This window comes from Chlamydotis macqueenii, chromosome 14 (genome assembly GCF_036417535.1).
Source record: "Chlamydotis macqueenii isolate bChlMac1 chromosome 14, bChlMac1.mat, whole genome shotgun sequence".
NCBI lineage: Eukaryota > Metazoa > Chordata > Aves > Otidiformes > Otididae > Chlamydotis > Chlamydotis macqueenii.
In genome coordinates this window covers 9,064,871-9,186,048 of record NC_141569.1, presented here as the reverse complement: position 1 = coordinate 9,186,048, position 121,178 = coordinate 9,064,871, and the positions used below count along the sequence as shown (strand labels likewise).

Here is a 121,178-nt window from a genome sequence, read left to right as displayed (position 1 = left end):
GCGGTACCCGCAGCCCGGCCGGTTCTAGGGCTGAGCTGAGGGCCTGGTGGTGCCTTCCCCACTCCTGCACGCACACAACATCTGCTTCATTACCCTTCCCTGCTCCGCCTGCCATGTCTGATTTATCCCTCTGACCTTCATCCTCATCCTGCTTGGACTTCAGTGCACAGCATTGCAGATCCTGAATGGGCCCCACGCATTTCTGCTGGGAGTTTCTCAATGCAGGTGTGGGTTCAGGAGGAGCCTGAGGAGGCTGTGGCCCCCTCACGAGGACCATACTCGGGCAGAGCCACCTGTCGTGGTCACACCTCTTGGCCCTGTGGCCCTTGCCTTCACGTGGCTGTTACCCTCAGCTCTTCTTCCCTAGATTGCTTTGACCCAGCAGCCTGTGCTCCAGGAGCTGTTTCTCGCTGTCTGTCAAAACCGAGATCTCCTCTGTTGCCCCTTCGCTTGGCGCTGAGTTTTTCCTTTGCAGGAACACAAAACTGTGAATTCCCGGTGACTCATCATCACTCCCTGTCAGAGCAGCGTCTTCTGCTGTGCAAGCCTACATTTGGGAAATGATTCAGTCTGCAGGAGAAAGAAGTCTCCTACAGTAAAGTAGCTCATGTATGTTAAAGGAAAAGCCTACTCAGAATGTCTGCTTTTAAGGGGGTCAGTCAGAGAAACTGCTTTCCATCTTGCCTGGTCCACCCAAAGCCATGAGAATAATAAAAAGCTTGATTTTAAGACTGATCTATGCACATTTTTTTTTTTTAACAGCTAACTATTTTGGAGAAAAGTGAGATTAAGAGGTCCATGTTAGGACACTGCTGTATCGTTAGGAAGTTGTTCATATAAAGGTAAAGGAGTCAGCACAGAACAGCATCCGCATGGTGACAGAGGCTTTTATTGCACTCACCATGTTGCTTTCTAGCTTGGTAAAGGCACTGTGGTACAAACACTTTCTGTCTGCACAAGTGCAAAAAAGTCCTGGCTTTTGTCCATCTGGCTGTTAGGCAGCGAGGGAAGTCTGTGATTTGCCTGTGTTTCTTCCCGTGGTGGACTCCATCATGAGAGAGCAGGAGGAATGGAGAGGGAAGATGGGCAGCCAGCAATGCCCTGAGCTGCAAATATCGGCTCCAAGTTCCCCTTGTTTTTCAGAGAGGATAGATCCAAGGTTTTACTACCGGTCTCTGTGCACCTCTAATAAAAATAAAATGTGAAAGATTCAAAATCAGCCCGGGCTGTGCCAGATGCACCAGAATGAAAACGATGCTCTGAGAGCAAGCTAGCCTCCAACTCATTCCCACCTCGGTTCTGTCAAGGAGCATTTGCGCAAGCAAGAATATCTGCACTCTTGTCACTCAAAGGGAGTGTGGATCTTATGCAGAGGAGCTTGGATACATCACACACGAGTTAAGGGGGCTGGAGTTTCAAGGGCAAATGAGGTATCTTTAAACATCACACTCATTTCTAAATGCAGAGCCCCGGTGTCCTCAGTTGCCCTCACGTTGCTATTAATGGTGATTTGCAGACAGCTTCAGACTGATGTGCACTTAGCGGCCTTTGGGGTTTAGTTGTGTTTGATGGTTACTCTGGATGGGATTTGAGCAGTTTGGAGGCGTTTGGCTTGAGTCACGTATCCTTGGAGGAGCTGGAAAAACAGGTCTGCAGCTCCTGGCCAGTAAACAGACCATGCATGGGTATGCAGCAGAGCAGGATCTCCTGGGCTATGCAATGCTGCCATCTCCTGCCTGCCGGGGGACATCTCTGTGTCCAGGGGACACTGCCGGTGCCCGAGGCCAGGGGACATCACACAGGACAGGGACCGGTTGATCCGAGAATGGTGCAGACGCACCCAGACACACATCTTCCCCAAATGTCTGCAGTCTAGCTGGATGCTGTGCGAAAATGACCAGCAATCAGCATTTGGTATTTTTTTTTTTGTTTTGGTCATTTTTAACATGCATTCACTGCTGGGTCCTGCAGCGGGGATGGGAATGGGGGCATTCAAAGGAGGATCAGTCTTGGTATGTGGGAAGGGCTGCAGGAGAGGCTGGAAGATAGCAGAGAGGTGGAAGAAGTCAGCCAGCATAAACCAGGCTAAAACCAGGACTCGGAAGACATGAAAGACCTACCAGCACAGTCACAGGTCCATCACCCGTGGCCAGGAGCAGTGGATACCTGTGAACACCCTCCTGCACTGGGACCAGGAGTGTGGGGAACACCTCTGCCCAGCTCTGGCAGCTCCAGGCATCCTGATGTTTATCGGACAGGCAAAGGAAGAGCTGGAGAGCCCCTGTGCCAGCATCCCACCATGGCCACATCAAGATGACCTCAACCTGTTTCCCATATCCTCACTCCCGTGGTTGCAGACCACATCCGTTGACCTAAGGACTCACTGCTGCTCATACAGGGTGGTCTCACTTCTGTGTCCTTCTCCCCTCCTACTCACTCCGCTCCCAATGCCCGGCTCTGGCGGCTCGTTAGCCCCTCTGTTGCTGATTCGGATCTCCAAGCCTACAGAAAATTGTCCAAATGGTTTCTCTCAGTGTTTTCTCTGGGTTAATGTTCTGCCAAACTAGTGATTTGAATGGCTCAAGGAGCTCCAGGGGACAGTGCAAGGGTTGTCCCCTGTTGGCAATGACATGCTGTCAGCAAAACACCAGATGGGAGCAGTCAGGTGAGAAAACTGAAGAAACATCCCCTGCTGCCTGGAAGGGTGCTCTGCAGACACACAAAAGAGAACACAAGAATCATTGAATTTGCTGTTAAGAGGGAGAACACCAGCCCCAGCACCACCACCACAGACGATGGGGTGAACTGGACAACTAGAGCATCCACAAGCTATTCTTTAGCTCCTGTTCATTATTGTTTTTCATATCTTTCAGGGACACTGAGACAACGAAAACATGTTTATAGCTGCATCACTTGACAAAATGAAAGGAATAAATCCCCTCTCTTTTCTTTCCAGAAGGTAGGCCAGAAGTCCAGCGGCATAACCAGCCTCCAGTGTGACCGGCCCTCCTTGATCTCAGCGTTGCTCATCCTTTATTTGTGCCTGCTTTGCACCTGAACATCTCTAAAACTCCTAATTTGATCCCAGCAAAGGATTGTAACCATGTCAGCAAATACATGCTGCTGCGAAGCTGGGGCAGGAGGGAACTGCTCATCCTCCTGGGCAGCAGGGATATCCTGGGCTCCTGTCTAAAGGCTCCTGGGAAAGGAGGAACAGTGAAACGACAAGCTAAGCAAATTCATGATTGAAAAAGTTAAAAGGCATGTAGTGCCTCTGCTCTGGAGCAGTCAGCTCAGGTTCAGGTCAAGTTATAGTTTCAGAGCCTCTCTGGAGTGGAGGTGCTGTCTCCCAGGACTTTCCTCCTGCTGCTGCAAGTAGCACCTAGGAGCACCAGGGATACACATCCTGGGCGCTTCTTCAATTCAGACCACAAAGGGCAAAGTTACGGACCACAAAGGGCAAAGTTACATGCCACAGCTGAGCTGAGCTGACAGATCTCATCCTCTGACGAGCAGCAGAGTCCAGCTCACTCCCAGCCAGCTGCTCCAGCCCCTCACCGAGCTGATGAACCTCCAAACCTGGCAGGAGACGATTCCCTTGTTTTGCCAGGATAGTTTTTTGATTGATGGTTTAGAGAATAAAATTGTCTCATGGCAAGGTTCAACAAAGCTGGGGCTGATGCAAAGGAAAAAGAGTGGTATTACCAAAGGCCCAAGATCTTCAGAAATAAAACTGCTGTCTTTCGTCTTTTGACACGTCCCTCCAATCAGCTAGCAGCAGCCCCTCTCCAGAGGGACACATTCACCCTGTGTACCCTGTGTACCCAAGAAAAAACAAGGTCCATATCTTCAATCTGAGGGCCAATCTGCTCTCTGAAGTGTTTATTGTCTCAGAGAGATGGAGAACCCAAGGGAGTTTTGCCCCCAGTTTTCCCTGTGAGTGGGGAAAACCTGCGTGCAGATGAACAGAGCCACCGCCGATGGGTTTCACTGAGTCCTGGGGAGCCAAAATCATCACAGTATTTTTTGCTCTTTGGCAGGAGGGACAAGTGAGCTTCTGGCACAGCTGAGGGATTTGTGTTTTAAATCAGATCTGGGTTGCAGGTTTGTAGACACAGCGGGTTGCTTGTCTGGGGACACGCGTTCTGCTTTAGCATCTCCTCGCGTTCCCCCTGCCCACGCCGTTACATCAGCAGCGTGCGCTTCACGCAGGGGCGTTTGCCCTCCCTCCTGAGCCCCTGGGCTTCGGCTTTGCTCTGACCTTAGCTGACTCTCCATCCAGCTATTTTTAGCAGGGCTTACGGCATTTGGGAAAGCAGCTGGAGAGAAGCAGCTTGTGCCAGTAGGAACCAAACCAGGCTTGTGCTGGGATCCCACGAGGTAGCTCACCTTCAGCCCTCCTGTCTGCATGCCTGAGGACACCTCATGGGGTGACTTTGCCACCCATCTGGCCAAAGCCTGCTCAGCCACAGGTGCCTGTGGCAGAGCAGGGCGATGTGGGGCTCACCAAGGCATTGCAGTGGGGCTGGAGGAATCCAGTCTCTCTGCATTCCTTGGGCAATATCCTTCCTGACAGCCACCCACACCAAGGGCAGCCACAGGTACCAGAGAGGTGCTGCTGGCCACCCTTGCCATCCCTGTCCTCCTGCAGGTCCCTGGCAGGGGACGGGCAGGGGGCTGCGAGGAGCCAGCCCGAGGAACTGGTCCAGGCTGAAAATAACTCTGCTTTTCCGGAGCAGTCTGACACTGGCTGCATTTGCCAGGCTGGCTCTCAGTGCAGAGCTTCCATGCCAGTGCTGGCACAAGGCACGAAGCACCATTACTTTTGGCACGGGTGCCTGCTTTAAGTGTTCGCACGTAACCTTCAGAAAGTTGTCAACCCTCCTGGTCTGGGGTTACAGCCAGCGAGGCGATGCCTTACTGCTTCAGAACAGGTATGAGCAGCCACGCTGTGTCTGACCCGGATCCTGGGATTTCTTCTCCGGCAGCAGAGACAGGCAAGGCCGGGGCAAGGCTTCCCTACTTCTGCCCAACTCTTGCCTTTGACCGCATCATGTCTCCAGACAGACCCCATCATCCGCAGCCCTGGCAGCGTGGATGTAGCATCGTGCCTTGCTCATCCTCAGGCAGGGAAAGGACACAGGGCACCCTGGAGCTGGGGCACGGATCTGCCGCCGGGCAGAGCCTGAAACAGGGCTGGGACAGTGGGACAAATCTCATTCTCACAGCGCTTGAACTGAACCGAGAGAGAGGTTTGTTTGGAGAGAGGGGTTTTTAAGTATTACAGGAAAAGGGGGATTTTCAAGCAATTCCGATGATTCCTAGGAAATGCCATTAGTACACAGCTGCAGCTCTACCAATGAACTTATTCCTCTTCCAGGGAAGGGTTTCTCTGCGGAGTTTCTCTAGTGACCACACTAGTGCCAGGCAGCACGGTCTGCAGGCTGCTTGGATTGCCCCGGCTCTGCTGCAGAGCTCATACTATCCACTCAGGCAAAAAGGTTCGGAGATACGAGATCCCTAAAAGTTTCTTTCTTGATGGAGCTTGTCTGGTTTCCCTTGGGATACCTTGTTTTCCCTTGCCTTAACTCTCTGAAAGGCTGTGAGATTTCCCAAAGCAGGTTCCTTCCCTAAGCCAGCGCCAAGAGGCCATGCAGCTCCAGCAGCGTTTGTGGGCAGATGGATCTGCAGCGCCTTTCCTTTGGCACGGTCCCTAGGGACAATTTGCTGAATGGGTGTGAAGCTGAGGTCCAGTCTTTCCAGTGACGTCAGACTTGAAATGGCTTCAGGTACTTGAGCAAATGCACTGGGAGGTGAGGCGAGAGACACGGAAGAAGTCATGGGCCAAAAAGATGTAAAGTACAGCTGATTCACTGCATGTCAAGTACTGTGGATAAGTCTTCAGCAGCAGTTTCTCTGGTGCTTTTGAATTAATTACCCTGCTAGTGCAGAGCACTGGTACTTGGCATCCAAGGCACATTTCTTCTGTGAGACTGCTGAGATCAGTCAGGTTCAAATCACTGAGGTGAGCCTCCTCTAAGGCAAAATGATTCAGCTTGTGGATGACAGCTGAGACACCCAGAGTAAATCCTCCCCCTGAGTATAATTTCTTGAACCATTTTAGGGAACATGGATTTTTATACACGCCATGTGCTGTGGTTTAGGATGCCAGGGAGGAGGAGAGGAACAAATGCAGGCAGTGCGGGGTATCTGCTGCAGCAGAGCAGGAGCCAGGAGAGCAAGATGTGGCCAGCTTTGTCCTGTCTGCCCAGAGCAGGCTTTGGCTGGGCTGGGTGGACACTGCTGCTCTCCGGTGGCAGGAGCCAGCTAAGCACAGTCCATCCCAGCAGGCTCCCCATCACCCTCTTTGTGGGTGCTCTGTATCTCTTTACACACTAGGGGAGAAATGATGCAGAGCTGTGAGCAGAAGCCCCCCCTTCCCTGTTCCCCAGGCCCCTCTGCAGCAGGGATGCTCCCTCTGCCTCCCACCTCCTGGGTCTTAAAACACGTAGCAGCTGCCTCCGGATGAGGATCAGCACTCCAGCAGATTGCGGATGAGGGACCCAATCAAGGGCTGCTGAGTCTGGTGATTTTATCACCAACAGCATGTCATGCAGTGGCTTTTGTCAGCACCTCTTCGGGGGTCATGGAGTTAGTCCTGTGGAGTCAGGGCATTACAGTTCTTTCCATGTTTTTTTTTTTTTTAAGCAAGTTGCTTCTTCCCAAGATTGGAAAGAAAAACATGTTTGAGACACCCCAGAGAGGCTGGAGAGCACACCACAGCAGAAAGGAGCCCCATCCCTCCATGGACTTGTTTGTAAATGTCTCTGTGACCTTTAAACATGATATTTCCTAGGCCATCCTCCCGATTTCTGAGTCCTGGGGGAGATTTGCAGGGGACAAGCTCTGAGGGATGCTGAGTGCTGGCCCATCTCCTGGATGCTGTGCACAAGGGCATGGCGCTGGGACAATCCTGGGCAAAGTATTCTAGGATTTCGATTCAGGTTGGAGGACCTGATCCCAGACAAATTGTGGCTGGAAACCTTCGTGAGCATGTCCTCCCAGGGGTAGGATCCACTTGTGTCTTGTCCCTTCCAACAGTCACCTGTAGGGCTGAACATCTCTACTCAATGGAGAAGCTTCTCATGTCATTCAAAAGCTGATTCTTGTTGAAATTATATATATATATATATAAAACAAACAAACAAACAAAAAACATGGGCTGAGAGATGCAGTTTGACTATGCCTGAATTTTTTCTCTCCCCTCCTCCAAAGATCATCACGAGCTCTGGTTCGTTAGCGTTTGTGAAAAGCGCAGGGTGGAAAGTGCCAGATAAGGGGAAAAGCTCATCACATGTTATTGTCTCCACGGTACTGGAAATGTCACTAACAAATCAATCAGCCCCTTGATGCACGAGGCCCTGCTCCACATCTCCTCCAGAGCAGCAGTCACGCCATGTGGGTCCCACTTTATCATCTGAGTGAGCAGATGAAAAGGGTGCAGGCTGTCCCGCTTTGATGCTTTTGAGAGCAAGCTCTTTCAAGGGCTCCTTTATTGATGGGCCTTCGGCTAATTTTAGCAGCGATGAACACAGCTCAGCACAGCTCAGAGCAGGGGCCGTGGTTTGCCATAGCAGGTGTCTGTGTTAGATGCTCCAGACGACATGTGGGCAGCCACAGAAATGGCTCTGCAGGATCTCGTGGCCAGCCCTGAGCTCGCCGTGCCTGTGCTCCAAACCAGCCGGGGACTTGCCAGCTTCAGTTCCAGAGCTGGGTGGCAGCGAGACCCTCTGGGGACAACTTAACTCAGGCTCTGTGACACAGCTTTTGGCCACCGTGTCTTCTGGCAGTAGACTGAATTGCTGCCTGGTGCCCAGAGGCACAGGACCAGTCATCTGCGTGCCCTGGGAAGTAGCTGGATGCCTTGAAGAGCAAGGTGCTTTGCTGATGCCCACGATGCAAATTTGGCCCCTGCACCGGCTAGGGGTGAGCCTCCCTTCTCCTCTGTACTGGCTGCAGCCCAGGCACGAGCGGCACAAGCTGATCCTCTGCCGAGGGGGAGCGGTGCTGGCTGGGACTGGTCCCGGCTACAGAGCAGGAGGGCACCTCCCACAGCCTGGGACAAGATTTAGCTGCAGAGTGGCTTCATGGTGGGAATGCAGCTCTGCTAATCGCTGCTCTGTGCCTGGTCTTGTTGGCACTGAGACTGAGTGAAAATGCAGGCATTTTTATTTATCACTGTGTGAGGCTCCGGGTGTGGAGTTCTCGTACCCACACTCCTTTCTGCAGTGTCTTCCTTTGGGTCTGTGAGGCCATGTCTGTGCAGTGACCACTGACACCTGGCACAGGAATGTCACACAGCAAGGGTGGCTTGTCCTGATTACAGGTTTTGCTAGCCTGGTCCAAAGCCCACTAGTACCTGGGGAGCAGATCGAAATCTCGGTGTGACTGAGGGACAAGACTTGTCACCTCTCTCCTAAGTGAAGCTGTTCCCCTGGTGTCACAAAGTCTCTTGTGATCCTGTCTTCAGCGGGACATAGAGTTCCCCGGGGTCCCCAGAAGAGGGAAAGGTATGCGGTGGCTGAGCCGCCGTTCCCCACGGCAAGCCCGTGCTACCCAGGCTGATGGAGCCTAGGACTAGCACCCAACCTGCCGTCTGAGACAGGCAATGACGTCACTCTGAGGCTTCTCTGGAAAATTCAGGTGCCTGGGACCTGCCTCCCCTCTGCAGGGAGTGAGACAAGGAAAGCTTCAAGACCAGAGGGGAAGAAATGAGTGTTTGATGTTTACCCAAGGGTAGAGGTCCTGCAGCTGTGGGATGCAGCAGGTGACAGCGTTCCTTTGTCCTGTGTCACCACTGGCCAAAAGGTGGGCAATGCATCCAGAGCATCCCTTGGATGCTGCAGCACCAACTGCAGCAGCAATGCACTGAGTCAAAACAAGCTCCAGGTCCTGGCTGGGAGCTCTCATGGTAGTGGATATCCCCAGCATCTCTGTGCTGGTGTACTGGGATGGTTTCTCCTGACAGGTTGAGGCAGGAGCTACGGAAAGGATAATTACCCCAAAGTGGGGGGACCCAAAGCACACGTCGGGCTGAGCCCTCCATGTGGGGCAGCCTGCCTTCAGAGCCTGCGACTGGAACGGCCCGGGCTCCCCTTGGGCATGGAAGTGGTGTGCCATGTTCCCGGAGAGCTGCCTGGTCTGTGGCTTCACCTCAGGGCAGTGGTTTGACAGAACATAGGAGCCATGTCACAGCTCATCTGGCCAATATCCTGGCTTCAGCGGTGGCCCAGAGCAGGTGTTTACAGAGGCATGGAGTAAGGACGTAGCAAGATTTCCCAAGAATAGGCCCCAAGCTCCCACCAGCCCTCCAGTCTTAAGGAAGAGATGGTGGTTCTTTGTATTTAATAACCCAAAGGATTTTTCTTCCATGAATTCATCCAGTTCCTGTTTAAATGCTTTGCATCTGTCACATCCTGTGGTGAGGAGCTCCACAGTTTAACTATACGTTGCAGCAAGAGCCACTTCCTTTTCCTTGTTTTAAACTTCCCTCCAGGTAGTCTCGTTTGGAGCTTGTACTCCCATACTGGAAGAGATGGTGAGTAATCACCCCCTCCATACCCTCGTGTGCCTCCCACGACCGTGCAGGTCTGTATCACACCCCTCTCGGTCATCCCTTTTCCTGGCCATGGAGCCATTCCTCACACAGAGGCTGCTCCAGAGCTTGGGTCATTCTTGTTTCACATCTCTGAGCCTCTTCCATATCCCTCTTGAGATGGAGGCAACGGGGAGAGCCAGACCCACACGCAGACTCCTGAGCATGGGCGTATCACTGGCTTATGCAGCAGCAGTGTTTCCTTTCTTGTCCTCTATTTCTTTCTTACTCACTTCCAACATCCAATGTTCTGCTTTCTCTGCTCCAGACATTTTGCAAATATCACTTAGCACTACCCCTAACATCTCCTTCCCAGGAGGAGATGCACTGGTCAGAGCCCATCACTGGGCTACCAACATTAGGACTGGTTTCTGTGTGTTTGCTCTGTCTTTGCATGGAGTTTCTTTGGCCACCTTACCATCCCACTGCCTGGTGACAGGGACCTGGCAATTCCTTGCAGCCTGCCCTTGTCTGCTCTGCTCTGAAGAGCTCAGTGCTGGTGGCAAACATGGTCACTTTGCCACCCCATCCTTTTTCATATCATTTTTGGACAGGCTTAGTGCACAGGTAGCATCCCTCTGCTGTGAAAACAGACCCTTTACTTCAGTCCTTCCTTTCCTGGCTGTAACGCAGCACTGTGTCCCCAACAGGCTGTGGTGGGATGCCTGGCTGGACGTCTCGCTGGACACCCCAGCAGACCGTATGAACCAGGTTTCCTTCCCTGCATCCATGCTGGATGGCCTCGTGATCCCCCTTGGCCGAGGCCAAGACCCAAGGCTCGGCAGAGAGGTCTCTAACTGGAAGATGTCAAGGCTGGTGGCTCTCCACCATCATGGCCTGGGGAGGAGACCTGCAGCTGGGGCATAGGTTGGTGAGTCAAGGCTGGTGGAAGAGCTGGAGCTGGCGTCTCATCTGCACTCATTAATAATGGAGACGTCCCTCCAACGCTGCAGTCATCTTGTGGCTGGAGGGAAGGAGATGAAGTAATGGCTGCTGACGCACAGGGGAGCTCTGCTTTCAGCTGAAGCGGCTGACAGGCAAAGCACACCCGGACAGGCGTTGCCGCTTCAGCAGGAAGCCCCACATTGTCAGAGCTGGGACAACCCGACAGGTACTGGGGAAGCTGAGCTGTACAAGGCCCCAGGCTGAGTGCAAGACTCTTCTCAGCTGCCAGACCTCAGTGCCACTGCCACGTGGGACTCCTGGCCATTGATTTATAAGCCGTGGTATTAGCTGCTGGGTGTTTTCCGCAGCAAACTCCTTCCCAGTAAAACATCTTCCTTGTTAAGATGTGAGGAGGTGGGTACAGGATACGTGGGCAACACTGTGGGCTGCTCCCCTGAAAAGGCTCTTGTCTGTGGGCTTCCCCAGCCCACAGCACAAAGCTCGGGCGCTGCCCACCCCTGCCCTCTCCCAGCAGTGCGCGGAGCTGGTGGCCTACTGCAAGGTCTTTGCTTCAGACGTTCCTACTATGCTGTGAGACACAGCACATCGGCTGAGATTCCCAGCCTGGGTTTCTGCCTTTGGTAGTGAAACGAGCACCTGATGATCCCTCTCAAGGGGCAGAGACACAACCCCTGTCATGGCAGAGGCACTCTCAGTTGCGTCAGTGGAACAAGGGATGGAGAGCTTGCACATAGACTGGCTTGGCAGCTTCAAAGGGCTGCTCTTGCTTCCCTCCCACCCTTTGTTTCTCTCTTGAGCAAGAGAAGTTAGCTCCTGCAATGTCTGCCGTGCAGGCGGCGGCTATTGCGGTGACTCCAGAATAACCACTCTTGCAGGATTTGCCTGGAAGAGCGGGTGCTGGTGGATCTCTAGGGGTACCCGATCCCAAAGGAGAAGCTGAATCTCGAGGAGATGCGCCTCTGCTTATCTTCTCGCGCCCTCACCTTGCGCAGGAGAGCAAATGCACCCCGGGGTGGGGTGCTGGCAGCGGGGTGCCTGGGTGTGCGGGCGCATGGGTGGCCCAGGGCAATAGCGTGGTGTGCTGCTGGGAGGAGGCGGCGGTCACGTGGAGCTCCAGCTCTGCGGGTGGGTGGTGGTAATGACTCGGCAGAGCAGAAACTGTACAAAGTCAGGCAGGGAGAAGATGTTGGTTTGATCAGTGGAAATGACTAATCAGCATAAACAACCAGAATTTTCTAAACTCTTCTTACCTTTCTCATGTCTCGCTACCTCCTCACTCCAGGCAGAAGGTGGTCGGTGGGACGGTGCTCCTGCCCTGCGGGATGCATTGGATGAGCAGTGCTGTTGCTGGCACTGCCCTATGATGGGGTGTGAGTGGCCCCAGCTGGGGCTGGGCTGGCCTGGAAACATTTGTCCTTCCTCCCAGAGCTGCGAGGGGCTGCAGACACCCCCAGCCCTTCCTGGAGCCCCTGCCCACGGACTGTGCACACCTCTGTGTGCTGCTCGGCCATGGCTTTCTAGGCTGAGCCAGGATGGAAGCAGGGACTAAGTCCTGCTCATAGGTTTGGTTTGGAGACACCAGTCCCCAGGAAGAGCCCGGTGTGCACATCCTTGATGGACAGGGATGGAAGACCTTGCAGACCACAGCCCTTATGAAATAACCTGTTTGCTAACTAGGTAATTGTGCTCTCCAGCAAACTGTTATCCTTCACCAGCAGAGATACCAGCAAGAAAAGCAGCCACCAGCATCCCTACATCAATGAGATGAAGAAAAGAATAAATATTGGTACTGCTTGGTTCATCGAGCAGGAGATTGCAGGGGGCTCCCAGCAGAGCACTGCTCCGCACTGGTCCTGAGAGAGCAAGCACTGCTGTCTGGGCAGAAAGGTTTGGCATTCAGTGCCCTCAAACCAGCATCTGGCTTTCTCCTTGAGCTGTCCTCACCATCAGCTGGCTCAACTGATAATGGCGACACGGGCCAGATGGGTGAAAAGCCCAGAGTCACCAGCGCTGGGGGAGAGATGGAGATCTTGGGGTAGGAAAAGCAATGCAAGGTGGCAGGGACTTGGTGGGGAGAGGGAAGGACCACAGAGTTGGGTGGACATGGAGCTTCAGGCACTAAAATGTGGCTACAGAAGTGAGCTGCTGTAGCCTGAGAGAGGCCAAGAGGGGCTGAAGCCTCCTCCACGAAGGAGATCTGCCTAAGACCCATAAATAACTCTCATAGAAATAAAGACCTGACAATTTATTCCACTGGGATCAAATTCTATCAGCTTATTTTTAGGCTGTGCTCTGCCTCGTGGTGCAGCCATGAGGCTGGAGCCTGCAGCTCCTTCCAGACCGTGGGAGCTAACACGATTTCCACCTGGTCAGGAGCAGGCTCTTGGCACAGCCCTGGTGAAATACGTGGATGGGATTGTCCCAAGCAGGTACACACAACCCTCCCCTCCCACGGAGGATTTAAGCACAGGTTACACTAGCTGGGGAGGGAAGAAGGAAGAGAAAGGCATGACATCTATGTGGTTTTTCAGGAGCTGCTCACGCTGATGATGTTGCTCAGCAGAATGAAGACCTTTCATTTCATGGGCTCTTTCCTCCTTTCCCTAGCGCCTCGGCTCAGCTGCCCCTGCCCTGCACGGCACACACAAGCGTGCTGGAGGCAAAGTCCACTTCCTAGACCTGTCGTGTGGGAGGAAGCTTTGCGATTAGGATGCACCTGCAAGCAAATTCTTCAGCTGCTGTTTTTTTCCCCGTGTTTTCATTTCCACCATGAATGGCTGATAGCGGCATGTGGTCACAAAGTCCTTTCAAGACAGGAAAGAAATCCAAAGAACAGTAATAATGGAAAAGATTAAACAGAGGAAATGTAACTTTCCTGTGCAAACCTGCTGCTCAGAGAGGAACCCTCGCCTGTTGTTACTAGGCATAGTCTGAACTCTCATGCTTTGCACGGCTGGAAGTTGTGTTTATTTTCTGAGCACGCCCTGACTAACTCAAAGCTTATCTGGTGTGCTCCCAGGGAGCCCCCTGATGGCTTGAGCTTTCATCCAAATAGTCTGAGCTTTCGGGTTTTCAGTAGCTGGGAAAATCCTTGTCAACAGGAAATGGCTTTCCAGGAGCCAGCAGAAGTTTGGGGTGAGATGTTGGCGGGCAATAACCACCACCTTTGGCTGAGATGGTACCTTCTCCCTGGATGGCTGTGTACCTGCTGCGCAGCTGCGTGTTCGTGCTTGAGCTTGGCTCAGGCAGCCGGCAGCCTCCTGTCCCGCAGACCTGCCTCCCTCTTGCTGATGCTTTTATCATGATGTTTATTTTGAGCCAGAGCCCAGCATCATCAAGGAGGGGTTTCTCCAGCCTCTGTGGCTCCAGCCTGTGGAGTGTCACAGGGGAACCTTGTCCCACCAGCAGCTTGGGGTTGCTTTTTTCTTAAATACTGCCAAAAAAGAGCTGGCAGAGCACTGCTGCTGTGGCAGAGGGTGTGAAGAGAGCCGGGCGGTGCCATCCATGGAGGCGGCTCACCCGTGCTCTGCGAGAAGCATCTTGTAAAAGCAGATGTGCAACGAGGTTACACAGACCTGGCTCTGCTGTGGGAGAGGACAGTCCTGCCTCCCTGCCACCCTCTGCAATGGCTGCGGGGTCCCACGCACAGTCCCATACATAGTCCCACGCACTGCCACCGCTTGCCAGGTTTCGTGTTTGCAGGGTGGGAGTGCTGGCTGCCCACAAGGCTACGTGACCGACAATGCCAGGTGTGCTGAGGGGCAGCTTGTCCCTCTGGAACTCTAGGTTGGCTTAACCCGAGCACAACATCTCACTCTGCGACACAAACAATTGTGCTGAACCAGCCAGTGCCTGTTTGCTTTTCCTTTGTAACTAGAGCCAGGCCAGGGCAGCCAGCCTGCTCTCACACCTCCCTGGGGAGCCCCAGGATGGTGACAGCGCTGTGACATGGCTCCCCATCCCTGTGCCACCTCGGTGAGCCAAGCAGAGCTGCAGCAGCCAGGGCAGGAAAGGAGAAGCATGTGGCTGGCAGCACGGTAGGAAAGAAACGGCTTGCACCAGGGGGAAGGAGGCGTCAGCCGCTCCCCGCAGGGTGCGATGGCAAGGCCATCCTGCAAGGAACTTGTCACAGCCAGGTTACCCAGCATTTAAAAACTGGACTGGAATGGAAAACACGTTCTAGGCAACGCCCATGGCATGAGCTGGCAGGGCGGAGCAGGTGGCCAGGGATGCCGTGCTGCTGTGCTGGCCCCAGCGGGGCGAGAATGCCATCCGAGGTGGGAACACTGCCGGGCTGGGACTCCCTCGGCAGCCGCGGGAGTGTGGCTCCTGCCCTGGCGTGATTGTCACAAGATGCTGATGGGAGCAAAGTGATGGTGATGTGCCTTAAGGGGTGATGGCTTCGTTGGATGGAAGAGTAAGAGCACCTGCCCAAGGACAGAGCTGGGGAACTCCTGACATCAGTGCAATGCCAGCCCAAAGACCACCCAGCCAGGTGTTTTGCTGCCTCAGAAAGCACCTGGGCGAGGACTGAGTCCCTGCTGCCACCTGCAAGGGAGGAAGGACAACATCTGTGTCCCCAGGGCCACAGCCAGGTAAAGCCCTCGCTGCCCAGCTGTATGCAGGTCACTCCTGTGGCCACATGTCTCTCCCTAAGCCTGTACGGCATGGGCCAGCCTGGAGACTGCTCTCACAGGGTGGCTTTACCCCAGCCACCCAGGGGATATTGCTGTGCCTTCGCTTCTCCCCCAAAGACCTGTCTGGGTGTTAGCGCTTCTGCGTCTTCCCATCCCTGGCTCCCCTTGCTGCGTTGCTGCTCTGCTTTACCATCCGCAACTGCTCCCACCCGCTGCAGCATCCCTCCCACACAGGAACAAGGGAGAGCGGTTGCATGCCCTTGGCTCAGGGCCCCTGGCACAGCCCCACAAGCTGTACCCAGCGTCTCCACGGGCAGGATGGGACGCAGGCAGGGAAGGCAGCAGGGCAGGCTGGCCTTCCTGGCACCAGCACTGGGTGGGAGCCAGTGGGGCAGATGCATGTGGGCCCCCATGCTGCCCTGCCCAGCTCACATCAGGCCCTGCACCTCAGCTAGTGGGGCTGGCTTGCACCCCTAGACATGGACCCAGAGGGAAGGGCTGCTCCAGAAGGCTTGTCCTGGCCCGTGGGGAGGTTTGGCTCTCGACACAGACACTGCCTTGTGACCTGCGTGAGTCACTAAAGTCTCAGAGTCCTTTCTAGGGTGACACTTTTTGGACACCACAAGTCAGCCTGGAAAAACCCAGGTGCCTGCGTCCCTTTCCTGTGGCCAGGCTGGGGATGAGCTCCCGGCTGCAGGAGCTGGCTGCAGATCGGCCTCTGTCTTCTCAATAGCTTGTTTATGAGGATGCAAACGCCTCACGAGCGAAAAAACTTCATGCCAAATAGCCACTAGCTCCCCATGGCCCAATCTGTGCAACCACTTCCTCGGTTATCTATTTTCGTTTCTGTTTGCTCCGAACCTTTTTCCGTGGCTGAGCAGCTGGGAAGTGACGGCAGAGCAGAAGAGCGTATTGGGGACATGCCTGCCCGTGGGATAACGCGGGGGGAAGCCTAGCCCCCAGCTAGCGCCGAGCGGGCAATACACTGGACCTGTAGCAAGGCGCTGGAAAGATGCTGCGTCGATTTACAGCAGCAGCCAGCCGGTGTGGCCCCCCTGCTCCCCAGCCGGAGCCTGATCACCTGGGCGCTTGGGACTGCCACGCTGCGTGGTTTGAGGATGGACAAGGGGAAAAGGGGGAGGGGGGGGCGGGGGTGCGGCTGCGATGCCGGGGGCTAACACAGCGCCTGGGGACCGGCTGCTTTTGCAGATCAGAGCCCCCTCCGTCCCGTTCGTCTTCACCGCCCCCGCCGCAGCAGCGGCTCCCGGGCGGGGGCGGCGAGGGCCCGGTGCCAGCCCGGTGCCCGCCCGCCCGCCTCCCCGCCACCGCCGGGCTTGCGCGGCCACCGCGTCGCTGCTCATCTGACCGGCCCGGCCCGCGGCCCCGCAACCCGGCCCTGCGGCGGCCGGGGCCGGGCTCGCCCGTCACCCCCGCGCCGTGGGCTCGGCCCCTCCTGCCCCGCACCGCCCCGCGGGTTGATCATTAACGCAGCGGGAGAGCGGCCCGCAGCCGGGCACGGCTCCCCGGAGCCTCCTCCGCAGGTAAGGGCCGGGGCAGCGGGGCCGGAGCAGCGTGGGGAGCGGGGCGGGGTGGGCGGGGGGCTGTCACGGCCGCGCACAATCTGTCCCTCGGGGCGCGGGGTGGGAGCTGTGGGCCCGCAGCCCGCATGGCCCCAGCGTGGGGGAGGCCCCGCGGCACCGCCTGTCCCCGAGTGCGGGGGGGTGGGGGGGACACACGCTGCCCGGTCCCCGCTTTCCGGGCGGGGATGCTCGCAGGCGGCGGTGAGGTGCGGAAGGCAGGGAGACGCCCGGGAGGAGAGCTGGGGAACGAAACCTGCTCCTGCGCTCCCCGGCTACTCCAGTGCTGCCAGAAACGCTGCTTTTTAGTTCTGCCCCATTCCCTTCTTCCTCCGGTGTTTCGGGGGGGGGGGGCAAGGGGAGGGAAAGAGGTTTCCCCAAGTTGGGGACAACCCCCAAAGCAGCTGCGCGCTCTGGGGATGCCAGCGCGGGGAGCAGTGACAGCCCAGCGCCTGCATGTCCCCGAGCTGCAGGGCATCTCTCCAGGGCACAGGGGCTGTCTCAGATCATGGCTTTCCACCTGCCCCCGCTGCAGCCCTTCCTCTGAGCAAGGATTTTGCTGTCACTCCCAGGCAGAGAACCCTGGGCTTGTCCAACAGTCCTTGATGGGCATCTTTCTGCCTGGACATCTCAGAAGCACCCAAAGGGACTCAGGAAAGTGTCTCCCCCTCCCTGTGTCACGTAGCAGGCACAGGCAGGGACAGCAGCAAAATGAGGGCAGGGGGCAGGCATGACAGCTGGCAGGGTAACGTGTCCCTGTAAGACAGGCGGAGGTCCCGTACCTTCTCACTGGCGTTTGCTTGCCGTCCCAAGCCCAGCTCTTCTCCAGCACAGCTGTGGGCATGTGCCAGAGGGGACATTGACCCTGCCCGGTGCTCACAGCTGCATCACCTGCTTTTTAGCTGGACCCTTTCCCATCGGAGGCTCGGGCTGTCCTGCCAGCCCCTCTCCCTGCTCCGACGGCTGCAGCTTCTGAAGCAGGCGCTCGGCCTGACGCAGCCCAGCTGACAGTCAGGCGCGGAGGTTGGCACTGGCTGAGCAGGCAGCAGAGAGCAGACGCAGAGCCACCCTCCCTGTGCCGCTGCTTGTGCCATCTCGCTTTTATCCTTCCAAGCCCCCTCTGCCCTGCCTTCGCTCTTCACCTCCTCCGCAGCCTCTGTGGGCAGGCTGCCTGGCAGCATCTCTCCCCCGGCTGGGGTCTGGATCCGGCCAAGCCGTGCGCTGCGCTGGTGTGGGCTGTATCCTGTCTCTCTCTCAAGACCTCTTGCCTGGGATTGAGCACTATCTGTGATGCTTTGGGAGCTGCTCCATCCTCGTTGGCACCAGTTAGAGCAGATGATGTTCCCTGTGAAGGAAACGACATGACTTGGCTCTAATTTTTCATACTCTCCACAGGCAGAGAGGAGAGGGGGGAATGGGCTGTGCTGGGCAGGGCACGGACATCACGCACTCGGGGCTGCCAGTGCCTCTGGCAGAGGCGCCTGTGGCTTCGCCCACTTCTCCCCCCATCCCTGTCACTTTTAGATCATCTCTCCCTGCCACAGAAATGTCTCTTGTTCAAGCGCTGCAAAAACACTCTTTGTACTTTGAATAGGACTCTTGAAGGCGAGGCAGCGTGCCAGGCGCCGCCAGCCAAGGCAGGCAGGGAACAGCTAGGGCTAGCCCTGGCAGCGGAGAGAAGGGGTAGAGGTGGCAAATCCTGTGCTGCCCTTAGGAATGAGTCCCTGCGCAGTGCCAGTGCTGGGTGGATGCTGCCGGGCCCCTGCCTGCAGCTGGGGCTCCCCTCACCTGCACCCTGGCCCTGCATGTGGTCACTGGAGTTTGGGCACGTGTGTGTGGCAAGTCCCTGCCTGCCACACGTGGGTGTTTGCCCTCCGCTGCCGGCCCGCTCCTGGCTTGCGGCGCCTTATGGTTTTATGGGATTGGAGTGTCATCCACATCTTTCTTGTAAACACAGATGGTTTGAGCGTCCCCAGGGATGTGCTGTGGGATGCCCCCAGCACCATGGAGGGAACACGGGCACTGAGCTGGGCTGGGCACCGGCACACTGCTCCCAGGGCTGCCCTTGCCACAGCCTGCCCATGATCCCTTGCAGAGCATCCCGCCGAGATGGCGAGTGCCCGTGGAGCAGAGCCCGATGCCGAAGACACAGCCGAGCCTGAAGAGGCCATCTACGAGGAGGTGATACCCTGCGAGAGGATGGAGCTGAGCCAGCGGCTGGCTGTGGAGGAGCTCATCACCACTGAGGCCAGCTACGTCCACAACATCCAGCTCTGCGTGTCAGACATCCGGGCACACCTACAGAAGAAGCAGGTGGGAGGGGGTACGTCCCCCCACCCAGGGGCTGGGGACTGTAGGGTAAATCTGTCAAGAGCTGTGGGATGCCCAGACCACCGCAGGGAGGTCATCACATGCTCACCTTCCACCTTCCTGGGCTCTCCTCAATCAGCTGAGGTCCTGGGTTGGATGGACATTGGGTCTGACCCAGTACAGCCATCCTGTGGCTTTAACCCTGCATCTGTAACATGAAAAGGCCCCAGTGCCCCACTCAGGAGCGCAGCCATGTCTCAGCATCCTCAGTGCCTCCTGAAACAGAGCATTGCTCCAGCTCTTCAGGTGTCATGTGGGGCAGCTGGAAGGCCATGTGTGTTCAGGAGGGCATGAATGCCTCCAGAACACAGGGTCTACCGCTGCCTGATGTACCTGGCTTACCCTGGGGCATCGTTGTTCCCTTCAGCTGCCTGATCTTGACCTGGAAGGACTCTTCTCTAACACTGACGACATCCTCCATGTCTCCAGACGGTTCCTGAAAGGTCTTGAGGCCACAGCCACCCAGGAGCACGAGCAGCTGCTCTGCATCTGTAAGTGGTGCATCACCAAGAGCCGACTCGCGCCCACTTGCGCCTTTGGTGGCGCTGGCAGTGCCACTGCCCGGTGCTGTGCCCGTATGCAGCCCCCAGCCCACCCACTTCAACCCCTCCTGTGTCTCCCTTGGCTCCAGGAAGCGCTGCTGCCTGCACACCGCTGTCCACGGGCGGCCACCCATGCTTACCCCACAGGGCCGGGGCAGGCCTGCCCAGCCTGCAGAAAGCGATGGCGGGGGGCAGCATCAGGCCCAGCTTAGCAGAGGTGCCCAGGGATGCAGAGCACTGCCCCAGCACTTTTGACTGGCACTGGTCTGCTGTCTTCGCCCTTCCAACATGCTGGGGAGAAACCTCCGCCTTTCTCTGAGGCCGTAGGAAAGGACCGTCCCTTCCAGCCTTGCTCTCCTTCCCCAGGCACCCTGTTCCAGGAGTTCAAGGAAGAGATGGAGACCGTCTACAAGATCTACTGTGCCAGCTACGAGCATGCCCTCCTGCTGGTGGAGAGCTACCGCAAGGACCCCAGGCTGCAGGAGGAGATCCTGGAGACCCTGGCTGCAACAGTGTAGGTACCTGCTGCTGAGGCCACCGCCTCCCTCTCCATGTTTTACCTACTGGCCTTGCCCTTCTCTCAGGACAAACTGCCTATGTGGGTACGTGCCACCAGGCTGAGTGTAATATGGCCACCACCTTTGTGGCATTGCCTGGTGCAGTCCCTGGCAGCCTGTCCTGCACCCTCGGGGCCACGTGCCACAGGCTGCTGGTTTTTATAGTGGACTCCAGAGCAAGGGATGGGGTGACCTCTACAGGTCCTGCCTCCTCCACACCCTCACATCACCTCACAAGCCAAAGAGGCTGCGTCTCTGTGCCCAAAGAGGGCACGCGTCGCACAGCTTGAGCAGAGAGATGGGCTGCTCTGGGGGATCCTGCTGGACCCCTCCTGCACTGTCAGGGGGGTCACAAACACTATCAGAACCAGGGGAAGCAGGAGTGGCAGCAGAAGAGCTGCTGGGACTCTCTGCTCCCTGTTTCTGGGCACAGGACTCCCTGATGAGCGATGCCTCATGTGCGGGCAGAAAGGGAGTCCTGCCTGCAGCCTGCCTGCGTTTTGCCCGCACCCTCCCTCCCCACTGCTCCCGGAGTGAGCGCCGATCCCGTGCCTCCTAGCTAGACAAGCGCAGCACTGTTCAGGGAGGCAGGGCGCCCGCCCGGGGCTGGCACTGCCTTCGGGGGTGGCGGGGACGGCATCCCCATGCCAGTGCTCCCAGTGGGGTGGCCCTGCAGCTGGCAGGGACCAGGGGTTCACAGCCAGAAACCCCCCCCAGATGCTGGACACAGCTCACCTTAGGGTCCAAAGCAGTAAAGCTTCCTCTCAGCTGGAGAGGCGCCGCTTTCTCCCCAAAATGCTCAAAGAGGAGCTGGAAGAAGCGGTAGGGCAGTGGGCCAGTCCTCCACACCAACCCTGAGCGATTCCTCTCTTCATCAGACCTCACACGGGTGCGTCAGACCTCAGCTTCTTCCTGGTGATGCCAGTGCAGAGGGTCACCAAATACCCGCTGCTGCTCGGGAAGATCCTGGAGAACACCCCCACCAGTGCCAGCGCCTACCCGGCCCTGCAGGCAGCCGTCCGCGCCATGGCCCAGGTCAATGCCAACATCAATGAGTACAAACGGCGCAGAGAAGTAGGTGAGCGGGCAGCGGACACGGCACCTGGGAAGCCCCATCCCCACCCCAGTCATCTCCCCGTGGTGTTGCACTAATTTCCACCCAAGTCTGTTCAAAGCTCTCCTGCCCTCCACCCACCATGCCTGGTGGAGCTGCAGACTCGTGCGGGCGGCTCCTGGCACTGCTCCTGTCCTGCAAATGCCACTCTGGGCAAGACCTGAAGGCTGCAGGAGCAGGGTGGCATGGTGGGGGCTGAGCACAAAACCAGTCTGTCTGCATTCCTGGGGGGGGGGGGAGCGGGGGGCGAATCGGGAGGAACAGTCCTGCCCTTGGGATAGGAGAAGTCAGGCTCCTCGCAAACGGGAGCTTGCTCTTTTTGGTTTTCATTGTACTTTCCCTGGGGCTGCCCTTCTTTGATGTGGGTTGTGTTTATCCTGTTGATCACGACTTGCAAGCTGCAGGCCTGGCGTTGCCCGCGCAGGCTGCTGAGGACGCTGCCCTGAAGTTTCCTATCTTGATCTTCTTTTCCTCCCACCTCGCATGCCCGCACCGGAGGCAGCGACCAAATACAACAAGGCCGAGCACCTGACGCTGCGGGACCGCTTGGCACGCCTCAACACGCACTCCATCGCCAAGAAGACCACGCGGCTGAGCCGGCTCTTCATGCACGAGGCCGGCATCGTGGCCAAGGTGGGCAGCCCGCACCCCACCGCCTCTCCTCGGGTGGTTTCTGGGGCTTTCCGCTGCCTCCCGAGATGCTTCGCCAGCGGGACAAGGAGAGCAGAGAACGAGATGCGGTGGCCGATGCTGACACCCAGTGGCCCGTGCTGTCATTGGAGCCACAGTCCCATTTTTGAGCAGCTTGCCATCCCAAGGACCAGCGGGATAGATAGGAGGGATGCAGGCACGCACCTCGCTCCCTGCCTCGGAGCGGTGCAGGGGAGCGCTTTGGCCCCCAAAGGACCCACAGGATCCTCAGGCACCCCAGCAAAAGGAAAGGCACCCTGGTGTTCCCCAGCACCACAACCACACCGAAAGCCCTGTTACGTGCATCCCAAGCACCCTAGATCTTGGCCCTTTTCAGATTCCTGGAGCCTATCAGGGCCCACCCCCCCATGCCTGGCTGCTTTTTAGGTTAGCACCTAGTGAGGGGCGTCAGCCCTGCCAGAGGCATTGCCTGGCCTGCCCGTGCTGGGGATAAACTGCCCCTTACCTTGCAGATGGAGGACAAGGAGTACGACGACCTGGAGGAGAAGTTTCAGTGTGTGGCATCCAGCGTGACTGCGCTGAAGGAGAACGTGGCATCCTACCTGGGCCATTTAGAGGTAAATTCCCAATGACTTGCAGGGGGTTGACCCCATCCAGACCTCAGGAGCTGTTTTTTGGGGGTTGCAGAATACTTTCAAGCCCTGTGGAAACCAGTGTCAGTTGGGGATGTTCAGTGACGTGCTTCTCGCAGCTAAACATGTCACGCTGGGGGCCTGCACAACATCTAAGAATTGCTCAGGCCCAGCAGAGCTGAAAACAAAGTCAGGGCTTTGTTGACACGGTTTGAGCTGGCTGTCATTTGAGAATAATTGCTCCTTAAACTGATCATTATTTCAAAGCATTAAAGAGCTGAGAGGACAAAGTGTTGTTCAGCCTGGGAATTCTTGCATAAGAGGTAGAAGCATTCCCAAATCAGGAAAACAACAAACTGCCCTTCTGAGATGACCCAGCTGAGTAGCTGCTGTGATTTTCTCATGGAAATCCCTTGGGGCATCTGAGGGAAATGAAAGTATGAGCAATGGCAAAACTTGAAATCCCCAGATGCTGTGTTATCAGTAAAGTCTCAGGAAACAGCAGAGCATTCAGAAAGCAGCAATTCAAGGGCTGGAAAGACCTTGTCATGAAAATGTTGACGACAAGGGCTCCCCATACAGAACTGGGAAGGAGGAGAAGGGGACAGAAAGACTCCATGTAGTCCAAGGAGTGGGTGAAATAGTATTAGAACAGAAGACATGAGAATGGCAATCTGTATGCCAGTGAGATGTGGCACCAGCTAGGGGGACAGAGTATGACCGTTCCTTGGGACACTGAGTGCTCCTGGGGTCTTGCCTGGCACTTCCCCATGATGAGCTGCATCTCTGTAAGCCAGGTTCTTGGCTTCAGCTAGGACATCAGGTGTCTGCACATACACTGGGTAGCCTAAACAATCTGTCGTTAGGAGTCATGCTCGGGCTTGGTTGCAGCTTCAGAGGAGCTGCTGGTGGAGAAAGGTGGGTCTGCATGCATGCCCCATCTCTCTCCTGAAAGCTCCCCAAGGACATCCTGAGGAGCTGGTGAAGAAGCCTTCTCCTAGGGCACAGACAGCCTGGCCCCTCTGTGCTGGCTGGCAGTTCCCTCTTACGCATCCGTCTGTACCAGTGCCCCCACCACAACGGGAAGTGAGTCTTGGTGCGTACAAGACCATCACAGCCACCTCTGCTTGTGGAAGAGCTCGTAGAGGGTTTAGGAAAAGCACACAAGTCTTGGAGCTGCTGCCTTCTGCTCAAAGGGTCAATCACTTTCCCCTTTTATACTTCTGTCTCCAGTCCCTCCTGTGGCAAGGACTGCAAAGGAAGGACCTCCTAAATGTGACCACAGGCAAAAAAATCCCCAGGATTTAACAGAGATCAGGACACTCTAAGAGAGGCCTGTGGCAGCCATGGTTGATGAGAATCAACCGGAAACTGCTCCTGCTGCTCCAGGATTGACTGCAGGAGCAGTGCTCCGAGGGGCAGCAAAGCCAAGCTCAGGAGGAGGAGGCCAGGCTTCTCTTGGCACTAGCAGCAGGCTGGGGCTCTGGGAGCTCACTGCTCCCTTCTCTGGGTCTAGAGATTGTGGGTCCAAATCTGTCTCCAGGCAGGAAAGAGGCTGCTGCCCACAGAGTTAACATTGGAGCAAAGCCTCTCAAAGGGGAGAGGTTGGTTAACACCTATGTGAGCTCCCTGGCTTGCAGACAAGAGTAGCCCATAGCATCAGTCCCACAGAGCAGCCAGCTGGGACATTGGCACATCTTTGGGGACATAGAGATAGGTTACAGATGGGTTAGCTAGCATTGGGCAGCTTCTGCAGGTCAGATCTGATGGCTTTCTCTCTTTCAGGCGTTCCTGTTGCCTACCCCACACAAGCGTGAGCTGCAGATCGACAAGGGACCTGCCCAGCAATACCATCATTTTGCAGAATACCTCCATGGCTCCATTTTCCCAGAGTTTGTGAGTACTCCTTCCCTGTAGATCTCCTTCAGGGTCACGGCCAAGCATTTCTCTCACACCGTCTGCCAGGGCAGCCAAGAGTCAAGGCGGACTCTGGAGCAGGCAGAGCCCTCACCAACAGGCACACTCCCCTGGGGTCAAAACGCGAAGGGGCAGGTAACAGGCTCCATCAGCATTCCCAGACACGTGAAGTAAAGAACCAGCTCCAGGGTCCATCCAGGAAACAAGAGACAGGGCCAGAGACAAGGCTACAACACCGCTCTGAAGTCCATCCAGGGGTGGAGACAAGCTGCAGTGTCCATCTGAGAGGTCCATCCAGGAGCTGAGCTACCTACAGCAAAGGCCCAAGGTCTACCCAGAAGACAGAGGCAGAAACCAGCTCACCTACAGCAATGCTTAAGTAGCAGCTGAAGGCCCTGAAGAGGGCTGTGGGCAGGAGTGTGGGTGGAGGCCCCAGGTGAGGCTGCTCTGGGCCATTAGAGACTGTTTGTACCTTCAAGGCCCTGACAAGCTCATGGCCAGCCGTGCAGGCAGGGCTGCAGCGGAGCACAGGATGGTGGCAAACCAGGCATACTGTTTATTTGGTTCACACAGGGTGTTTGCTGCCAAACCTCAGTCCAACCTACCCACACCTTGTCAGCATCCACGCTCACCTTTGGGAGCCCAGGAGCCCCCCATCTGTCTCCTTCCACCACTTTTGCCTGGTTCTCCAGGACTCCCTCTTGAGTGGTGGTTGCCACCGTGAATGTGGTCAGGGAGGTTTTCCGAGCAGTGAGGAGCATGGCAGGGCAGCCTGAACCCCGCATCTGGATGCCGACGTCCCCTGGGAGCACCAGCCCAATGAGGGAGGGGAGCTACACGGGATAACCAGACAGACCCTAGGTCTCTGTCAAACCAGGACCCTATGACCTACATGGGTCAGTCACTGCCGCACCCCTGTGGCCCAGGGGACCTTGTGCGTGAGTCCTACCTGATCATTTGCATGGAGCACGAGTTTTGAATCGTGGCATGCATAACTGCTCTCTGCCACGGGTTTGCTATGGTTGGCATCATGTGTGCCTTCAGGGAAGGATGCCTCAGATGCTCCCCATTCCACACAAGCCCTTCAACAGATCCCTGAGCGTTTTCTCCTGTGTAAGACAGTGCCCCTTGCAGACAACCAGGCCTGTCGGGGGGTGCTCACGTGGAGACTTGGGTTCTCTCACCCCACAGAAGCAACGGCTGGACAGGCTGGTCTGCCAGCCCCTCTGCAACCTCTCAGACATGTTGGTGGGGCCACAGCAGCTGGTCAAGAAGCGCCTGGACAAGCTCTTGGACTACGAGGAGATCCAGGAGCGGAAGAGCGAGATGGGCAGTGTGACGTATGACGAGGAGGCAGCCATGAACACCTACCTCGCCATCAATGCCCTGCTCGTGGCTGAGCTCCCACGGTTCAACCAGGCGGCTCTGCAGCTCCTGGGGCAGATACTGTGCTCCTTCAGTGCCCTGCAACGGGACTTGGCTGCCCAGGTGCTGCACCAGGCAGAAAAGGAGCTAGAGCAGGTGAGAGTGACCCCTCGGCGTGTGTGCCCAAACCAGCGCATGCTGAGCCAGACCTGCCTTCTTCAGGCTTGGGACATCACTCAGACGTCAGGGCACTGAAGGTTTGCTGTAGCCCATCCTTGCAGACGCACAGCTCCCTGACTAGCATTCCTAAGTGATCTCTCCTCCCCTTTGGCTGGGGAAAGCCAAATTTTGTTGTCTTCACTGCCAGGAACTGTCCTGCTCTCTCTTTGAGGACACCACTGATAATTTATTGATGTGCTGCTTGAGAGATCAGTGTTGGTTCTGAGCTGCTGAGGGCTCTGTGCTGGGAAGGCAAGGAGGAGAAAGATAACTCCTGGCTTGAGGAACAAGCATCCCCCAACCCCTATCCCCTGGGAGACATCTCCCAGGACTCCTCACTACACAGTCTCTGGGCCTGACATTTGCAAATACGGTGGGTCAGGCCAGTTCACAGCCCTGGGGTAGAGCGTGGCCCTGGCCTGACCCATGAGAAGAAGATGCAGCTACATGGAGGTATCCCCCCACAGACAGCTTGTACGTACCTTGTCATGAGGGTACGTACAAGGATTCCCCTTGCTCAGTCTGGGATACTTACGCTGCAGACATCTACCCCAGAGCTCCATCCACCTGTCTCCCTCTTTAGTCAGGTGGGATGGGCTTGGGGCAGGACAGCAGGAGCCAGGGACTGCTCTGGTGTGAGCAAGAGCCCCATGTGTGATGCCCCTGCCCAGGGCAGGTGGCTGAAAGCCAGAGAGCAGCAGCTCCCCTTGCCAAAGGGAACCACATCCTGGATGCAGGGTGCATCTTTAGTGACAAGGCCTGCTCGCTTGCTTTCTCACCTCTTTTCTTCCTGCTCCTTTTCTTCTGACCCTACCCAGAGCTCTTCCCCTCCCCTGGGCCCTCTCTGATTTCAGGGTCTATCTTCACAGATGCCCCATGGCCACATGCCTCTGCCCAGTTTCTGGAAGATGGTGGAGGACACCTTGCAGCAGTCTGGCGCTCAGCTCCGTGCCTTCTGCCAGACGTTTGAGACAGTCACACCGAGCCCTGTGACACAGGTAGGAGCTGGGTGTCTCAGGCCAGCTGGATGAAGAGACAGGACTGTGGCTTCCCAGTGCAGAACATCTCCTTGTGGGGGAGGTTGGCTCGGGAAGTGGTGGGAGGGGTTGCCACAGCCACAGTATTTCCCGCAAGCCCCCGAGAGCAGCTGGCTGGGAATAACCAGGGATGAAACAGTCTCAGGTCTTCCAGTTCTGGACACTCATTCCCAAACCATGAGGTACAGCAGATAGTGTGAAGGAGTTTCTCCTCTAACCTCTCATTGGGATGTGACCCTGCGGGAAGGAGAGCACATGTATGTGGAGGGCCTCGGCCTCCTGCATGTCTCATCAGGGGCTCCTGTGTCTCTTGCTCCCCACCAGCCCCTGAACCCTGCCGAGGAGCGGAAGGTCCTTTCCCTTGTGAGCAAGCATGGTCCAGACAAACTTTACCAAGTGACGAGCAACATCAGTGGCAGCAAAGACTTGGACCTGACCTTGCAGAGGGGACAAATTGTAGCTCTGCTGCAAAGCGCGGACACTAAGGGGAACATGAGCAGATGGCTGGTGGATGCTGGAGGTACTGTGAGCGCTACAGGGAGCCTCTCCCCACCTTGGCACCAGGGTCAGAAACCAAATCCGGACCGCTTCCTCATCCTGGATGAAACAGGGGCCATGGCCTCCCGGGTCCTCCCTGCCAGGGTTTGCTCAGCCCAAACCCACCTCAGCTTTGCCAGCTGCACCCGCAGCCGGTAGCTGTGAAGTTCAGGTTCGCCCATGAGGGAGCGCTGGTGGCTCATCATGGCTGGGGAAGGAGACTCCCATACACTCAGAAACTTCTTCAAATCTCTTTTTGGGGGAGGTTTGCTGCTGGATGTCCCCTAGCAATGGACTAGTTTGGACAGGGCTGCTGTGCCATGCCAGGCAACAGCCACGTTGTCATTCCTCTCTCCTCCAAGCAGTCCTACATGTGCCAGGCAGCCAGGCCCCATGACCTGTGTGTGTCCCTGTCCTCCAGGTCCCCGAGGGTTTGTGCCTGCTGGAAAACTCCAGCCCTATTGCCCAGTACAAAGCCAGCAGCCCGGGATGCAGATGCCAGCCCCGGAGAGCAGCACAGAGAGGAGGCGGCATTCGTATGTGTCACCTGAAGCTCCCAGGCTCCCGGTGGCCACCTTCACCCCAGCTTTCCAGGTGAGAGTGGGGGACCCCCCCATTCCTAGCAACTTTTCCAGCTCCATGCTGGTCCCTGTGTGTGCAGCGTGTGGGTGGGAAGGTGGACCTGCTCTTCCCGCACACACGTGGTCATACGTGTGCAGCCATGTGCCTAGTGGGGGAGGGTCCCAGCGCCTGGCCGAGTGCCCCGCGAGGCTGGTGTCTGCCTTAGTGGGACAGGGGGTGGGCAGAGCAAGAGAACAGTGCTCAGTGGGGTCCTCAATGTCAATGGCAGTACTGCACTGCCCTCTTTGAAACGACCTCCGCGTCCCCTCTAGGTCCTGTTCTGCCATGCATGTCCTTTCCCCCTTTGACTCTCGCATCCAGCAAGGGCTTCCTCCCTCCTTCCCCTGCCTTTTGCAGGTGGTTGCCAGCTTCTCCTTCGCAGCCAGGAGTCCGCAGGAGGTGAGCCTCCAGGCAGGGCAGCCCGTGGTGGTGCTGGAGCCGCACGACAAGAAGGGAAGCAAGGAGTGGAGCCTGGTGGAGGTGAACGGCCAGAGGGGCTACGTGCCCTCCAGCTACCTGATGACCGTCCCCGTGCAGGAGCCCACGGGCTGGAGCTTGCCTGTGTGAGCCCAGCCAGCCCAACACCCAAAAGCGCAGGCTTGGTTGGATGAGAGCCGTCTGCCTGGCACCCGAGGACTCGTCGCAGGAGATGCTGGAGGAGGATGGCCCCGGGGCGAGCAGGCGATGGGAAGCAGCAGGCAGAATACGGACATGGGTGCGAGGGATGGCGGTTGAGAAGCACTTTCTGATGGGTAGGTGTGTGGTGCCATGTCCCGTACTGGTTTGCGCAAACGAAAGGAGCATGAGGGAGCAAGGGCAGGTGGCTGCAGTGTTCCAGGGATTTGCTGAAATCCCTGTCAGTGACAAGGGTGTCCCTCGGGGTGGCGAGACAGCACTGCCCCTAGGTAGATCAGGATAGAGCTGAAAAGGGTGCAGTGCTGCAGAGGGGAGCTTCAGCCTGGCACAGAGTATCTGGGGCTCTTGGGGGGCTCTTGGAGCAGCACCTGTAGACACCCCTCTGTTCTCAAGGCACATGCTGGGGTGAGTGCAGAGACCAAGGAGGAGCAGCCCTGGGGACACATCTCCTCGCTCCTCACTGGGGCATCACATCTCCCTGGGTGCCCACCCTGACGTGCTGTCACGGTCCCTTTGGCAGCACAGCCCTCACGTCCTGCTAAAGGGCACGGCAACACCGCCCTGCGCCCAGCTGCACCATCAGCGATAGGAGAGTGCTGGGCTGAGTGCCATGGCCAGCGTCCTCCCCAGCCCACCTGACCACCGAGCACCGCTCCTGGCCTCAGTTTCCCCCCGTGCAGCGGGGCTGATGCTGCTGACCCCTTTGAGAGGCGCTCTGAGCTGTGATGAGAAGCGCTCTGTACACCACTAATGCTATTTCGTGTGACTGATACGCTGACATTATAATATATTGTGCTGTCTCTCTGCCCTTTCTGCGCTGATGGGCTTGGCCCCCACATGTGGGTCATGCCGTGCGTGCACTGGGAGCACTGGTTTCGGGGCACTGGCAGGCTGTGGAGGGGGTTCGCTGCTGCGGTGGAGCGTGCGTGTCCTTGGCCAGCATGGGGACAGCCAGAGGTGGCTGTGCCGGGACAGCAGCTGAAGGTGGGCTGTGCGCTGCTTCCGTTCCAACCGGTGCTGCTCAGGCTGGGGACAGAGAGCTCCTGGGGCTCTTGGGACACCCCATCCCCCTTGCCAACCCTGACGAATCTCCAGCAGTTTGACACATATGTGCTCTCTAGCACCACAGGCCCAGTGGAGAGGTTTTTGGGAGAACCAACCTGTGTTGGTCAGTCGCTCCCTGACCTAAGGCTCAGCCTGGGGATGGAGACAGCACTCCCTCCCACTGCTGCCTGAGGCATCACAGCTCCATGCCTCAGTTTCCCCACGGCCTGATGCTGTGCTGTTACGTGATGCTGATGGGGCTTGGGTCAGGGAGCCATGCCCAGGGCAGCACTGACACGGTGTCAAAGGGAAATTTGGGAGCTCCCGACCGCAGCCCTCAGGGCCTGGCACTGCACTCCCTCCACAGGAGAGCTCAGCCCGTGGTGCCACGCTGCCCACCCCTCGCCCGCTGTGGGCAGTGGAGCGTGGAGGCACCCGCCGGTGCAGCAGCCTGGCATCATCTGGGCTGCCCTGGGCACCTGCTGCTTCCTGCATCAAAGGTGCGACGACACGGCTGGCAAGTGCTGGCATGCCGGCTCCTGCCCAGCAGCGAGGCAGCACACTCGGCCGCCCACGGGCTCCCCGCAGGATGTGTTTTGGCAGCACGGTGGCTGGGTGCGCAGCGGGGCAGGGGTGGCATGGCCTCACTCCAGCTCGCACCATGTGTGGAGGGACGGGGTGGGCACCAGGCAGGTGGGGACAGGCCCCCGATGCTGCTGTGCTTGCACTGTCCACTCCACACGTGGGTCCAGGTGCCTGGTTTGGGGCAGAGCCACCTGTGGGGCTCACCCTCCTTTGTACCTGCAAGGTCCTGGGGGAGGCTGGGGGCTTGCTACCTCCACCGAAGTGCTGTTGAAAGCCCCGAGCAAATGCTCACCCACGTGAAGCCTGGGGAGGGACAGCAGCGCTGGAGATGGGGTCATTGCCTGGGGATGCTCCCAGCCCGAGGAAAGGCTGATGGGCTCGGTGGGACAGGGACAGCGGCAGGTGGGGGGGGGCTGTGTTTCTGAGGCTCACCCACCCAGCCCCAGCCTGTAACTCCAGCTCGCCACTGATGGCTCCTCTGGATTTTTCCGTTCCTAATCAAATCACACCAGGTTGGATTTCCCTCCCAAGCTGCCTTCCTGCCAGCTCAGCGAGGCGCAATCAGCCCTGCGCCAGCGCAGGTGATGGCAGGAGCCAGCGGCTCTGGCAGGTCCTGCTCCTCAGCCCGTGGGTGCCCGGGATCCTTCGGAGGGTGGAAGGTGACAGTGGGACAAGGCGTGTGGAGAAACTGCTGCCACCTGTGCCCTGATCTGCCCGCTGGAAGGAGACCTGGGGTGGGCAGGAGCTGATAGGCAGCTTATAAAACCGGCTGGACTTTCTCTGTCCCGCTCATGCTCTGAAAAAACAGCTCCCCTTTGCCTCCCTCCAGCCATGGCTGGTGCTGCCTGTGTCCCGGTGCTGGACCGAGGGAGCTCTGTGCCCTGCCTGCAGCCGGCGCAGGAGGTGCAGGCTGGTTCGAGGTTTCCTGGACCCCAGCTGCCTCTCCTGGGCCCCTGCTCTACCCATCCGCCCTCCATCTACCAGCGCTTGCCAGGGCTAACAGGCATGAAAGGCAAGGTGGGAACAGCCTGTGTGCGTCCCAGCAGATGTACCTGAGCCACACACCAGTGCTGTGCAGGAGGTGGCAGCACTGGGGACACACTTCTTGTGTCAGGCACCGGCTGCCTGTCCCCTGCTAGATAATGTGGTTGTGCTCCAAGCTGGGCGCAGCCAAGGCACCGAGAGGCTTCTTCATACGGCACCGAGCCAGCCGGTACCAGCTTCCTGACCAGCGGCAGTGGCACCGGTGCCCTGCCTACCCGAGGTCCTGGTGATGGCTGGAGCGTGCTGTGGACGTCCCTGCTAGGAAGAAGGGAATTAGCTTGTGTGGCTCCTTTCGTTTCTGGACCCGAAGGGGTGAGCTGGGCTCTGCAATGCCCACCAGTCCTGCTCCCAACCTCGATGGCCGCGGGACCCTCCCAATGGGATCTGACCCCAGGACGTGCCCCAGTGCTTGGCTGCAGGATGCAGGGCATCGACATCCCTCCCTTCTCCCATGATTTCACCCAAACTCATTGCACCCACTGCTGCCCTGAGCCTGGAAATGCTCCCTTGAAGTCACCGAAGGGTATGAGGCTCTTCCAGCCTAGACAGGAGGGGGAATAAAGGGCACCGGCGTGCCTTTTAATAGCCTGTCGAGGACAGGCTCTCCCGGGAGGAATGCTCTGGCCGCCCCGCTGGAATATGCTCCTGGCTGGGGGTGCGGGGGGGACAGCTGGGCAGGGACGGCTCCTCACCAGGAGATCAGGTCAAGGTCAGGCGTTGCCCTGGCTGGGCGCCGCTCTGCCGTGGCTCAGCACCGCAGGCGCAGGGCTGCGCTAGGTGGAGGGAAACGAATGCCAGGCCAGGGTCTTGCCATGCCCGGGGCTGGTCTGCAAGGTGGCAGTGGAGCGAGAAGGGCATTGCTGCCTGCAACCTGGCCGCTGACCTGCGCAGGGTTTGGCACCGGCGCAGCCTGGCTGCCGGAGCAGCCTGCCAGGCACCTCGGCTTGTCCAGGGGCGGCTGCTGCACTCCTGTCCGGCCTGATTCATATCCTGGACGTGCAGGCATTTGGATAGCGTCCACCCGTGGGGTGTGACAGCACACAGCCCCAGGGTGCTGGGCACTGGTCCGGCTGTGTGCAGGAGAGTGGGAGGGTGGGCGCTCCGTCTCTGCTCTCCCCTGCCTTGCGGTGCACGCCTGTCCCCAGGGACATGCAAGTGGCCGCAAAACCGCAAAGCCCATCTCCAGACAGAGACGCTTGGATGGCAGGGAGGATGGCTGCATGCCTGGATGTGTCCACTGGCTCTGCTGGGGCACCCAGGCAGCAGGGAGGCGTGAGAGCAAAGCAGCCATTAGAGAAACCCCAAGCCTGGGCTCCCAAACCCAAACCTGTCCCCTCACTGCAGGGTGCCAGAAGGGGAGTAGGGCTGTGACAGGGCTGCAGAGCGCAGGGGAGGAGGGGAGCAGGAGAACCCAGCAGGAGCAGGGCGGCTGCCCCAGGCTGAAGGGCACTGCCAGCCTGAGTGGAGCTGCGTTTGCAGGCACGGTGCTCGAGTTCGCTGCGGCTGCCAGGCTGAGCTGGCTCTGAGCAGAGCCAGCCTGCGGCTGCGCGCTCCCCAGGCACCCACGCGTATGTGGGAGCAAGGTGGCCCACGTAAAGCAGCCCACAGCCCCGGCACCCTGGTCCCTGGCAGCCTGCGCTGGCCCTGCTCGCTGTACCACCAGCCCAGGTCGGCACGGTACTGCGTGGCCCTATGGAGCAGGGCTGCAAGACAGGAGCGGAGGCGTGAGCAGCAGCGCTCACTCCAGGCCTGCGCAGCCGACACCTGAATTGTCTAATAAAGTGTGAAATTGCTTTCATGCTCTGCTACCTTTGCTGAGACGGACCGTCATTACGGCCCCCCCTTCCCAGCCAGCGGCTGCCTGCTGCCAAGGTCCCAGCTGTCGCAGTGCTGCCAGATGTGCCCCTGGCTGGAGCTGTGCCTGGCGTGGCCCCACAGAACGGCTACGCCGGGGGCTGCCGGGTGGCACCTGCCGTCCTGGGGATGAGCACCCCTCCCCTCCTCCTCAGTGCCCACCCCATGTAAAAGCATGAGCTGCTGGGGGTGCATCACCCCAGCTGCGGGTGAATCTCTGCCATGGGGCTGGGGGCTGCAGAGCCTCTTCCTTCCCCTCCATCTGATGGCCTGGGGGCGCGGGGTCAGCTCAGGACAGAGCCCTGCCCTGGGGCTGTGCTGCTGCCAAAGCCCTGCCTTTTCCCAGGAAGGGCTGGCAGGGAGTGGGCCCATCAGATACAGCCCGCAAGGAGATAGGGCTCCCTCCGGCTGCCCCGGCGCTGCCAGGAGCCGCCTCGGACCCTCGCTCGGGCAGTGGAGGGCTCCCACTGCGGCAGGGACAGAGGGGCAGCCCGGCCCCCCCTCGCCGGTGAGTGACTAATTGCTTCTGAGCCACCTGGATGTGCACAGAAAGCATTCTCCAGCCTTAATAACGATAATCAATCATCCTGCTCCAGGAAGGGCTTGTGGAAGGCTTTCCAGGGCTGGGCAGCTGGTGGGGCTGGCGAGGGGACTATGGTGCCAGCGTCGGGGCTCCCCTCGAGGGGACACGGCAGTCTCTGCTCCGGTGGTGGCTGTCCTCCTGTGCAGCCCGATCGGAGGGCAATCCGTGCCCAGGTACGCCCTGCGATGGGAAGTGCCACTCCGCGATGCTGGCACTGTGCTGGTGCACCTGGGTCTCTGCAAACCGTGATTTTGGAGGGAAGACAGTGTCAGCTGTGAGCCCACGCTGTGCACTGGTTGTGGGGTGCTCCTTGCCCCACAGTGTCCCATGGGTCCCTGTGCCAAAGGGCTGGCTGATCCAGAGTGCTGGAGAGCTGCTGAGAGGGGCCCAGGAAATGGAGACGTGTCTGGGATTTCTGCAGGGATCAAGATACTTTGCCCTAGGGAAATAGTGCCACATTTTTCCAGCCACTGATAAAGTTAAACCCTTGATCTGGTTAAAGATTTAGCCCACAAGGCAAGCCTGGGTAGGACAACAATGCTGTTCATGCTGCTGACTTGACACTTGCCCAGGCAGAGGGGAGTAACCCCGCTGCCCCACCGCCTGCAGCTCAGCCCCGCTGTCAGAGCATATCATCCCTGCAGCCGGACCCCGCTGCCGGAACGGATCCCTGCAGCCAGACCCCACTGCCCAAAAGCATCCCTGCAGCCAGACCCCACTGTCGGAGCACATCCCTGCAGCCAGACCCCACAGTCGGAGCACATCCCTGCAGCCAGACCCTGCCACCCCTGGGCCACATCCAGGCCCTTGCATGGAGAATGGAGCTGGAGCATCCCCGGGCGCCGAGCTGAGGCCAGGCAGGTGGACGGCACACAGCCAGGGAGGGGAGCGTCCTGCCAGGAGCTGCTCTTTCTTCCATGTAACCTTATAACCCACCTGCCCTGGCCACAGCTCGGCCCCGTGCCACCGGCCGGGGGGAAGCTTCATGCCGCTGAGAAGCCAGCCTGGCCCTGACGTGACATGAGTCAGCTGGAGCGGCTGGGCAAGGCCACCCACTGCAAATAGCTCAGCCAGCATGCCAGCCCCTGCCCTGTGTGCCCCTGCTCCGCCATGACCCAGAGGGTCCCTGGGCAGGGAGCCCCTGAATCAGTGGTCCCGGAGTGATGCAGCCTTTCCCTTGGGGCTTCCTTGGCCCCGTGGCACGGGGGGCTTTGTCTGCCTGGCAGTGAAAGGTGGGGTTCCCTGCAGGCTCGTCCCATCCCCAAGGTCACTCCGTTGGCTGGAGATCACTCTGGGGCTTTCCAGAGACCACAGGAGCTAAGGAGTGAGCAGGGTGGGGAGGAGCAGAGCACCCTCCACCTCCTCGCTGGCTCCTGTGACAGTCGCCCTTTCCCGCTGCCCAGCCTGGCAAAGGGGACAGACACCCGTAGCCACAGCTCTCCTCCTGCGGCCCCGTGCCTGTGTCCTCGGGGTGGCTGCACCTGGTTTTTGCAGCAGTACCTGCAGCTGTGAAGGCTTCCTAAATACACCTCCACAAAGGCATCCCAAATAAAACCCTTGGTCCACCTTTAGGGTGCTGGTGCCCCCTGAGGCTGCAAAAGCAGCCCTGCCTTGAGCTATTTTGGGTACAAGGGCTCTGGACCCCGGCTCTGCTCCCCTCTCTGTGGCTGAGCAGATGGCCTCCCTTGCCCAAATGGGCTCGCCACCCCAGGGACAAGCTATGTGTGCATGCCACCAGGCACTGCCATTGTCCCCTGCCGCAAGTGGGGCTGGCACGGCCAGCCCTGCTTCTGAGCCAGGGATTTTGGCTCCAGCCAGAGCCCCGTGGCTGTAGTCCCCCTGCCCTGGAGGGCTGAAGGAGCTGGTAAGTCCCAGAGATCCTGGGATGCTGGTCTGCGGGCAACGTGGCTCAGTCTCCTCGGCCCGCTCCTGGCTCAGCTGGCCACTCACTGGAGGCACGGCCCCGCTGGCACACGTGCTGCGGGCTGGGGAGACCCCGACAGCAGCGTTGTGGGGTCAAACGCAGATGGTGCAGATGGGAGGCAGGGATGGAGAAGCAGGCATGGAGCGGGTGGAGGGCTCATCCTGCCTTCTGCAGGCGTGGGGTGCTGGCAGGGTGCCTGCCATAGCACACACCTCTTCTGCCGCAGGCCCTTTCCAAGGGGCCACCAATTCAGCGTGAAGAGCCATTTCAAAGCCCCCTTCCTCGCATCAGGGGGCGAGGAAGGCTGCCCAATTCCCACCTCACCTCCCCATTGCCTGGAGCCATCCCATCTGCCAGAGAAAACCAGGCGCTGGGAGCAGCCAAGCGAGTGGCACACTAACCCAGCAGCATTCCCAAGCCCTCCTTCATCAGCATTCCTCCTCTCCCAGCCTGCGCAGCCTGTTCCCAACTCCCCAAGTGTTAATTGAATTACGTCCCTCAGAACCTCCGCAGCTTCGGGGACTTGAACATTTGCACATGCCACGGGCAGCCCGTGCCGTGCCTCCCTGTGTGCCCTGCTTTCCCCGCGGGATGAGCGGGCCATGGCAAGTCCAGGTCGGTGTGAATGTGCAAATGAACCCATTGAAAAGACTCACAGGATGAAGGGAATGGAGTCACAGCGTAAACGAGAAGCCCCAGCGGCTTTGCAAGCCCTTCAGTGTGGTCTGCAAGCATTCAGCAGGCTCTGTGGGGCTGGAAAAGGTCCCGCTGCTGCTAAAGCGTCACTACGATCGCATCGTGGACTGCGATCCATCGAGCCGTCACTCCAAGGCTGTTGCTGCATCTCTACCCGAAGGAGGTGATTTGTGGGTCTAAAATTTCCCTCCTTTGGGCTGCACCCGACTCCAGCTACAAGCTGCAGACACGAACCCCCTTTGTCTGCCCAGCCCACATCCTGGCTGGGATTCACCTAAAACAGCCCTGGGGAGGAACAGCTGGGTGGGGATGGGGGCAGAGAGGGAGGAAGGCTGCTTGATGTTTGTTTTTACTAATGAAGCCCTATAATCAAATAATTTCAGTTTTAATTGTAAAGCCAGCAGGCAGATTTCTGTCTCCAGATGGGACGTGATAGGAATAGTTGAAGGCTGGGCACCTTCTGCTGCTCACCTGAATCCTTGGAGCCAGGGCGGTGGGAGCAGCGCTGGTGGGGCTCCCACCCTACTGCGGAAGAGCCTGATCCCCTTGAGGTGTGACGACTGTATGAGCCCCCTTGGCATCATTAAAAAAAAAAGACCGAAGGAAAAAAAAGTAAGGAAAGAGTTTCCTGCACCCTGAGACATTCCTGGGTGGAAGCAGAGGCACATTCAGCCGCGGTGCCAGCAGAGCCTGGGGCTGCGAAGTTGAGCTGTGGCGCTGGGATGTTTTTTGGGGCACCAGGCAGGAGAGCCAGCATCCTGCCTGCACCAGCCTGGGACCTTGTCTGGTCCAAACTCCACCACGCCTGGGGGCAAAGAGCACCAGAGCCCCTGGGGTTGGACAGGGGTTGGCGGCTTTCCTAACCAGCTCATAGGCAGCATAGGACATGAGCTGGGGCCAGCCCCAAAGCCTCTCCTGCTTCTTTAACCCTGGAAAGCTAACCCCGGGGAAAATGCACTGCTGCCGAACCTGGTCTGAGCAGGGGAGGCAAGAGCCTTTTCCCCTGCTTTCATCTCACGGCTCTGTCAGGATACATGAAATCTATTTGTGGTTTCCACTGACTGTCTCATTTTCGGGTGCTTGGACTTGGGGAAAAGAGAAAAATAAAGAAATTAGGTCATTTTCTATTGATTTGGAAGAGCTGAGCTGTTAGCTCTCCAGCTGCAAGAGAGCTCTGCTCGTGTTTCTGTGGGGGTCTCCCAACTTGGAAGCAAACGATGGGGGAGAGGAGAAACCTCCCACTCGCCACAGAAAATGTGCATTTTGCCCAGCTTCTTGTTTAGGCTGAGGAGGAACTGGGTGCAGTGAGACTGGGATTGCCCTCCCAGTCTGAAAGGGCTACCTCAGGCTAAACACATCTGTTTGTTTCTCGTGGTGGAGAAATGCAGCCAGGAGGGGCTGGGTTGCTCTGGGACTGATTAACTCCCCCAGGCTGGGGACATCCCCCACCACTTGCCTGGCGTTGGCGATTGCCTCGGGTCAAGGGATGGGCGAAGAGATCCTGGGTTCCAGCTGGAGGTGTCAGGGGAAGAAAAAGTGCTCCTCTCCTCCCATCAGAGAGGTTTGTTCCTCCCAGAAGAGGACGAGGTCAGGGGGCCGGGGTGATGCAGCGTGATCCAGAGTATCACACAAGCATAACATACCCAGCACTCCTGGTAGCGCGATTGTCACAGCCATAACGGGGCAGAGCCCAACTCTTATCAGGGATAGCTGCTCCTGCTTTCACCTCCCCAAGCTGCTGCTCTCCGCGTGCCCGTGGTCCTGCTCCTGGTGCCAACAGCATTTCTGGAATACCCTGGAAGGGGTCCAGGCGAGGGGACGCCGGGCGCTGAGCAGCCACCAGTGTCTCTCCGGCCGGGCCTCTTCGCTCTTATCTGCTCTCCCTTTGCATGCCTGAGTCATCAGAGACAAGAGCACCAAATCAGAAATAAAGTCATTAACTCACTTAGCAAATAAATCCTCACTTTATTTTTTGAAATCAGAGCCCCGGCTCCTCGGGGCTTTAAGCAGCATCTTCCCTCCTCCAGCCTTCCCGGGCCAGGTCCGTGCCAGCCCCACGCACATCCCCGGGGGTGAGGAGAGGAGGGGGACACGGGCACCCGCTCTGCGGGGCTCAGCTCAGCCCACAGCAGCCCAAGCACTTGCACTCTCCAGCCGGGATGGAGGATCCCCGTGCGTGGTGCACTCCTCTTCCAATGGGCTCCAGATACACAAAACCATAGTTGCTTCCCCAGCCCGGGCTCGGGAACAGTGCTCACATCCCGTGGGAGCGACATGTCCCTCTCCTCTCCCTGCAGCACCCGGTGCAGCACCCTATGCCCAGGGCTGGGCACCCCTAGCACCTCATGCCTCCTGCCTGGCTGCAGCTTCTGCATCCCCATCCCAGTCAACCCATGACAATCCATGATTTCGCCTTCTTCCTCTTTTTCTTTTTTTTTTTTTCCATCATGTACAAATGGGAATTAAATCGAGGCCACTAAACTCATTGGTGCTCGCAGCCGTAATGGGATTGCAGGCAGCATTTCACCCCCAGCTCTTCACAGCCGCTGCCTGTCTCCGGCTGGAAAACCGCAGCATGCTCACTCGCTGCTGCCGGTGCCCGGCGTGCCGCTGCCTGCTCCCTGCCAGGCCCTCGTGCCGGCAGCCCACGTGGGAAAGCAGGGCTGGGGTTAAACCCAACCAGACTGAAACACACGCGGGCAATTTATTTCTCACGTGAGCGTGCTAGGGGCCAAAAGGCACCACTCAGCTCATGCTCGGCGTCCCGCGGCTACACCTGGCCCAGAGCCTCGTCGCACTGGGTTTGCCCCCAAGTCCCGCGAGTGTGTGCTTCTCTGCACCCCTGCCACCTGAGGCTGAGTGTCCTTCAACACAGGGGGCCAGTTCTCCCACCTGAGCTGGCGGTGCGGTGCTGGAGGCGAGCTGGATGGCCGTCCCCACAGCGCGGCTCAGCCTCAGGGGGTGAGGCACCACCCTGAGGAAATGGGAACGAGCTGGGGCCAGGGAGGCAGCCGCGGGGCACCCATAACGGGCGCAGGGGCTGGGGGTGCTGGTGAGCCCGCGGGGCTTCTGCTGCAGGGTGAGCATCCAATGGGCCCAGCACGACCCAGGCACTGGGCAGGGAGGAGGCACCACGGGGGCTGAATGCCCTGGTAGGTTCAGAGGTCCATGTGGGGAGCAGCCCCTGGCACTGTCCTCCCGGGGCTGGCCACTTGTGTTTAGCAGACAGGAGGAGGAGGAGGAGGGATGCTGGTCATGGAAGAACTTGCTAGAAGACTTGCTCAGCCGCCACCCAGGGAAAAAGCCCCAACAAGTGCTCATGGACAGCAAAGGAGCTCGAGTGTGAGTCTGCTGGGAGGAAACAGCTGCTGGGAATTTAAATGACCGCCTGTGAATGATGGTTTTGTTTTGTCCCAGCCATGGCTGCACCCTGCTCTGGCCGGGCAGCATCCAAATACAGCCGCTCACAGAACTTGCGCCTGCAAACAAAGCCAGTCTGGAAAACCCATGGAGAAATTGAGCTTGAGAGGAGCCCTGGCACAGCACCCTGCCCCTGCCCAGCCCTGCCACAATCCATGGCCCTGCAGGAGGAACCAGCAGAGCCGGCTGCAGCGGCGGTGGGGGCGTGCGAAAGCCTCTGGTGAAGCTTCACTCCCGTCTGCCAGAAGGAAGAGCAATGGAAGGAGGAGAGATGCTCAGGAAGCGAGCGAGGCGTGCTTCCTGTGTGCTTCCTGCTCGCTTCCTGCGCGCTTCCTACTCACCCTGCCCGGTCAGACACGGCTATGGGGCTGGGGAGCAGAGGCAGACTTCTCCAGGGACGGCCCTGGGGTGAAGCTCTTGGTTTGGCCACCAGCCTGGGACATGAAATGCTGCCCCGTGACAGCCCACGGCTCCCCGGGCAAATGGAGACGGCACCGCTAACCATGGTTTATGGTCTCGGCCACGCACCAACTCGACGCATGCTGCCAGATCCATGCCCTGAAAATCTGGTTTCATATGGATAAACAACATTTCTTAGTACGATTGCTAATGTGATATCAGCGCATTGCAACACAGATATTTTATTAATCCACAGGTCTTTTAATGAAGGGACTCAACAAACTAATTTACTTTCCAACACTTGTGTATGTCGTATTTGCCCATTTATTCATGCAATAAATGAAATTAAAGTTACTAAACATTTAGAAAATAACAAGTATGCGTAAGAAGTGCACCCGAGTGTTAAAGAAAAGAGCAGGCGCTGCTTTTCCTGGCAGAGGCTGCCCGCGGGCACGCGCTGCCGGACATCTCCTCCTCTGCCGTGCGGCAATGCAGGCTGGACGGGGAGCACAGCCGGGCTCTGCCGCTCCCGTTCCCAGGGGTGCTGACAGTTGTGACCACCACTGCATTTTTATTTTTATCATCCAGACCATGTCGTCATTTAGATCAGCTTTTATTAAAAATAAACAATGCTTTTCAAATGAAGCTGGCGCTGGGGGCACCAAACTGTGACAAAGGCCAGGGAGGCGGTGCTGAGGATGATTAATGTGAATGTGATTTTTCCAGCAAAATGTTGTAGCAGTTCTTCCACACTGAGGGCTGTGCTGGGGGGTGTGGGAAGGACAAAGGCGCTCGGTGCCACTTGCAGCCCGGTGGCATGTCCACAGCAGGCACAGCCCCTGCTGAGGAGAGGCCTGACTGGAGCCTCATGCTCTCCCCAGCTTTGGTGGGCGCATGTCAGGCAAAGGTGGGAGGTTGAGGTACAGAGCCCTCCCAGCCCCTTTGCAGGTTCTGGCTCTGTGTCCATCCCTCCTCTGGCCGTTATCCTCCAGCACATCCGCCCAGCTGGGTGGTGAACAACGCTCATCTCCAGGGCAGTTAAAGGGGACGTATGGTGCACCCAGACAACTGGCGTACGGGGTCCCTGGGGTCTCCACAATGTCACACATCCATCACTTCACCACTCCGTGCAGGTACAGCATGGCCCACACCAGGCACATCCGTACCGTGTCCCCCGTATTGTGGCCTCCAGGTGAAGCTGAGCAAACCAGGAAAACTGCCGAAGGCTGTGCAAGGCCAGGCGTCCTTCCCTGGGAGGAACACAGCCCGCTCATGCTTCCCAGGAGGATCCATCCCATCCACCCCAGCGCAAACGCGTTTTGCCACGCCGAGCACTGGTGCAGCGATGCAGCTGCCTCCGCTTACGGCCGTAGGGACCAGTCTGCAGCTGCTGCCCTGGTGTGACAACCCCAGTTTCAAAACCCCCGCAGCGAGCGAGGCGGGCGGCGGGAGGGCTGCAGCCCTCGCCTGGAGCTCATCCAAGGAGGGCTCAACGTCTCGGCTTTCCCCCACTTCCTGCTCGCGGCGGCCAGAGGGAAAAGTGACGAGCGGAGTCTTAGGCAAACATTTTGAGAATCAGAAAAGCTCGCTCCCCGAGCGCGGTTTGGCGGAGCAGCTCGGTGGGGGATGGTGAGTGGTCAATGTGCGGATGGACGGTGAGGCAGAGACGCTGCCCCGCAGAGCCTGCAGGTATCTGCTCCGGCGGGGAAGGGATGAGGCGCTGCCGCACGTGGCTTTGCTCCTTTGATCCTGGTCCCTTCCCTGCCTTTCCAGGCCAGGCCATTTTCCAAACCCTGCTTTATCCCATCCCTGCTGCTTCTTTTTTTTGGCACTACCAGCATCGTTAACAGCAATGGCTCTGAATTCCCCTCGCCTGGCGCTTAGGCCGTAGCAATGGGCGCCATGCAGCCGCGTCGCATCTCTCTGTGCCTCCATCCGGCCTGCGGCTGTGCGTGCGCCCTTAAAAACATAAAATGCGTGGGTAACTGCACACCAGTCCCTCCTCCCCGAGTTGTGCAATTCAGGATGTAATATCCAGCCCCTTGGCTCTTTCCCTGTGGGAATATCATGCCCGTCCCCGTGGCAGGCGGAATAGTGTGGTGGCTGTATTCCTTGCCGCTCGAAGGAGCCGGGAGCGCGGAGAGAGCTGGAAATAGCCCGGGCTGACACAGATACCTGTGCAAAACAGCAGGGGCCTGCACTCGCCTTGGAAATCGCGTACTGCATGGCGATGAGTCACCCGCAGCCCCGCTCGGGTGGGCAGCACGGGGCTGCGGCACTGCGCGGGCAGGATTCGCCGTGCTCAACTTGGTACCGCGTTCCTGGGAAAGGGCTGCACAGCCCCTCCGGGAAGGGGGGCCCAAAGCACAGGCGGTGAGCGGCAAAGACGGCAGGGAGAAGGGATGGGAATGAGAGCATCTTGCAGCTTTTTAAGCTCTCGAGATGCTTTCAAGTGCCAGGAAGACTGTGTGAGCTGTGATTTTGCTGCATTATTTCTGTTGCTAGCCGGCTCTGCACGGGGAGCTGCTGCGTGCAGAATGACGGCGTGCGGCAAGCGGGCGTTCACGCACTGCCTGGTCTGGGGGGGCTGAGCCACTGGGCTGACATTGCCCACCTGGGACCAGGAACCACCCGAGGACCAGCCCCCAGCACTTCCCAGAGCTCTGAGGTGGGTCCCCCTTGCCCTAGCCATGGGTACAACCATAACCAAAGCAGCCGGAGACGGAAGCGACGTGTCGGTTCACCCCGAGTTCCTTGGCCACGGCAGGAAGCCTCCACCAGCACAGCTCTCCATCCTCCTCATTCTCATCCTTCTCCTCGTGGCCGGGAGGCTCGGGGACTGCCTCACTGCTGGAGATTGCACTGTCAGGAGGAGATTAATAAATGATTAGCCGGAAAACTTCCACCAGGGAGCTTTGTTTCTTCTCTTCCAGTGGTGCTGCCTATTCAGAGAGCGAAAACCAGGGGAGAGTGGCTGTCTCTGGGGCAGAGGGGCTGAAGGGGGTGGCATGAGGCTGGCTGCTCCCCAAGCTCTTCTGCTGCTGACTTCACATCTCAAAGGGATGCAGGAGGGAGGAGGAGGAGGAATGGGTAAAATCGATGAGAACCTATTTGGCGGGACAAAAGAGCGCGGTTTTATTTATAGCGCTGGCTAGAGCTGAAGCGTCTCCTGCCCAGGGACATGATGCCGAGGTGCTGGGGAACAGCAGAGCGGTGCCTGTGCAGGACTGGGAGATGTGCCAGTGCCCACTGCCCCAGCACCCCAGCCTCCAGCCCCACTGAGCCCACAGCCCCATCCCTGCTGCTCCCAAAAAGGCTGTGGACAGCTCTGCTCACTGGGCTGGCGAGGGGAGCAGGAGGGGACGCACGCGGAGGGGTTTCTGCTCTAACACCAGTGCCTGCGGTCAGAGGGAGCTGGGACCTAACAACTAGCCCCTTCCCACCACTGGTGCCCAGGCCAGGAGCGCAGTAGCTGTGGTCAGTGACGGCCAGCCACCGTGGGGGATGCTCGGAGGAGGGCTGGTGAGGAGGGCAGGGGTGCTATGGAGGGGGTGGTGTGGGACAGGGGCCCGGGGACAAACTGGGGCAGCTTGGCTGGCGATCGCCCTGGGCTGGGAGCCACGAGGTGAGGAGATGCCCATGGGCATCCCTGCCAGCAGCAGCTACTTGAGGAACAGTAAGTTCTCGCTTGGCAGTGTGGGGGATCCAAAGCGACTCCCTTTGCTGCTGGGGCAGGGACAGGCAGGGAAGGGATGCCGAGCAGTGCCACCGGACCAGAGGCAGCCTGGCAGGTAGGGACGAGGCAGGCAGGCTGTCAGGATTACATCGATGGGATATGACAGACACCATCAGCGCAGCGTGAGAGCTGCTGGTGGCACGGTGCGGCAGGGAAGCCGAGTTCAGCCAGAGCAAAAGAGTAAATGTGAGGGACACGTGCCGTATGGTGCAGCTCCCTTTGGCCCCCGCTGGTGCCAGCACACCCAGCTGCCTCTGAGACAGGGTGCGGGGACACCGCCAGTAAAGCAGCAAGGGGAAGGCTTGGGTCTCCGTGGTGGGACGTCAGGCAGTGCAAAAGTGGTGCCGAATCTCTGACAGAGGGTTTCTTCCCCCAGGTAGAGTGAGGTATGGGGTGGATCGAGTGCCCCAGGCTGCTGCCAGGCTCCTGTTCCCAGGCAGAAGGGGCCAGCTGGCCCTGCCATACTGGAGCAGCCCAGGGAGGAGGACAGGCTGCTTCAGCTGCTGCGGGTGCACTGCTTCCTGCGGACAAATGAGTCACTGAAAACGCCATAAGGAGTCAATGGGCATCCTGGTCTCCTCGCTCAGCCCACACAGCTGGTGGGCAGCATGAGCCATCGCGCAGGAGCCTTCTCCATCCTCTGCTGCGCTGCCTGGCCTCTGCTGCTTGCTCCGGGAAATTCCCATCTGTTTCAATAGCTCATCCCCAACCCCCTTCTTACTCCTTTGCCACCACATTTCTCTCTTCGTAGGTTTCCTCTGCGATAGCTGCACGGCTTCAGCTCCACAGCATGTGCAAGGCTCCGGTTTTGGAGAGAAGCAGGCTGCAGAATTGGGCAGGCTGGCGCCCTGTATGTCACCCTGCATGTGTGCATCTCCCCAGCCCTCAGTGCCAGCTGGGTTTCGTGGCATAGGGTGGGGAGGGACCCTTTGCCAGTTGCTACCCAGGCTTATGAGGAGCGAGGTTGTGTTGCCTGGGGTGCATTTTCAGAGGTTCACTCCTCGGTGACCGTTAAGCATCGCAGATCCCTCATGCCATGAATGGAGGAGGAGGAGGAGGAGGAAGAGGCAGGAGCTTCCAGGTGAACATGACTGATCAGGAGCCACCAGACACAGAAAGCGTGGAGGAAAAGCAACGCTAGGTCCCTGTGCTCAGTGACTTCAGGTGAAGGACAAGGCTGAGCTGAGGGCTGAGCAGGGCTGAGGGGAGGAAAAAGCAGAGCTCGTGGAAAGGAGCCAAGCAGAAACCCAGGGGCGTGGCAGTGCTAACCACCACTGCCCCATGGGGAGCGGGGCCTCCCTTTAGCAGCCCACATGAATGAAGATTGCTTTAAGGGAGGACTTTGGGAGAGCCTCAGGGGCACCTTCCCCTTCGGCGGCCCCCAGCTTACCCAACCACCGGCTCAGAGAGACCCAGCCAGCGCAGAGCCCACCTCCCCCAGGTCCCCAGCGAGAGCAGCTGCTGGGGTGGCCATCCTGGCCACCACGCAAATTCCCCATGGGGCTGCATTTAATTTCAGTGCCAAGGAGAGAGTGTCACAAGACGGGGGGCTGCTGAGGACCCGCCAGAGGCTGGGGATGTTGTAACTCGGAGGAGCCCCATTTGCCGCTGCCCCTCACTGCCTGGTCCTTACAACATTTTCCCATCCACAAACAGGGGCAGCTGCAACATGAAACCGAAGGCAGGAGTTTGCACAGCACGGGGTGTCTCCTGTCCAGCTGCCGCTCATTGGCTCCTGCCCCTGTCCCACATTTGGCCTTTGGTAGGCTAAGGGTACCTTCAAACCCTGTCCCCTCCTGACCGCTGGCCTAATGACATTACTCGCTCTCTGCTGTTTTGAAAGGGCATTTGCAGACTTTTCCTGTTATATTTTACCTTGGTAATATTATCCCCAGCCTCTCTGGGCTTCGCATCGTGTTGCCGCGGCTGGCCGCAGCGCAGACGCAGTGCCGCAGAGTGCTCTGGCTTAGCCGGGGGCCAGCAAGAAAAGGGTGGGCGCAGGGGGCTCATTTCTGCCCGGCTGTGGCTGACAGCTCCTTGAGTACAGAAAGGCAAAGAGCAGCAGGAGCCGGGACTCTGGCAGCTCTCTGGCTCGCAAAGCTCAGGTTCTGGTTTAGGAGGAAAGTCACGAGCCCTTAGTGAAAACGCAGTCGCTCTGTGCGCGGACAGAGAAGGGCGCGTGCACGCAGGGAACCCACGTCCCGCTCACACCATTGCGCTGGAGCACTGTGGAGTGGACGCGCTCTCTACCCACCACGGGTACTTCTGAGGCTGCCGCATGACTGACTTCTAAGGAGGTGGAGACAATACCAGTGATAACATCTTGTCCTCCTTCGCCTCTCTCCTGGTGCTTTTGGAGCCCTTTTTATCAGCGTTATTCCCCCCAGCAGCTCCGGGGCACAGGGAAGTGGTGTGATCTCAGTTCTATAGGTGAAAAAACCCAAAAGACATAGAAAAAGGCTTGGACTGTGCAGAAATCCAGAGCAGTCAGGAGCAGAAGTTGGAGCATGTTAATGTCGACCTGCAGCCACGTGAGCATCTGTACTTCGTCCTCCGGGATCCCACTGAAACCCAGAAGTAGCAGCAAGTCCACCCTTCCTAGATACCCCCATTTCACTCCGTCTCTCCTGTCCTCTGGCCCCTCAGCATAAGGGCAGCCGGACACCGACAGCCCACTGGGCTGTAAGAAGCCCTAACCCGTCTCTGTCCAGAGGAGAAATGGGGCAGCGCAGGCTGGGGTCTGCTTTCCCCCTGCTCCTCCATGCCTCTGGGCTGCCCAACCTGGTGCGGGTGGTTGCACGGCAGCTGGGAACGGGAAAGGGCTCATCTTCTTGGGGGAGAAAGCAAGGAGGGAGGAACTGTGCTTGCAGACACACCAGAAGTGAAAAGGTATTTGAAACACATGGCTACGCATAACTTGAGTTTAGAACAACCCTTCACAAGCAATTCCCGCGAATGGTTACTTCCTATTTGAGTATAACTGCTATAAAGGAAATCACGAGATACTCGAGTGAGAACCTCGCCTTTCGTGCAACAAATTCCTCCCAAAAGACTACTTTTATGGTGAGGCCTTCCAGTCCTGCTTTTTCCCCTGATGGGGCAAACATCCCTCCTGTTCTCAGCTCACCTCCTCTCTCCAGAGCTGAGAGGAGCAGCAAAGGAGGAGCGGCGAGGGGGGATGGAATGCACTCCAGATCACTGGCCAGCAGGATCAACTGGGAATTTGAGTCTTGATCTGCAAGGAATTGCACGTGCCTCAGAGCAAGGCAATTTCCTTCCCCAGGCTCTTCCGATGCATTCCGGCAGTGCCGTGCTCCGTCCCGTGCCTGCTGTGAGCTATAGCTGTGCAACCCGGCTGCGGCACTTCTGGGCCCAGACCTCCCACCCACGGGAAGACAAGTTTCATTGCCGGCAGAGCAGCTTGAAAAGCACCTCGAGTAACTGTTTCAGCACTTCGTAACAGTAATTAGCAATAAAGCACCACAGCAATGAGGAAGAGTTGGCGGCAGCTTCTCTCTCGCTCTGTCCCATCCCAGCAGCCAAGCGGCCCCTGGCCCCAGTTCCCGTGTGACAAAACACAAGCTGTCCAGTGACATCTTCTTCTGGTGCAAGGCTTGGGATCATCAGGGAAAATCCAGTGTTGCTACATTGCTTGGTGTTCACAGCACATCCTGGACCAAATTGTGGCAAGAGGGTATTAGAGGGTGGCTGGAAGAAACTCTCCCTCTGAAACAACAGCAAGGCAAGGACGGGGATGTAGAAGCATCTTCGGGTCACCCATCAGAGCCTGACGCAGAGGTCTCCACCCAGATCACTCCTCATCGCTTTGCTTCATTTACACGAATCCTGCAGGCCCGTCTGAGGAGATCTGAGGGCCTGGAGCCGTTCGGCTGCAGGTGTTGCCACTCGGTTGGTTGTGTATCAGCTAATTCAGGCTGCACTGCCAAGCCCTGCTCTTTCCCATGTAATTGCTGTGGGTAAGTAAATAGAACATTCACGAGATTTTTGGTCCTGTCATTAATTATTTCTGAAAGGGCTTTTAGCGTATGCCTCAAAATCCCAGACAGAAAAATGATGCGTGTGACATTAAGATGCTCACAGCAACAGTGGGGTGAGCTTTGAGACAGAAACAAGGGAGACCTGAAGATCTTTCGCTCCTTGTTACTCTTTGCTCTCAGGCACCTGTCACCACTCTAGTGCAGACCCACCGAGCCTGTAAGCGACCCTCAGCCCGGTGCGCTGCCCTCGGGGTTTATACATTGCAATATGGGGTGATCTAGGGACTGTTGAGTGGTGCCCGGCAGTGCTGTGTACCCCCACTTTTAAGAGCTGGCACTTTTAAGGTGTGCACAGTAGTGCTTAAAGCGGGTGCCCTGAGTGGGTGTGTGTCCTGTGGGAAGGTCCTTGTGCCCGTGACCGAATCCCCACGGAGCCTGGATGCACGGAGCCTGGATGCACCCCTCAGCCCAATGTGCTGCACTCGGGGGTTTTATATCTCAACTCGGGGTGATCTAGGGAAAGTTGAGGGGCTTCTGGTGATGCTGGGTCCCCCCACTTTTAAGGGCTGGCACTCTTAGGCGGCACTTAAAGCGGATGCCCTGAGGGGGTGCGTGTCCCGTGGGAAGGTGCTTGTGCCCCACGCGTGGCTGCAAGCCCCACGGGGCAATCTGCAACGGCGGGTGTCCCGTGTCCCCGTCCCCCACCCCCCCCCCCCGCCACTCCCGGTCCCTCCCCGGCTCCCGCAGCCGGCGGGCGGGGGCTGCGGGCGGCTCCGCCCCGCCGGCCGCCCGGCTCCTCCGCCGCCGCCGCCGCCGCGCCTGCTGCATGCTCGGTGCCGCCTCAGCCCCAGCCGGAGGTGGAAGATGGCGGAGCCGGGGCCGGATTGCAGCTCTCTGCTCGATGAGGATCTTTCCTCCTTCGTCTTCAGTTACCTCGCCGACAGCCAGGTAGGGAGGGCGGTGGAGGGGCTCTGCTGTCCGGTTGGGTGCAATGAGGTGGGGGAGCCGGCAGACCCCCTCCCCATTCCCGGGGCGCCTGGGGGAAGAGCCGGTCCCCGCACCCCCGGGGGTGCGGGGACCGGCTCTTCCCCCAGGCGCCCCGAGGATCTGCGGGGGTCCAGTTTGCTCCACGGATGCACAGAGGAGGAAACACGAGGGAGGGGGAGACACGCGCGGGACCCTGCCGCCTCCGCGGCTCTCTCCGCGCCCCTCCTCGTGGCGTCGGGGCGGCCCCGGCGCGGCAGCAGCCCCGCAGCCCCGCCGGCGCTTTCAGCACCACTCGCACGTGGACTCCCGCGCCCCCCCCTCCCCCCCCCCCCCGCCCCGCGGGGAATTTGGCTGAGGGGGGGAAGTTGGAGGGTTGATCGGTTTTGGCTGCAGCCAAACACACATTTTGTAACAGCCCTCTCCTCGCTGTAAAGGTGGTGGGGGGGCGGGGGGGCGGCGTGCGGGGGGGCTCCGCAGGGGGCTGCGCGGTGGTGGGGGCTGATAAGAGCCCGGGCTATGGGATGAGTCATGCCGAGCGTCAGTTGCACGCATACGGGCTGGGATCTTGGGGGATGGAGGTTTGGGGAAGAGGAGGGGGGGATTGGCGGGGCGGGGGGAGGGGGGGGGGTCTCAGTGCTGCGAGTCAGCGCCTCTAAAATGTGGATGAGCTCCCTTTTGGATGGAGCTGGGTATTAAAATCAGATTAAGGCTCCTTGGCAGCTCCCGCGCGGTCACGAGAGCGAGCCGTGCTGGCTATAGGGCTTGCATGCTTTTCCATTTTGGGGGGTGGAAGAGAGGCGCTATACAATAAACCGGGCAGTGGCGAGAGCCGTGACTGATCTGGAGCACAACCGCGCATTTCGCAGTCGGATTGATGAGGCTGGTGCAAGTGGGAAGAGTTTTCCGTAGTTATATATCATCCCTCCAGTCCTTCACTTTCATAACCACAGATTACAAAATAGCTTCGACGGTGAAGCTAGCGCATTCATCCCAACCCTTGCTCTCTCACCAGTTTAGCTCCGGGATTGCAAACAGCGGGAGCGTGTGTGTGGGGAACGGGACAGGGACTAATCCTGCTGTTTGGGTTCAAAACAAATAAGGTCGCAAGACTGGGTAAATCAGATTTGCCCCCGGTGCGTGTGCCAGAGAGAACCAGGCAGGTCTTGCCACCGGCGAGATTGATGTGGTCCCGGCGCCTCTCCTCGCATGCTCCAGCTCCAGAGCGCTCCGGCTTGGCACAGGACCCAGGCAGCTCGCTGGGGGCAGAGCAGGGGGGAGGCGGCAACTTTGGCTGTTAATGAAGAGCTGGTGACAGGTTGATTACAGCAGAAGGGTCAGGAGGGGTGAGAAGTGGGCCAAGAAGATTTTTGTAAGCGGTTTGCGTTTTCTGATTTGGATGGATTTATTATCGTGGAGGGAGCCTCTTCTCAGAGGAGACAGGTTGTGTGGGATGCCATCCCTAGGAAGTATGCAGCTCCCACCAGCCCCGTTGCTCCCGCGGCAGGTGAAAGTTCCTGGCTCCCTGCAATAACCTGCCTGTTCTCCGCGTGCTTGACATGAAATGAAAAGCTCACGTGATTGCAGCACACGTCTCGAGGCTTGTTGTGTTTTGCTTTTTTGGTCAGCGTTTGACCTGCCAATTTAGGAATCTTATTCCAAAAAGGGACTGCTAAGGGGGAAAATAAAACAACTTCGAGAATTGTCATCCTTCTCCCGTGCAAAACCACCATGTTGTGAACATCCCCTGCAAAATTGGGACTGCGAAATGGCCTGTGATGAAATAAGACCATTTTTATGGCATTTCTAAAAATGTGGTTTGCTGTGCTTGAGCTCTCTTTTCCTCTCCTCCCATACGTACACTGTGTTGGAGGGAGCAGAGGGGGTACGCGCGCAGAGTTAGTGCTAGTCTGACGTCTGCGGGGTGGATAACGTGAAGGGATCTTTGCAGCTCGCTGCAGGCTCCCTCGGCAGCAGTCTGCAGTCTGCGCTTGCTCTCCCGTCCCGCGCGTGCTTTTGATAATTGCATTTTCTCTCAGCCCCCATGTGCGCAGAGGGGTGAAAGCCTGGGGTAAAAAGAAAAGGAAAAGAAAGAAAAAAGCCACCCCCCCAGCTATGATTTGCACGCATTTGCTTAAGAAACGCCTGAAGTTGTAAGCGTGTGTTGTGCTTGTACCTTAACCTCTGATGAAACTGCAGGGAAGGCTCCAGCCCTGGCTGCTGTCACATGCCTGCTTTATAACTCGGAGCGGGAGGCGTGCTCGGGCTGCCCGCTGACGTCTCTCCCCATTACTACTGTACGAGCCTCTGCTTACAACTGGGTGGCTGACTTCTCAATGAAGCCCGAAAGCTGCTTCCGCAAAGTCCCCGGTGCTCCAGCACGAGATCAGATTATCCTGGGAGGCTACAATGTCAGGAGGCCACGAGATCATGAGTATTAGACATTTCCTTCGTGGAAATCTTGAGGAGCTCTGGCTCTCCTCCTCTCTCCCCCGCGCTCCTCACCAGTCCTGGTTTTGAGAAAGGGTGCGTGCAGGTGCCAGGAAATGCCTTCCTCTCTGGCAGAGGAATCCTCGGGAGGGCTCTTGGGGAGATGCCGGTGAAGGTTTGACACGGATATTTGCATCGGTCCCTTCATTATATGGGGTTGTGCTGAGGATGCCTGCTAACATCTATTTACATATCGAGGACAGCGATGATTCACGTGCTACCTGCATTGCTACAGAAAGAAAATCAGGGGTTTTCACTTGCTATCTGCCTTTCTCCTGCCAATTCCTTTTCCCTTTTTAACAACAACAAAAAGTGATTTCGTTTTGCTGCCACTCAAAATGTGTCGTTTCTGGGCCTGCTCAATCCATTTTGCCGCTCGGAGGTTTAAAGCTGGTTGTAGCTGGCTCATCTGCTGGCACCAGGCACCAGGGAGTGCCAGGCAGGCAGTTCTGCTGAGAGCACCGCGGAGCGGCCGGCCACCCTCAGCATCCCTGTGAGAGGCAGGAACGGTTTGACGCTTACGGCTTCGATTTGTTTAAAAACTCCAAACAAAGTGCAGCGGGGGAGGGGGGAAACAAGGAACCAGGCTGCTTCTCGGAGAGATGCTTAAAAATCACATGTGCTGAAATACAATATTCCCTCTTTAACTTCTCAGGCTCCTGCTAACAGCTTAATCCACTGATGAGTGCAGGAGGCACAGTGAACCCTCAGTGGAAAAGCGGTCTGTCAAGCGGGTTGTTACTGTCAGTAACGAAGTGGGGACACATCCCTAATTTCTGATAGTCCTCACTGCGCAGACTGATATTTTGCTTTTTCTGTGGCTTGTCTCTCAAAGACTTTTTTTTTGGGGAGAGTCTGGATGCCTAAGACAGCACAAGGGCCTGTGCGAAGAGTATTTCCAGCCTGGCTGTGTTGCTGCAGCTTGGGTGGAAGGGCTGCAGCGTGGCTGGGGCAGAGACCCCCCTGGCTCTCCCGAGGAGGCACTGCCGGGAGGCTGTGGCGCGGTGGCTGTTACCAAGGGTGGCAGTTAGCGGAGGCCACGCCGGTACGTTTGCGAAGCTGGGGGCGGCGGTTGCTGGGGATGCCGGCAGCCGCCCGCGCCGCAGCGGTGGCTGCGGGAGATGGCAAGCGCAACGCGCTGCTGAGCTGGCTGCTGGGAGCCGGGAGAGAGCAGCGGGAGGGAGCGGCAGCGGGGGAAAGGAAGGCTGGCCTGACATCTGGCCCTTTGGAGAGCCTCCCCGCACGCCCGCCTGCCTTCGCCCCATGCTTTTGACCGGATCCCCTGGTGCTCCCCAACCTGGCAGGGCCCTGGGGCTGTCCAGCTCCATGGGCTTTCCTCCCTCCTGCCTGTACATCCCTGCTCCGATCTCATGCCGTAATGGAAAGGCACCTCTCCAACAGGTGAATAATTAAGGTCTCAACCTAGTGCCTCCAGCAAAGGGAGCTTTGTGAGGGAGACGGATCTCTCTCCCACATTAACCTTTCCAATGTCAAAAGCCTCTTTGTTGTTAGAAACTCCACTTGTTCCGGCACTTCAGTGCTGTCGCTTGTCCAAAGAAAAATGCCCGGGGATGCCCTTCCTGCCCCAAACCTCTTCCTGGCTTTGAGGAATGGGTCCCGTGGTCCCCAGCGTGGGACTGGGGCAGGGGCACTGTGGGCTAGCTCCTGGCAGGCTGTTTGCCGTGCTATCGGCCGCTGCTGCTTACTGGTCCCGAGGCGCGGGAGCCCCCCAGGCTCTGAGATTTCCCTTGCAGGGGTTGCGGGCTGGCTGGTGGCAGAGCGTGGGAGCCCCGTGTCCACGTTGCCAGCAGGCAGAGTGCCGACAAGGGCATGGTCTCCTGCGGCCAGCACGTGCCAGCACCGGCAGGAGCTCAGGGACGTCACCTGGGGCGGAGGCGGTGTGTGGGGACAGCCCGTGCCTTCGCTGCCTGGAGCCTGCAGGGCAAACGCCACCAAAGCCACCACTCCTTCTGCCTGCCCATGGCCTTGGGGAGATGGCGTCACCGGGGCGAGGGGCACCGTCCCTGCAGGGCCCTTTGAGCCCCGTGGGGCTCTCTGCCACAGAGGGGGCCCTGGCTTTGCTGGGAAAGGACTGTTCCCAGAGATAAGGCTCCACTGGCACCACGTATGTGGTACTCCCTTGCCGCCATCACGGAGCCGGGGCGAGAGGAGGTGGGGACACAAGGTGCCGGCAAGGCCTTGGTCAGCAAACGCATTTGCCGGAGGAATCAGCTGCGGGCTCCCGCGGCCGAGCCCTGCTCCATGGCAACCCCGCATGGGCTTATATTTCTCGTGACTGCTTGGCAGCCTGAAGTGATTTAGCAAAGGGGGAACTTTGTACGTGCTGGAGCCGCCACTGCCAGCGTGGCCATGCTGGGATGACCACCGTGGTCCCGGCCGTGTGGCACTCCTCCTCCTCGCCCACACACTGAGAGCAGCCGGACGGTTCCCCAGCCCACATGCCGTGCCCGGGAGGGCAGGTTCCCACCGCCTGCCTGCTGCCTGGTGAATTACCCTCTTGCCAGCGCCTGGAAGAGGATGTTTTAAGCTGCCTCTGCTTGTAGTAATGAGCCAGAGACTAAAGGTTGCAGTTAGTGGGGCGAGTGGTCAGGTGAGGTAGTGACCTACTTCCAGGGGCAGCCGCACCGTAGGCGCTGGGTGATGGTCCAGCCAATGTGTTTCCCTTCCCTTATTGCTCGGCTGTTCTGCTTTTCAGCACTTTTCCTGAGCTCTGGCTCACAATTTTTTATTTATTTATTTATGGGTTGTTTCTTCTTTTTTTTTTTTTTACAATGGGAGCTTCCAAGAAATGCCGAAGGACTTTGCACAGATCCGGCTGCGCTCAGGGTCTCCTCAGCCCTGTCCTTACCCGACTCCCTCTCCCTGCAACCTCCCTGGGGCACAGGCGACAGCCAGGGCTGAGCTACTGCAAATTGCTGTGTTAAACTGGTTCGCTTTAGAATTAAGACAAGGGAAAACAAAAGCTGGAGATCTCCTTTGGCCCTGTAAGAGCTGGAAACCCCACATGGAGGGATTCCCGATGTGGCAAGGCTGGTATCTGCTGGTGGGGGCTTGTGGAGGCTGTGGCAGCCCTGGGGCTCTTCGGGATGGCCCCATCCAGTAGCCAGACTAACCTTTGATCGCTGCTGGCTCCTGGGAAGCTGTGTGGGGCTTAGGGAAAATGCTTTGCTTATCTTGCATCCCTGCTGTCCCCAGGCAAAGCCAGCCGGTGCTGGGTGCCTCCCCAGTGCCCTCCATATCCCTGAGCGAGGAGCGCTCTGTGGGGGAGGATGCTTCTCAGCGTGGTGTGTCCAGGGAGCAGGATGAGGATCCTACCGAAGCATCAGAGGAGGGGCCTTTTTCTACCCTGCCCACCCAGGCACCGAACAGGCAGGCGTTTGCCCTCGCAGCTGGGAGCAGGAGGACTCTGCCCCTGCTGAGGGGGAGCCTGTGTGATGGGGGCTGAAGCGGGAGAGACCCCGGTGCACTGGGATGTGACACTTCTCCCCTCCCCTGGGACAGAGCGATTTGTGCTTTATATGGATGTTTTTGTGCTGAGGTGGCAGAGGATAAAACGAGTGCCTCGAGCTCTTGCAGCGACTACGGTTGCAAGGCAGCGTATCTTTACAGAGATGCATTTTCTAAATTCTTCCTCTGCGCTGCTTCTGCACCCTGCGGTCGCTGCCTGCAGTGGCGGGGACCACGCCGGCCGAAGCAGCCCCTTCTGCTGAGCCAGCGCCACTGGTCAGCCTCCTCGGTTCCTGTTTCAGTTTGCAGAGAGTTCATCGCTGCTGTCGCTTCTGCTTCCCCGGCCTTTGTTTGGGGCGGCTGCAGGACCCCGTCCGACCTCAGCATACAGGGCAGCAGGAGAGGGGTGTGGGAGGTGTCATCCTTTCCCCTGGCCGAAAGCTGCCTTCCGCACCTAGTCCCCGAGGAACCCTCATTTCCGAATTTTCACGCACATCAAGAGCAAGGAAATCCTGTGGCGAGGGGAGATGGAGGGGAGAGGACAGAGCATCCCGGCGCAGGCAGGGGGCTGAGCTGGGGCTGTGCTGCAGCCGGAGCAGCGTGCCGGGGCGGCCGGCTGTGCCTTGCGGCCGGAAGGAAGCCCAGCTGCCTCTAATCATATTTCTTCTCCTCCCTCCTGCCCGGATGAGGGGGGACTGCGGGTTTTGCCGCCTGCAAGTGACAGCTGGGGACCTGGCTGTCTTGCCATGAGGGGACCTGCGGCCGGAGCAGCCCCAGCTGTCCCTCTGTGCACAGAACTGGGGTGCAGCTCCCTGCTGGGAGCGGGCAGCCTGGTTCCTGTCCCCCAGCCTTCTTGCTGAGCCCTTTCTTGCTTTGTTTTTAGGGAAAGTGTCTAGGTAGGAGCAAATTACGTTGTATGAAGATAGTGGAAATGTGGCCGTGGGGTATTTCTGGCCACACTGGAGACTGAAGGGGCTGAGCTCCAGCCAGCCCTCAGCAGCCGGGCTGGGTTAGTGCACAGAGCGGTGCTGGCTGCAGCCGGGCTGATGGTTGTACACGCGCTGGGCAACAGCGAGGAGCTGGAGGTGTGAAACATCGCACTCCCGCAGCTCCCCTGGAAGGCCAGCACTTGGGCAGGCTCTGACTTCTCTTCCCGCTGCAGAGCCTCTGGCTCCTTGCACGTCACCCAGGCAGAGCATGCGCTCCGGGAGAGCTCGTGTGCCGGCGGGATCAGCGCTGGCAGGGGACAGGACATGGGGCTGAACGGTGGTTTGGGCCAGGCGAGCCGGCCGTGCCCTGTCCTGCACACAGAGGTTGCTTCCCTGGCACCCAGCGCAGTGGGACTGAACTTTGTTCCAGCTCAAGTCCCTCTCTCCTGATTTCCTGGGACTCACAACTTCCATGGCCCTTGGCTTCAAGCTAATTAAACTTTGCATTCCCGTCAGCTCCCTTGAAACTGCAGCTCCTGAGCTGCTTTCCTTTCCCTCTCTGTTCGGGGCCTGCAGCCCTGCCTGCGCGAGGTATGTGTGGCTCAGAGCCACTTTCCAGCATCTTAATGATGGGAGGATTTCTGAACCTTCCTTGGAACGGCATAAACCACAGAGCTCTGCATAGCTGGAGCTGGAGATTTAAACCGAGCAGCATCATATCTCCTTGTGAGCAAGCCTGCGCACAGATAGTCACGACCTAACCGTGCTAATAATGACACGAAAAAATTGCAAATGTTTTTCTTAAAAAGGAAGTTTCTGTCTCGGTGTGGGCCCCACCAGGAGACTGCCGCATGTGGGTTCTGGGTGCTAAAACCCATTTCCCAGGTAACAGAACTCGAGCTTATGAGGGCTGTGTGGTTTTCTCAGGCTGACAGGTTGGATGGTATTTGAGCTGCTTTTTTTTTCCCTCATGGCCATGTCCTTTCAGGAAGGAGTAAGTATGTCTATTTATATATATTTTGAAAATGAAAGCATGTGGTACATGTCCCCAGAAACCCTCATGGTGCGTGTCGTCACCCAGCTCTGGTGGGGACGCTGCTCTGCTGATGACCAGCACCCAGCACTCCCCAGCTGCTCACGCCGGACGCTGGGCTGGGGAGCAGGGGCAGCCCCTGCCCTGCAGCCCCCGGACTGGGAGCGAGCAGCGGTGGGTGTGCGGGACGCACTGTGCACGCGTCTCCTCTCCTCGTGGGACCGGAGGCTTTGGGATGTGGAAGTGGACGCAGGAGGAAGGAAGTCGGCAGCTGAGCGGGGAGGGATGTTGCGAGGGGATTGTTGGGACAGGCACAGATGGGGAGGGCTGGAGCTGTTAGATTTATTTACTTCTGACACCTCCTGCCCGTGCTTTTGGTCATGCTGCCTGGCCTACCTGCAGTGATGGATTCTCCATTCCTGCCTCCAGGATGTGGTGACGAGGGGTTTCCTGTGAGGGTCCTCTTGCCCAGGCTTCCTCGTCTCAGCTTGCACCGCTTGCCTGCTCCCTGTCTGCCCAGAGGAGCTGGAAACCCATCCGCACATCCAGCTGAGTCGAAAATAAATGAAAGGCAGATTATCAGGCAGAGACTGTCCCCATCTCTACTGCTCGCTTATGGCAGTGCAAGGACCCAGAAACACGGCTTTCAAGTTTCTCTCTGTATTTATGTAACCCAAACTAACTCTTTTTTGGAAAGAGCCACTCTGTCTCATTTAGATACCTAAATATAGCAGCCGTTCCAGAGGGAGGATTAGCCTGCCAGTGCCCTGGCGGGTATGGGACCTTTGTGGACGGGTGGTAGGGGGATTTTAAATCTCTCTCAGTCAAGCCGGGAGGGTTATTCCCCTGCCATTAGCAGGGCAGGCTTGCAGCCGTCCTGGGGCAGCGGAGAGGTCGCAGCGGTGACTGGGCTGCAGAGGCTGGTGGGGCAGCGGGAACCTGCTGAGATGTGAACTGCAGGTTTTTTTCTAAATGTCTCAATGCCTTTTGAGGCCAGAGCCCATCTGTGCCCATACGTGCTGTTTGCTAATGTGCCACTGCCTCCCCTTGGAGGAAGGAGCTGTACTCCAAAGCACAGAGGCAGAGCGGAGCTACAGGGTGAAACCTCCGTGCCCTGCCCTGCCAAAGGGCCTTGTGGGGCTGCAGCACCCCGGGGTGATCACTCAGGGCTGCTGGAGCAGAGCCACTGCTGTGACGTGGGGTTGGGCACAAAAGCAAGGAAGGGCGAAGGTCCTTCTGCCCTTAGGTCTACAGGGTATCACAGGCATCAAAGTCCTTTGAGCTCTTTTAGTGAAAGATGTAGGACCAACCCTTTGAAATGCTGAGCTGAAAAATGCCCACTAGTGCCATTTCCCCTTGCCAGGGACGTACGCTCTCCACCCTCGTGGGCACTGGGACACGTACGCTTGGCCAAGATGCAGGTAGCAGCAGGATCTGGGCACTATGCACATCCCATGGACCCCGCTTCCACTTCTTCAAACACACAAGACCCCCTTGTTGCCTTCAGAGTGAGCACAAGAGGTGGGTTTGCCTGAGTGGTCTGACCACCTCACTAGCTTGCCCACAGGCTGTGGTGGGACTCTCTGGTCCCACCTGGGATCAGCAATGATTGCACGTTGCACCAAGTACTGACAGAAACCAAGTTTCTCAGAGGTGAACAGGGTGGCCCTTGCTTTTGTCTCTTGACATCTCCGACTGCCCTGCAACGAGGGTGCCATGGGTTCCAAGGAAGCAGGGAGCAGCTGTTTGTGTCCCAGGGACTCGGGCGTGGGGCACGCACTGCTTGAGTCTCTGCCACTGGCACTTTGTAAGTGCTCCTCCCTGCTTTGCAGCGCTGACAGCGGGAGCCCAGCTCCCTGGCCCAGCACCACTGCAGGAGCTCCCTGATCTGTCTTGCGATTCGGGCCCTGATGGAGATGCGCAGGAGCTGCCTTATGTTTTCTGTGGCTAATCAGAGGGTCCCTCAGCTATTTGAGCCTCCATCTCTGTGCTTCTCTTCTTGCTTCCTCTGCACGCGGCGGCTCTGTTTCCCTGCACGCCTCCACATCTCCCTGCTGCCCATCCCTGCCCCTTACCGTGCCCTCTGCCCAGCTTGGAGCCGTGCAGCCTTGTACCAGCGTCACCTGGTGTGCAGGTTCCTCTGCCATCCCGTGGGGCAGGAGCCACCTGGCTCAACGATGGGACCCCAGGGAGATGTCGGTGAACACGTGCACGCTGGCTTCTCGCTGTGCTCCTGTACAACCTTGCAAACCCCGGTACGATGTCCCCTCAGCTCTCATCACTCGGAAAGGGACCAGGCAGGTTTGGCGCTGCCCCATGGTCCCTGCTGGGCAGAGGTGGCCTGGGTCTGAAGAAAGTACCCTACTGTTTTGGTGATGCCCTCCTCAGGTCTGTATTGTTTGGCCCTAGCAAGGTGGAGGTGAAATAGAGAAGGTAAAGGCTGCGCGTTGAAACGGGAGGAGATCCGGGCGGAGGGCTCGCAGCATCCCCAGGATCCCGGAGCCGCTGGGGCAGATGGCTGCAGCGCTCCCACCCTGCTCTGAGGAATACAAATGTGCGGCAGATACGGTTACTCAGCCTGAGAGCGGTGTTGGCTTTCATCTAGATCGATATCCCTGCCTGCCTGCGTCTGAGGGAGCGCTCAGGTGGCAACCCAAGCCTGGCCAGGAGGAGACACCCGCCGAGGCTCTGCTGCCCGCGGCCCGTCCGTCTGTCCCTCTGCCTCGGCACGGAGGCAGAGCCAGTGCCGACCGCAGCACCGTTGCTGTGCTGTCGGACTCCGTCATGCGTAAAATGTAATAAATAGGGCCATAAGCCTTTTACGAAGTCTATTTCCACTCTTGGATCCGGGATTTAATGCATGGCTGCTTAGAGAGGCTGAGGATTTCAGGGGTCAGCAAGGCTAATTGCACTGCTGGAATAAAAGGGCGCGCGGCAGGATCCTGCGTGCTGGCGGGAGCGGGTGCCGGGGGTCCCAGCCGCCCGCTGTGCTGCCCCGGCCCTGCGTGCTCCCTTCCAACAGCCTGGGAAAGCAGCGGCCACGCGCGGCGGCTTGGCAAGGGCTGCGGTCCCTGGGCAGCGCTCCTCAGCTGGGCACCGGTGACTTTTGGGGCTCAGGGGACAGTGCCAGCTGGGTGTCATGTGCTGCAAGTGTTCAGTTGCCCGCTTCTCCATGGTGGCCCTGGGCGTCTGACTGAGCACGTCTGGCTGGAGCGCTTGATCTTAGATTACCTGGAAGCCAGTGAGGATGAGGGCTGTCCTGGTGCAGGCTAGTGCTGCTGCACTCGGCCCCAGCCTGCAGCATCTCCGTGAGCAGCAGAGGGGAGCTGGGTACCGCCCTGCCAGCTGCCCGCTGTGCTGGCGGGCCCCGACACCAGAGCTGGGGTGTGAAGGGATGTGTGTGCTCGGAGGCGGTGCTGTCGGGGATGCAGCCCCACGAGGAGTGGAAATGCAGCACCGGGGCAAGAGCCAGGGGCACAAACCCAGCCAGGTGCTCCGGTGCTGCGTTTGCGCCTGGCCAGCACAGGGCTGGGAGTCGGGACCTGGACTGTGGTTTCATGGAGGTGCTGGGGAGGGACCGATGTGATGGGCAGGCTCCACTTCATGGGGACAACCAGCAGCCAGCACATGCCCTGTAAGGCGAGGGGACCCAGATGCCCAGAGGCTGCCGGGGCTTCGCCCTATGCCAGCTGGCTGCGCAGGGCGGGCAGTGCCATGCCGCCGGCCGCAGCAGACGGAGGATGCCAGCTCCGCTCAGTTACTTTCCTGGCTGATCCTGTCATCTCCATCTCGTGCCAAGTGCTGAAGTTGTCATGGAAACCAGCACGGTGGCAGTCTTCGCCAGCAGCTCCCGCGCGGGATCCTCGGTCGGAGCACCCGGCCGGCGCGAGTCTATCGTGGCAGTGGCGGGTGGCCGGCTCAGTCAGCCACTTGCTGCTGGTCCTTATTCCTTGAGGGCATCGTTCTGCTGCCGGGCTCCAGCGATGCGCACACTCGGTCACTTCCCTGGCATTGTAGCAGGGCCCAATCCATCAGCTTTCACCAATCTAGAGAGCCTTGCAGAAAGCCCCAAAAAAAAGCCCTATAGTATTGCTATTAATAGTACCTGTTCACAAAGTTATCTTTAGCAGCACCGTTCCCACCTTCATTCATAACAGCCGTCGTGCAGGCCTGATCCTTCTCCCTGCTGCCCGAGGCTTTGAGGTGGCCTCGACCTCCCGGGGTGCCCCACTCACCCCATGCTTCCACTGCTCACCAGCTTTTCGTTTGGCTGTGGGAAGAGACAGTCTGCAAACCTTTCCCTGCAGTGGGAAATGCAGTGGGATTCTTTTTTCCAGGGTTAATTTTTCTCTGGTGACTCTAACGCTGGACTCTGCTTGCCTTTGCCTCTCCTCCCACATTGCTCGTGTCCGGAAGAGCTGTGTTGTGCCAAAGGCTTTTTCCCTGGAGCATCCCTGCTGGAAGTCCACGCCGGTGCTGAGCTTGATCAGTGGAGGACGCAGTGCCTGAACTTGACTGTCGGGGATGGAGTATTTTCTACTTGTATTTCAGTGGGTGTTTTCATAGGTTTCAAGCTATGGTCCTCCCTTCCTGGCATCTTCCGTCTTCAGAACTCCCGCTGACTCCTGGCAGGGTGCAGGGTTTGAAGGGGCTTTGAGGATTCCTGAGTGCAGCCCACTGCTTTGAGACAGCATCTCCTGCCACTGCCGGGGAAAGGCCTATTCCTCTGTTCTTGAACTCGGCACTCATGGAGTTCCTGGGCTTCCCGGGCTAATTCGTTCCTGCCTTTAACGAGCTGCCTCATTAACGTGTTTTTCCCTGATAACCAACCCTTCAGGCTGGGTGAGAGGCTGGTGATGTTTGACTGCAGACAACTGCCGCCCTGCAGGCTGCAAAGGGCTTTTCCAGCTGCTGGCAGGGGTGCGGGATGAACACCAGCCCTCTCCTCCCGCACAGTGCCGGCAAGGCTGTGAAGCGGCAGCGGCCCGAAGCACCCCAAACCATGTCTCTCTGGGGCTCCAGCACCAGGTTTACTGGACCTACAAACCACAACAGTGCAGAAGAAGGGAGCAGGTTCCACTGGGGAAGGCATCTGCCCATGGGGTGCAGTAAACTGGAGATACTGGGACTAAACTGTCCCGCTGCACAGGCTTCCTGCACAATGTTCTTACCCGGTGGTGTGCCGCACTGGGGCTGCTCAGAGCCAAACCTGTGCATGCTGGCTGCTGAGCAGGCATGCCCGTGCGCCTCGGGCCCAGGAGGTGTCTGCCCAGCCTTAATGAGGGGTGTTGAGCTTGGTGCCTGGGTGCCTGGGAGCTGGGGTGAGTGGCTTCAATAAATGGAAGTGGAAATCTCCCTCCTGAGGGCCTGCTCTGTGTGGAGGAGCTTGCAGCCTCGGCCTCCTGACAGCATCTGTCTGGATGGACATCCATCCCACCTTGTCCCTCTGCCTCTGTGGTGGCTGCTGAGCAGGGCGCAGGGCTGCGAGCCCTCGGGGCAATGGCTAGAAGGAGCAGATTCAGTCGTGCTTCTGGCAACGCGGCAGCATTTCATGGCTGCCACAGCCCAGGCTGAGCCAGCCCCCGTCTCCAGGCCATGGTTTTTAGGGTGGCAATGATGCAAGGCAGGAAGGTGCCTGGTCCCGGCGCTGCTGGGGCTGCTCCGTTTATATATAGCTGACCCACTTGCTGAGCGGGGGCTGCCTGCCCCTCCTGGTGCGTGTGTGCACCGGGGCTGCGAGGGGCTGCACCGGCATCAGCCTGGGAGCACAGGGCTGTGGGTGCCTGGATCGCCTGCGGCTGGCTCTGCGGAAGGGCTGCAGCCCACCCTCCTGTGGGATTAGCCAGGCCTGGGTGTTGGGTGCTCAGCGGGCTGGGGGTTTGGGTGCTGGAGGCACCGCATCGCTGCTAGCCTCAGGTCTGTGTGAGCAGGCGCGCGTGGGGCATGCGTGTGCATGCACTGGCCAGGCAGGAGCTGCAGCACACGGCGCCCATAGTGCCCGCCGGGGCCAGCTCCCGCCACGCGTGCTGGGCGCGTGCGTACCCGAGCATGCCCTGCGCCAGTGCTGCTGGCGTGTGCCATGTCCCGCTGCCCGTCCTGCCCTGCCCACCCTGGGATGGGAGCTCCGAGGCAGTGGGCAGGCTGGAGCGCTGGGGTGGCTGGGACGGGGTGCCCTGGTCCCTGGGGAGCTGTGCTGCTCCCTGGGCTCACATCATCTCAAAGGTACACCCTGGTGCAGCGTGGTGGCCTCCCAGGCTCGGGTTCCCACGGGGGACAGGGTACAAGGACGGGGCTGAGCAGAGTCGGTGGCAAGAGGACAGCGGGCTGTGAGAGGCAAGGATGCAGCCCCGCTGTATGTAGGGTCTTGGGCCAGAAGACCCAGGAAATAAGGGAGCAATTACCCACCAAGATTCATGCTCTGAACCACTCCGAGAAGAAATCTTGCGTTCCATCTCCTGCTTGGAACTGGTGGGGCTGTCCTGATCTTCAGGCACCCCCAGCCCCAGCCCACCCCTCCACCTGCCTGCTGCTGCTTGCTGTGGGTGCTGCTGGCATGCGAGGGGCTTGGGGGAGTTCCTGGAAAGCACTGGGCAGCCAAAGCAGTGCCTCTTGATGCCAGGCGCCTGGGAGCCAGACGCTTCCCCAGGATAGGAAGGAGATACAAAGAACATCTCTTTCGAAGTGCGTCGGGCTGAATCCTTCTGGATGGGCTCATACTGCTTGCTGTTGTGGAAGAGGGGTCTGCCCCTGTGGAAGGGGGGTCAGCCAAGTGGACTGTGGTTTGGTTGGAGAGGAGCTGGAAGCCCCCAGAGGCAGCAATTGTCCGAGCTGCCCCAGGTGGCTGCACAGAGCCATCTCCTGTGCTGCTCCATCAGTTTTCTGCCTGCCCCAAGCCCAGCCCTCAGAGCAGAGGATCATGGGGGTGCCAGCAGGTGTATGGATGGGGTCTGGTGCCAAATCGCCCGTCACACGAGGCCGCAGATGACAGCGTGGCTGAGCTCCCACCCACAGCGAGCTGCTCCCACCCACAGCGTGCTGGCGTGGCACAGGGAGGTGCGTGCCATAAGAGCCAGGGACACGGCAGCGGGTGGCATGGGAGCATGGCAGGGACATGGCAGCGGGTGGCATGGGAGCATGGCAGGGTGGCCCTGGAGGGACCATGGGACTCAACCGTGTTGACCCTGCAGGTTCCTCCCTGGAATGAGGGCGTCTGGCCAGGATGCTTTCCCGAAAAGAGCCGCTATCCACACGTAGTTGCCTCTGACAGGCTAGAGGGGACATGGTGTTCCCATCTGATGGCCTCTTGAGGTCCCTTTGGCTGGGTGTTTCCAGAGATGTTGTGGTTGGCACACCTGGAGAAAGGCAAGTCCCCAAGGTTGGTCAGAGCAAAACGCGTGCTGCGGAAAGGGAAATTAATTATAGGTGCTTTGCTGCACTCTGAGCAACTGCAAAGGCTGATGTTTCTCCTGTTGGCCGATAAACTAATTGTAATGACAAAACCTCAACAAAAGCAACGCTCTTAAATGCTTTCTTAATTAATAATGCTCAATAATTACTTGACGTCAATGACGAATAAACATTTCAGAGAAGGGAAGTTGCTGTTAAGTGTCCAGTACCTTTGCTCCTCCAGTCACCACGCCTGGGTTCCTGCAGCTCTGATGAATCCTGCAGAAAAGTGCAGGGAAGGCCAAGCCCAATGTTTTTGAAGGAAAACATTTAGCAGGAAAAAAGTGATTATTCACATGCCTGTCCACAGGGAAAAGAGGAGGGAAGCTGAGCAACTGCTCATCCCTGCTGCTCCCTGCCGAGCAGGTAGCAAGGGATGGCAGTGTCAACGGGCAGGCGCCCAGAGAGGCAGCACCCATGGGTGCTTCTTCCCTGCCCCTCCAGTGCTGCTGAGCCCTGCGGCGGGGTGCTTTCCTGGGGGCGGCATGACGGGAGGGCATCTTCCCAGGGAGTCCATGTTCAAGGGGTCTTCGAGGCCCTGCTGAGCATCCTGTGCCTGTGAGCGTCACCTCCTTCCTGCAGGCATCTGCTGCGTTCCTTCTCCTCCTCCTCCTCCTCCTTCCCACGGCCTGCCTGAGGGCAGCATCTCCCGACTCGGTGCTGCCAGGCCTGAAAGCATCATCAGCTGCATTTTATTGGGTGGGAGTTGTGGGGACCCTGGTCTGTCTGCTGTTCAGCGAAGTCTTGGGAAACCTGCCACTCATTGTTATCACGGTGATCCTGGCCGCAGCGCAGTGCTGGGAGAGTTAATGTCCTCCTCCTTCTCCTCTCGGCTTCACAGCCATCTTAAAACCGCTGGAGCCGGAGCTGTGCAGTCCCTGTTCCCACTCCTTTTACAGTATGGGCCAGCCGGCTGGCCAGCGAGCCCAGCCGGCTCCTCCATCCGTCCAACTCCTTTCCTTCTTTGGATGTCCCCTGCGCTCGCTGCCCAGGCACTGCCTCCCTCCCGCGGGACCCGTGCCCCTGGCGATGGCCAGGGCGAGGGGCTGCCCAGGGCCGGGGGGCGGCAGGCACGGGGTGTGATTTTTGCAGGGGTTTCTCCAGGACAGCGCTGGGTGTCTGCCAAGATGGATGCCAGCCGGCTCCCAGGTGCAGTTAGCACTTAGCGAGCCCGTTATAGCTGCAAATCCCTTGGCGGGCGTTAGCAAAATCCACCAGCAGGGAAAGGTGGGAGAGGGTCACTGTCGTTAGCCGGAGGGTAAGGAGGGGAAACTGAGGCACAGCCAGGAGACTTGAGCTGTTTGGGGTAAAGGAGCCTGTTGCAGAGCATCCCATCGTTGATGGAGACTGGGCCCCTTCTAGCAAGACAACGGCAAACCTTCACCTGGCACGTGTCACCATCCAAAATAAGCTGTGGTCCTTGGGGAGCAAAAGCAGTGATGCCACAGGAGGCCTCTCCAGCCCCGAGAGCTGCAGGCAGGGAGGGCAGAGCTGCAGGCAGGCTCCGCTCCCCTCTCAGCTCTTCCCCCATCTGCCGCCCCTCACATCTGGACTCGGGGGTCCCGGGGGTGTTTGCTGGCGGCCGTGGGAGAGTTGCTGGAGCATGCGCCGCTGCTGTACTGATGGATGGCCACAGCCGCAGTCGTTCATCCGTCTGTCAGGACAACAGCAGCACATGCTCCTGGCTCTGCATCCCCAGTACTCTGTGGCCTGTTACCCAAATACCAGCTAGTGCCCACGGGTTTATGCCCCCTGTGAGCCTGGGGAAAGCAGGGGAAAGGCCTCTGGGGCTGAAGGGGGAGGCAGAAGCAGGGTGTCCATGTGTTCGCTCTCTGCTGCTTCAGCAGATGCCAGCACAGGGAGGAGGATGTCATCCAAAGATCATGTTTGGGTTCTTTTGGGGTTGCTGTAAGTCTTTGTGTATAGGATGGTCCCTGAGTAGGGAAAAAAGGGAAAAGGGGGAGCAACCCCCAAAGACACGGGGAGGTCTCTGATGTGCTCTTGCCTCCTGAGCCCAGACATTCCCTCAAAAGAAGGGCTGTTGCCATCTATAAGGTCTGGCTGAGGAACGTAGCATGGGACTGGCCAGCTCACGCCAAGCGTGGGGATGTGGTGGGGTTCAGACTGCTCCAGACTTCCCCATCTTCTGAAAACATGAAGGTTGGTTGGAAGATGGTGAGAATCAGGGGAAGACATGTCCCCAGCCTCTGGTGCCCAAGTGGGAACTGAATGGGAATTTCAAGACTGGGAGCATCCCATCGTAGCCAGGGTTGGGCTGAGGCATGTTCATGGGCACGGGGCTCCTGTGGGGTTGCAGAGCCCCAACTCCTCCCCATGATGCTGCTGCAGGTCAGCACAGTCCTGCTGCAGCTCCCACGGCAGCAGGGACACTCCAAGGGGGCCAAGGATCTGTCAGTTGGAGGGTGGCTTTTTCAGCTGCCTTGCATGACCCTCACGCCTTGTCCTGCCTGTCCCGCGTGGGGACAGCAGCCCAGGGTGCAAGCATCCCTTGTGTCCAGGGGCCTCAGGCTGTTTCTGCAGCTGCCCAGCTCAGCTTCCAGCCAGCTGAAGATGCACAGGAGCGTGGGGAGTCACCTCTGTCCCTGCCCGGGGATGCTCGGGGTGCCAGCCTCCTCCAGTGTGGCAGGAGGGCGTGCAATGGGCGGGTCTGCAGCAGGAGTGCCGTGCAAGCCTGCCAGCTTCCCGGTCCCCACATGACCGGTGGCACAGGCACAGCGGGCACCACGGCTGCGTTTGCTGCTACCAGCACGTGATCCGATTCACCCAGAGGAGCCTACGCTGCCAGCCCGGCTGCCGGCGGGACGAGGCAGCTCCTAGCAGACCCCTGCCGCTCTGCAAGACCCTTGGGTGGTCCCAGTACCAGGGTGGTGGGGTACAGCTCTGGCACTCCTGTGGGTGCCATGGGCCCTGGGTCCAGTTGCTCTCCAGCAGGGATGATTAATGGCTTAACCCCTTCCCTCCCGCCGCTTCCCAGCCTCCCGCGTGGCCAGTGGGGCGGCTGTGGGGCAAAGGCCGCGTGGGTTGGGAAGCCGGAGGGCTGTTTCCGTTGGCTGGCTTTGTGGTCATGGGGCAGGAGCCGTGGCCAAGGCCGGCAGTGCTGGCAGCGGGGCATCCTGGGCACTCAGGGAGTGGGTGTCCCAGCGTGAACCGGCCGTCTGGGAGCGCTGGCAGCAGGAGGCAGGATGCCTGGAGTTCCCGTCCTGCTTGGCCCCGTCTCAATGGGACTCAGCGCCAAGAGCGGGGAGGATGGCTGCTGCGAGCAGCCAGCAGCGACTCGGCCCAGCCTGGTTCCCTGGCCATGTGGGGGTAGGGGCTGCTTTGCAGTGCATCCCCTTTTTTTACCCATTTTTCCCAGATCCCTGGTGTTGCCCGAGTGCTTGGCAGAAACGGTCCCTCGCCTGTAGTACCAGGGAGACAGTAAATGCCGCAGGGTCGAGCACGGCATCCGTGGCTGTTTTGGGTGAGGAAGCAGGCGTGCGTTTCATGGGCAGGGAAGCCGCAGGAAAGCTGCGCATCCTTTGCCGGGAGGCCTGGGTACCACCGCTGCTCTTGCCAGGAGCAGGGGGAATCCCTTCCCGCGCAGGCAGGACCTACTCATGCCAGCGCATCCCTCCAGGATACATGGCAGGGAATTTGAACCCACGGCATTTCACCAGCAAACCAGCCCCCTTTCTCAGGAGACACCCGGGGAGAAGGCTCATGGTTTGTGTTATGCCTTGCACCTTGTTTGAGCCAACGTGGATGTGCACAGGCGGTCCCCAGCCACGGGTGAGGGGGAGCATCAGTGCAGCCCCCCAGCTCCTCTCGCACTGAATCCAGCAGCCGGCAGGGTAATAAATGAGGAGTCTATATTTAGATGCAGCGTCTGGAGAAGCATCACGGCATTGCTAGCGGGTTTTACTATTCAGCGCAGGCAGGTTTCCCCGCTCCTCCAGCTTGGTACCACCATTGCAGGAAAGCTCATCAAGGACATCCAGTACCAGCTGGAAAAACACCCCAAACAGAAAAACTGACACCTGCGAGAAGAGCTTGGCACCCGCCGAGGGGTGGGTAGAGCAGAGCATCCCAGGGAGCCTCGGAAGGAGCTGGCTTGGGGCCCGTTTGGTTTGGCAAAGGCCTTATTTTGTTGCACAGAAGTTTGTAGTAAAGGAACATGTTGCAGGGACAGAGCCACCTCTTGTGCCACTTCTCTCCCGGCACTGCCGCTGGGCCGGTGTCTCTCTCGTCTGTATGCTGGGCTGGCTGATTCCTCTCCCTTTTCCAACGAGCGGTGCAAGGCTGGCTCTGCAGCGCTCCTCCCTCTCCGCATTCCCACCCAGGCTCCCCAGGTTGGACACGGTGCATGGCAGGAGCCCCGCAGCCCTGGTGCAGGTGGGCGGCTGGCTTCATCCCACTTCATCCTGCGCTGAGGAGCATCAGCCATTGCCCCACGGAGCCGCTGATCCGTATGGTGCCTAAACCACTGGCAGCAGCCTGGTTGCCCCGACTGTGCTGCTGGGAACAGCCAGGAGCAGTTAGGAAACATTTCCCTGCCAGAGCCAGGGCTGCCGGGCTGCCACTGACTCAGTCGGCAGCGTATGAATTTCCCTGCAATCAGTGTTGAAATTTAAGGGGAGGCTGAAATATTGTGCAAAGGAGGAAGAGCCCTGCGCAGAGCTGGGCTGCAGGTTTCCTGCTGTCCCAGGGTGTGAGGTCGGTCCTGGCTTGGGAAGGAAGAGATTTGTATGAAGATGCCTGGTGCTGGCATCTGGGTTTTTTCCCCTGTTTCACAACACGTTGGAGGCTGTTGGGAGCAGATACTCTCCATGTGCTGGCTCCTCTCCCCTCCTATCTGGGGACAGTTTCTCCATGCAAAGCCAAACGCTGAGCCATAAATGGCTGAGCCAGCCGGTGACAGACATGGTGACCAGCAGCAGCAATGGGACAAACGGCCCCTTCCCCACCCCTGCTGCACCCCTGCTCGCACAGCCCCGGTTCCCTGCTCCCAGCCGAGCACGATGGGTGTCGTGTGGGTGTGGGCTGCACGTGGACAACCTTTCCTCTGATTGCCGGTGCTGAACACCGTGCGTTGGCAGCTCCGGCATGCTTGAGGACACCTCAAGGACTGTGAAACCCGCTGACGGGGCTGGTTCAGAGCCGTGCTGGGGGATGGCAGCGCATCGTGCTGGGAGCCGGTGAGCCCCTGCGCCTGCCCCCGCCTCCCGGGGCACCCCAGGGAGGGAGAGCCCCTTGGTCACAGCAGGCACCGTGGGTTCAGCGTGGGGACAGAGGCACTCGTGGGAGCCGGGGCAGCTGCCTGCTGGGGACTGGCAATGGTTTCGGGAGGAGGAGGAGGCGGAGGAAGGCACCTGACTGCCAGGCAGCAGTCCAACTAGTTGAAACAGCTCCCATTGCGGTTTGCATAACCAAGCACGGCTCCGCCGGCTCTGGGACGCGTGGCTCCACCCGGTCGCCCGTGGCTGGAAACGGCGCTCGCAGAGTTGCGCTGGATGGAGCGACCGAGGGGTTTGCTCACTGCGGTGCCGTGTCTGCCATGTCCGTGCTGCCAGGGGCTCAGAGGCGCAGGGGTGGCTCGGTCACCTCCGGCAGCGGTGGGAGGGTGCGAAGCCAGCTTTACCTGCGGGCTCAGCACGCGTGGCCCGGGCAGGAACCCTGCCAGTTTCCCCCGCCAGTGCCGTGTTAAGCATGGCTGCGGGCCTGGCTGCCCTGCCTCCCTGCCAGACCCGTCGCGCTCCAGTCCAAGGTGACATTGGAGGCTCTGCACAAGGACACCTGGCCGCACTCCTGCATGGTAGCCCCTGACACGGGGAGCGGAGGCAGCCGAGAGAGACGGATGGCCTTCATGGAGCGGGGAGATGGACGGATAAAAGCCAGGCGCAGAGACGCTGGTGCGGCCAGTAACTGGAGCTGCTCACATGACTGGGGAGTCGCTGCCAGGCACTGGAACCATTCAAAGTGTATGAAGGTGGCACACCAAGCAGGCACCTTAACCCCTGCAAGCCCTGCGCGGGGATTCAGGCTGTCTGGGACATGGCATTGACAGGGCAGGGGGGGCCTCCCGCGCACTGGAGAGGACCCTGGGCTCTGATGCTCCCATCCTGGGCGCCAGTGCTGGGTCAGATCAGGGCAGGGTTGCGAGGGAGCTGGCTGAGTGGGTAAAAGGGTCTGAATCATGTTTGTGCGCTTCACTTCCACTGGTTTGGGGTGGGGAAGAGGGGTCCCAGCCCCCAGTCGCCACAGTGAGGAGCGGCTGGACCCCACCTGGGCGTGCAGCTCCTGCGTGCCCCACAGGAGCCTGCCTGGCTGGGGTTTTGGGGAGGGGAAAGGTGTGGTCCCTCGCAGGGGTAAATCTGGGACAGCGCGAAGCTTTGTGCATGTGGGGGATTGCCAGGTTTGCATGTGCTCCTGGAGGAGTGCTTTGGCCTCGGAGGGATTCTTCTATCTGCAGATCTTGGAGCCATTTCTTTCCGGGGTGAGTCAGTTTGTGGGGGGTGGGAGAGGAGACCGCCTGGTCCCAACCAGGGAAAACTCAGAGGTGCAGCTGGGTTGGCAGCAGTGTCTCTAAGAAATGCTCCCTGCAGAGCCAAAAAGTAAGGACACAGCCCCAGCCCCAGGTCCTGGTGGCCTGGCTGGGACACGCGCTGCTTCCCGGAACCCCAGCAGTGCTCCAGTGCTGAGCCAGGCACAGCAAAGCCTTGTGCCGGGAGGTGTAGCGCTGGGAAATCCCCAGGCCGAACAGGTTGTGCCAGTGAAAGTGCAGCAGGCGCTGGCAACGCCTGCACGGCAGTCCCAGAGGTGCTGCTCAGGAATCGTGCCTCCGCCATCCACCCTGTGAGCCGTCTGTGCAGCCCATGGTCACGGGACCTGCTGTAACCTGCTCTCGTTTCACCTTCCCGTGCCTCAGTTTCCCCACTGGAATAGTATAGAATACACTGGAATAGTATCAATACTGTTGATCAGTTAATACCGGTGATTTCCTAGCACTGATGATGCCCAAACATGGAAAACACCCAGCTGTTCAGCATCCCCCTTCCCCACCACTTTTTTAGGTGCCCACTGAAGGGGCGATGCAGCCGTGCTGCCTCTCTGCAGTTTTGGGGTGCTGGGGCTGGCAAGCCCAGGAGGCAGCAGCGCCTGCACTGTGCCTGCCCACCAATGCCCAGGCTCCCCCGCTCCCCCCTTGCTGGCTTTCCCAGGGAGCACGGGCAGAGTCGTGCCGGAGCGGAGCCAAGTGGTGACCACACCGAGCGGTGACGCATCTCTACTGGCCAGGAGACCTCCAGGCGCTGTGCAGAAAATGGGCAATAATTTAATCAGGGAGACAGCAGTGCCCAGCTGATGGGCCCATCCGGAGCGAGGAGAGGAGGGAGCCCCTGATCCAGGAGAAGGGGTGGGGGAGACCCTTCTCCTTGCTCTCACAGGGGACCCTGGTGATGGGGAGCAGTGAGGCAGCATGGCCATGCCATGGGGTGCCAGGGCTTTGTGCAGGGCAGCGGGCAGGAGCTGGCGTGGGCAGCGCTGCCCATTCCCGTGCGGGATGCAGTGAGGGGTGGCCAGCAGCGCCCACCCACCTGGCAGGGAGGGCTGGGCAGGGCTGGCGCTTCCAGTCCCGCTGGGATATGAGCCCGGGCACGTATGGACAGGCCTGACGGGAGGGTACAGACAAATGTGAGCAGTTTTACCCTTTCCACAGTGGTTTTCATCCTTCAAGGCCTGGTGCTTCCAGTTGAGAATATTTTTCACAAGGGAGCAGGGCACAGTGGGGGCTCCCCAAAAGCCCCCCCCCGGCAGGAGAGCCGGTGTCTGGCAGGAGACAGGCTCCGCTGAGGGTCACAGGGGGTCAAGTTTGGTGATGGCGCCCTGACCGCTGGCAGGGCATGGCGAGTCACTGGAGCGTGCCAAGTGGCAGCAGAGCGTCGGGGCTGGGAGGTCAGGCTAATGCGGGAAGATCCTCCTTGCGCCTTCTTAACCCCAGCTTGAACCTTCCCGTCTCCCGCCTCGTCCTGATTAGCGCTAAGAGGGTGCTTTGCTGTCAGCAGTGCGGGCAGCACCGGACAGTGTGGGACACTGCACTATCTTCCATGGCGAGGAAGGCCTCAGCACCTCTCAGAGCTCTGGTACAAAACCTGCCGGCAGGCAAGAGACACATTTTCCTCCCTCCCCTGCCTGCCACCTGCCTGGCAGAAGGGGCTGGGGGTGCTCCTGGCTGTCTGGACAGACCCTGCTCTGCACCAGAGCATCGGTGAGGTCCGAAAAGGTGCCGACGGCCCAGGGAGGTGAAGAGCATCCTGCAGATGATGGCCACAGACATGGCAGAGGGATAACTCTGGTGTCTGGCAGTCAGCGGGTTCTCTCCACCCGCTCGTCAGATGTGTATGTAAAGGAGCAGGATTCGGGCTGGCTTTAACCGCAGCTCCCATTTCACGGCCGTGGATCTGCTGACACGCAGCGCCAGAATGCACCATGAATTACAGCCCCATCGCCGAGCGCGGCAGAGCCAGGCTGCGTGCCGAGCTGCTGTCTCCCGCTAGCTGCCACCCAGTAAGCCCTGTGTTTGGTGTCCCGAGCCAGGGGAGGAGGATATTTCAGTAATGGGTTCGCCTCCTCTCCCCTGTCATTTCACAGCCTCAAGGCAGCAGCCCCAGAGCTGGCAGCACCATGGGGAAAGTGGCTCCGGTGCAGCTGAGAGCCTGCCCCGCTGGCACGCTTGCTCCCAGCTGCCGGCCCGTGTACCCTAAAAGCCTCCTGACTTCCCCAGGTTGGCCGTGCCAGCCACCGGGAGCAGTTCAGGGATTCCCAGGGCCACAGGCTGCGGCGGTGGCTGCTGGCAAAACCAAATGGAGCTTTCCAAGCACAACACTGCAGAAGATCCCGAGGCTGTGCCTGCGGGTAGGGAGGACAGCCGAGGCTGGGCTCACCTGTGCGGCTTGGGCAGCTCTGGAGCTAGAGCAGGAACCCGGCATGGCGTGACATGGTGATGTCTACCATGGTCTCTGTGCACAGCGGCTCTGCTTTCCTCCTTGTGCTACCGCATGTCGACCTCGCTTGTAGCGCAAATCTCTCCTAGCAGGGATTTTCTCTTGCAACCAGAGGGGTGAACAGCTGCCCATGCCAGGGTGAACAGTGCCCACAGAGCTTAACTGGTGTTAACTGGGAAGGGCTGTGCCACAGGAGGACGTTTGCAATATCCTCTGGACAGAAAGGGCCTTGTGGAGCCCCGTGAGCTGGTGACCAAACCTCCAAAGGGGCCAGTGGCTGGAGCGAGGCAGGGGCACGGCTGCTCCTCCTCCTGCCCACAGCCGGCCCGATCCCGGGGGAGCCGCTGCCCTGGCATCCCTCTGCCCACAGCCGCCATGTGGCTGCTGGCTGCCAGGATTTCAGAAGAGGAAGGTCTGAAAATAATTGCCCCCTCATGTTTTCCTTTCAAAAGGAGGGAGTTGCTGTCGTGGGGAATTTTTGTGACCAGCAGAGCTGGCTAATAGTCAGGTCCTGGGTGAGTCAGGTGCTTGCCCCCTCCCACGGCGCAGCCTGGACCTCTGTGCTGCCAGCCTGGCTGGGGCTCGGGGGCACCCCTGCTCCGTGGCCCCCCACCCTGCCTCGCGGGGCCACAGCATTTCCTGCCACCTCCGGCTGGGGGTCTGCGAGCAGAAGCAGCCCTGAGAGTTTTGGGGTCTCAATGACCCCGCTGGCCTCGGCCATGGCCCCCTCTGCTCCTCCCTGTCCCGCTGGGCATCCCCTGCGCGGGGCATCGGGAGGTTGCAGGGCTTGTGCCACCCCATGCTCCGTCCCTGCCCCGCGCAGGCCGTGCTGCCGCGCTGGAGGAGCGCTGTGGCAAGGAGCTGAGCATCGTGCAAGAGCACAGCATCTGCCTGTGCCTCTCCCCCCATGGCCTGGGGGTCGCGTGGCAGGGCTGGAGACCCCCCGAGCCGGTGGGACGTTTCAGTTCCCACTGTGCGTTTGCACCCGGCTCAGCACATGCCGGTTGCTGTCTGTTGGTCCTGCCCTTGGCTTTGGGGCAGATAACAAGGAATTTCTTAGAAAACACTGGGGTTCAGGATGAGGCCTGTGCCTCGCCTGGCTGATGCCATCGAGCAGTGCCAGCCCTGCTGCTGGCAGCGACTGGGGCAAGGCTTGCAGCAACTGCTGGCACATCCGTGTCTGGGAGTGCTGTGCCGGGATCAGCGGGCGGTGGGCGGTGTTTGCTGGGCTGGCTGCTGGCAGGGTTGGCATGGGGTGCTGCTGTTCGGCTCGAGGACAAAGCTGTGGCACTTCTCTTGTGATGGCAGACACTGTTATCAGCATGCTGTGTGTGCCCGAGCGCACTGGCACGGCCCGGACAGCCCTCTGCCTGGCAGACCATATCCCGGGGACATGGCGGCAGTGGCAGCCGGCACGGCACGGTGCTTGGCAGCAGTCACAGTCGGCTGGTGCTGTTTCCATTAGTCGGTGTTGAGAGAGGAACATCCCGCTTTGGGAACGGCCCATTGCCCACTGCATCTACCTACTGCAACCTCTCCTTGGACGGGGCGAAACAACCATCCGCTCTCCTTTTCTGCCCTTGCCGGCTGCTCAGCGGTGCAACAGGGAGGGTGACAGCAGCGGGGAGGTGCTTTGGGCTCTGTGCGGGGCGGCTGAGTCCACTGTGACGCTGGCAGGTCCTGCAGCCCTGGGCTGGCCTGTCCTGGAGCTCAGACAGAAATAAAGTGGACTCTGTAATGTGGAGCCCAGCTAAACGGCTGCTGGGTACGGTACGAACACGCGGCTCTCTAACCTGTGATATATTTTGCTGCTGCCCTTCTTCCTAAACCCGACACACCTTTGTTTGAAGTGTTCCAGCAGTGTTGTTTATTCAGGGCATTATTACCAGTATCTCAGGCTCCTTTTTTCTCTCCTGTGACTCAAGGATAGTTTAGTGCAATTTCTTACATCTTTCCTGCATATCAAAGATATGCTGGCAAGTTCATGTTTATTGTTTGCAGTTAATGTTTAATATTCCTATTACTGGCATCTCGTGGTTGATCTTAATTACACCCTTCTAATGTAAGACAAAAGTCAGCGAGCGAGACCGCGTTCATGCTCGGGCTGTGGCTCAGAGCCCAGCGCCGCGCACCCCTCGTCCTGCCGGTGCCACGGGGCCGGGTGCCTGATGCCGCCCGCACGCCCGCCCCTCTCCCGCTCTGCGCTTCACACGCTGCGGCGTCGGGTGGGCGGCTGCTCCACGCGTGTCGGCGCAGGGCGGCCGGTGCAGGGCCCAGCACCGCTGCCACGGCTCCCACGTGCCACGGCAACGCGGATAAGAAGCAGGGTTTTTTTTGAGCAGCTCGAGGGGAAGAAAGGATCAGCTCGCTATATATTTTGTCCGGGCTTTAAATGCTAGTGCTGGTTTTTCCTCTTGCTGGCTGGGCTGAACCATTAAAACAGATTAGTAGAAATTTTAAAAATTTAAAAGTTAACAGAGTGCAGAAGGTGAAATGCCCTGCTCCTAGCAGGACAGCGAGGTGTTGCACACCTTTGTGTAGACCTGGGAGCCTGGGAGATTCCTGAGCTCCTTTTCCCTCAAAATTGTGGAGCTGGATGAGGGAGCGGCAGCTCTCTGTAGGGTCCCCTCTGCCATCGCAGCACCCCGAGGAGGGGCCGCTCCCCTCCGCTTTGGAGCTCTCAGGCTATAAATATCGGGGGGTGGCAAGGGGCAGCGGGGCCAAGACACCACCCGACACCACCTCTCCCTCATTCACAGTGACATTTTGTCAAATGCCAGTGGGGAGGGGGGTTGCTTATCTGCTGCCACAGGCTCTGGTGACCTTCACAGCTCTGGCCAGGTGCCTCCTTGCTGTATTTACACTTATTTATAGCACTCTCCTCCATCCTCACCTCTGCCCTCCTTCTCGGGACTGGAAGGGGGCTGCCCACCCCATGCGGGTCCCCTTGGGCTGGGAGGGCTGGGAGGGAGCGGGTGCATCCTTAGGGATGATAAGGGGCTGGCAGCACCCAGCTTTGCCCCCCCAGGGTGCTGGTGGCCGGACCGCACGGGGACCGTGTACCCTGGGTGGGAGCTATGGGACAGCGCGGTGCACCCCAGGGGCAGATGAGGCTGGGTTTGGCCCCAGGGTGGGTTATGGTGGCTGCATGAGCCCATCACCTCCCCGCTCCGGGGCAGCCCGGGAGGGTGCTGAGGGTCTCCAGGTGCCTGTCCCTCCCTGCCCGAGTGGGGGTCTCACCTGCCCAGAGCAGCTAGCGGGGCGGGCAGCTGTGCCCACTGCTGCACCAGCCAGCCCGCTGCCGCCTGCGCGGGGGAGTTCATCCCGGTGAAACAGCCGCGCGATGCCCGTCTCCTGGCGTGGCTGTAATCCCCATTTCAAGCAGTCTGTAATTACGGATTTCCCTGATAAGCCCAGACGGCTCTCTCCAAAACCCCTGCCCAAGGATTTTCTTTCCTTTTTAGAGACAAGCTTGGGGTGAGGGTGAGGAGGGGGAAACTCCCTAGCCGGCCCTGAATGCGGGCGCTGGGAGCGGGCGCTGCCCGTGCCGTCGAGGGAGGGCTGGCAGGAGCTGGCACTTTGTGTTCTCGGCATTTCTCACCTTCTACTGGTTTGGGTCCCAGCCTAAATGCTACTGGCTAATTTGGGGCTCTGTCTCCAGCGCATGTGGATGTATATTTATCCCTTAATGCTCTGGGTAAGCACTCGGCTGTGGGGAGGGAGGAGGATCCATGTGGGGCTGAGTCATCATTTCGGCTCCTCAGCGAGGAGATGGGCTGCCTGTTCCTGGCCCCTCCGAGGAGCTCCTGCTTTCCTTCCCTTTTTTTTTTCCATACAGCAAAGTGGCATGTGAGTGACAAGGCGATTGCAAAGCATCTTGGGGCCGTGCGTGCAGGCGGCAATGCAAATCTGGCCTCCGGGGCTTAAACAGGATTAAGCTCCTGCGAAGGCGCTGCGCCCGTCCAGCAGCGCTTTTGCGCCGGCAGACTTCAGAAGCTGAAACTTTTGCAGCCTCACTAAGCACGAGCACAATGCGTGTGCCGTTGCCCACTGCGCTCGGAGCCTTGCTGCAAAATACTTGGCCACGACTTCAAGGGACTGGACCCGGGCATTTTGCAGATAAGGGAAATTTCTACCGGTGCTGTTGTTGGGGATGTGACAGAGGAGAGGACCCGCAGGGCTCTTCGTCACGGTCACTGCCCCGTCCCCAGTTAACAGCCAGCTGAGCTCTCTTGCTTGCCCTGGTTTAGGTTGCTATTGCCTGGCAGCAGGGCTGCGGTTCCTCCAAGACAGTGTCTGGAGGTGGCATCGCCCCTTTGCTTCCTTCCTAGGCAAAACCCCAAAGCGTCAGCATTTGCCTGAAGGCTTCTGAGCTCCGAGGGGCAGGTGCCTGTTTTCAGGCTGGCAGAGCCATGCGCTGCCTGCTCCCCAGGCAAGTGGTCTGCTTTTGGTGGGCTGGCTGGGTACAGCTGCCCCTGGGAGCCAGCAGCCCAGCCCCAGCTGACCTTCCAGGCCCGCTGATCGAGGAGCTTAGTCTGAGGAGCCCAAGTTGACACTGAAAAAGAGGAAAACATTTCCTGTCTCGTTAATCCAATATTTGAATTAGAGTTGGGCTTGGAGAGGAACCTCATGTCCCTGCAGAGATAAGACCTCACATGCTCCTGCACCAGCATTAATGCTGCTCCAAAGCAGGAGAAAGACCTGAAAGCAGAAATGTCCCACCTGCCGTCCCCACGACATCGGGAGCCAGCCCTGAGCTGCACTCAACGCGCCGTCCTTGGATGTGGCTCCAGCCAGTGGCTGCCCTCACTCTGCTGCAGGTCCAGCCCAGGACACGTGCCGGTGCTGCTGCGGACACTAGAGATGGTTGCCCGCATTGGCACCTTCACAATCGGGCAGGGAGATGGAGCTAAGCCCCATGCCAGCTCCTCATCACCTTGCCGCTGCCTGAGGAAGGGCAAAGATGGGGGGTCTGTGCAAAGGGTGCTGGAGCAGCAGGTGCCCTGAGGGGTGCAGTCCCCAGAGTGCCTGGGAGCTCTTTCATTCGCAGCCCCGCGAGACAAAGGGATGCTGGCCAAGGGGCCACCAGAAGCTCTCAGACCGATTTGCTTGCATGGGGTTGCCAGGAGAAGGGATAGGGCAGGCTGTGAGGAGAGCCCCTCCTCACGCACACTGCTTAGGGAGAGACCCCACTGGCACTTGTCTGGAAAGGCTTAGATGCAGCCAAGGCTCCCTGGACAGGAGACTTGCTGAGGTGACCTCTGGACATCCTTGATAGCTGGTTTGGAGACTGTCCCTTGCGCTTTCTCGCTATTGCCAGTTCCGCCGTGGAGGACATGGACGGTGGGGCTGGCGTGGGGAGGGGCAGCCGCCGAGGGTGCAGAGCCCTTCTGCTCTCCAGGCTCTCCGGATCTGGCCAGCTTTGGCAGGGGCAAGAAACCAGCACGAATCCTTGGCGCGAGGATCCCTGACGGCCTCCTGAGACACCCCCTGTGCCCAAGATTGAAGTTATAAACCCCTCGCAGCGAGGAAAGGCTGTCCGAGCCCCGCAGTAAATGAATAAAAACGTTAATGCTCTGTCCTCCCAGCAAGCAAAGCCTCTGCAGAGGCCGAGCGCCTTGCAACACGCGAGCGAGTATCAGCTGCCTTGTTATCCTGCAATTGCAATGCGTTTCTGCTAGGGCTGAGGTCAGAGTTGGTGCATGGTTTAAGGAAAGCTGGGGAGGGTGTCTCTGAAGGGAGGCTGTTCCCCCAAATGCCCTCCACCTTTTAGTTCTGCATTTCAGCTGCCCGTGCAGTGCTGCTGCAGGATGCTCCTGCTGCCGGAGGGGATGCCCAGGCTTGGGCTCCCACTGCTCCAAAGGATGTAGGCGTGTCATGGGGGCACCCGCATAGCTGCCTGGGCATCCCTCTTCACCAGAGCGGGGGTTCATCAAATGAGTCGCGATTTGCTGCCGGCAACTTTCTGGTCGCAGCCATGCTGCAGCGTGCACGGGCCAGGTGTCTGGGCTGGAGGATGCCTCTGAATTTTTGAGCATGTCTCCATGGGTGTTTGCTGGCTGCACACCAAGAACCCATGGCTGATCTTCCTACAAAGTCCCAAGTAAAATTAGAACAAAAGTTCACTCCTCTCCCAAGACAGCAGGAAATGCAAAGGGTGGGAAAAGGGAAAGGCAGAGCAGATGAGGTCCAGTGCCCGCAGGCAGCCTCCCCATCGCCGCTGCCACCCCCTACCCAGGTTGGGGGCTGGGTCCTCCCCCACCTCTGTGGCCAGCCCAGAGGGACTCTGCTCTGGGCTAGCAGTGCTCTGAGTGATGGATTCCCTCCAGAGACCCAAGGCCTGGGTGGCTGAGCCGGTTAAATGACCTTTTCTAGCAGAGGGGGCTGGCTGGAGCCGCGGATTCATGCTGGGATGCCCTGCCAGGTGCCCATGTGGGTGGCTGTGCCGAGCAAAGGCTCTTCTCACTTTTTCCTAGGAGCAGGGGGACCGATGCAGGCAGAGCTGAGTTTTTGGGCATTCCTGACCTGTGCTAGCCGGGAACCTGGGAGCATCTGCTGCTAACCACTGCCTCGGGATCGCTGCACGCGGCGTGGCAGTGCCGGGCCGCTCCTGCCTCCGGGGTGCCCGGGGAGGGCAGCTCAGCAGCATTAGATTCCAGGAGTTTATTTTTACCCAGCCCTATTGCCAATGGGGACATGTCACATCTGTGGAGTTGATCAAAAGACATCCCGAGCGCTGGTGTCAGCTGCTCCTTGTGATCTCCGCACCAGGATCTTTTCCCTTGTGGCATATCAAAAGGAGCAGGAGAATTTGACTGCTTTGCTATTTTTAATTGAACACACACGCACACACGGAGACACACATATATCTATGTATGTATGGCTTTTCTAAAAATAAAAGCTTTTGCCTGTGTTCCCATGGGAAGATTTGGGGAGAGGGGGAGCCAAAGTTGTTGGAAGAGTTTTTCTGGAGCAGGCGCAGGAGCGGTGGCAGGAAAGTAGGGAGAAGCCACAGCAGGTAAGGGACACATCTGAAAGGCCAAAAGACGCCTGATCCCAGAGCAGCCCAGGGTGTCCCAGAGCAGAGGGGACAGGAGAGCTAGGGGAAAGGTAACATCTGTGTCCCCCAGCGCTGGCAATGATGAGGACAGGGACCCTTGACCTGCTACACATGCTCTGACCACCCAGGGAGCAAAGGGCAGGTTTGAAGAGCCCCAGGCCTGGGGGGCCCATGAGGGGTATTTGGATCCCAGCACCAATTAGGGGTTTGCAAAGGCTATTTGTGTCTGATATATTTGGTGGCACCACGCTTGTGGATGTCCACCTGATACACCTCCCTCCAGCAGCAGAGCAGATGGAGGATGCTGGGGAGCTTTGCCTGCACCAGCGGGACTGGGGCAGCATCAGGAGCTCTCACCACAGCCCCCAGCCCCACGGCGGCTCTGGGCACAGCCAGGCTGGCAGTCCATTGCCAGGACATGGCACTGGTTTGCTATCGGGCCATGAAGCCACTATCCCCTACCCTTGCTGCGTCCTCTAAACCACTCGCCCGTGGGACAGGAGGGGACGAAAGCAGGTGAGAATGGAAAATGGGAGTGGGGGTCTGTACAGGAGCATCCTTTGGTGCAGCACAAGGTGCTCTAAACCCAGCGGGGAGCATGGCACACAGGCTTCTCAGCCTCTGGGAACACAATCAATAATCCCAGATTATCCCAACTGAGAAAGAAAAGAGAAAGAGATAACTGCTGTCTTTTCCATTCCTGCAGCTTGGTTTGAAATCCCTTTTCCTTCCCCTTGAGTGTCAGAGGAGACCCTTCCAGGGCACTTCAGGAGGGGAGGCCCCACATTCTCCTGCCCCTGCAGCCTGTCTCACAGGCTCGGATGTTTGCCTGCTCCAAAATCCATTTGCTCTGTAAATAAACTTGCTTCCCTCATCACCAGAAAACTCCCCCCAGGCAGCCAATACCGGGAGCAGTTGCACCAGACCTTTCCCCTCCACGTTTGAACCTGGACATCGGGCAAAACCAAGCACAACCCGCGGGCCTGGTGCAGGTGGCGAGCGGCAGCGCAGGAAGGGCCCTGCCGGTGTCCGCCCGCAGCTCCCGCGGGCGCTGGATGCGGCCGCGGGGTTTGTGGCCAGGCAGCGGCTGGGAGCCAGGCAAAAGCAGGGTCCCAACTCCTTTCTGAGGTTAAACGGAGATTTTCAGCTCGGATCCTATAGCTCGCAGCGCCCCGTGTGCGCCTGGACATCGATTCGTTTCCAGGCCGTTTTCCTCATCCTGCATGTGCGATGCGGGGACTGGGGTCTGTATCGCGTTGGCGGAGCCTTGGCATGGGCAGGATGTGCCACTTCCCCAGAGGCACCATCCCCACACGGTTCAGTGCCGTGTAGCAGGGATGGGGACAGGGCACCGAGCAGCCACGCCGACCCGAGCCTGGCCCCGTGCGTTGCTGTCTGGTGTGTGCCCAAGTCTCTTGCCTCGCTGTGCTATCGCTGGTCCCCAGGGCAGATAGGTGACCCTGGATGTCACCGTGATGGCACCAAGAGCAGGAAAGGCTTCACTTTCCCCTAAGTGCACCAGCAGCTGCTTTGCCACAGTCTGGGTGGCTGCTGCTCACTGGAGCAGACAAGGCTCTTCCAATACAGGTGCCGCTCTTTCGACACCGGCCACAGTGCAGGACGTGAGGCGGGGGGTATTGGTGGCAGTTGCGGGGCAGCTTTCAGTAACCGGCAGTGCCAGTGCCAGGCTGTGCAAACCCGTTTGCAAGATGTGCAGTGACTTCGTACTCTGTGCTGCCGTGTGATTGCTCCTGGAGCCATTTGCCAGAGCGTGTTTGAAAGGGAGTCTGAGTAACGGGCTCGAGTGGAGGTGACAGCACATGGGGGGAACGGCTGCCTCCGCAGGTGGTCGCTGCTGCCTGCACCTCTGGCGTGGCGGTGGGCTCACCCCCTTTCTCTTCTCTCCCCAGTATGAGGTGTCTGGCGAGGAGCACCTCTACTCCGACTTCCCTGAGATTGATTTGTCTCAGCTGGATGCCAGCGACTTCGACTCGGCCGGCTGCTTCAGCGAGCTGCAGTGGTGCGGGGAGCACTCAGAGACCGACTCCAGCCAGTACAGCACCGATGACTCCGAGCTCTTCCAGGTACCCCCATCCTCCCGGCACAGGGGACCTGAGGATAGAGGCAGGAGGAGGGCAGGGTGGGGGGAGAAGAATGGAGGAAGGAGGGGACCCACACAACTATTAATAGCTCCTCCCCAGCTGATTAGTGCTCCATTAATTTGCGCACTAGCTCTAAATGGGGCAAATTGAGTAAGGCTAATGAGGAGATGGAGGAACAGGGGAGTGCTGCTGAGCCAACTCTCCTGTGATGTATTATTGAAAGGGAATTACAGCTGGTGCACAGCATGTCCCTTTCAGTTCCTGGGATGGCAGTGCGGGGGTCTCAGGGCTCTGGTGTGGGGTAGGAACATTCATTTCCTAGGAGCAGAAAGCGGCCCTTTCCCCTGGCTCTCCAGCTCTGGCATCCTGCCTGTGTTTGGGGCTGGGGTCCCTCTGGCTGGTTTCTCTCCTCACCCTTGTGTTGGGATGGACCCATCACTGTGCCAGCGCCCAGGACCCAGGACCATGCAGTGCAAAGCAGTGCCGGATGCTCCTGGGCACAGGCAGGGCTCGTCCTTGTCCCTCGGCACTGTTTTTGCCTCTCCTTGCAGAAGAGCTGAGCATCTTGCGGAGCTGTGGCACCAGGGCAGGGCTGTGAGCACAGCGCAGGCAGATTGGAAGCAAGGAGCTGTGGAAGCTGCCCGGCGACTGGGCGCAGAGCAGGCTGGGCAGCCAGCTTGCCTTTCCCAAAGCTCATGCCATGCCCTGGATATGCCCTTTCCTCAGGGGCTGGGGTCACCATGCCCTCCTGAGCAGCACCCAGGCCCTTGCCCCTCAGATAAGGAGCTTGCGACCCACTGGTGTCTGCTAGTCACCAACTCTGGGTTACTTTTGGGAGGGAGGAGGTTTTGTATTTAAACAAGGGGGAAAAAAATATAAAGCCCCAATATTTTCTAACCTGGCCGTAATAACAACCCTCTGGCTTTTATGCTGTGCTGATGCTGTGCTTGAAAATGGTCCAGTCCAGCTGAGGGACCTTCACCACGAGATGCATATTTTCCACTGAACTTCCTGGGGAAAAGATAAACAGAAAAGAAATGCAAAAGACAGACCCATTAGGAGCAGCGGAGTATGATGAAATGTATCCCACTGAACTTGTATGCACAGCGGTCTCGTGCCAATAACAGGAGGAAAAGAAATGGAGCCAAAAATGGAGCATCCTGCTGCCTTTCCCTGGAGCCTGCTCTAGTAACTGCGAGCAAGGTTAGGGCACTGAACAAAAGATATTTAATTTTCAAACAAGATGAGAGAAACATGGGAGGCTGTGTGCAGTCAGCTCCTTGTGAGCCTGAATTTACCCCTGCGCTAATTTTATAGCTGATGGTGGCCTGCTTCTTGTTGGACATGGTTTACATTCAGAATATGATGGAGGAGGACCAAAAAGAAGGAAGTCCTGGCTCACTTCAGCCATTCCTCAGCTTCTGCATCCTCTTCTGGGCTTTTGCACCATATTTCCAGACTGGAACGGGACTTGTGGGGCTGTGTGGAACTGGAAGGGCACTAGGAGGGCTGGAGGTGGGCAAGGAGGAGGCAGGAGCAGCCCCTGGTCCTGCCTGGCCCAGAGCAGCCCCAGACACTCACAAATCTCCCAACAGCATCCCCAGATCATGCCGTTCACTGGAAAAAATAGATCCAGGGAGCTGTAATATCCGGACCACCTCGTTCTGGGGGCCGTGCTCTGTCAATAGGGTCCCTCGCAGAGTGCCAAGTGCAGCCGGCATTAAGCATAAGGGTCGAGAGCCCCTGTCAAGCTGGGGGTGCCTGCGAATGGGGGCTTTTGGTGAAAACAAGCCCCATGCTGCTTGCCGCAAGCTGCAGCATCTGGCCAGCAGTGCAGCCTGGGCTGAGCTGCCCCTGTGCCCTCCCAGGGCTGTGCCCTGTTTTCCACTGGGCAGCCCTGGGCTGAGCTTACAGCTCATCATGTTTTCTTTGCCTTCCTCATCAGGGGAGCTGCAAATAACCGGCCGTGCCCTCTCAGGCCTCCCCAGCCCTGCGGAAGGCAGGGGGCTGTGCCTGCCCCCTCCCTGGGCTCCCATCCCGGCTGGGTGCTGCTCCCGGACCTGCTCAGCAGATCTTTGATAGCCAGGGGTGGGGAACTTGCAGCCCAGAGTCAGGAGGATTTGGGCAAGGAGCTTTTAAATCACAGATGCTTTATCTGCTGCTGTTTGCCTCATGGTGGGGCGGAGGTGGCTATCGGGAGAGAAGATTCATTGTTTTCCTGCTGCAGGTGCAGGGGGACAGACGGATGCTCCTTTTCCAGTTGGGTCTCTCTCCTCCTGATCCCATCCTAGTGCTGTGCTGGGGAACAGCTCTCCCAGGTCCCCTGCAGGGTCATGGGGAAGTGTGGCGCCACTGGCCCCTCTTCCCCCCTGCCCAGCATCCCCCAGTCCCTCTGCCCAACCTAACTCCCCCTCTCTTCTCTGCCTGCTCCTTTCAGATAATAGACAGCGAGAACGAAGCACTGCTGGCAGCCCTCACCGAGACATTGGATGATATACAGGGAGATGACATGGGCCTGGCTGCCTTCCGAACTATGGAAGAGGGGGACACACTCAACCATGCCTACACCTCGCCTGCCCCCTCCCCCAAACCCACCGCCCCGGTCACGGGGGGGCCGCCCCCGGCCCCCGAGTTTGATGAGCTGTCTCTAGTAAGAACCCACTTCCTACTGTTTAAGGTGGATTTGGATGAGCCCCTGATAAGCCGGCTGCATGGGTATGATAGGAAGCAAAGGTCTGAATTTTTTCATTCTAGGCTTAAAACTCTCTTTAACCGTCAATACCAAAGCATATACTTGTATTGTATACGTATACATGTTCTGCATCATTGCTGTCACCTCCATCACCATCCTCACGGGAACAAGCTGTGTGTATACATGAAGGGGGTGGGGGCAGGTGTCAAAGGGGTGTGGGCTGCTTTGGCAAGACCCACACCTGCTTTTAATGGGATGTGCAGACGTGGGGCTGCCTGGGGGTCTCCCTAGCGCATCCCAGCCGTGCCCATGGGCAACGGTGCCTGCTCCCACCTGGCTCTGCCTGGGGGCCGAGCTCCCCACTGCTCTCTCAGGAGGGACAGAGGGGGCTTGGCCGGTGTGTCGGACACCCCATGGCCTCAGCGGGAGGGTTTGACCACCCCATGCCTTCCACCACCACCCCCCCAGGGGCTGTGTGGCCTCCAGTCCCTACAGACTGGGTGACGGGAGCATCCCTCTTGGCTCCCTGCAATACTGGGGCTCCAGCCCCGCTCCCCGACCTGGCCAGGACTAACTGGCAGCACTGGCTGCGAACCACCCCCGTCCCCGGGCGGTCCCCTGGGACAGGGGCACCCAGCCCGCTCCCTCCCGGGGCTCACTGTCGCCCCCCCCGAGCCTGACCCCGGGCTGTTCCCAGAAGCCGGGGCTGTGGCGAGGAGGAGTGACATCCAGTGGTGAGAGCGCGCATTTCCACCCCACGCCCTGCGCGGGAGGGTATATATCACACACAATATGTATGTGTATATATAGGATGTATACGTTGCAGGGGTGTCGGGGGGAAAGGTGCTGGTTGCTTCCACCAACTGGAGCTGCACGCCTAAAGCTGTGGGTGCCCTGGCTGATGCTTCCCAGCAGACCCTGACCCGGGCACCCCCTGTTTCTATCACCCCTTAAAACCTCCCACGCCCACCCCGGGGCTCCGTGCCTGCCGGTCAGCACGGGAGCCCCAGATCTGTCTGCTCCGTGCAGTCCCCCACGCCTACGCAGTCGTCTTGCTGTTGAGCTGTTGTCGCCTTCGATTGTTAGCGCGACATGGGTGGAATATGAAATGGTGTTGCTGGGTGTGGGGTTTGGGTTTGTTGCTTTTCTTTTCCCTAACCAAAAATGTTTTTGAGTAGAAGAAAAATGTTACGGTGACCTTGCCATCAGAAGTGGTGGCACTGTGGGTAACCCAGGAAAAACCCCACTCCCACTGTCCGCGGGCTTGACAGAGAGTGTTGGGGAAGATCCTCAGCATCTGCAAAAAGCCTTGAAGCTCATTAATGAATCAAGGCCTCTCTGCATGTTTTCGCTAAATGAGCCTTGTGTGGGGACCCAAGCGAGCTGTCCAAACCCGTCACTCGTGCCAATGTAAAGTCTCTGTCACCCAAGGGCAGAATTGATCGAGTGAGAAGTTTGGATGCCACGACAGCTCCTGTGTGTCTGACAGGAGTGGGGATGCCCCTGGGAAGTCAATTCCTTCCTGTCCGCACCATGCAACCTGCTTGGGTGTCCCTGGGGATGTGGGTAAATGCTGTGGAGACAGCCCCGACCCCCGTGGGGCCAGGCGCCTGCCTCCGCAGCCACGGGGAGGTGGGAAACGCCTCCCTGCCTTTTTATTTTTCCTCCACCATTTTTGGGTCAGATGCTCAGCAATGCATGTGCCCAGCACAGGCGCACGCCAAGGGGCTGTGGCCCCGCCAGCGCTTTCTCTTGCCCTCGCTGCGGTGCCGACTCCTTTCTTGCCACTTCTCTTTGCAGCTGAAGAAGTTGCTCCTCTCTCCATCACACATGCCTCCGAGCTGCGAGGCTCAGCGGGACGGGAGCGCCCGGCACCCAGGGACCCCTAAGTCTCGACCCGCACGGCCGTGCACAAAGGTACGTCCGTGGCAGGCAGATCTCGGGCCCGTCCAGCGCCCACCTCTTGGGAGCCTGGGGACAGGTGGGGACCATCACTGCTGGCAGAGCAGCACGCGGCGTTCCCATCCCTGTCTGTGCCAGGGCTGCAGTCCGGGCTCAGCAAAACCTTCGGGCTTTGTGCTGGGCTGAGAAATGTCTCGATCTCACTTGGACCCAGTGAGGTCAAGCCTCTCCCAGCTTCCCTGAGGGCAGGTTTGTGAAAGCCCCACATGCTCCCTGGCCAACCCGTCTCCCCAGTCCCCACTGACTCACAGCCCAAGCCGGGAGCCATGGGCTGGCGAGAGCTGCATGCTGTGCTGCGGAGCTGACCCCGTCACTTAAGCTAATCTGAAATCTAGCAGAAGTTACCATCAAAGATTTTTCTACTTGGCTAATGGTAATTGTGCGGTGCATTAGCCCCAGCAAATCAGATTGCCTGGGAAGAGCAGCAATTCCCTCCTGGAGAGCAGGAGCATCATTGCATGCCCGCTACTGGCGGGGCAGCACGTGGGTGGCCATCCCCGTGTGCCTGGTGGAAGCCTCCTGGGGCGTGGGGCTGACGCCCAGGCAGGTCAGGATGCTGGTGGGCTGGAACTGGGGGATTCGAGGATGTGGGGTGGCTCTGTTAGCCTGAGGGGCTTCTCCCCACATGCCTGGTACTTGCATCAGGTCGTGGCTGCAAGGCTGCAGCTGACTTTCTCCTCTCTCCTCTCCGAAGGTGGAGGGTCCCCGGGACAGGAGGGCGAGCGTCCCGCAGGCACAGAGCCGCAGCTGCACCGAGTTGCACCGGCACCTCACCTCCACCACCCCCTGCCCCCAGACCAAAACCTCCCAGGTGCCTGAGGAGAGCCCCAGCAGCCGCCACCACCCATCCCCAGGCGACTGTGCCCATCAGGAGGATGACAGTGACTCCAGTGAGGACTCGCTGAGCTCTGGTGACTCGGTGACCCCCGTCTCCTCAACAGAGGATGGCTCCAGCAGCCAGTTTTCCTGTGAGGGAGAGATGCACTCGGTGGTGGAGCTCATCCGTTACATGCACACCTACTGCCTGCCGCCACGGAAGCTGCCTGCCCGTGATGCCGCTGACACCAAGCCCCAGCCCTGCAGCAGCCCCTTCAAGAGGGCCAAACCGGACTGTCCTGCGGAGTCGGGCGCCCCTGGCAGCGCCCAGAGCCGGCCGGGCTGCGCCTGGCAGGCAGCCGGGGGCTGTAAGAAGCCCGGAGCATCCTTCTCCATCCTGAAGGAGCTGCTGGCGCGGGACCTGCTGTGCGACGTGAGCAAGCCATACCGCCTGGGCAAGCCCGTGTATGCCGCCCTGGCCCGGCCACCTGGCTCCCGCTCCCCTGTGCCACAGGCCCAGGATGGGGAGGATGCCGGCGGGACGTGCGCATCCAGAGCCAAAACGGCACCAGAGAAGGGCGAGCCGTGGCAGAGTCCTGTGGTAGAGGCAGAGACACTGCGGGAGACGGGTGGCCTTGAGGACGATGCTGGGAAGTGTGTGGGCACCCCAGGCGCAGCCATGGGGAAGGTGGTTCGCAAGCAGGAGAGCACCATTTATGCCGTCCGCCGGTCCAAGAGACTCAACCCTGAGCTTGGCCACTGGCTCTCCTTCCTTGACAAGCCACCCCCTGAGCCCTCTGTCCCCCGGGAGGCAGGAGATGGCCGTGGCCCCCGAGATGCCCTGGCCTGCAGAGAGCCCACGCCGTGCCCAGCGCTGGAAGGCTTCTCCGCCGAAGAGCCCGCAGCTGAAGTGGAGGTGGGGGGCACAGAGGAGGGAGACGGCAGGAGCACGGAACCACCGGCAGAGCCCCAGCCCCTCTCCCTGGGCTCCCCCAGGGACGGCGAGGTTGGCAACCGGTCTGAGAGCCGGCGCTGTGCCTTCCTGGAGCAAGCAGGTGAGGGGGGCCGGGGGCTGTCGCTCTGGTCACCGCTCCCCGGTGCACCCGCGCTGCCTGTGGCACTGCCTGTGCCGTCCCTGCCGCGGGCGTGTGCTGCTGGCCAGGCGCTGGCACTCAGCTGGCAACGGCGCTGTGAGCAGCCCCAAGTGCAGCCGAGCCCTGACCCACATGCCAGTTGGCTTTGGGGTCCCATGCATGAGGAGCTGGGGGCCTGTTCTGGTTTTGGGGTGCTGTTTCAATCCATGGGGGCCTTCTGCCTCAGTTTCCCCATCCTTATAACAAGGTGAAGGAGTCGGTGTAGCACTAACCCAGCAGGGACCGGGCTGCCCCGTCCCTCTGGGTCCCTCTTCCCCGCGGGCTTGCCCTATGCCTGGGCACCGAGGTTCAGCTGTACTGGTGCCCCAAAACCGCAGCTCTCTGCAAGCGCTTTGTGAGCACGAATGGCTCAGCCCTGGCAGCGTTAGCCCTCCCGCAGATGCTGCCACCTCGCAGGCAGGCAAAGCCCACGGTCCCCGGCCCCCTGCCAGGCCAGGGTGGGCAGAGGGGTCCTGGCTCCCACCGTGAGCACGGCGAGGGCTGGACGGAGCACAGCTCCGCTGGTAACCCTGCTTCTCTCCCTGCCTTTCAGAAACACCCAGGTGTCTCACGCTGTCCTTGGCACAAACGTAAGTGCGCATGGGGCTACATGAACTGCGCTGGGGCTGGAAAGCCGCCTCGGTTTGTCTGGCTGGGCATGCATCTACAGCGAGCAAGCGAAGCTGCTTTTGCAGAGCAGACCAAGCCCTGCAGCAGGGCGCGAGGCTGTGGGGAGCCGCAGCCATGGCTGGGGTGCAAGGAGCTTGGAGAGCCCCAGGCTGGGGCAGGGCATTTCTGCATGCTAGGGGCAACATGCCCCGGAGTTCTGGCTGGCACGGGGACGGCACGCTGCTTGCTCTGCTGCCCCTTGCACCCCTCTGCAGGGCTACTCCATCAGGCACTAGCCGTGGTGGGAGGGCTCGCTTGTAGGTAGCATTTTCTCAGCTTTCTTTTGGGTTTTGGGACTGTGACTCATCTAAACACTTTCTCTCTCCTGATCTTCTCCAGTGACCCAACCTTTGGGAAGAGAAACTTTGAGCCGATGCTGACCGTGGAGCTGTGTGGGACAGCAGGTAGGATGGGCTTAGAATTTTTCAATTTTGCAAAAACCCTGCCTGGGTGGGGGCAAATTTACCCTAAATTCAGCCTGGAGTCACCAGCTCCAGCTGAGCCCAGCTGAGGGGGCACATTCATCCCCTGTTCTGGGAGCCCCGCTTCGCATTGCAAATGCAGGAGACTTCCCATGCACTGCCCCCGCATCCAGGCACTGCGAGCAGCTCAGGGGGATGCGTTTGGGATGGGGTGGCTGTTCAGGGGGCCCCTGCATGAGCCAGGAGGGATGGGAGAGCCCTCTGGTCCCTGCTGGGATCAGGAATACTGCTTGTTTGATGGATGAGGCTGCGAGAGCTGAGCAGCCTCCTCCCTTGCAACGCCTGGTGCAGCCCAGGTGCTGTGGTGGGACGGGGCAGGACGGCAGGGGCAGAGCTGACTCCTGCCCTTTGTTCGGGGGGGGGGGTTCAGGTCTCACACCGCCCACCACTCCGCCATATAAGCCTGCCGAGGAGGACCTGTACAAGCCAGACATCCCCCAGGAGCCAGGGAAGGAGGACAGGACGGCCCCCGACCCCGGGGGCGCAGGGCACACGGCAGCCTCCCGGAAAGCCCCCAGGAAGCACCCGGAGAGGACAGAGCTCTTCGCCCACCTGAGCAGAGCACCTGGGCGCCCGGAGCTCCCCGAGCAGCAGGGCATGCTCAAACGGCCCTTCTCCCGCTCCTTCGGGGACCACGACTACTGCCAGGTGCTGAAGCCCGAGGCCGCCCTGCAGAGGAAGGTGCTCAAGTCGTGGGAGCCCCCGGGCCAGGTGGAGATGGAGCACAAGAGGAGGGTCCCGGCCGCCCACTACCAGGGGCTGGAGCTCAGTGGCAAGGAGGCGGGCAGCGAGATGCTGTGGAAGGAAGGCGTCAAGCAGCTGAGAGACCAGGAGATCAGAGCCAGCTTAACAAAGCACTTTGGCTTTCTGGACAGTGCTCTTGACGACGATGACATGGTCTTCTGCAAGACCCCCGAGTACGACACCGTCTTTGAAGATAGCTGCAGCGAGAGCGGCTCTCCCGTGGAAGAGGAGGAGGACGAGGAGGAAGAAGAGGAGGAGGAGGAGCACGGTGACACCAAGCTGTGCCTGCGGAGAAACCCCCTTTCCAGGACCAGTTTGCATTACTGTTCCCGGAGCAGGTCCAGCTCGGGGTCTTCGTGTTGCCGGTCCCGATCACCTGCAAGTAGACGCACCTTCAGGTACAGGGGTCTGTGGGGAGGGAGGCACTTGGGACCATTCTTGCCCACTGCATTTTTGCCCCGGTGCATGGCAGCCCTGATTCTCTCTGCTCTGCTGGTCCAAGTAATAAAGATGCTAATTAATAAAAGAAAAACTATTTAAATATTTGATACTACATCAGCAGCTGCTGCAAACACCAGCCGTGGCCAGAGAAAGCAGCAGTGGGGCAAAGCAGCTGGGGGTTTCCATGGGGCTGGGAGTGATGGGGCATGGACAGGGGCCAGAGCAGTGCCTGGGAAGGGGCAAGCACCGGCTGGGAACCCCCTCCGGCATATATTGGAAAGGGCTTTCCAGTGTCCTTCCAGTGTTTCCAGACCTCCAATCTGTCCTCGGCTGTCGGTGCTCTGGGGCGCCCACCAGTCTACTGCCGCAGACACCGTATGCCTCAGCTTCTCTTTGATGTTTGAAGCTTTCCCCACTGGATCCCCGCCCCGGCTGACCTCCTCTTCCTCACTTCCCAGGTGTGAGAACAGCGGGCAGTGTCAGGGCGGGAGCGGGCACCGAGGCCAGCTTGAGAAGAGACGGGAAAAGGCCATCGTAAGTGAGCGGGGATCCCGCGCTGGGACAAAGTAATCCCCAGCCCTCAGTTCATCTCCCGCTCCAGAAAAGCAGCGGTGGAGCCCATTAACCCTGGCTTCAGCATCTCTTGGTGCGAGGCCAGTGTTAAACAAGGATGTGGGGGTGGAGTGGGGAGAGAAAAACCCAATGTGAAGCGGAAGCCACCAGCGATTGGCAATACACAGAGTCCTTGGCACAGAAATGCCCAGAGCATCCCACGCCAGTGCTTCAGCGCAGTTGGCACTGGCAGTTAGTGGGGTGAGCTGGGGAATCCCTGAAGCTGTTAGGCCATTACGGATGGGGTCCCGCTGCAGAGGCAGCCTCATGCACTGGGAACCCAGCATGTGCCCGTGGGTGGGAGCTGGGTGGGAGGTGGGCGTGCAGCGAAATAACTTGCTCCTCCATACTGTGGTGCACACACATGCTCACACATGCCTCTGGCTTTTTTTTTCCTGCAATGCAATTGAATTTTGCCCCTAGCAATTCTTGGGAATATTTCCCAGCATCTTGACCAAGAGAAGCTGAAAAAGCTGCAGGAATGCAGGAGAAATTTAAAAGAGAAGAAGAGAGCAGTGGCTGCTTCAGCCCGGACATGGCTGTCCCCTGCAGCAGTGGTGTCCTGGAGGTGACACCTGTCAGCTGGCTGGAGTGGAGGCAGCCAGACCCTGGAGATGTCAGGCTGTGCTCGTGGCAGTATCAACCCACTGCAGCCTGATTCACAGTGCTGGCTTGCGGGGGCTCCTTGACAGCCCCACATTTCCAGCATCCGTCGGCAGCATGGAGGTGTGGGGTCCCAGAGCCTGACGCCTTTCTCTTGCTTTGCAGGGCGAAGGCCGGGTGGTGTACATCAGAAACCTCTCCAGCAGCATGAGCTCCAGTGAACTGAAGAAACGCTTTGAAGTGTTTGGTGAAATCGTGGAGTGTCAGGTCCTGTCCAGGACTAACAGGTGGGTGGCGAGCGAGCCGTGGTCCAGGGCAGCAGCAGCCATGGGAAATCCCTCTCCCCGGGCAGCATCAGCACTGACAGGCGGTGCAGGGTTACCCCGGCGTCCAGCTGTGCTGCTGGGGTGAAGTGCTCTGCACCACGCCAACCCCCTTTGTCATCCCAGCCCGCGATCTCGGCACTTTGAGCGAGGACATGCGGTGTGTCCCCAGGTCCAAGGACATAGAGGGGACTGGTGGGATGGAGGGACAGCGGGATGGAGGGATGGCAGGGTGGAGGGACAGAGACGCAGTGCTGGGCAGAGCTGCATCAGAGGTGCTGCGGGGCAGCATCTTGAATTCTTTCTCTGGTTGCTCAGGGGGGATAAATATGGCTTCATCACCTACCGGTATTCAGAGCATGCCGCCTTATCTCTGAAGAATGGCACCTCGCTAAGGAAGAGGAACGAGCCTTCATTCCAGCTCAGCTCTGGTGGCCTCGGGCACTTCTTCTGGACCAGATACACTGACTTGGGTAAGAAAGCAGGAGCTGCTTTTTCTGAAACGTCTTGTTTATCAGCACAGAGCTGTAACGGCACATTGCACTGCTGAACCCTAGTCACGCAAGGATCCTAAACTGCTTCACAGCCTGCAGTAAAAGCCCACCTGCTCTCCTATGGCTCACGTAGCTGCTCTTAGCTCAGCCAGATGGCTTGGGAAACCGGAGAGAGAGAAGAAAAGCAACTGGCTTGAGGACCCGGAGTGTGCTGGCTGCAAAATGTAGCATCACACCCTGGGGCTGCTGGGTCTCAGCTGACCACAGCCCATCTTGTCTCCGCTGCATTTCTACGCAGCGCTGGATGCTTTCCAGCAGAGAAGTCCCTTCCCAGTTGTTAGAGAGAGCAGTCAGCAGTATCTCATTAGCCCAAGAGGTGATCTGGGAGGTTTGCTGCTCCGCAGGACGGATTCACCACACTGCACTTGCTCTTTTGAGCCAAAACGATGTCACTGAAATATGCCGTGGTCACATTAACATTTTCTGTGCTCTATGGGCTTCTGCAACACCTCCTGCCTGACTTGGCGACCACATTAGCCAGGGTCTCGCTGGACCCCGTCCCTGCGCAGGTGGTGGGGCTGCAGCCTGAGCTCAGGGACAGGAGTGAAGCCCTATGCTGGGCCTGCAAGGGAAGTGTGAGGGCTTTGCCCAGCCCTCATTGCTGTGATCTTAAGGTGTTTCACGAACACCGCACGGTTATTTCTGTACCCGCTGCAGCGGGTGAAGTGGTTCTAGTATCCCACTTCATGCATGAGAGACTGAGGCCCAGAAAATAAAGCCCTGAGTCTTGACTTATCTCTAGACTCCAGTCCGACCCAGGTACTGCCTGATCTTTTAGCACCCTGTAATATCTCACCTTCTCAGAGCAGCAATCCCTCTGACTTCGGTTGTGGGCACAAATGCCCATTGTTCATCTAAACGAATCCCAGGGCCTCTCATTTTGAGCACGGAGAAGATAGGAAACAAGATAGCACCCTGTGATGAGGACGCTGGCACGTGGCTGTGCAGAGCTGTGGGGAGGGGGGCCAGAGCTGTGCAGGAGACCCCCCCCACAGTGCTCCTCACCTGCAGGTTTTTGCAAGGCCGGCGATCACCCTTTACTGCACAGCACTGTCTCCCCGGTCCCTTTTGCCATTGCCACCTCGTCCAGGCTGGTTCCCGGGGTGGATGGGGGCTTTGTGGTCCTGCGGTGCGGCATGCTGGTAGCAGAGGGGCCAGCAGTGTCCCTCCATGCCTCAGTTTCCCTATGCGCTTGTGCCCCACTCCCTGACCCGTCTGCCTTGTGTCCCTGCCGTTCCCAGATTGTGGCGCGGAGGAGTCCTCCCCAGCTCCAGTGAAAAGCAAGTACGAGACCATGGATTTCGACAGTTTGCTGCAGGAGGCCCAGCTAAGCCTGCATCGGTAACAGCCTTAACCTTGGAGGAATACCTCAATACCTCAGTCAAGGCACTTCCAATATGTTTACGTTTTCAAAGAAATTATTAAGTCTATGGAAAGCAAGAGAGAGCGAGAGAGAGCGAGAGCACGCACGCGCGAGAGAGAGACTGCTGTCCCTTCCGATCGATGTTTACATTGAACAAAGCTGCTTCTGTCTGTGAGTCCCCATGGTGTTGATGTCTCACTGCCACACGTTAGTCCCCCCGCTTCTGACTCGTTGTTTTAGGGTGAGCCTAGGAGCCCCCCAGCCCCCTCTCCCGCCCCCTCCCCGTGCTCCCGCCGCGGAGTTGCAGCTGTGTTCACCATAACATTTTTTTGTCTGTAGTGTGTGATGATGAAATTGTTAATTGTGAATAGAATCAGGATTATAAACTAATTTTTAATAGAAGAAGAGAAAAAACAAAGTATATACTTAAAAAAATGTATTTATGGCTCAGATGTACTGTAATTCAGATTTATTGTACCGCTTCCTTGATTTTTAACTATGCACTGTAATGAGGCACTTGCCACTGAGCAAATGTGGGGTCAGAGCAGAGTCACGGAGCCGGCCCTCACCCGTCAGCCACGGAGGCACCCGCCTTCCCCGCTGGCAACCCGGGGTGCTCAGCGGTCACGTTGGGGTTGCCCACTTTGCTGTCAAAGCCATTCTTCTTGCTTGCGTGGCCCGAGCCCCCCGAGACCCTGAGCCCCCCAACGCAGCCGGTTGCAGCACACAGATGCTGAGCTCAGTCCTGGCATGTGATGGACCCACTGGCCCCAGGCAGCTTTGCACGTTTGAAGGAGAGCGGTGGCAGAAGGATGCACTACGCGGGGGGCTGCGGGACTGATGCCTGCCAGCCGTCGCTGCTCCAGCCCTCCACCTCCTTTGGAGCCAGGAGAGAGGGGCCAGGGGGCTGGAGCCGGCCAGGCTTGGTCCAGCGGGTCCTGCGGGTACAGCCTGGGGGACGGGTGCCTGCGGGTCCGTGCGAGGGAGCTGGCTTCTCTCTGGCTCCTCGGGCAGCTGGGAGACTGGCTGGGCTGAGCAGCTTGTTCCCTGCTCGCTTCCGCTCCCTGCAAAGCAAGCGAGGCGAGAAGACCCGTCTGTGATCCCTGAGACGCAGGGAAGTGAGAGGGGGCACAGCAGCCAAATGTCCGCCCCAGCCAACGCCCTGCTCGGCACCTGATAAGCCATACACTTCCCCAGCACCCACCTGGCAGCCAGGATCCGTCCCCCACGCCCACCGGTGCCCCGTGGCACACTCACCCGCCCTGCCTGTGGCCAGGGGCCCTCAAGGCTGCCCGGCAGCACTGGATTTAAGGCCTGCCCAAGCAGCACCCTCCCTGAAATCTGCTTGCAAACTTGCCCTCCACCTCCAGGCAAGGTGGGAGCAGGAGAGAGCACGCCACTGACTGGAGCAAACCCCCCCGTGAGCCGGCCAGAGGCACCATTTTCCCAAGGGAGCGGGAATCTCACTGCTCCTCAAGCCATCGCCATTGTCTCCGTTTATTTTTCAGGCCCAGAGACCACTAGGGATTCAGCCATCCTGTGTAGATAAAATATTATAGCCTTAACTCTGCCAATAGATAGATTAGAGTCTCCTGGGGTCTCCCCTTGATGTGACGTAGGGGTTTTATTCTCATTTCCCTGGCACGGCTACTATTTCTTCTTGCAGGGAGTCTGACCAAAGCCTCCGAAATGGCACAAGATGCGATGCCAAGAGCCTGAGTGCTGCTGGGGTGGCCCTTGGCCCTGGGGCCGTGCTTGCAGCTGGCCTCTGGCAGGAGCAGGATCGCCGGCAGCGCCGATACCAGCACAGTTACCTGGCTATTTCTCCCCGCTTTTGGAGAAGCCGTGGTTCTGACGACAACCAGCCCGGCAGTGCGAGGGCCCACAGGCCACTGTGGGGTTTGATCTGCGGGTCCCCAGTCTGCCGCCGGTGACGATCACTGGCAGCGAACAGCTCTTGTGCCATTTCGGTCTCAGCAGCCGGCTTTGGCGTCTCTCCTGCCACAAACTCCCCCCTACTTCTCATCCCACCTCAGCAAACACGAGTAGCTCTGGCTGAGACCGAGCATCTGCTATTGGCAATTGCCTCATTGTAGCTTTGCCTTTTTCTGTCCTAGTATTTCCTCACAACGATGATGTTTACATGTGATTGCTATAGAGCTTATGTAGAATGTATATAGCGACACATTTAGGGTGGGTAGTACTGTCCTGTGCTGTGCTGATGTTTTTCAGAAAACGATCAATCCAAAAAACAACAACAATAACAACAACAACAAAAAAGCAAAGTAAGTGGAATTCTTCCATCTCCCGCTCAGCCCGGGGCGCCGGAGCCCCCGCGGCCGGGCCCCGCTGGGGATGCATCAAGCGTGGCAGAAGGGAAGGGTTGGTGCAGAGCTGGGGAGCTCCCGAGCCGGGGGGAGCCCTCTCCCGGGGGGTCACTCAGTCGCTTCCCAAGCGCTGATTTCAGTGTCCCCAGATAGAAAATTTCACCTTGTTTTCTTGCAGCTGGGTGCCCCGGGTCAGCCGGCAGCCTCAGCCCATGCCCGGTTTCTGGATATTGGGGAGAGGCCGGTGCTGGGAAGGGGAGGGCTCGTCCTGCACAGAGCCGATCAGCACTGCACCCGCAGGGTAGGAAGAGATGCAATAAGTGGTCTTCGTGGTGCCTGAAGCCTATAAGTGGGGGTTGGGGTGGGGTTCTTTTGTTTTGGGGTTTGTTTTGGGTTTTTTTTCCCCTCCATTAAATTGGGATGGTTTGTTTTCCCTCCTCTCCCGAAGAAATTTCTCCAGGACTTAGGTGCTGTGCAGAGGTGCGCAAGGCGCAGAGGCACAGCCGTGGCTGCGGCAGCCCTCCGCCACTGCTGCGCCCGCTGCCCGCCCCGGGGGCTTCCCCCCGGCTTTCGGGACGGGGTGAGAGCGGAGGGTGGTCCGCTCAAGAAGCACAGGTGCTGGGGTGAGAATCCCTCACACACGAAAAATAAGTTTCCACTTGATTTTATATTTTTTAATTTAAATATAAAGGTGTCTTTAGCTTGCAGGGCTCAAGTCTGCAAAGGGGCAGGAAGGAGGGCTCGGGCAGAAGAGACAGGGGAGCGCTCCCGCCCTGAGCAGCCTGCGACTGCTTCGGATGCTATCGGGGAAATTGGGCAGGAGCAAAGCGGTGCCCCAGAGCTGCGGCCGGGGAAGCCGGAGACACCCAGCGCTTTGCAGGACCTGCATCCTCGGGGCTGCTGAGGCGCGGGGATTGCCCCCCTTAATGATTAGCTTTGCGTCCCACCCAGCCTGTGGCATCACCGGCATGGGTGCAGCTCAGAGACGGGCACCCCAAAAAGGGAACCCTCGCACCCCGTCCCCCGCGGCAGCCCTGGGAAGCTTTACCCCACCGCCTGCGAGGGTCAGGGCAGCGAGGCGGGGGAGAGCACTGTTTCAAAGAGAAACTGGGAACAAAAGGGTGTATTATGGCAGGCAATAAGAAAGGAGGAGATTTATTTTTTTAAAAATATGTAACTATAGAATGTCCCCCAGTAGTTTCCTGCAGGTACTATGAGGAAATGCTGAATGTGAATTTTCATGATAAAAATGCCCCTTTGCATTTTTGCACAGATTTGCCCCAGAAAAGTTTGTTGTTCAGGGTGGGGTACTGGGTTTCTGGAATCCAGCGGGTCCCTGGGGCTCCATGGGAAGGAGCAAATGTTTCTGAGTGTCTGGGCTGAATGCAGAGGACAATCCCAGGTTTTAAGTTCTATGCTGCCCCAAAGAAAAAGTTCATCCCAATTCCTACTCAGCGCAGCTGACTGGGCTGCACATCTGCTTTAACAAAGCAGCAGCTCAGTCGCCACACTACAGTCTTGAGTGTCTGATTTCAGCACTGGTTCATGCAAAGGAGCATTGCAACTGCAGACCAGCACTTTTTTTTTTTTTTGGTTTAGTTTTTTTCCTCTCTTTTCGGAGGTATGCTGAATACCGAGATACCTCGTTGTTCGTAGCTGAGGCCTGACACCCTTTCTGTTCTAAGCGTCGTAGTCCATCCTCGACAATCTCAAGCAATATAGAGCCAAATGCAGCCTTCGGGTTTCATTCCTCTTCCCTCGCCCACCCTGGGGTCAGGGGCGGCGGCGGCAGCCTGGCCGCGGTGCCCACGGCCACGCTGTGGTAAATGCTGAGCTGGGGAGGGAGTGTGCGTACGCATGTGAGAAAGAGAGGGAAAGATTAAATTGATGCATTTCTCAAGAAAGGTGTAAGAATTTCACCTAAAAAGGGGCACATCTGCTTTGTTATTTATAAAAGAAAAAAAGCTAAATTCTGTCTTGTTCTTCTTTTTTGTTTTAAGTAAAAGGACACTGCTAATAGCTATTAGGGGCCAATTCTGCCTGGCTTCCTCATGCCGAGTAAGTGCTACTGAATTCTGCAATTTTCTACTTGCAGAGTAAGTAAAAGTAGCAGAATTGATCCCTCTGTGATTAAGAATCAAGTTTTCAGTCTGGTTTTTTTTTTAATTGGTAGCGGTTTTTTATATTTCACTTCATTTTTTCCCCCCGTTCTGTTCTGTTGTGTCCTTATTTATGTAATATACTTTAACCTTAAAAGATGGCATGGATTCTTATGCCTTTCCTTTATTATTATTGTTATTATTTTTTAAAAAGAGATTTATTTCTAGTGTGATTTAACTGTCTACCTTCTAAAATGAGAGAACGTTTTCTTGTATTTTTACATTGTCAGAATCTATAGTTTCATAGATAATTTAACCAAATCGCTCAATGTATTATCTATATCTATCCAGTGGGTATAAAAGTTCTATTTTAAATTGTGTAAATACTTCAGAACTGGCTTCTTTTTCCAGACTCCCCTGCCGTGGAGTTACTTGTTTACATCAAAAAGACTGTAGAATCTCTACGCTCATGTACTGTAAATAGTGAAGTGATCTGCCTATAAATAAACGATAACATATATACTATAAAGTGGAAAGAAAAAAAAAAAGGAACAAGTCTGTGCTGCTAATACTTTAGTTTATTAGTGCAAACCTGCTCTGGGAGGAGGTGTTTTGCCTTGCAGAAGGGGCTCTCCTACGTCTGCCTGGCTGGCAGCGGGACGACGGGGGCACGGCTGGGGCCGGGGGGGTGGCAGAGCCCCGCAGCTTGCTCACACCAACGCTGCACCACTGCCGAGGATGCGGCTCCTGCGGGCTGTAGCCCTGTACATTGCTATTTTAAGTGTGACTTCTCCCGGTTTAACTCACGGAGGAAAAGCCTGGGCTCCGCACTCTGGACATCGGGAGCGGTGCTGCTGCCGCCAAGACCCATCGCAGATGAAATGAAGTGCACCTCAAATTTGCTTGAGGGAGAGTAAGAAAGCAAAGGCCTGGATTGCAAGAAAAAAATGTGGAAGAGACTCCAGATGATGATGCAGCAACCATATGGCTCAGGATGGTACCTGGATAGTTCCCCTGGTACCAGGAGAGCATTCCCCCAGAGCCAGCCTGCTCTCCAGCAAGATGGGCGCGGTGGCCAAACCGCTGTTTCCCAGTGCAGGGTGTCCTGGTCTCCTTGTCGTCATGGGAGCCCAGGCTGCGGAAGGAACGGGATGGAAAGCCGGGGCAGTCGTCGGCAGCACGGGGTGCTGTTTATCGAGTCTGCGAGCAGACCTAGAGGTGGAAGGAGCTGTTGGTGAATCACGACATCAGTCCAGCACCTCCATTACTCCCACCAATGACTTCCATCCATTTGGAAAAACACCCAGTGTGACAGTTCTTCATTTTGGTGTAACTTTGTGATAAACCAGATTCTTTTCACACAGCCAGGCGCTGCTTTTGTTGTAGCTCGTATATAGCTGCTCTGTGGCTGCTGGAGGGAAGGCAGGAGCTGTTAACTCCTGCACCAGGCACATTGTGCCTTCTGGGAGGGGACAATAAGTAAATAACAGGCGTTTGTGAATAGGGACAGTTTCATTGCTGACCTTGGCTGGCTGGCAGCTGGCAGGCAGTGTGGGCAGCGGGCAGCACAGGCAGAGCAGGGGCTGCAAGGGCAGCGTGGCAGTGCCTGCATCTGCCCGGCTGAGCTGGGCTAGCTGAGATTGTGGCTGCCCCAGGCTCCACCGACTCGGTGGGATCCCTCCTGCCCCACCGGCGAGGTCCACAGAAAGGCCCGTGGATGGGCAGGGGAGGTGGGGGCATGGCAGGGCTATGCCTGGAAATGCCATGCCAGGGTTGTGCTCCCGACTGGCGTGTTAACGCCTGTTACTTGGGATTTTTTTGCTGCCTGGCAAGCTGTCCTGGGCTGCCCTTTGGAGTTTCGGCTCACACCCATGCCCTGGGCAGCGCCATCCCACACCAAATCCTGCCCGGGACTCTGCCAGGCACAGCAGCTCCCTGCTCCCCAACATGGACCTCAGCATCTGGGCCACACATGGTCTGCCCAGGGGGTTCTGGGGGCCACACTTCGAGTGACATGCATGTGCCCACTCTCTGCATTCATCGCTCCCAGCTGTTGTCTGTGCCTGTCCAGCTGTCTTTGCAGGGAGAAACAGGGACAGGTTTGGTTTATTTCCTCCCTGCCAGCTCTGGGACCTCTCTGCCCACAGCAGCTGCCCGCATGCCCACAAGGACTCCTCCCAGTTTTCCTTCCTGCCCCTCTCCCCCCAAGTTTTGAATCTCCATCCGTAAGGCACCTGCAGCTCCCTCCTCCTGTGCTTGCTGTGTGTCTTTAAATGTCAGTGGAGAGCTCTTGCCAGGTGCTGCTGGTTTGGGGTCCTGCAATTTATCTTCCCTCTTTCTCTCCCTCTCAGTCCTTGGCTGGCTCCATTTTAGTTTTTCACATGGTGTCTCTGCCTCCAAATACCTTTTCAAGCTTGGACTTGGACCCCTTGTGTTTCTCAGCAGCCTCCTGCAGGTAAGAAGACACCATCCTCTCCCCAGCAGCTTTTCTAGCACTAACACAGCTTCCCAAAAACCCCACCACCCTGAGTCTGAGGGAGCATTTCCAGCTCTCTGTATCTGCAGGCTCTTGCTGCCTGTGGTGCATGGCAGGCCACGCTTGGCGGTGGCTGAACAGACCCTTTGATGACCAAGGCAGCAAATCCACCCTGGCAGTGGCTGCGATAGGTGAGCTGCTGGTGCGGGGCTCTTGGGAGGCAGCTGGCTCCATGCAGCAGTGCCGGGGCTGCCACCTCTCTCCTTTTCTAAGTATCTCTGCTTCCCTTTCAGCATGACATCCACAAGGACCCCTCCTTGCTCCCACAATCGTGCTTTGGTCACCACCAGCAAGCGCTGCTGGGGCAGAGGCTGAGCACTGAAGGAGGTGCAGGCTCCTGCAGAGAGCAAGCCCTTCTGCAGCCCTCATGGGCTCCAAGCAGATCAAACAGGATTTTTCCTACGCAGCACTGGGTTTTGGGGTTGGGATGCACACAGTATGCATCCAGCATACTGTGTGCATACCGAGGAGGATGGAGGCAACTTATTTTTACTGTTTTAAAAGCTACTCCTTTCTCTGTTCTCTCTGTCCCGTTATTCTGAGAAGCTGTTGAGAAGCTTCTGAGAAGCTGTTGGCACAAAGCATATCTCAGTAAGCAAAAAACAGTTCCCGCGAGCCCCCCCCTCCATGAGCAAGAGACCTTGCTGCCTGTGATATATGCAAAGACTGGTGTTACTGCCCTGCTCTGGTTGCTCCTGGGTTCCTGAGGACTTGTTAAACACGTATTACTTGAACCAAGCGAGATTCCTGAGCCACTGTCCAGGCAAGGACTCTGTACTTGGCTAAATGTCCAGAGGAGCCACAGTTATCTTAGTTATTTTACAAGAATTCCTCAGACAAATCTCTTCCTTACAGCACTGGCCTCTCACTCCTCTCAGACACGCTGCACCTGCTGGGGGTTGGCAGATTTATTCCCTTCATGTCAAAGCACAAGCTCACTTCCAGCTTGCTGCCTGTTACCTGCTCCCTAATGCGACCTTGGCCCGCTGAATGGGGATGTTTCAGATGTCAGCTGTACTTTTCAAGTGATGTTTCTTATTCTTATTCCTAACCACCCTGTATTTTCTCATTATTTTTCTCTCCACCATGGGGCTTGTGGCTTCACACATCACTACGGCTAATCCCTGTGCCACAGCTGTCTCGAACGTGACTAACACTGTATGCAGCGCTCACCTGGATTTGCTGTGCCCCCAGAGCACATGAAACTGCTGCTTTCTGTTGCCCTTCCCCACCTCCTCCAGCGTGGCAGAACTTGCATTTGCAAGCGCTGTCCTTGGCGCGCGTGGCAGCAGCTGGCTGCCTGCCTGGGGTTTGTCCTGCCATGGCCTTGGCTTCCACCAGTGTGGGGGATGAGAGGCAGGCGGCTGGGTGGAGGAGAGGGATGACCTTTTCTAGTAAGGGGGAGGAGGCAGCAGCTGCTGGCCTCTGCTGCTTTCTGTTTCTTTTTCCACCAGAGTCCACCAGAGCCTTCTTGACGCTCAGCACCGCACGGCAGCTTAGGCAGCATGGCCAAGCAGCGTTTTGTGCCCTGGCTGGAGAAGGAACTGATCTGTCCCATCTGCCTGAAAATTTACAGTAGCCCGGTGTCCCTGAGCTGTGGTCACACCTTCTGCAATGAGTGCACCCAGAAAGCCTGCAGCAACCAGAACCGTTTCAGCTGCCCGCTGTGCTGTGCCCAGGCAGACCCCAGTACGGAGCTGGAGCCCAACGACCTGCTCTGCAACAGGCTTTTGGATGCTCCTGCTCATCAAGAGGAGGAAAACCACGAAGCACAATGTGAAGAAAAGGGGGAAAGTTCGGGCCAGCAAGACAAGGTGATCCTGTGTGATTTCTGCCTTCAGGAGCCCCAGCCAGCCGTGAAGACCTGCCTGAACTGCGAGGCCTCCCTGTGCCAAGCCCACGTGAGCAAGCACTGCACAGAGGGTCTCCTGAAAGACCATGTCCTGAGCGAGCCATGTGATGCCTGGTTTTTGTCTAAGAGATGCCCCCGGCATGGCACAGTGCTGGAGTCCTTCTGCAAGACAGACTCGATCTGGGTCTGCATGTTGTGCTGTGTCACCGGCTCCCACAAGAACCACGAGGTTGCCACTTTGGAGGAGGCTTTTGGCGAAGCGCAGGTAAGCAGCTGCCAGGACAGTGGCCAGGGCATGGATTGCACTAGGGAAACCACAGAGATCTGTGGCACGGAGAGCTGCCCGCAGCACAAGGATGAAATATCTCCCAAGTTTCAGATCTGCAGACAAGGATTAGGCTAAATCTCCATCTTGGGGTATTGGGCTCTAATTCCTGTTTTTGCCCCAGATTCCTTCTAGGCTTGCCCCTTGGGATATAAAACAAGATGTTGTAAACTTTTTCTTCCCATCCCGAGGAGCCAAATTGGTGGGACCGAGTGCATGTGGCTATGCTTTTGATCCTCCGTGCACTTCCAAGCTGGAAGATTAGCCTGAGCTGCATTTATGCAAAGAAAATTAATGACAGAGTAACAGAAAGGAAGCTGTCAGGACTGAAAGTAACTTTATGAGTGGCTAGTGCACGTGAACAGCTTTCAGTTTCAAAATCTCTCCTATGTTCCTAACTGTGGTATTTGTTCAGGGATAAAATATTCCAGTAAACCTTTCTGTATCGATTTGTCCTGAGAGCATGCGGTGAACAAACTTTTTGCAGGTCTACCTTAATCCATTTGCATAAAATTGCTGATCTTGTGCGCATATGTCGGTCCTATTCTGATATCTCCCTCCGGTTATTGTTACAGAATGCTTTTCATGAAGCTCTGAAAGCAGGGAGAACACAGGAAGCTGCGCTGCATGAAAACATACAAAACCTGCTGAAACAAAAGGAGGAAGTAAAGGTTTGTTCCAAGGTCCCATATCACTTCAGGAATGGTTGCATCCTGACAGCTGATTTTCTTTTGCCCTTCCCCAGATCATGGAGTCCAAAGCCTTTTTAGTTCCTGGGTGGTTTATCAGATGTTTTCTAGGTTTCTTCTTTGAGGAATGATGATGAACAACCTTTTTATCAGTCCGAGAAGTACATTCTTAGTTTCCAAAGGACCTTTCATCTTGAAAGTTGCTGTTAAGTCTATACCTCCTGATTAGTGGGTGATGGTTGGCTTTTTTTTTTTTCCCCCAACCTTATGGAGTTGGTAGGAATTAGGTTAAAAGATTGCCCCAAGGTGCCTGGTTTTTGCTCCCAGCGTATAAATACCTATCTAAAAGAGCAGGGAATTTAACACAGATCTCCAAATTCTAGTTCATTTTCTTAGGTAGAATTGGCACTTGCCTTCCTCCACCAGTAAGTGATGAGACTAGAAGTCCTGGCACTGGGCAAAGGAAATGTTCCCTTCGAGTCTGAAGACAAAACTGCCCCTGTTGGCAGTATCCTGTTTGGCAGCGTACCTGCTTTCAAATGGTTAAGGAAGCTTGGTGCAGGCAGTAAGCAGAGAAACTGTTTTTCCTCACCCATAGTGTATCCATAGAAAAATACCAGTGCAGAATAAGGAAATATGTGCATAGTGGAAAGTCCTCAGCAAGCATCGTGCAAGAAGCACTAGTTTTTCATCTTTTTCTGGTCAGGTGCCAGATGCTGGTGAAAGCCACTTATGTCACTTGGCTCTTCTGCTGCCAGTGAGACATGTCCCCACTAAACAAAACCAACACAGACATCTTGGGGTTTTGTCATATGGAGAGACACTAAGTTAGTAGTTACTTCTCTCAGCCCAGAAAGACCAGGCTCTTTTCTAAGTGAGAGTTGGTGTGGAAAATGTAATATTGAGTCCCTAACAGCTTTGAAAGTGTTTTCTTAATAGACTAAGGAGACCCTGTGGAGGAATCGGCTGAAGAGTCTCTTCGAAGAGATGCGTCTGCAGCTAGATAACAAAAAAGAAGACGTCATGGAAGCTCTCGATCGCAATGAGAAGCAACAGCTTTCTGTAATTCAGATGCAGATAGATAAACTCAAAGAGGGGAAGGATGCAGTCAGCCATGATGTACGGGAGCTAAAGGCTCTGAGAGATCAGAAAGACCCACTTCTTTTCACCAAGGTACCTACCAGCATCTCCCTTCCCAGAGATACTCAGCTCTTGGGCTGGCCTTTACCTGTGTTATGCTAATTCTACTTCCAAAATGTCTTTTACAGGCTTTTGCAGCAACTCAAGCCAGGTAGGCTCTTTGAGGTGGTCTACTATTGCATTACATGTTGCATCAGGTCTGATAGTCCAGCGGTGCAGGTCTGCTAGCCCAGCCTGCATGCACTGCAGGCCCACAGCTCCCTGGGCTCACCCTGGCTGCCCCTTGGCACAATGACTGTACGCTCTGAGCCTGGCTTCGTCAGAGACCTGGAGAAGCCCCAAAACAGTAACATCGGTCACATCCAACTCTTCATATACAACATGGCTTATTTTTCTGTACCCTCCATACCTGTTCTCGAGACCTATTCTGAAGTCAATTCCTGGGTGGGCACACAAAGGATGGATGAGGTTAGACATCCTGAGTCATCCTCCAGTTTGCATTGCCTTCTGCTTCTAAGAAGCAAATGCTGGAGGAGCCAAAACATGCAGTGAAGTCATGAGTCTACAAAGTTCATGGCTTTTCTCCTGAGCGGTTCCCCCAGTGCCTGCGCAGCGCTGTTCCTCCAGCACAGCCCACCACTGCATGCACACAGGCTCCCCCCAACCAGCCCTGCACTGCAGGTGCAGCGTTGCCCCTTGGCTGTGATAACCCAGCTCCCCTCGTTTGCTGTCCCAGCATCCCAGCGGCTGCCCCTGACGCCTCGTTAGCTCCTGCTGCGGGAGCTTGAGCGAACATGATGCTAGGGTCTGTCCTGGCAAAAACTGGGCCTGAGGCGGCTGAGACAAGGTCGTCACGTGACAGATATTGTCCATGGAGTGAACTTCATCCTAATGATATTGAAGAGATTTGGGATTCTGGGAGAAGTCCGGTCAGAGGGGGAGTCCCTGGTAACACTGCAGAGGGAGGGGAGGATAGAGGCTGCCTCCGTATCTCCCATCGAGGCTGGATGTGGAGTGGGGGATGCAGTTGTTGGCGCGGAGATGGGCTCAGTAATGGTTTTCTGATGTCTTTCTGCATGTTTTAGGAAACCCAAGCCAGTTCCTAAGGAAGTTAATGTAGAACTGCCAACGCCACCCATAATTTTGGATAAATTAACAACAGATACTACTCTAAGGCTTTTCCGGCAATTCCTCTCCGACATGCAGTCCTTACTGAAGGCACCACCTGGTAAGTGATCATTTCACTACGTGACAAGCAAGACAGAGAAGGTAACAAAAGATATTTAAGGAAGGACTGTAATAAGACATCAAGTACACCAAGTACCTCTATAAGAATTGATTACTAACATTGTATGATTACTTTCACATATGTGTACATAAAAGGGTGCTTGTCCTGGGCTTCAGCACTTTGGGGCATGCCTTGAACATACCCTGTTAAAATGGGCTCTGGGTAAGGAGGTGTAGATGTCCTAGGAGTTTTCTGGGAGGATTCAGAGAAGAGAACAGCAACACCTCTTCTGCCCCTTTAGGCATCCCCCTGCGACGGCGTGGGGTCCTCTATGGGCTGCAGGTGGATCTCTGCTCCTCTGTGGGCCTCCATGGGCTGCAGGGGGACAACCTGCTCCACCAAGGGCTGCACCATGGGCTGCAGGGGAATTCTGACCAGGAGCTGCATTACTCCTCCCCTCCTTCTGCAATGACCTTGGCGTCTGCAGCCGTTCCTCTCACAGAAATCCTTCACAACCGGCTCAGGCAGACACCTCTCGGGTTCTCTTCACATCTAATCTCCTCTCCACTTCTTGCAGCCGGGCTGGGCCAAGTTGGGCCAAGTCGGCCGCCCGGTGGGAGGCCAGAGGGTGAGGCCCACAAGGCTCGCGCCTCCCCCTCTCTGCCCCCGCTCAACATCTTCACATCTTCTTCCTTTTTTTTTTTTTCTTTTTTCCCCCTCCCTTCTTAAATACCTTATCACAGAGGCGTTATCACTGAATATTCCATCACCAATTGTCGCAGCCCTGGCCAGCAGCGGGTCTGCCCTAGGCATGACCAAGTCCACCAGACAAAGGGGAACCTTTAGCAGCTTCTTGCAGAAGCTGCCACCGTAGCCGCCCCCACGAAACAAAACCAACACACCAGCTTTCTGCAATGGGGATGTATGCAAATCTGTGCCATTATTGATTAATCATAATGTGTTTTTTTTTTTTTCTTTCTATAGTTCATGAACATCTGACTACTTCAATGCATCAGCAACGTGGATTTGCTCACTGTAACACCACAATCTTTTCAGGCATACTCAATTCCTTGCTGTTTGGGGTGCCAAATGTATACGGTGTCATTCCATATGTGCAGAGCGACCAGAGCTTCTTGGAGGGCTGTCACTTATGGGAGGTGGACACTAGCAAGGCCAGATGCTGGAAGCTTGGAGTCATTAATCCCAGCTTTGAGTGCTACCTGGAAATGTCTCATGATTACTCCCTCCATGTGTTCTTTGGTCAAAGGATCACACGAAAGTACTCTCCTGCAGCCCTCCAAGTGGTCAGGGTGGAGCTAGACTGTGAAAGAAGTATGCTGTCATTTTATAACGTGTCTGTCAAGGGTGGAGATCCTGCTGAGAGCCTCAAGCTTATAGAGAGAGTAAGCATCCCTTCGCACTATCCCGTCCGTGCTACCTTTGGCGTGTCTGCTGGGTCTCTGAAGCTCCTGTAGTGATGTGGGGATAAGCTGCTCTTTTGCATTTCCAGGCCTAGGTATCACGACTGCTGCTGCACAGAGGCTGTGCTAAACTGACCTATTAGAAATTGGATTTTAGGCTGCTGCGACGGCTTATCTGTGGGAGCGCAAGGCCTCGGGCTTTTTTGCTTGTCTGTATCAAACGTTGTGTTAGCCGCATGTTATTAATTTAGTTTGCAAAACTTGATGGCAATTTATTTTATAAAAAAGTTGACAGTACAAGGTTAACTGCTACAGAAATAAGCAGCAGTGATGCTGATCTCTACTGTAATGCAGCAGCTTTTACTTCTGCGTGCCTCTGCCCGTTCTGCACAACCTAAGCCATCCGTTGCAGAAGCAAAGCTGGCCTGGAAGCTGAGTCGACACTCAGCAATAAGACACCTGGCTTCTCTTGCTCGCTGCTGCTGTCGTCCCCTATGAGCTCTCTGATACATCACTTACCTGCTTCTTGCCTCAGTTTTAATTTTTGCCTCACCTATGCAAAAATCTCACAGCAAAGGGAGTAATAAAGAGGAAAACTCCTGTGCCTTTAGTCTGTGCCATATGGGGGCTGGATTAGTTCATTCTTACAACTGTCCAAACGCCCTGGAGAGAAGGGATGATATGCCTGCCTGCTGCCTGTGGCTCCAACAGAGCCCGGGTATTGGCATGAAGAGATCCAGGCTGGAGGTCTTCACCCCAGCAGGGACAGTGAAGGACCTTGAGGGACACTACAGTTTTGCATATGCTGAAATAAATCCTTGCTCAACCTTAGAAGAAAGTGGCTGTGTTTTGTCTTTTGCATTTTATACAGCAAAATGATATGGAAAACCATGTGAGTAGAGCTGGGTCTCCCAAAGGCACCTGCAGTGGCTGCTGCTCTGCCTGGTCTCAGGTGCTATGGGCACAAAGTGAGGTAAGCAAAGCTCCTGAGACAGTACAGGGATATTTCTATCCTAGAGTGCCTTTCCAAGAGCCTTTACCAGCCCCCATTTCCCTGTCAGCTGGCTGGAGGGAAAACTGCCTCAACAAGTCCCAGTAAAACTTTCCCTTGGGTTTTCCCTATTTACCTTTAGGGAAGCATCTGTAACTGTTGTGGCGAAGAACCAGACAAAGCAGAGGGAATTCCTGGCTTACCCCTGCCAGGCTCATACTCTTCTCATCTAGGGTTTATCTTTGATTTGCTGCCCTTGGTGTGGGATTGAGGCTTTTTCTGGGAGGGCAGAGGGCTGCAGGAGAATTCTCCATCTTGTGCCCTCCCCAGCACCCCCTGCTCCCACCAGCCTGCTGAGTGCTCGCACATGGAATGATGCTGCCTGAGACTGAGGGCAAACCTCTTAAAGTGTGTGCTCGTTTTGGTTGGGATAGAGGTAATTTTCTTCTAGCTGGTACGGGGTTAAGTTTTGGATTTGTGCTGAAAACAGTGCTGGTAACACAGGGATGTTTTTGTTATTGCTGGGTGGTTCTTACACAGGGTCAAGGCCTTTTCTGCCTCTCAGCCCACCCCACCAGTGAGTGGGCTGGGGGTGCACAAGAAGCTGGGAGGGATGCAGCTGGGACAGCTGACCCCAACTGACCAAAGGGATATCCCATAACATATGGCATCATGCTCAGCATACAAAGCTGGGGGAAGAATAAGGAAGGGGGAGATGTTCAGAGTGACGGCATTTGTCTTCCCAAGGAACCGTTACGTGTGATGGAGCCCTGCTCTCCTGGAGATGGCTGACACCCGCCTGCCGATGGGAAAAAGTGAATGAATTCCTTATTTTGCTTTGCTTGTGTGCGTGGCTTTACCTATTAAACTGTCTTTATCTCAACCCACGAGTTTTCTCATTTTTACCCTTCCAATTCTCTCCCCCATCCCACCGGGGAGAAGCGACCGAGCGGCTGTGTGGGGCTTGGTTGCTGGCTGGGTTTAAGCATGACAAAGTGGTTGCCATGATTTACAAGAACTGTTTGTGGGTGGAGCCTGGGACAGGGTAGAGAGGACGGACTTGCAGCCGCTGGGCTGTCTCCGGTTAGGGCACAATGCCAAGACCGTCTTTTTAGTTTCGTTTCTCACAGACTGGCTAACTCGCCATTTCTGCAGCCATGGCAAAAGCTAGGGAAGAATGTGGAGGAGGTGCCAGCCTGGAGGACGAACTCAGCTGTCCCATCTGCCTGTGTCTGTACAGGAACCCAGTGTCGCTGAGCTGCGGTCACAATTTCTGCAAGCAGTGCATCCAGAAGACCCTCGGTGCCCAGCAGCAATCCAAGGCCCCTTACTCCTGCCCCATGTGCAAGCTCCAGCTGGGGCCCATCCTGGAGCTGCAGAAGAACTTCCAGCTGTGCAGCATTGTGGAGGCATTTCTGGCCACCACTTCCAAAGGACAACAAGGCAAGTGCTCCGCAGAGGTGGAGAAGGAGGTGGTTCCCTGTGACTTCTGCCTGGATTGGTCCCAGCCAGCGGTGAAAACCTGCCTGAGCTGCGATGCGTCTTTGTGCCAGGCCCACCTGAACAAACACAATGCCAAGGCTTCCCAGCAGGACCACATCCTGGTGGAGGTGGGTGCAGGTGGTGTGGCGGCAGAGAGGAGGTGCTCGGAGCACGGCAGGCTGCTGGAGGGCTACTGCCAGGACGAGGGGCAGTACGTCTGCGCGCTGTGCTGTATTGCGGGGTGCCACAAGGACCACAGCATCATCACCCTGAAGGAGGCACACGACAAGCAGCTGGTAAGGGGCCCTCCTCTCCTCACAGGCCCTGCAAGGTTTGCTCCAAACTCCTGACCTTGAGGAAGGGGGGAAGCCACAGGAGGGGTGGTAAGGTTTTCACCAGAGAATGGGGACGGGGAGGGCGAGGGCAGGCAGGAAGCAGCTCGGGGGATGTCATGTCCGCCTCAACTGGTGCGTTGTGCTGGAATTTGCTGTTCACTTCCTCCTTTGCATTGCCAAAGCAGCCTGGCAGGCTGAGCAGAGGGAGAAGAGCAGAGAAAGGTGTTTGGGGCTGAGCAGGACAAGGGTGGGTAAATCCTATAGCGTGTGTGGATGTGGACGTGGACGTGTGTGCGGGAGGGCAAGCGAGAGGCAACCACAGGGCCCCACTGTCCCCTGCCACTGCAGCGCGGGCCTGTCCCGTCAGGCCCAGGCAACTGCAAACTGCCGCTGACAAGTGTATTCCTGGCTGAGATTAAGAAGTCTCTTTCTCCACAGATTCTCAGGGACCCCACCTCTGCTGAACTTTGGGTTGGGAAACAGGCCCTTCCCTCTGTCTCCCTCCTCCCTCAGCCATAAATTTTGTCGAGCCAGCATCCCAGTGGGCACAGAGACATGGGGCCTCGATGTCCCCACCTTTGGGTCCAGCTGCTGTCCTTGAAATGCTCCAGAATCAGCCGAGACCAAAGGGATAAAATGCATTTGTTATGCTCACTCACTGCCTTGCACTTGAAATTTTGCGAGAAAACCCCCTGCAGGAACCCCGTGTGTGGGCAGGAAGCGCCTGGCTCTCTCTGGACCTCAGGACAGGTCACAGCCTCCTCGAGAATTAGCAGGAAGCATCCTTTGCAGTTACACATATTGCAAACTAACTTTCTCTGCCAAATTACATATAAAAAAATCAGGGCTGCGAAACAGAAGTGGGCTGTGTAGGAAAGTAGCTGTTTCCTTCATCCCTGGAGCTGGTAAAGGAACAACACTGCCCTATCTGTGGGGAACCCATCTCCATGGGTAAGCTGAGATTTCAGTTGCGTATTCCACTTGTTTTGGTTTTTTTTTTGTTTTTTTTCAAACTCCCCAGGATAGGGAAATCAGGAATGCAGCTCTTCAGAGGAATTGCAAAAGGTTTTTGGTGCAAGGAACTGCGCTCAAATTTGATTATTTGTCTTTCAATTTTTAAAAAACTAAAAATTTCCAGCTGTGACATGGAAAACCTAAGCTTTCCGGCATAATTTTTATTACGGGAATCTAGCAGTCTGCTGTGCCCATTCATGGGTGCTCAAGGTGTGAAAACACTGCTGGAGGCCCCCAGGAACCATTCAGAGACTGTTTAATCCCCGAAGAATGAGGTTTAATGTCCCATCTGAAATGTGTTATCATGCAGTATAACAGCACTCAATGATCATGATATCTGTTAAAATAAACATCTGGGTGACTAAGTAGTGCTGCTTCACTGATCTTCGGTAAAGATGGTTGCTTATTACCTTATCCTCAGATCCCACAGCTGCTGACAGATGTGAAAACTAAGTATTTGGATCGTATTAGGCACACATGAAGATTCTGGCAGGAACAGAGCTTTAACAGATAAAGTGTGATTTATTCATTTAAAGTGAAATCTACTTATTCAAAGGGAAAGTTGTTTATTAACCTACCACATACAAAGTTACACATATATAAAAATTAAACATTGACTTGAAAGATTTCAAGATTGTATCAGTTTTCCGTTATGCCGTATCTTTATGAGGAGGCAAGTGAATGCAGTTTATTATAGGACTCACTGGTGAAAGCGAGCAGGTAGAAGGCACCCAGCTCCACAAACTAACAGTCTGGTTTAGAACTACTCGTGCTGCTTCCCTGCTGTGAAGCTCAATGATGTCTTTCTTTCTGCTAGGGTGAACTCTCGGGCATCGTGACGTGGCTGCAGGAACGTAAAAGCACTTTAGCAACTGCCGTGGAAGAGCTTCAGAAAAGTGAGAATCAGCTCAAGGTTGGTACCCAGATCATCGCTAATTCAGAGCATCTTTCCTCAACAATTTCTAAGAAATAAGTGATGGCAACCATACTGTTAGAAGGAGATGAATAGAAAAAGATATAGTCCAAAGCAGGGAAAACACCTGGTGTAAGAAACTGCCAGAATCCAATCTGTCTCACAACCTCCCAGCATAGCTCCACAGGAGGAACGAGCTGGGAGACTCCACCATTTGTTGTGGTTGCACAGACCAGGCTGCAGGACTCGCAGACTACAGATTGTTGTACACATTGTTATATAGTTTTAAAGTTTTCTAGCCATTAAATAAAAGAAAACCAACTTAAGTCTACAAGTAGGATTTTCAATGTGTACTGATACAGTTCTCACATTGCTAGCTGAATTTTATCTGATTTTCTTACTGTAGCATTATAACTTTAATAGCCCTCTGTTTAATCAGATATTCTACGTGAATGCTTGTTATCCTCTTCGTTCTAAAGCCAGTGCAAAGGACAGATACAATCCTAATTAATGAACAAGGGACACTAAGCTGAATTGTTGGGTTCCTGAGCCAGTGCACCGTTTTCTTATCTGTTCATTTAGACCAATACGAAAACAGTGACTTTTCAGCTGCAAAAGCTGTTTGAAGAAATGAAGACAGAGATAATTCAGAAAGAGAAGAAGATCCTGAGTGACATTCAATCCAATGAGAAAAAACAACTGGCAGACATTACCAAAGCGAAGAAGGAAATGGAAGAGCGGAGAGATCAGGCTGCGCAGCATCTTGAGTCTTTGCAGAAGCTCAGAGAGCAACCAGATATTTTCCTCTTCATCAAAGTAAGCAGTGGTATTCTGCTTTTCTTCATGAATATGCCTATTTCTGAGCCAGCTGCCCTTTCTGGAAATCATACTAACAATTTTTTTTTTCTTTGGCAATCCTATTTGTAGGAATTTAAACTGGCCATGGACAGGTATGTTTCACCTGAAAACACTTTTATTCTCCTGTGAAAAAAATATGGTGTCAATAACTGGGATCAAACCCCACTGTCTGTACCCCTCTGTCCCAGCACCCTACACTGCAAAGCTGCTCTCTATCCCAGCTGAGCCAGAGGGATAGAATCCCTCAGAATTAATGAGGATGGAGAGATATCTGCTTGCTATTCCAGCGGTCCCTTTAAGTTTCAGTTTCCTTGGCAGCTACACAGTTGCTGGATGCTGATGAAAACCATTAGCTTTTATTACTAGAAAAACATTTTTATCAGAGATGAAGCCCATAGGGTCCAGTTTCTAGCAACGCTCTCCTGGATGTGTATTGGTGGCACTCCTGTACTTAAGTCCCATTGAACAGCCTTTGGCTGCAGAGGTAACTGGCTCATTTCCCACTGATTTTTGCTTCTTCTTGTGGACAAGCTTACTAGTTAAACAGATTTATTATCCTTTCTTTTGCAAGTGATACATTTAATTTATAATTCAGCACTTCCTAACTGACGCCTGAGTGCCAGCTGTAATTCAATGGTGCAAAACTACACCAGCAGTAAGTTACAGACCTACAAAAGATTTTGCTGCAGCACTAAACTCCCTGCCTGCATGAAGGGCTAGCTCAAACACCTAGCTGGATTTTAAGATGTCATCTCTGTAACTTGTACAAATTAAAGCTGAGTTTGAACTTGGATTGTAAGGATAACTGTGAATCACCGTGTACCTAGGGGCTGTGCTGGCAGCAGCACAGTCCATTACTCATAGCTCTGCCGCAAGTCAAAATCTAGCCTGTGGGATCAAAGTCATTTTCCAGAAGCCTGGACACCATTTAATACGTTTGGCATTTTCTTTCTATCATGACAACAGTTGTGCTAGAACAGTAAGAGCCTGCCTGCAGCATCTCAGAGCCATATTCGCACAAGGGTATTAGCAAAACGCCTCCCCCTTTCTCATTTTCAGCATTTGAAAGTTTGCATCCAGGTTTGGTAAGCAAAAGCCAAATAAATAACAATATGTAACAATAGCAACTCACTTAACCTTATCCAAGAGCTGCTTACCTGATACTTCATCTTGCCAAAGCACCCTCCTCTTTGTAGAGTCCTTCCTAATGAAGGAGTTTGTTAACATTCAATGCTAAACGGTTTTCCTTGGTGAAATGACTGCCTGTGCCCTAGGATTGAGAGTCAGAATTTCAGCATCTGTGGGATGGATGTGGTGGTAGTGCAGCTGGATCGGGCCAGGATCAACCACTACCGACAACTAACAGGGAACTTCGTGAGCCACCTGGGCTCGCTGCTGCAAGACGTGCACAGTGAGTGATCTGCCCTGGCCCAGCGGCCACACGCTGCTGACCCCGAGCAGAAAACAGCAAGCCATGGGGTTCAGTGAGCTGGGCTGACAGCATCCAATGGCGGCTCCTTTATACGGGACATGTGCATCACCGGGGGGTTGAGGGGCTGATGAGGATTCAGATGGGATTTTGGGGGTGTTGAAGAGGGGAGGGGGAAGGGGGCAGAAAGACTGTTTCTGGGGATAACAAAGAAGAGGTCTGCTCCTAACCAGCGTTAAGGCCAGCTTCTCCTCTGTCTGACGTGGTTTGCTGCTCCCACCTGCCTCCCGAGTCCTTGGGTACTCAATCATGCTTTCAAGAAATACCGTCTTCATTTGCCCACCCCCATCCCCACCTAGTTTATCCTTGACCGTGAGATCCAGGGACACAGTACAAAGTCCCAAACTTGAATGCATTGCCAGCTTTGTAAAACATTCTTCTCCATCTTTCTTAGGTGAACTCACCAAGCAAATTAAGTGGAACAGGTAAATCCTTTTCTTTGCTTACAAAATGTTCCCTACAAATTTCTCCAACAGTTGTTCATTTAAGGACCACCTGTCCTGTGCTCCTCCGCTTTGGTCTCAAGGAGAGCCAAAGAGAGTCCAGAAGGCGGCCCTTCATCTCAAAAGAGGGGGTCAGATCTATTCACGTCTCTTATTTTGTTATTAACAAGATGTGATGCGTGTTTTATGAGGCGCTAACATTCAACACTGTTTCTTTACAGTGCAGCTTCAGATACTGGAACCTCTTCAAACTGTAAGTGTTCAAAAATACTAGTTATTCCTCAGGACTCTGGCCCAGGGCTGTGAATCTTGCTGAGAAAAATCTCTCACCTAAAAATGTGAACAGCATTTTGTTGCATGCATCTCCTCTCCTTGCCAGAGGTGAGACCAGCAGGAGTGCAGCCTTAGGGCACAGTTCTCAAAATCCGCAGTGAGCAGAAATATCTGGGAACTCACCAGAGAAATCATTTATCTTCAGCCTGAGGGAGAGTTTGGGTTTGCTCCACTACTCAGTAAAAGCCTGAGCCTGCTCCGAGGAAAGACCACGGAGGGGTTCCCACCAACTGAGCACGAGCTGGAGCAAACACAGTGCCTGAAAGGACTCCCCACAAATCCAAATGCTGCAGGAGATATTAAATCTGTAAACAGTATTTCTCTTCAGATAGCACTAGTCCAATGCTCAAATAGATTTCTGCTGGGAGCAGTGGTGCATCTTTTCTACAAGCTTTTTTGAAGAAAACATATTTAGAAGTTATTTGAAAGATTTTTTAATATTTTTTTTAATTGCTGCAACTGAATTCAGTTTGCAGACAGGTTTTTCTTAATTTGTAAACTAAAAATAAAATCCTACTTTCTTCACCACTTTTTAATTTTTGGAGGGGAAAAATATTCTCTTGTGACAATAATTTCTTAGGGACAGGTTAATGGTAAAATTTTACTTCAGAAAGGATGTGTTTGAGAACAGCTGGTCAGTGAGGATGTTGAGGACAATGTAGTCTTGCCCTAAATGCAAACATATTTGTTTTACCAGACACATTTGAAAAAATAGAAAAAAAAATCCTGTTTTCTGTTTTCAATAATTCATGTAGCTGATAATGGATGGAGATTAAGTGATTAAATGGAGTTTTAAATACACAGTGCAGCTTAACGATAGTTGCTTTTATTTAACATAATGCCAGCCTCAAATCTAGAGGTGTATTTTTAAATCAGTGCACATGGCCACCTCTTTGTCTTGTGAGCTCAGTCTTCTACAGACATACATAATCTATACAGAACCAGACAGTTACTCAAAACATGGGAGGGAGAAGAAATATTTTTTTTTGAGGCAATGCAAAGCTGTACTTGTAAGCAACTTGTCAAATATGTTATTAGCATAGCAATAAAATATTATTTTATTATTACAGTAAGGGAAGCTTTTCCATCTTGTGAATTTCTATGGCACAAAACCAGCTGAAAGGTCAACATGCTTCAAGTGGCAGCTGTGAACAAAATATACAGTCCCCATATGCCCAGAAGTAAGGGACAGATGAAAAAAAGAAGTCAGAACTGAGATGGAAAGAAAAAGTTAAATATTGCCAAAAATGTCCTCTAATAATGGGGACTTGCCAAGTGTCTTGACCTCCCCTGCATACCTGCTTTCGAAAGCAATTCTGTGGCATATGCGTATTTAGAAAAGAAGTGCTAAGAATTAACATGAACATAAGAAAATCTTCAACTGCTGCTGGCTTCTAAACTGTGGACTATATCGTCTCATGGTACTAATGATACTTGTGTACTATTAATAGCAGTGACTATGTTGTCATTACATGTTTGGATAACGAAATAAATGGCTATAGAAACAGATAAGCAAGGCTGGCTGATTTCATACCATTACCAGCACTTTACTGTTGAAAGCATAGAATCACAGAATCATGAAATAGTTTGGGGTGATGGGACCTTCAAAGCCCATCCAGTCCAACCCCCCTGCAAGGCGCAGGGACATCTCCAACCAGATCAGGTTGCTCAGAGCCTCATCCAGCCTGGCCTTGAACATTTCCAGGGATGGGGCATCCACCACCACTCTGGGCAACCTGGGCCAGTGTTTCACCAGCATTGTTTGTGGATGGCTGCAGTAGAAAGCTGTTTGGGACCATGCCACAGATTTAGATTATCACATTGAACACAAGTGATCTTTGTGGCAAAGAATTAATTATCTTTGTATGAAACCAACTTAGTCAGCCTCTAAGCCACATTTTAACACTTCTCCTACCGAGCGCTCAAAGAGCCATGCAAAACGCCATGGTCAGTAGCATACAAAGATGCTTTACCGGCCACATCTCCATGTGTACAAATGTTCTTTTCTGATCAAGCACATGCTGTGCTTTCCAGATGTAGCTGTTATTGCACATCTCAACTCCACAAAGGGATTTCATGGACACTGCCAGGCAGATAGGCTCACTCTTTGTTGCTGCAGGCTGCTCTGTGCCTAACTGTGGTTCAGATCCAACATGTAGGTTCATAACCTGGCTGTTTCTTCTCCAAATGATAAAAATATTCTACTGCAAACCAGAGTTGCCAACATAAACATTTTTAAGAAATTAAGGCTAAAGTTCTGGGTGCAGTAGGATTCATGGCTACAACTCTATTCTGTCACTTGTGATAATCAACACATATCTAATTGCAGGGATTTAAACAGTAAACTCAGCAAAATCCATCTCAGATTTAGAGTAACGTCTCCCTTCATGGTTTAAATGGACTCGGAAGCTGTAACGGATCCGCAGCCCTTGCTCTGCAGCACACATCAATTGTCAGCATAACAGAAAGTACGCGGCCAAATTTTGGGAGCTCAGCAGTAGCTCAAGGTGACTTTGCAAATATTCCCTACTGCTCAAAAGCCAGCGAGACACAAAGGACAGCTGCTCTCAACCACTCAAATGAGGTAAATGAAATGAGCCCCTCCTTCGGCACTTTTATTACCTGGGCTTCTCTCCGGCTGCCAGGTTGTTACTGCTTTCAGCCCAGGTGAAGGAGCCACGACCAGCCAAGGCAGTTCAGCGCGGCTGCTGCAGACAGCAAGTTACTGCACTGCTGCAAATCACTACAGAGAGCGGGAGGTTTACTGAAGCGCGGTATTTTAGGTAGCTCCCTGCCCCTCATCTCACAGCGCATCCTACGTTGCCTGCACTTGGGAAACGTCAGCACCTCTGCAGCGCCTTCTGAAATATCAGTTTAGCATTTCCTCAGCAAAACCCACCTTACAAACCTGTACTCCTGTGCCTCCAGCCACAGGCTCCGGATAACCGGAGCACCGTTCTCCCCCTCGCCAGCAGAAATGACAACTGGCAGCAGGGTGCTGAGCAATTCCTGCAGCCCCAGGTCGCTGCCCTCACCCGCATGTTTCTGGATGTATGGCTGCCCCCTTGCCTGCATGCAATTCTCATTGCTTTTAACACCATTTCTGGCAGTCTTGGAGAAGCCATGAGGATATTTTCTTTCCCCAGGGAGGATGAGGTACTGACAACACCAGCCATCAGCTCCCTGAATCGCTGAGCCCCTGGCAGAAATGTCTGTCTACAGAGCTCTGCAGCCCTCACTAGACAGCTGTAACGTCGACCGCAGATAGTACAGTACTGCGCTAAGACTGGAGTACTCAGCATAACTAACGCCCAGGACCAGTGGGACTTACTGACCAAAACAAAGACAATAATTGTCTGGATGGAACTTGCCTAGCATCTAATGTGGTGGGAAAAGTGCATGCAGCTCTTCACTGAGAGGCTTATTGGACTTGAATTTAGGGCTAATGTAAACACTTGCCAAAATGGAGCAAAAGAAGGTGACTAATGTAGGCAAAATTAATGTGACCCAGGAGAAAAGGACTTTATAATTGCTGCTATATGGCAAAAGCAAAGGATTTCAAGCAGAATGGTAAAAATATATTTTTTAATACTGCTGCAGGCTCACAATGCTTTTAGATGGAAATTAATATCTAGGAAGGGAGATTTTCTGAGTTAGATACTAAGCTGATGGTGCAGTTTATTACTCCTATACATTTGCCTGACATAGTATTAGCAAAGATAGACTCCTCTGAATTTGAGACTTGTGTTTTAATATTCCATGCATCAGCCTTGAGGAAGCAAAGAGAGGTGAAAGACTAGATGAAAGCAATGTTAAGAAAACACACTGGAGTCCAGTAATTATTTAACTAAGCCTTCTAACTCACAACAGCACTCTGAAAATTTTAACACCTAATTAGTTTTTGACTCTGGGAGACAATATTGGACCATGGCATACACTGAGAGTGCGGCAATTCCGCACAGATACTGGTGCAGAACACTCACTCTTGATAGCAATATAATTGTGTGATACATAGCCCTGAGATATGGACAGAGCTTATTTCTTTTTGATATCTTTATGGCTTAAGTATTTTGATTACCTAAGGACTCTGATTCACTGTATCTTTCATTATTTATTATGCTCTCTTCCCTCCACCCACTTCATTCTTACTCAGCGTTCGTCTCATCCTTGATGGAAACCTTTAGAGAGGGGAGAGTTAAGTAGCTGATATTATGGCTCTTTTTTTTTTTGCTTTTGCCAAGCATTGAATGATGTGGCTGAATTTATACTTAAGTGCATAAATAAAATGCATTTCAAAACCTAGGACAAGCCTCTTTCCATTACTTAGTCTGATGGGTTTTCTAAGTCAGTCAGACATGCCACATCTAGACCTTTATGTGTCTGACACTACGGCCTTCTAAGACCAGCAGGTTAGACACCAAACCTCAGGGGTATCGCTTTGATTTTGCACACTGGAAACGGCAGAAGGTCTTGAGGAATGTTGTCCTAAGGCCCCTGATTGCTCCCCCCAAAGGCTCAAGTTCAAGCTCAGGGTAGCTTAAC

At 56.8% G+C, this 121,178-nt stretch overlaps 4 protein-coding genes and 1 long non-coding RNA gene across 7 annotated transcripts; all 5 read left to right on the top strand.

Annotated features, from left to right (window-relative positions):
- Positions 1-15,134: 15,134 nt before the first annotated feature.
- On the top strand, positions 15,135-33,454 carry ARHGEF37 (Rho guanine nucleotide exchange factor 37). 3 transcript variants are annotated; one of them, XR_015260144.1, is made up of 14 exons: positions 15,135-15,156; positions 18,871-19,088; positions 19,513-19,636; positions 20,054-20,201; positions 21,123-21,322; positions 21,861-21,991; positions 22,522-22,626; positions 24,427-24,537; positions 25,750-26,079; positions 27,012-27,140; positions 27,504-27,699; positions 28,138-28,310; positions 28,695-29,089; positions 33,126-33,454. XR_015260144.1 is itself a non-coding variant. In XM_086759171.1 (13 exons), the coding sequence occupies exons 2-13, from the start codon at positions 18,885-18,887 to the stop codon at positions 28,902-28,904; spliced, it is 2,061 nt and encodes a 686-aa protein (XP_086615297.1). In that variant the 5' UTR covers positions 15,135-15,156; positions 18,871-18,884; the 3' UTR covers positions 28,905-29,773. The 3 variants fall into 3 exon arrangements, 2 of the variants coding, with proteins under 2 accessions (XP_086615297.1, XP_086615299.1); XM_086759171.1 differs by lacking the exon at positions 33,126-33,454 and having other exon boundaries at positions 28,695-29,773; XM_086759173.1 differs by lacking the exons at positions 15,135-15,156; positions 19,513-19,636; positions 33,126-33,454 and having other exon boundaries at positions 18,973-19,088; positions 28,695-29,773.
- Positions 33,455-42,783: 9,329 nt separating this feature from the next.
- On the top strand, positions 42,784-43,427 carry LOC147598968 (uncharacterized). The gene is made up of 2 exons (XR_015260085.1): positions 42,784-42,895; positions 43,028-43,427. It is a non-coding gene; the product is annotated as an uncharacterized LOC147598968 (long non-coding RNA).
- Positions 43,428-49,076: 5,649 nt separating this feature from the next.
- Positions 49,077-100,136, top strand: PPARGC1B (PPARG coactivator 1 beta). The gene is made up of 13 exons (XM_086759160.1): positions 49,077-49,204; positions 82,576-82,749; positions 85,205-85,417; positions 87,260-87,376; positions 88,116-89,292; positions 89,924-89,960; positions 90,379-90,443; positions 90,892-91,663; positions 92,165-92,240; positions 93,087-93,208; positions 93,563-93,717; positions 95,040-95,732; positions 95,783-100,136. The coding sequence occupies exons 1-12, from the start codon at positions 49,121-49,123 to the stop codon at positions 95,141-95,143; spliced, it is 3,096 nt and encodes a 1,031-aa protein (XP_086615286.1). The 5' UTR covers positions 49,077-49,120; the 3' UTR covers positions 95,144-95,732; positions 95,783-100,136.
- A 3,492-nt stretch (positions 100,137-103,628) lies between these two features.
- LOC104486341 (tripartite motif-containing protein 6) lies at positions 103,629-109,052 on the top strand. The gene is made up of 6 exons (XM_086758984.1): positions 103,629-104,240; positions 104,876-104,971; positions 105,929-106,162; positions 106,258-106,280; positions 107,215-107,357; positions 108,342-109,052. Exons 1-6 carry the CDS (start codon positions 103,629-103,631, stop codon positions 108,830-108,832), a joined length of 1,599 nt encoding a protein of 532 aa, XP_086615110.1. The 3' UTR covers positions 108,833-109,052.
- A 1,851-nt stretch (positions 109,053-110,903) lies between these two features.
- LOC104486340 (E3 ubiquitin/ISG15 ligase TRIM25) lies at positions 110,904-118,148 on the top strand. The gene is made up of 8 exons (XM_086759101.1): positions 110,904-111,547; positions 113,418-113,513; positions 114,096-114,329; positions 114,441-114,463; positions 115,646-115,782; positions 116,255-116,285; positions 116,525-116,556; positions 117,707-118,148. Exons 1-8 carry the CDS (start codon positions 110,927-110,929, stop codon positions 117,754-117,756), a joined length of 1,224 nt encoding a protein of 407 aa, XP_086615227.1. The 5' UTR covers positions 110,904-110,926; the 3' UTR covers positions 117,757-118,148.
- The last annotated feature ends 3,030 nt before the right edge of the window (positions 118,149-121,178 follow it).

Excerpts from the sequence above, each read along its gene's own strand:
- ARHGEF37 (XM_086759171.1), top strand. The coding sequence starts at position 18,885 with ATGGCGAGTGCCCGTGGAGCAGAGCCCGATGCCGAAGACACAGCCGAG. Across the intron at positions 19,089-19,512 it reads CACACCTACAGAAGAAGCAG|CTGCCTGATCTTGACCTGGA; the intron begins GTGGGAGGGGGT and ends TGTTCCCTTCAG. Across the intron at positions 21,323-21,860 it reads CAAACGGCGCAGAGAAGTAG|CGACCAAATACAACAAGGCC; the intron begins GTGAGCGGGCAG and ends CACCGGAGGCAG.
- PPARGC1B (XM_086759160.1), top strand. The coding sequence starts at position 49,121 with ATGGCGGAGCCGGGGCCGGATTGCAGCTCTCTGCTCGATGAGGATCTT. Across the intron at positions 82,750-85,204 it reads ATGACTCCGAGCTCTTCCAG|ATAATAGACAGCGAGAACGA; the intron begins GTACCCCCATCC and ends TGCTCCTTTCAG. Across the intron at positions 90,444-90,891 it reads GGAGCTGTGTGGGACAGCAG|GTCTCACACCGCCCACCACT; the intron begins GTAGGATGGGCT and ends GGGGGGGTTCAG.
- LOC104486341 (XM_086758984.1), top strand. The coding sequence starts at position 103,629 with ATGGCCAAGCAGCGTTTTGTGCCCTGGCTGGAGAAGGAACTGATCTGT. Across the intron at positions 104,241-104,875 it reads AGGCTTTTGGCGAAGCGCAG|AATGCTTTTCATGAAGCTCT; the intron begins GTAAGCAGCTGC and ends TTATTGTTACAG. Across the intron at positions 107,358-108,341 it reads CTTACTGAAGGCACCACCTG|TTCATGAACATCTGACTACT; the intron begins GTAAGTGATCAT and ends TTCTTTCTATAG.
- LOC104486340 (XM_086759101.1), top strand. The coding sequence starts at position 110,927 with ATGGCAAAAGCTAGGGAAGAATGTGGAGGAGGTGCCAGCCTGGAGGAC. Across the intron at positions 113,514-114,095 it reads AAAGTGAGAATCAGCTCAAG|ACCAATACGAAAACAGTGAC; the intron begins GTTGGTACCCAG and ends CTGTTCATTTAG. Across the intron at positions 116,557-117,706 it reads TACTGGAACCTCTTCAAACT|TAAGGGAAGCTTTTCCATCT; the intron begins GTAAGTGTTCAA and ends TTATTATTACAG.